At 41.9% G+C, this 144,179-nt stretch overlaps 1 protein-coding gene across 2 annotated transcripts; it reads right to left on the bottom strand.

Moving 5' to 3' along the window:
- Positions 1–74,709: 74,709 nt before the first annotated feature.
- On the bottom strand, positions 74,710–143,499 carry FAM53A (family with sequence similarity 53 member A). Of its 2 annotated transcripts, none has more exons than XM_082760377.1 (5): positions 143,467–143,499; positions 122,502–122,746; positions 115,191–115,245; positions 112,139–112,941; positions 74,710–75,905 (listed from the first exon to the last, which is right to left on the bottom strand). In XM_082760377.1, the coding sequence occupies exons 2-5, from the start codon at positions 122,577–122,579 to the stop codon at positions 75,582–75,584; spliced, it is 1,260 nt and encodes a 419-aa protein (XP_082616503.1). In that variant the 5' UTR covers positions 122,580–122,746; positions 143,467–143,499; the 3' UTR covers positions 74,710–75,581. The 2 variants fall into 2 exon arrangements, with proteins under 2 accessions (XP_082616503.1, XP_082616504.1); XM_082760378.1 differs by having other exon boundaries at positions 112,139–112,938.
- Between the last annotated feature and the right edge of the window lie 680 nt (positions 143,500–144,179).

Here is a 144,179-nt window from a genome sequence, read left to right as displayed (position 1 = left end):
ACAAGGATGTTTCCTGCCTCAGAGACTTCACAAGCTAAGTAGACAACACAAAGAGTAGGAGGAAGGAAGGATTATTATTAAACGGTGAAGTGATGTACCAAGAGATTGGCAGACTTTCTCCCCAGTTGTGCAGGAAGTCTTCAGGACAGCTGGGAGCGGTGTCCAGAACTTCTGCATCCCTCTCTTGCTCCTAAACACAAACATCTTTCCTCTGTTTTCAGTAACACAAATGATGTTTCAGTAGCAAGGGTTATTAAACAAGACATTGAACATCAATCAAACAACATCCTTCAGTTATTACAGACCTGTGTTAAATCTCTCACAGCAAACTAAGGAATATAGTATCTCAGTAGGTGGGAAGTGATGAAGTTTTCCCCATGCAAGGCAGTGCTGTACAGAGCCACCAGAACTCACAAGGAATGGAGGCTCAGGCTGACCCAGCTGGATTCCTAAGTATCTTTTCATAGTTGTATACAGTAGAAATTAAGCTCAACATTACGATACTTAAATCTACAATGGAATCTAAGTCTCCCCAAAAGGATGATGTTTCTCTAAATGCAGAAACATTAAACGGTTCTACTTTTCTTTGTGTCTGTAAATGCATTCAAAACATTAACCCTAAAAGATTGACCATGACTACAAAAGAAATTTGCAGTAGAGCTGGGAGTGAAGGTCTGTTCTTACAAGTCCTGTAGGAAGCTCTAATTGCAAGATTAACCAACCTGTCCTGATGTTTTTTTATTTGAGATCAAGACAGCACCTGTCCCACTCTCAAACCCTGACACAGCAACTTTTATAATGCAGCCTGGATCACAGCTGTATCCTTAGTTATATCTCTCATATAAATAACAATGACTTAAGTTTCTAGTCTAGCCACTTAAATAATACCCAGTTAATGGATTGAAGACCTGGGGAAAGACAATGTGTTACTTATTCCATTATTTTCTTCAAACCACTTTTGTAAACAGTCATAAAATATGCAATAAACAATTACCTTTATATCCAGAGCCAAATGTTGCATCTTGCAACTCAAACACACCCAGCTAATACAAACAGGCTCTCACAAATTCATGATGCTCTCATTTGACATGCAGTACCCTTCACCCTCTGTTCATGTAACATTCACCAGCCCTTAGGGTAGCATATGGGTTTTCCTCAGTGCCTTACTTCAGTTTTGAATAAATTTTCCATCCAAATATATTGAAAAAAAGTCAAGTCTGTTTTACACACCTCAGTCACCTGCTTCTGGTACTCTAGATCACGGTGAGTATCAGTTCATCTCATGAGTAGCACTATTCAGCACATTAGAGGAAAAGATCTCTCAAAAACACACTGTCTAACTTTGGTGCAAGATCAACCCCCTCCAGTTAAAAATGCTGTAACAAAAAGGACCCATATTTTCAGTAGTACTCAGTCCCATTTGGAATAAATGCATATACTGAGTTGACAACAGCCAGCTTTCTCTTGCTTTTTTGAATACGTGCAGGAGCTACAGAGGGATTTTTGTTTTCAATTTCTCATGTCCTTACCACTTTCATTTAATAATGCAGATCTAGTGTTGATCAATGTGAACTCATGTCCATAAAGGCACTGTGTACAATGGACCACTCACATTGGCCATTTTCTGGTATTCTCACGCAATAAACTCTATCTAAATGGCCCCTGGACAGAAAGGATGTTGAGCCAAGTCCCAGAGTTCAGTTATACTCTGCAAGCAAAGGCAGTAAAGGCAACTGGAAAAAAAAAATAATAATAATAAAAAAAAAAATCAGCCATAAAGGCTGCATGGTAAATAGCTAGTGTGACTGGCACATCCAAACACTTGGTTGTTCGTTTAACCTTATGAGTTCAAGTTGTCCTGTCTTTCCCTAGGGTTCCTTTTGTCATTTCCCTGGGAGAATTCCCCAGCCCTTTGCTATCGCACTCCCCACAACAGCCTTTCCTTGCAAGTGACCAGTCTTTTCAGAAAATCTGTTTCTCCACTATGAAATCTATGCCCTGAACATCAGCGCATGGGTAGCCAGAAAACAAACCTTCTAGAGAGTCTAGCTTAGTTCTGTGGTTGTTATCATGAGTTAATGTCTCTGTCGTAGTATTTTCATTGCTGGTCTTAACCTGCACAAGCTAGACCAAAGCAGGAGCACCAAGCCCACCTCCCTTTTGCTGTGCCAGCACTTGCCTAGGAGTCTCTCCAGGCTGTTAAACCATTACAGTCCTCCTCTTCCACACGGCAATAAAGGAAAACTAGCAGAATTTGGACTTGGGTTTAATTCAGGATAAAGATGCAAATGTTGGAGCAGCAGGGCAGGCAGCCAAGGCCTCTTTCATAATTGGGTGGGTACAGCAATGTATGTGGGAAGAATGGCATGCCTCAGACGTAATGTGGTGCAGAGCACATCCAGCACATTGTTGGCTCAGCCCATGCCAGCACCATCCTATGGCTGACATTGTTTGTGGTTCCCAGGTCAGATGTAGTGCAGGCAAAGGTCCTGAGCCATCAGCCCCAAAGAGTGGGTGAACTTTGTGTGCAGATGTACTGAGCTTGGGCAGCTGCACGTTGTGGTTGTTAGTTGGTTGCCCTTTGATGTGAATGTCCAAGCAGGTGGCTGCAATGGCTCCTGGCCCATGTTCCTTGCTTCCTTCCTGCCCATCAATGTCCTCCATGACAAAACTTTTCCATGTGCCACTGAACGGGAGGGGAGGGAGGGGAAGAGGGAGAAGGTGTTTGGAGAGATGCAGAGATGGTTGAGAGTCGGTTCTCCGTGGTCTGGGTTGCAACTTCACCTCCTGTTCAGCTGCGATTTACACACTTTGGGGTGGTGGGATCTGAATGGTGCAAGCAACAAAATCAGGGAGGAAACAAATGTTGTTTAAGGTCAGTGAAAAAACAGAGGGATGAGGCACTTGCATGGAAAAACATTTTTATACACAGCATAGGACATGATGATCCCTGATAGATTTATGGTCTATGTTAGTTTTTCTGTAACTTTCTTGCTCCTTTATGGGAAGAGCTTGTACTCATTAGACCTTGATCCTTCAAGTATACCCTAATCAGAAGAAGTGACTAGTTTTTGCACAGAGATATCTCAAGGATGACTTTAAAGGCATGGTTTCAGAAAGTTCAATTCTCTTTCAAAATTACATAAAGTTGGAGGGATCAAACAGGTGTAAAGTGAATATAAGGGGAAAAAGATATCTTGAACAGCCAGAAGAGACCATTATGATTGTTTAGTGTGACTTCTTTCATGAGCTATAGAATTTTACCCGGTAATTTGTGAGGCCAGGGAACACTTTGATAACAAAGTTCAGACCGTTCCCAGGCCTGACAGCACCGGGTGCCAAAGGCAAGATAGGCACACCTCTTCCATAAACCTTTGCCCCAGTATTAGAGCCCAGAAAACAAGAATAATGGTATCTCGTAGCAAAAAGTACAGCCTCTCAGCACTGTACAGCCCTGTTTGTGGCAGAAATGGAAAGCTGGGATGGCAGCCTTGGATATTGCCTACACATCTAAAGGTTTCTCCAGCTCAGAGAAACCAGAAGCATGTCTCAGGGCTACCCAGAGAGCAGCCATGAGTTCATAGTGAGTTCATGCATTAGAGAAAATGCTGTTTTCACCTAGCCAAAGCAGCTTTGCTGGGAAGACAAAGACTCTTTGGCTTAAGCTGGGATTTAGTTCCTTAGGTATCTAGCCTGAACCAGTCATCCAGTCTGTCTGTAGACCATGGGGAAAGAAAGGTAGTGGCTTAGATATTTCTTTTGGGATAGGATGATTTGCCATCTGGGGATGTCTACCTCTACTGCCCATAGCAGGACTGTATGTGAGTAGGTTATGTTGAAGGACAAATGCTTAGACAAATAGAGGCAGTAAGATAATTTCCAACCTGAGGCTGTACCAGTATAAGTTCATGCCAGGACTGATCAGGATGCTGCATCATTTTTGATGAGATTTCAAGCAAACTGGAGGCTGACATAAGACTTCACCCCAGAATGGAGTCCGTAGGGCCATGGGTTTCTCTCACAACCTTGGGAAAGTCACATTATGGAGATTATTAGGACACTAGGACATCAGATAGGTTCACAACTAGGGCTTCAACCACCTTGTAGTACAGAGTTACTGTCAGTCAGCTGAAGAGTACTGCTGCTCATCTGAGACACAGCAGCACAAAATCCTCAGGGGTATAGTAAATCCATTGTTCTTTGCAGGACCTTTCCCTCTCATTTGCAGAGTGACTTTACTTTTTAACTTGGGAAACAGCAGGGAAGGGAGATTGTGGGAGTCCTGGGTTCAGTTCCCAGCTCTGCTAGAGAGGGTTCAGAGCCCACACCCTTGGAGAGTGGCAGGCACAGGCATGGCTTCTTTTTGGACCCACCATGCCTTCCACTGACCTTGTGCTAGTGTGTAACGAGGGACCACAAAACTCACATGGCCAGAGAGATCCTGCAACACTGGGGTTAGGGTATTACTCTGGGGAGGAGAACCTGTGTCCAGCAGGCTTCCTGCACATTCTGCAGGGGGAAGAGAACACCCCCACTACGTAACAAACAGATCCCCTTTGAGCTAGACCTCAAGATCAATAGCAAAGAATGAAAGCTGGATGTCTGGAATCTGGGACTTCAATCACAAACCTCATGATTTAATTCCCCATACTAATGTTTCCAAAGAGGGTTCTGGCTCTTGCTCTGGAAGCCTCCACAAGCTGTACCAGAATCTACTTCAGACAACTCAGTAAGCTTACAGTGCGGCTCATCACCCTTACTGCATGATTTTATTGGCTTCTCTCCTAGACAAACAGTATTTTTCCTACACAAACAGCACTTGCCCTTTGTACTATTTATTTAGAAAGAAAGATTTCCTTCATCTTCAGCCTATTTAAACCTGACTTCCCATGCAGACCTCTAATCTGAGATACAGGAGCACACAGACTTTCATGCACTGCCAAAGAACTAAAACAAGAGCACAAAACAAGGTGTCTCTGAATCGCAGAGAGGGGCAGTGTGGGGACAGGCAAATCCACATGGGCTCTTGAGTTTACACAGCATAAGAGAGTTTAATTCTGTGCAGTCTGCCTACCAAACTGCACCATACAGTATCTGCATTTCATCTTTCGCTACAGCATCCTGCTATTTCAGTTCTAATTTCATTATGCTCAGTTTCTCTAAGTAAAGCAGCATCTCTTTGCTTGCACTGCTTGAAATACATGAAACAAAATGTTCATCTGGAAATGGAATCAAAACTGCAGAATTAACCTTACAGGTGCTGTAACTCTGTGAGCTGTGAGAAGAGCAGGCTGAATTAAACAGCAGCAACAACTCCTGGGTTAGGGCATGAGAAAGACCATTGAAATGGGCTCACTGAAAGATGTTATTGATTATTTTCCTTTTCAAAAATATTATTTCCATGAAAATAAAGTTTTGTGCATATTTTACATATGGTGGAATATGTTAACCTCTTCCATTGCAACCTAAACGCATTTGGCACATGGGGGGTTCATGTCACACTTATTTTAACTTTGTCTCACCTGATTATAAATTAAAGATAATAGTTCTTTCCTCTCCCCTCTTTTCCTTGTATATCCCATGCATTTCTCTTTTATCAGTTCTGATTTTTCTCGTTTGATGGCTTTCAGTGTTGTCAATAATGTTTCACTCTACATACATTCAAACAGGTCTGATAATACTGGAGGGTGTCTGTGGCTGCTTTTGAATGCTTTTTTCCCCTCTAAAAGGCCCCATCTATGTGATTACCTTCTGCCTGGTCACTGTGTTCAAGCCAAGAGCGCAGCAGTGTGGGAGTGTGACAGTCTAGAGACATTTCCACAGCACCCTGGGGCAGTAAATTAATGCTGACATGACCCACCAAGCACATGGCAGCTCCATTGTCAGAGCTCGTCTAACAGGAGAGATTGAATTTCACACTGCGTTTGATATTAAATCTCTCCGTGCACAAGCTGACCTGGCTGGATAGAACAGATATCCAAGGACCAGCAGTGAGGGTCTTGGCAAGGAAAGGTGCTAAATATTCACTGCCCTCATTCGAAGCATTACATCGCAATCACTGCCTGAGCTCAATGGACAGCGGATACTGCGATCATGTCTGCCTTGTCTTTTATAACGGTCCCACTGCAAACCAGCAGCTCCACTGCATCCCTTACCTCATTCCTTTTCCTCTCACTGACGTCTGCATGCTCCCAGGATACCTCTAGCACCACCACCCCACCTTTGCTCACCTTCTACAATATCCCATTTGTTTTACTTGTTGCTGAGCCAGGAGAAGCACATGCATTTTTGCTGACCATTCTAGGCTCAGTGGTTGGCCAGAAGATGCTTGGAAAGCAGTAAGAGGTCACCTTTCACTCAGCCAGCCGTCTAAATAAGTCATCCAAACTCCTCACTGGTGAGACAGAAAATGCTCTTTGGGATGTGGAGAGTGTCTTCTTATAAACATATAAAACTCAGGGCTCAAAACTTTCATTCAAATAATCTTTCTTGAAACTGAAATGGAAAACTAAACTGAATCAGTCCAATCAAGAACTGATAGACAGAAAATTAATATAAGCATGTTAATTCACCTTTGCACTCTCCTTTAAAGCCCTCATGAAGACTACTCTGTTAAATTCCCACATCTCTTTCTAGTTAGAAATCAACAGCTTGATTCATGGGCTACCCTAATTACACTTGACTAATAGCTGCTTGATTAGTGGTTTACGCTGGGTGTCACTAGTGATGGTTTCTAGTTCCACTGCACTTGGTGTGCTCTGGCAAATCAACCTTTCATAGACATGTTTCTGTCTGAAGATGTGGATGTGCCCTTAGATTTCTTCACAGCCTTTGCCAATATCTAAGATAATCAAAATCTGAGAAATCTGAGAATCTGAGAAAACTTCTTAGCCCAAAATGTTCAGATTGGGAACTCAAATAGTACAGCTTGAAATAGCCCAGTATATAATTTTTCACAGGATGACATTTCTCCCAGTTATCTGATGCTGAAGTGAAGAACTTTCACTTGTGCCATACCAAAGTACATTACTTTCTCTAGAAAGGCCACCAATCTTAATCTGAAGACAATATGGGATGGAAAAATGTCTATTTTTCTTGACAGTTTTTGTTTCAACAGTCAGTGATCATCACTTAAAATTCATGCTTCATTTTCAGTTTGGAACAATCTGGCTTCAACACTTGGACCCTCATTCTTCTTACACCTTTCTCCACAAGCTGAAAGCACATTTTTAAGCTGGTACTTAATCCATGTCGAGGCATGTAGCTGTTGTAACCAATTCACCTATTTAATTTCCTTTGGACTGACTGAACACATAGAACTCTATGAGCCCAAATGTGCTGTTTGTGAAGACATTTTCTTTAAACCTCAAATCAAACCTGGTCAATTATAGCCACCAGAACTGAGTGTGATCTTCCATTGTGTAGGTAGAATTATCTCCATACTAAATGCAAGGCATTTTTTGCTTCATGCCAACCCTTTGACTAAAACCATGACAGCAGCACGTAGGCTGATTTCTTTTTCCACAACCACCTCTGGATAATTCTAAATTAATTTTTGTTCCCTTTGCTCTTGGATGTACTGCATTTGGCTCCATTACAATATATTTTATGAAGACATTCTGCTTCTAGTTGACTGTCCAGTTCTCGTTCTTGGCTGCACTACCAATTACAGTGCTTTCCAAAATCTTACCAGCAATATTTTTAGATTTTTTTTTTCCATTTCACTGATAAAAACGCTGACAAATACTCACATGGTTCATATATTTCTGTCTCTCCCTTCCAGAAACACCGCTGCTCAATAATCCCCCATTGACAACAGCTTTTGGGTTAAGTCAGCATGAGATGGTTCTTATACTTTATAAAGTGTTCTGACTGCTGTGTGCCTATAATTTTCAATGATCCCAGTGGAAACTGGGATCTTCAATCTGGTCCTCAGGAATATATCAAAGAAATATATTAACAATCCTGCTGGATATTAAAAACACATTGCCCAGCTTTGTGACCTGATTGTAAAGTCTGGTTGGCTAAGCATGAACAACATATAAGGTTTTCAGGATATTTAGCATACTTTTCCTAGTAATATATATATATATATACATATAAGAGTACCCATTTCATATATGTTAAAAATCCTTGCAAAGTGCACATGCCTTAACAATAGGACCAGTACCAGCCCACTATCAAATATGAAGCAAATTCTGCACAGTCCTTTCTTTCTGTAAACATTATTTTAACTGGGTTTTATCAAAGTAACCCAAAACATGCCATGCCATTGTGCTCCTTTGGAAAGTCCATGGTTTTTGGACAGTCTCTGTAATGGGGGTTCTCTGGGAAAGGCTGACAATGTCAGCACCAATGCTATCACCCTCTTACGGAGCCCAGAAAATGCCTTACTGGGAAAGCGGTTCTGCTTCACCACAGCTTATAGTTGTCTGGGACCCACTTTTCCTTGGATACCAAAAGCAGCTTCTGGGCTGTGTCAGTTCATTCTAGGCCACCTGGCAAAGCACCGAGGAAAGAAGACTGCAGATGTTCCAGCCCTCCATGATCTGAGACCTTCTGTCTGCTCAGGAAGCAAATCAAACTCGCAGAAGGATAAATTTAGTTGTATATATGCTTTATATGACTAAAATAACTGCACAAATGTATAAAGAGAGAGACAAGTGTATATACAAATACGCTCATAGTCTGGCTTATTTCTTTCCTTGAGGCACGTTGTCAACTGATTAATTACCAAATAAAGGCTGTGCTATTTAGTGATTCATTTCTTCACATTTGTGAGCTGTATTCTTGTCTGAACTTCCCCAGGGGTCCTACATGAGGACTGGATTACTCACATTTGCTTAGACACCAGAAAGTCTTTAGCACTCTGTGCACAAGGGAACAGAAATATCACGCTCAACTGAGGGATCAAGAAGTTTTTCAACAGCTTCCACACTGGGAAGCCCAGACTGAGTATGAGTTAGTTACAGTTGCTTAAAGTTGGCTGAAGAAACTACTTGTCACATCTTCAGATGACAGAAATCTGTGCAGATTTGGTGACTTTCGATTAGCTGACTTCAAATGAATTACATTGATCCAGGTGGAAATGTGATCTTTCAAAATGAGAAGTAAAAATGATCACACATCTACAAGCCAACCCTGTGCAAAACCTTTACCGGCAACTACCTCCTGGCAACTACATCCATGCCATACAGCTCGCAGTGGCACTCAGAAGATGACAGTGACAGAAGTGATCCCTTCCTAATGAAACACAGGCCACTGAGACCCAATTTTTTGTTTCTAGGTTTTTCATATAACAGCTCAGTGGCTGTTTGGTAGACTACACTTACTTCCACTTTCAAGTATGGCTTTGTCTACAGCACAAGATACAACTCTTACCAAAGATGTATCAACAGCAATTAGGTAATTACTCATTTTCCAACTACTGGCACTCAGAGATAGCCTATACAACCTATCAGTGCTGAAAAGGATCAGGCAGATGAAGGCAGCTCTATCACACCATGTTCAGTTTGATGGTAACCCTCTTGTAAAAACAGTACTGATTTCAGACAGCTGTAAAAGAGTAATACAACCATTACTAGTACCAGCCATAACACAGGGAAAATGTTTGCTAGGAAATGTACTCAGAAGTCTTTGGCTATCTGAATTGATCTGTTTCATTTCCTTTCATGAACAATATTAAGGATACTATAGCAAAACTAGATCAAAAAGTTCAAAAAATAAATAAGAAGGATGTATAACTAATCATTTCTGCTGAGGGTGCCTTTGCTTCTCATCTGTAAGTAACATCACAATAAATGAGAAATAAACCCCGTGTAACTCAGAGAGAGCAGAAGAAAAGAAAGCAAGAAGAAAAAGAGAAAAGTAAAAAGAAACTCCTGAGCTGTGAAACCTGGGCTGAGAAGTCCAACGCTGCAAGAACAAAAAGTGCCTGATACGTGTTTTCATTCAAGGCAAAGCTGACATGCCAGGTCGAGGCTGGGACTAAATTCAGACACTAGTTATAAACAGTGCCAGTATTCAAGGATGCTAGAATCGGTGTTCTGCTGAGATTTCATTCACAGAAATGCATTTCAAAGTAAGTACCCAGACAGCATGCTGATGAAAATCGGTAGACCCAGTGCAGCTTTTTCATTGACAGAAGTGCATAGCAAAATAAGTACCCAGACAACATGCTGTTGAAAATTATTAGACCCATTGCCATTCATTTGAAATATCTGACCGAAAAGGAATATTACTGGCAGGACAGGGTGTCAGCTGGGTCTTTTCATTTCTAACTGGACTCCTTCAGACTGGCAGCTCTGCTGGCTGGGCTTCATGCAGGTGTTTTTCCACTTCTGGCTGCAATTTTCCCCATGAGGACAAGGGCCAGACCTCCCCAGCTTCCCTGGGCACAAGGTCAGATCTGGAGGGGGGTTAAGGGGGGCGCACATGGGGATACAGGGGGAGACTTTTATGCAGCCAAGCAACTTTCTGGCCTCCAGCTCTTCAAAAAAGTTTCCACTGTCTGCCAAGCCCTTTAAACTGCCCAAACAGTTCGGAAATTACAGCATCTCATGTTGCTGCCAATTGGGAAATCTGCTTCACTGCATCAACTGGCAGAAAACAAAACACACCTTTTGGGTGTGAAGGAATATTTTTGTCTCATTATTGCAAAAAGGACAGCATGTTTCTCTTAGTGGCTAATTTTTGTTTCAAAATGGGGCATAAATACCATTTTTTGCACATTGGAGTGGTATGTTGTGGACAAGGAAACTGCTTTCACTACTTACTGTCAAAGTGCAGGCCTAGCCACTGAGGATGGGAGCACGGTGTTTCACTTTAGGAATCCTACCAGGACTACCCAGCGGCAGCATAGACACAGTTCTGTATTTTTGTCTAGGCTGAACACCTACATTTATATGAACTGTGGGGCTTTGGCTAGTGTCTTCCACCCACAGCTAGCATTTTTACTGATTAGTTTTCTCCCATCAGGGTTATTAATGCTGTCACATCAGGACACCTGGCTGCTGCAGTTCTGTCCTGTGGCCTGGAGGGCCCTTATGCATCTCTGAATTAAAGCCCTTCAGGCAATGAAATAGTTGGGCCCTAAGGGATTTCTTGGAAATGTGCTGTGAATGAGCAAACAGAAAAGAAATTAATGCTGTGTTGATCCTCTTGGCTCCAAGATCACCTCTGGTTCATTAAAAACTAGTATGCACTAATGGGAAGTTAAACCAGCTATAAAATGCCTATGCCACATGACTTCTTCTAATACATCCAGTTAATATTTCCATGGCTAGTATCTCATCATGACCAGTGACTGCCTCAGTAAATGTCCTAGGAAGGGGATGAACTGTTTTAGGCACATTTCAGATGTTTTCTTCACCATTCAGGTTAGAGAAAGACAGGTTGAGGATCCATTTTAAGGGAGCAAACTAACCATAGCTGCCATATGCTGGCCCCATGGATAGAGCAGAATAGCAGACCAATTATTTGGGCATTAATAAAATCTTCCTTCCCAGGATAGGAGCTGAATGCATAGAGAAGATCAAAATATGCCTAGTTCAATAGGTGAGGGAGGAAGACAAGAGGAACCAGCTCTCTAATCTCAGTTTATCTGTCCTTGGTTTAGGTGTAGGAAATACATACACATCAGTATGCATGTCCCTGTGAAAAGCAGAAGTCTGAGCAAAGCAAAGCCTTCTTTTCTCTCTAAATATTAGTTTAGCTCACTAAGATCTGAGTCATAGATTCGTCTCTATCTTCACTTATTATAAAGAGACCCTATGGCAAATTAATTCCTAATTCACACGTTATTAAGGTGCCTGTGTTTATATGGGCATATATAAAGGATGAAGCTATATTTGGACTATAGCCATGAATCAGGTAGGAACAGGCCCTCTTATGTAGTCAGCCATATAGCATATAACTGTTTTTCTTGTTCTGAAGAAACATCCAGCAACAGCGAAAGTCCTCATCACACCAAGCTGCAGTTTTCAAAGGGAACTGAAAAATCTTTTTTCTTAATATGACTCTCTAAACATACAGCCTTAACCTTACTCTTGCTGAAATCAATTACGAAATGTACAGGTTACTTTCTTGGAGGCTACATGAGGCCCATAAACTGCTATGCACAGCAGGGAGCTCCTAGGGCACTGGCTCGGTTCAATCATTTCTCTCCCTTGGTTCACGAGGACTGCTAAGCTCAGAGAAGTCTTTAACAAGCTGACGCCTCTGAATGCACATTCTTGCTTTCCTTGCCAAGTTGCTGCTCCCTATCCTTTGGTCCTGTGAAGATAATTAAAAAGAAATGTAAAGGAAATAGGAGACAGCATCTAGGCCCTGAGGGGAGCAGTAGATGTTAAACTCCATGTCCAGGCTCTCCTGGCCCCTCTGCACCCCTGCCTGAGGCCCAGGAACCCATTTCAGCTCAGCCATCAATACCTACCACCAATCACCTCATTTTCCGTGTGTTTTAGCAGAGTTTCCTGGAGGATCTGCTCCATGATCTTGCTGGGCACAGAGGTGAGACTGACTGGCTTGTAGTTCCCTGGATCTTCCTTTTTTCCCTTTTTAAAAATGGGGGTTATGTTTCCCCTCTTCCAGTCAGTGGGAATGTCACCAGATACTCAGCCTGCACCTCCTTACTGCTGTGTTCTTTTCAGGAACGGGAGACAAACTGCAAGTTAAAGCAGCAATTGGATTTCAGAAGGCAATGAGTAGAGAGGGCTAAAATATAACACCCAGCTCAAACCCTGTGTCTTTCCTAAGAATAATACCAGAATATGTCCATGAACTACTGCCTGGGCTGTGCAGCCTCAAGAGATACCAACACCTCCCATTATACCATGACCACATTCAAATATTTCCTGCAATTTCTCGGTGTCAGCAGTAAAGTATCTACCTTACACCACCTGAGGTGATTAAATGAGCCTTATAAATGTCAAAACACTTTCCAGCATAAATCTTCAAAGGTCTGCATGAACCTGTGTTTAAAACTGGTTCCTCTCTCTTTTTGCCTTCTTCAGCAAGAAAGGAAAATGGCAGCAGATGTTATTGAACTTCAGGCATTTATTTCCACTAATGGTAGAGTACAAAACAAGACTGAGGTCCTATTGTGGCATATCAAAGGGTATTTTCTAATCAGCTCATGCACATCTCTCTGTTTGCAATGACTATTCAGGTAAAAATGTCCTGTGGCCTCTGGCCTGCCTGGAAAATCCACCTTACTTGTAAAATCAATGGGAAGTTGTATCTGGAAATCTTTGGATGAGTTAATCTTAGGGCAGTGTTTTCTTGCATAGAAATAAGCTGGCTTGGAAAACATTCTACTCTCCATAGGGTCGTTCACTCGTACGTACAAAATATAACTCATTCTTTTATGGGAACAATTGCCTTTAGAAATGTGAATCATTTAAGGGTGGTGCCTACAGTTTCAGTCTTGAAAACATTTACAAGTGTGAGAAGGTTCTGGGCTGAAATGGGGGGTATCAGATAACTAAAACAAAGTTCATCGAGTGATGTTCACCATGCCAGGAATACATTTATTGGGGACAGAAATGCAGCCCCATCGGCATTGCTTTGTCCTACCCAAGTACCTCATAACAGTTTGCATCCTCATGGAAAAGGTGTGAGCTGTTGAACTACCAAGAACCAAGCTATATGTGGTGACCTACTGTCTAGAATAAACCTCTCCTTCCCCTATAAAACTTGATTCCCTCTCTTCCTCATCATTTCAAGCTTTCACACCCCATACTGCCCATCCACTTAAGAAAAGACCGGTCTAAATTTTAAGGTTATTTAAAGTTTTCCAAAGATGAGTAACTTTTGTTACTCATATAAGTTTATTTGAAGCCTTTTGTGTCAGTGAACTGGTTTCCAGTTCATTTCCCATGAAATGTAGATATAACAGACGGAGAGGGAAAAATCTGTGCTTGGGGAGACCTCAACTGCCTTTGGCCGTAGTTCTGAACAATATGTGCTGTAGGGAAGTGACACAAGATGCTGAAAGAAGGTCTGGAAACAAGTGGTTTCCAGGTGCAGCCAAACAGAGTGGATTAGTTAGTACTTTGCAGCTCTGTGCAAAATCAGAAATGGTCACGGAGCCAATACCATAGCCCCAAAATATGTTATGATGACACCAAGCTGAGATAACCAAGCGGTTAACAGTCTGGAGGGAAGGGATGCCAGGTTGTTCAGCCTGGAGAAGAGAAGGCTCTACAGAGAACTTATACAGTCTTTCCAGTACCTAAAGGGGCTACAGAAAAGCTGGGGAGGGACTCTTTGTCAGGGAGTATAGTGATAGGACAAGGGGGAATGACTTTAAACTAAAAGAGGGGAGATTTAGATTAGGTATTTTGAAGAAATTCCTTACTATAAGGGTAGTGAAGCACTGGAGCAGGTTGCCCAGAGAAGCTGTGGATGCCCCATCCCTGGAGATGTTCAAGGCCAGGCTGGATGGGGCTTTGAGCAGCCTGGGCTGGTGGGAGGTGTTCCTGCCCTTGGCAAGGGTTTGGAACTGGATGATCCTTAAGGTTCCCTTCCAGTGCAAGCCATTCTATGATTCTATGATTAATAAACCTGAAAAGCCCAAGCAGGCATATCTCCATTGTGAAACAGGCCAGGAAGCTCACTTCTACCTTCTTCAGGAGTTACCCTTGCATAAATCAAAAACTTCAATCCACCAAAAGAGACTTCATGGTTTTCCAGCAACCTCAGTACTTACAAGAGCAAACAGCATTAAAGACAAACGTCGCCTTTAGCATGCAGTTATGTGTTTCAGAGAGGTCATTTCATAGATATATGCAGACCACTTTCTACTGGGAAGCTGCCGTGCTCCCACAGTCACAGAGCATTTGGAGGGCCTGTACAGAAACCTGCTTTCTATAATCAGAAACCATAAGGAGAGCAAGCCCTACTTTATCACTATCTGCCTAAATATATAAATAATCCGAAATCTGAAGTGTGTGTTGGACAGCACCCTCGGGCTATCATTTTACACCCAGCTGTTATTCTCAGAGGATTCTCAGTAAATCCAGGAATAGACCCAGCCAGGAGTCGGGAACAGGCTCAGAGGAGAATGTCACCATATGGCAGCTCCTGACTGTTGCATAAATATATTGATTAGCTGAACTGGCTTCAGGATGTCTCTGTTAAGGACAGAAAACTCAAGAGGAGATGTAAAATTATCAGAAAGATGAAAGAGTACCTGAACCGGCCATTCTTTTCCACTTAAGTATCTTGTCCAAAGTATGACACCGACTGCTTGGGAAAATTGGTGAATTCAGTTTAAAACTGATTGAATACAATTCCTAAATAAAAATTGAACAGAATAATCATATGTTATTGCTATGGCAACCCAGAATAGCACATTAGCAACCCAAATGACAATATTCTTCCTCCCGTTACATTGACAAGAAAAGAAATGATGCTGGAGTTTTTAATATATATTTTCAAAAGGGAAAGATATGATCATACGTTAAAGCCCACTTGAAGGCAGAAATCCTTGAAGCCCATTTTCTTCACACATTTCAGCAGCTAGCAAGTGGGTTTTGAACTCTGTGCATTAAAGCTGGGAGGAGCTTGCCTGTTCTCCCATTCACTTGCTGTGTAACCTTCTGCAAACCACTTTAACCTCACTGCTTACATCATCAGTCCAAGGGGAGGAAAGCTACAGGCTTCTGCTTGGTCTGGTACCCAGGAGGGCCTTGTTGTGTCCAGTTTGGTAGCAGGTGGCACCCCTGGAGCAGTGGGTGACACCAAAGGAGGGCTGTGGTGGGCCAGGTGCAGGTACAGGGCACTGGAGCTGAAGTGAGTGAGGGCTCCTACAACAGTATCCTGCTTTGTACCTTGAAGGGATCTGCCATGCTCTGACAGCAGCACCCCATTACATATTGGTCAGGATGTGAATACTAGATGCCAGTCACTGAAAGCCAATTAATGAGAGAGATTTGACAGGACTGGGATGGTAGAAATGGAAGACGGAAAGATAGTTCATGATTCAATTAAAAAATGAGGCGAACCTCAAGCTATTAGACTGCTCATTCCCCACTCTACTGACACAATAGCCTTTCTCAAAGGGAAGAAGTGACCTTTTTCTTACTGCTGTTCCTACCTGATTTGGGTATATGGGTCCTGAGGACACTGTGCAAAACTGTATTTTTCCTTTAGCGTTCTGGGCATTACTAGAAGTAAAAGCAAAGCACTTCGCAAGTCTATAGCCATGCACTGAAATCCATTCTCGGCACAAGCCAGACTCCACAGGAAAGCCTTAGAATGCTGCCCTGGAATTTACTCAATCATCTTCACAATAACAGCAAAAAAGATACATTTTTCTCCTCTTTCAGTGTGCTTGGAGGGTTTGCTTACGGTATTTTTCTGACCATGAGTTAGGATGGGGTCTGGGTTGTTTTTTGGGTTTGGCTTGGGCTGGCCTTCCCTCCTCTGTCATGCAGAATGAATATCCCAGCATGGCACTAGGAATTCTACGGTGTGGCTGACAACATGCTCCAGATGAGAAGACAATCCCAGGTTTTCAATTGCTTGTGACTATAGTTGCTCTTTTGCACTTCTGAAAAGACTGAAGATACTATGAGACCAAGCCAATTTCATACCTGGATGACAACTGGAGAATGATAAAACAGCACAGAAACTAACCCTGAAAAGTTTTCTGTACTGCATTTTTGGGCTCAAAATGTTTGCAAAGAAAGTTCTGTTAGTTTAGAGTGGTGTTGGACGAAATGGATACATTTTCCAGGGAAGTCAGCCAGGTTTTAAAGAAGGCCAAATCTGTTTCCACATGGAAATTGGCTCATTTTTTGAGCAGAGATGAGTTCTGCATAAAAATATATTAAATTCCTTCCCCCGCTCACAACTGTATATACTTTCGTATATCTTGATGGTAGAAATGCTGTTCCATCAGCAACAGGGAAATGCAATTTGAACAAGTGCAATATGCATGTCAACATGCATGAGACAGGGAAAAGAGGGAAAAAATGTGAAAAACAAAAATTAGGCATTTCAGTCAGCTCTTGGAAATGCTTTTTCAATTTATTTAAGCACTCCTAGGAGCTGCACATGAGTACAGATCACTTCCACTTTCTAGGTTTTTTGTTTTGTTTTGTTTTAAATAATCAAAGCATTATTAATAGAAAATAGAAGAAAAAAAAAAAAGCTACAACAGAACTATTAACAAATAGAGGCTATATATATATATATATATATATAGCCTCTATTTGTTAATAGTTATATATATATATATGTTGGCATTAATTAACAATAGGCCAAATACAAAGCTTGTACAACTGTAATAGCCATCATCCTAAGTACCTTTGAATAGTTTGTTCCAAGGAGCAAACCGTGAAGCTCCACACACCCCTCAAAGAGTAACATGGAAAAAACAGAAATGTTTTTTAATACATACTGTACCGAAGAACCAAGATGTGTCAAAAAAAAACACATGGCATGTACCACTGCCTCTCTCTGAAGTGTCTGCCATTTGGAATATTGTCATTTAAATACTTTGCCTATTTAGTCTATTTTGAATGGCTTCATTATAGAACTGGTGGGAAATTCTCCAATGGAACAGGAAAAATATGTTTTGGAAAGCATTTAAGATTCAGGATTGTCAGAGTGCCCCATTTTAACCTTTTCAATGGAAGAAGAAGAAAATGATGCTCTACTTCCTGACAGTATTTCTTTCTGCAACTGGTGATTACTAAAAAACACAGAAAATACACATAATACACATGCATATCTATTCTACAGTATGTATCTTTCAAATATATAGCAAATGTTGATTTGCTATATATAAGCAGCTTGACCCACAAGTAAGATTCTTAGAGATAATCAAAGTAGAAGACTTTAACTGGATTGCATTAAATGCTAGAGGAATGATTCAAGTCAAAAAATGTCAAAATCTTGGCAATTTATATGGGCTGGCAATTTCTAAGCCTTGCCCTTCTGTAGTCTTACACATCCCTGATCAATGGTATCTTTAGTAAAGGAGATCCTTGTGCTGTCCATCACTGACTGACAGATGCGAGGCCTCATGCCAGATGGGCTTGACACTACAAGGATGTGTAACCATGGCACTTGTGTCCAGGCTGGGTATCTGGAAGAAAGCTGTGCACACACGTAGAAATCTTAGTTCAGTTGCCAACTCATCTCTTAGGGAGAAAGGTCACCGTTTCATTCAGGTATTTGCTAAATATAGGAAATGCTCAGGAAGCTGAATGCTTTGATCTTGAAATACTTGTAAGCTTGGCGCTATGAAAGGATGAGGGAAACATTTAAAATGGATCGAGGGAAACAGATGTTTGGCTTCTTCCATCCGCTATCACTAAATCAGTCACTGGCCCCAACTAGTATTTAGCACAGGTGATTTTCCACAAAGCTAATCCTGCTTTCATTCAGGATATTCTTCTTCCAATAATAATCCATCTGTTTGCGTAGCTTCAGACACCAGCATAAATTGTAGCTCATCCAAATGGGTCTTTCAAGGGGGTCTCGGCACCAAGGCTGAGAGCCACATGTTGCCTGGTGAGAAATAGCAGAGCTGCTTTCAGCTTGAGCTGTCTGAGTCACCAGCTGATGAGAAACTTGACTTTTTACTCAATTTTTCCTGCTCTTTTTAAAGTAAACTTTAAAAAACAAATAAACCCTACAGGCAAGCAAACAAACTTTCTCATTTTGTAGGCACCCCCTCCCTCTCCACCATGGTTAAATACACCACAAAATCCATTTTCTCATGGATTTTTTAAATTTATTTCCTGCCTGCCTCCTTTTGTTTTTTCCACATGCATTAGCGTCATTTTCTCCTCCTGCGCACAGGCTGTGAGCATTTAGTTCATCCTCCACCACATACACAGCAAAGGGCTACCGGCCGTTACACGCCCCAGCAACTGCATCCACTTGGCCAAACAGAAGCCACAGAGAGGTGGCTTTTGCTAAAGGAGGGTGATAGCAAGAGGTTTGGCTCGTGAAGTGTCAGAGCAAGGGCATGACTGGAAATCAAGTCAGCCAGGTCCTCGCCTTGAAACTTCACAGGGTTACCTCAGCCCTAAGTCAGAGCTCACCGAAGCCCTCCTTTGTCAGTCTGAATCCTGGGTTCACAGCTTTCAGCAGTCCCCTCCTTCACAGCTTCTCAACAGCTTTTCTTCTTTCCTGGCTGGTAAAGCCCTGCAAGTACTAGAAACAGAGGCTTATGGACCAGTCAATAAGCACAGACAATTGCTTGAAACTCCATGCAACTGTCCAGACAATTATCCACTTATGTATTTACATCATTCTTATTAACATTATGTTTCATCAGCTTCCATTCGTTAATGGATTTTATCCTCTGCAAAACCCCTGCAAGTGCCTATCACAATAGAACAATAAATAATGCTTAAGTCAACATTTGACCCTAATTTTCTTATAAGTGAGTGCCAGGTTCTTCTGATCATCAAAATAGTTCTTATCTTGAAAATGCTACAAAAAAAAAAAAAAAACAACACATACTGTCAACAAAAGCAAGTCTGTACTGGAAAGTTTACAAGTTCAACAAACGTAATTCATCTGCTTAACAAAACTGTGATTGCAAAAGAACTCAAAACATTTATTCTGCCATGAGTGTAATTTAAGGATATTTAGCTTTTGCTAAACCTTTTACAGACAAAATGGTGCTTCACCCTGTGCGTCATATCAACCTTTAAGTTGCAAAATCAAGTGATGGATTAGCAGTAAAACTGTTATGAGCACTCAAGTTGTGTTACAATACTGCAGCTTTACAAACAGATAAATAATTTCACAGAGAATAACTTCTGTAATTTTTTGAGTCTTGTTTTACATAAAGGTTCATTGCGAGATGTAACTTAATTAGCATCAAAATGTAGGATAACTTTGTTTACACCATGTAATTCAGATGCACATTAAACTTTATGGCCAGCATATATGACAACCATATACTACAGCAAATAAACCAGTGACAAAAGCATTGACATTTCTTTACGTAATTTCAAGTTAACCCAGATTTTGTGTGGCAAGTTAGGGCAATTCTGTATATGAGAACCAGTACAGAGCACAGACTTCTGCAAACTAAGCTCATCAAAGCTCAGTCAGGATGAAAAACGTGTGAGGACGTCTCACTTCTCTCTGATTCTGAGAGAATTTTGGGCAAATGCTTTGTAGAGAGTTAATTCTCCATGTAGATGAGAAAATTCACACCCAGTTCAGGGTGCCAGAGCTTTTCACAGCCCTCAATTAAAAAAATGTACATGGATCTATAAAACACCAATCTTATGAAACAAATGACTAACTAAAAATCAGCATGGTGATACATAACTGGAATCCGCATGTCTTTTCAGCTTTGGCTTTCCTTTGGGAAACTCTCTGCTATGTGATTACTGGCAAAATCAACTGAGATTTTTTCCTTTACCTTATGGGTAATACATGTTGTTCTGTTCATGGCCTTATGGACTGAAATTAGAAGTGAGAGTTGTTTTGAGCAAAAGGAGTATAGGGCTGATGTATTGCTTCCATTTATTATTTGATCTCATTCTATTGTGTGTTTCCTTATGGCATAATAAATAGGCCTGCAATCATGGGGAACAAGATAGAAAGGGTAGGGCAAGTATTTTATTTCCTGCCTTGGCTGGTGCATAATTTTTATTAGAGCTTATTTTGAATCACAACTTTAAAATAAGGATACAGCATGAAAGATTAGGGATATGGAGTTCCAGGGTTAAACCTCCATTTTTTTTGTATGTGTGCAATGTAAGCAATAAAAAGAGTTAACACATTGTCCACTTTTTTTGTAACTGAAATATGTTGAGCTTTTGCTTAAAAAATAGGAAATGGTACAGTGGTGCTTAAAAAAAATTGTTTTTCCAACTCCTTTGGTACAACAATTGTTCGATATAAACTTGCATGACACTGTGAGCTTCCTCTCTGCTAATAGCCCAGGCGTTCTTTTTCCAGCAGGAGGAAAATGACTGTGTCCAGGGTGAGATCACACTGACTGCCCCAGAGAGAGCAGTCCCACCATGGTGCCAAGGCAGGTCTGAAACGCACGCCTAGCACATGTGGAGCTTGGCACGTACAGAGGATGGAGGGATGGCTAAGTGTGTGCAGAGGCACTTTTTCAAAGAAGCCACCTACAGTGTAGCCTGTAAGGGAAAAGAGGACATGAGAAAGAAAATGAACTTCAGGCATTTGCCTATAGAGGAGAACAAGGTGCATTTTGCTGGCCCATGTTCCCTGAGTGCTTGAGTGAAGGTGGAGGGGTTTGCACCAAAGTGCAAAGGTCCCATCCAGCTGAGGGCATGAAGAAGGGGCAGCCTCCAGTTGATGGCCAGGGGCAAAGTCAGCAAGAGGTTCGGGAACTGGAGTCCCTGCTCCATTCCCAAGAAACTGTTCCCACTGCAGGGATGGACACCCCCAGATGCGGACACCCCACCTCTGGCCCTGGGGCTAGGCAAGGCAGAGGGCCACATACCCTAGCAATAGGTTCCCAGAGGCCAGAGCCATGCTTTGATCAAGGTGTCTCTGCTGACTTTTGGGAATTAAGCCTGAGGAACTGAAATAAAACTTTCAGTGCAGCCACATGGCTCCTGAAATAATAGAAACCACTTGAGAAGCTGCAGGTTAGGACAGGTCTGGAGATTTCAGAAGTTTTCAGTAAAATCTTCAACTGCTTCTTGAGGTAGCTTGTTTAAGCAGAGATCTTGCCAGGCTGTTACTCATAAAAAGAGCTGAAAGATCTCAGAAAAAGGTCTTGCCTAAAAAAGCAGGTTGCATGAACTTGGGTCATCCAACAGCCTCACAGCTTCAACTGCTGGCCATTGAGGGAGGGGCATTACTAGCCCCCAGCTGTACCCTTTACACACATAACACCATATGTGTACAAGAAAAATACATGACGGACCCAGACCCGAATAGATGCAGGGCCTCTCCAAGCCCTTTGATCCAGGTGGAAATGTGTGTCCCTTATGACAGGCCTCTTCAAGGCAGGCTCCTCTCTCTGGTCATGTCAAGGGCCTTGCCTGCAGGGTTCTCTTCCCAACCTGAGATACCTCATGGCAAATCTGCAGCAGGTCCCTCCGTAGGATCAAGGGTCACAGCCCTGAGATCCTTCTGGGACCAGTCCCTACAGCTGGGGTGCGCAGGGCCTCTTGGCACAGCCAGCACTCCCTGCCTCCCCTCACGGAGCAGGAGCAGGCACACTAGCGCTTATCACCCTCCACAAATGCCCTGCAACACCCCGACTTGCCTTCAGTTAACCACTCCCTGGATTTTTCACAGCGGGCGTTATCCAAAACCACAGACATTTCGAACTCAAACACTTTGTCTCGGTCCTTTTGCTTTGGTAGCCCTCGGTGGGCCTGTCGAAGCAGACGGGATGGCAGAGGTATTGCAGCAGTAGAATGGCAGAAAGGGCTGAAGCTCCTCCACGCCAGATGTGCAGCAGTTAATTTGGATGGCAAGAAGCCCACAGTGGCCAGTTCCTGTGTCCTGTCCAAGAAGCGATGACATTCTCTGATTGCAAACACGATCCTACGCACCTCAAAGACAATTTTAGTCACAGACTAAACTGTATAAATCTGCTTTCATGAAAGATAAAATCTTCCTTTGTACTTTTTTCCATTGCTCAATTAACTATTGTTTTGCTCAGCATGTTTTAATCATAAGTCTGTTCATTAATAGATGTGCTCTTTGGAGTCATGGGGGACTCTGTGACATGATGGCATTAATCTTTTTGAATAATATCATTAATATAATTTACCCCTTAAAGGCACCCACTATGTCCCCCAGGCAATTGTAAGACTTTTGTTTCATGGTACTGAATGAGCTCATCCAGCTAGAATGACTACAATGCATGTACGCATAATATTGCTGTTAGTTGCATTCTATTTATTTATAAAACTCGTCAGACCCTATTAGAACTTGTTTGTGAGCATATTTGTCCTTTTGCTGTAAAGCCACCAGCTCAGCTGGCTGATCTCCACCTGGGTCTCAGGAGAGCTATTGGTCATGAAGGAAGAAGGAGCTCTAGAAATCCCTAAATTAAGAGGTTTTGGTGACTCTCTTCAAGGTAACCTAGGAGTTGTTCTGCAGCTAATGCCTGGCCTGGTTAGAAAGTTTCCCCCTGAATTCAGTAGGGTGGGGGATGTTATTGAGCCCCACCAGCAACCCTGCCAGCTTACTGGAACAAAATGCCCAGTTTCTGGGTGAACAGGCACTTTTCTCTCCATAGCTGGGAAAGGTGAAGTTGCAGCATCTCCACTCAATGAGAGGCTGGTCCGAGTCTATTAAAAACCCCAGCTCAGGACATATATGAATATATATCTTCATATTCTCTATACAGTTACTTACATCTTTCCATCAAGGAGTCAAAGTTCAAAGAATCTGGGTTTATTTCTTGATCATCCTACTTTTTCATTAGCAAAACAGAGACACAGTTTGTCTCTCCTTTATAAAGCAGCCTGAGAACTATAGATAAAGGTTCCTATACAGAGGTGAGATACCTTCATTTTTTCATGAGTGCACTGGATGGCTGCTGTGTGCTTTCAGCAGAGTAGCAAAGTCTGTGGATTTGCTTTGTTTATTTTGTCCATATTTGGATGGGAAGAGGCATAGGCAGGAGATGAAAGTGGTTCATATAATAAAACTGGGTTTGGATGAAACTCAGCAGTATATTACTGTTTCATCTTAGCACTCCTGAAATAGTAAGGCCTTGTCAAATTCAGTCCCATGGGAGAACACCAGACAGATTTCAGTTTCAACATGTGCCATATAGTTGCACTTTGCCATATTTGCTCACATTATGGCATATATGTGTGGAGGAAAAGGAGAAGATTTTCCCTGTTTCTAAGCTGTAAAATGTCTTTCAACACCTCTGTTCTTTACTGCAGCTGCAATATATCATTACTGGTCACAGAGCAAAGCAATTACATGAGTCCAGCCACTCTATCTGCAAACATGGCAACCCAAAAAGTCCACTTCAAACTTAGGCAGGAGGAATGAATGTTTTCTTCTTAAATTCCCACTTGTATCTCAAAAATAAAACCCTTGTTCCTACCTCATTCATTTTCAGCTATGCACAAACTCCTGAATATCTAACCACAGCCTTATTCTACAGGACTTTTGACCAGGGTTTTCCCTGGTGCTCCCATGGGCAAGATGCACTTTCAGGTGGCAAGTAATATGGAAAGGAGAGGAAAAAAAAGGAGCCTTTCACTATCATGGGCTTTTGCTGACCCTTGTGAATGAGGAGGAGCAGTGAGATTTTATCCACTAACAAAGGACACTGCTAGCTGCAGCTCTGGATGCCAGCCTTGCCTGGTGAAGGGGAAGCTGAACGCCACGATGGTGATGTCTGAAGTTATCTGGTGTCTGAAACCAGGGAGAGGGGCATCAACCAGAAATGTCCTTTTACCCAGGGAAACCTCTGTGCTGCAAATGCCCTCTCTATGAAGAGAGAACAACATTTCTTTTCTCCCACGCCTGGAACGTCGGAGCTAGTTAGCCATTCGGGCAGAGATTTCATCTGGCTGCAGCTTTGCAGATAAGAGCGCCCAGTGGGAGCCCTGACCTCAGCCAGGGCCTCCAGGCACAACAACACGAATGAGCAGCAGCGCTGAGCGGCCAGAGCAGGCAGCAGCCCTGCCTCTTGTCCAGCTCACATCCCGCACATCAGGGCTCCCAAATTTCCCTGCTAGGGATATCTGCCAAGTGCCCACAGCTGCGGATGCTGCTGCACCAACAAAAGGAGGACGAGGCAGGATTGCATCACACCTCCTTGCTTGCATGCCCACATGGAATATTACAGAAATAATTCCTCTGCTGCATCTCAGGCACATGCCAGAGCAAAAGCTCTGCTGACTGCAGACCTGTTGCAGAGGAAGTTGCCTGCTGGCTCTCAAACAGCATATCTAGTTTAAACCTACTTTCTGTGCCATCACCCAAATCTTCCTGCGAAAGCTTGGCTCTCTCCACATATCTGACTCCTCTGTCTCCTGCTCCCTCCATCTTCCTTCCCACAGCCGTGGGAACGGACTTCATCACTTGAGAAAAATGCCCTGCTCATACCCCCTGCTGTTCCTTGAAGCAGACAAAAAAAATAATAAAATAAAGTCCTTTGAGCAGAGAATCCTTGTCAGGACAAGAAATAATACTGACCTCAGTGAGGATGGCATGTGCCGCCAGAGAGGTGGTTCAGGCTGTGTGTGCTACAACCAGATGTCTGCACGACTACAATGCAGGGTAGAGTATATGGAATATAATTTCCCTCTCCATTTACATTCAATACAATGGCTTTGGACCACACATTATTTAAAAAAAAAAAATAAAGTCTGTTCATTGGGCTTTCACTAATGGTTTGTTACTCCTGTAGCACTGTCTCTTCAGTGCAGAATGACAGCGTGATCTGTCTCTCTCCCATTGCCTTCCCTAGCCTTCTTCACTACACGGCCTGAAATTTGCTACTTTTTAATAATAATGATACCTCTATATAGCAGTGTGAGGACTGGACTCACATGGGTGGTCTCTTATAATGAAGATAGAGTATCTGAGAACAATATTTTAAGTGTTTTGCTTTTAATTGAGTTTTTCCAGTGTTTGGGATAATTATTTCTACCAATTAGCCCACTGGTATTGTTAGCTGGAGGCAACCAGTCCTTCTTCAGGCCTCTGACAGAGGTTTACAGTACGCACAATGGTGCATAGTCCCCTTTATGAGAAAAAAATTGCCCCTCTACTCCCAAAAGTATGGGAAAAGATTCCATTGTGGGACAAATATTTCCCATGGAAATTGTCCTGAGAAGCCTCACGAGGGTCCACGTTTCAGATAAAAGCAAATGGATGGGGGTTTTAAAAGAAGGCTCAGAAAAGAGGAGGCTGTGCCTGATCAGGGGAGCAGCACAGGAGAGGGAGGCAGCAGAGAACTTGACCAAGCATCAGATGGCTTTGGGCCATACCCTGCAACGGCACAGAGGAGATGCTAAGCCCCATGCCTCCAGAACCGAGCCTATCCACAACAATGAGAAGGCAGATCAAGGTTTAACGAGAGTAAATTCATTCAGAGTGAATTTCAAGCATTTCTTTGAAAACATAAGCACTAGATGCTTGCTTTTCCTAATGAATTAAATCTGAATGATGACGCAGTTGCACAAGTGCTGGAGCAGTGACCTTGGCATGAGTCTGCAGTGGCTTTGCCTTACATTTAGTCTTGAGAGGGAAACTTTTTGGCAATTTGCAGTAGGAATCTGTTAATGCTGGGGAGAGAGGACTGGCAAGAATTCTTTGCAAAGGCCCTGTGGCAATAATATGTAATTGTTATAAAGGCAAAGGCCAGTGAGGAGTAGTGCATGGGCTGGTAACAAATAGGCACAGCACTGGAGAGTTATAAGACAAATCCTATGGGACCAAAATCTCTGTCTGGGCAAAATTCAGTCAGTAGAAGCAGAGGAACTTTTCAAGTTGAAGATGAATGAAGCCTTTACATACCCCCAAATGCAAATGAACTGGTGAAAGTGGCCATATAAATATGAATTCTTACCCACATTAAAAAAAATAAAAATCTGCACTTTTCTTTTTTTTTTTTTTTTTTAAGAAAGAAAATTGTGATTATAGCAGATGAGGAATTTCTCAGTAAAATCCTTTCCATGAGAAAATGCTCATTCCCATTTGTGGAAGCAGAGGAACCTCAGCAAAGACTGTATTCAGGATGGAGCTCGTGGGTCGCCCAAGGCGATTTTCCCTGCTGGAAACCCCATGTGGTAGGCACATTTTTTCCATTGCCATTACATGACAATCTCAAAGGACCACTGCTGCATCTGTGCAAGGTGGAGCTGTTGCCTCTCCAACACAGCCCTGGTGTGGGATGGAGTCACCATAGTGCTCAGAAGCCAACAATGAGCATTGCCAGGGGGTATCCTCAAGGTTTTGCCCATTTAGGATCTGTCCCTAATCATGCACTTGCAGTCTAATAAAACTCAGATCAACATCTATTGCTGGTGGAGGAAAAGCATGAGAGAAAACTGACGGAAGCTTGTTGTGAAATCCAGCCACAGGGAAGATTTTTACAAATGGGAAAGAAACACTTAATGATCCTACGGCAGGAAAGTAGGTACAGTACAGTGGAATGGGATTTTGAAGAGAAACCCTGTAGAGATAAGTCATTTTATGAGCTTTTTTTATGAGCTCTCTTTTTTATATGTGTGTTTTTTGCCTTATTCCTCCCTTTTCCTCCCTTCCCTGCAAATCCTCCCTGCACTGAGATGGTCTCTGAGTTGCTGTTAGCAGTTTCAGTGCTTTAGCAAAGAAGCAGAGAATCTATTACTGAGATGAAAGTCCCAAACAACCTTTTTAGCATGTGCCAAATGCCTTGGCAGTGAGTCCTGTACACAGCAAATATCTCCATACAGAGCCAAGAGGACTGAAACTTCAACAGGGTCACTCACATGATGACTGGGGAGGTAAGGCACAAAGATTTAGACTGATCTCCCTGAGGATTACAGAGCCAATTCATGAAAATATCAAAAATACAAGTCATCCTTACCCATTGCTTTCACTATAAAAACTCTTTTTTTATTAAACTTTTTATAAAAAGTGTAAATAAATATCTTAAAGGAAACTACTTCTACTTGATGCTGCTTTTGCATGGAAGCAAATGCCATTTCCCCCCTCCCCCCGTTTTTCCAGGAACTGAAGGTCCTGTGGGGAGAAATCAGCTAACCCATCTGCCTAAACCATTCCTGATGACTGTCCATCTTTCTGACTTACTCTATAAGACCCACAGTGATGGAGATTCTGCAGTATCCCTTGTTAATCATCATTTCATCTGAAATGTGAGAAAAAAAGGGCGAGCATCTTTAAGGCAGACATGGGTACATAGGAGGTTTCCTGTCCTGTACGAATATTGTTTGATCTTTCATTCACGTTGCCACCTATCCTATATATGTCAGACCAAGAGTATCTAGTGTGTGGATCTCAGATTTAACTATCTCAGACCAGTTTGTACTGGCTTTTACAAAAGATAAGTGAGCTCTATTATGGCTCCAGGTAGGAAAGGGTTTTTACTGAGATCACACCATAATAAATTGCCTGGTGTCTGTTCTAGCAGAGATTTAGTAAACTTGATGTAAAAAAGATAAAATCCCACAAAATCTTGAAGCAATTCCTTAAAAAGAGAGGTCTGTCTCAGATTATAAGAAAGTCCCACTGGGATTTTCCACAAGCTGCTATGGACAAACTTAAAATAGTGAATCGGGCAGTAGTCAACAGGGACACCCTGGATCAGTCCTAATGCGCATCCATGCAAGACATTTTTTAACATATAAACCAGCATCAGAAATTCATGCAGCTGTGGGATAATCTGCCTGTCATGACAATTTCATCCTAAAACTTTATATTTAAAGACTTAAAACCTAAAGAATGAGTTCTTATAATATTTCCAAATCTCTAGTTTTGTTAGCTTTAGAATTATAGTTCCCTGTGCACTCACTATCAATATAAAATTTCCAATTCCTATATCAGCCTTGCTAAATCCTTTGCATCAAAGAGCCTTGGTTTCAACAGTCTATCTAGAATTCATCAGTAAAGGGAAGGAGAAAGAAAAAAAAAACAACTTTGCAAGTGCCTTGGACGTCAGAACCAGCTCCAGAAGAATATAACACTGGGAAAGATAAAGAAGTATAACTTCAAAGGGTCAGAGAGCAAATGAATGAAGCAGCTGAAGAAAAGCCATCTCTCACACGAGATTTAAGATAACTGGCAGAAGAAGAAAATCGTTTTTGAAGATTACCTGCTTCCTCCATGCAAAAGCAGGTTTTCATTTGTAAACATGTTAAATCAAAGCTGTTTAATATCACTTTTGCAACAGATGTTGGCTGCATTTGCAGAGGAACTCCAGGAAATGGTTGAGGTGGATGCAAAGAATCGTGAATGTAGGTACGTGGAAATACTTTGTGAAGTGCTGTACCTTTCCTGCAGGCAGTGGAGCTCCACCAGTTGCATGAGCTGAGAATCTGGCCCACTCATTATAGATTTTGCGTCTTTAGGAAACAAGGTAGGCATGTGTTCAGAGTTGGTTTGCACGACCTGAAAACCCAAGGAGAGAGTAACAGAATGGAGCAGTGCATTTGAAAATCCCCTAGGTAGCTATACGTCATAGCTTAGAGACACGCTGACAGTCACATTCAGTTCTTTCAAGGAAGAAATTGTACAAATTTCTGGAGGGTATGCTGGAAAAGGGATCTTAATTCTGCATGTCTTTTTAGGAGGCAAAGAAGGGCACTGCTAATGAGGCATGGGAGCCCAGCTTCTACTAAAGATGTGAAATCAGTCCTGTGAATGTTTGGGTAAAGCAGAAGTTGGTCTGAAGTATCAGGAGATACTAAGAGATACGTATTTTTAGATTAAATTACGTGCAATCTTTCATTTCTCATTCCATATAGAAGTTTCTGGACCAAAAAAAAAAGTGTAATAAGACCAAAAGAGACCTCTCCAGGTCAGGACACTGCCCTACCTAGTCCCATCTTCACCAATAACAGTGCCTCAGAGGAAACACGGCTTGTGTAGGGCAAGTATTTCCATGATGTACCCTCCCAACCAGCCGTCATCCAGGGATTTACACAGATGGAAGAATATCACATTTAATAACTGTTCATGGACTCTTCCTCCTTGAAAATGCCTTTTTGAACTCATTTATAATTTTGGCCTCCACATCATCCCTAGCAATGATTTCCACAATTCCACTGGGTGAAAAATTAGTGCTTTGGTATCATTTATTTTTAAACCTGACAGTTTGGCTGGGTGCCCTTCAGTTTTTTTGGGTTGTATTCACCTTCTCTACACTGCTTAAGATTTTATGTGTCTTCAAAATCTTTTTGCCTTTCTTTTTGCTCTTTCTCCTATATTTTTTTCAGAATATAAGGGTGGCTAGGATTACACTTTGTATCCAAACTAGAAGGACCCAGCAGTGTGTATGTGTTCTCTTTTTTCCCCAGAAAAGTGCATTTTAAAACAAGATAATACAGTATTTGCTGAGATCTCTGTAAAGCCTCATTGATTTTATTGTTTCTTCTCATGCGCTCTCCACACTAAACCAGTTTTGCAGGACTGTATCCTTAGATCCTATAGACTTGGCTCTTTTTCTAATAAACTTCAAAGCAAAGCCCTCGCTTTAGCAGGCACTTTTGCTTTTGCACTTGTGTTGTGTAATTGTTCAGCCAAAACATCCTGCCTCAGCAATGCCAGGCACTTTAAAATGAAAATACGCAGAAACTTGGAAAAGCCAAGTAAGTAATCCCAAAAACTGTAGGCCTGCCATGGTCTGCCTGATACATTTTAGTGTTGCAGCAAACAGTTGGTGTGTCTCTGGATAATCCAGTGCTCTGGTAGGTGTATGTGCTCTCCAGTCTTGGGCTCTGTAGCAGGCACCGGAGCTGACTGCAACAAGAGCTAAATCTCCCAGGAAATCAGCTTCCCAGAGTCACTGCTGGAGCAGGATTTGCTGGGAAAGATGTTGTGCAGAGGCACAGATTTCAGAGCATTTCTTCCACGCCATTCACCACAACAGAAAATCACACTGGCTCCGAGTTAGTTCATTCCTCATTCACCTCGTTTCTCCTCATGCTGTTTCTTTGGGTTTCAGGGTGTAAAGTCTCGTGGTGTGTGCATGACCCCAACCTTGCTGCCTCGTGGTGGTTCACCTACCCTTCCTCCCTGCCTGCATCCCACCGGGTTGCTCTGGGAACACAATATTTGTAGTTGTGTTGGGAGGCACTGAGGAAGGACCCAGCCACCTGCCCAGGAGATGCTCCCAGACAGTGAACACCACAATGTCCTTTGCCAGAGGCCCTACAGCTGATGTAAAGTGATGAAGATGATTTTGCACAACCAAAGGTTGAAAGTGCCAACTGTTTCCACACAACAAAAGAGATGGACCACATTTGTTCTGGTCCCTTTTATGTGCCCAGTCCCCGGAACTGTGGGGTGAACCCTGGCAGATCCTTAGAAGAAACTCACTATTCAGAATGATAATAAAGAATCAGTTAGTGGATATTTACTAACATGCAAAGTTGCCATGTTCAACACACTTGGCAAAAGGCAACCTTCAATTCATGCAGGATCAGACCTGTTTAATCCATTAATCCACACATGTTGAAGCAGCCGGGTTTTATTGTCCTTATTCTGCAGAAGGGAAGAGCTCATGCAGCGAAGCCGGGTGACTTTAGCCACAGAGAGGATTTCTCCTTTAGTTCTTCTCACTCTTGCCAAAGATCCCACCTTTTCTTAAAAAAAAGGGCTTAGTTGTAAATGCGCTGAAGCCTGCTCGAGGACAGGCTGCCTTTGCATCAGTCTGGGTTCAGGAAACGGGGATTTACACCACAGGCTGCACTGCAAAGCCTCTCACTGCACCTTTCACATGGCAGTTCTCACGCTCACACCCTTGTTTCATGGCTTTCAGGCAGATTCAACTCGCTCCGAATAACTCCTGGATTAAAAGTGCAAACTCATGCTCAGCCAGTGCTGAATGCCTCCTGTACCTGCTGCAGGAGGAATGGAGTGTGCTCAGCTCAATAAGGTGCATAAGAAATAAGCGTTATCCCCAGATAGGCCCAGTGTGATGAGAACCAGCATTTCCTGTAACTGTAATTGCACGCATGCACTGCAGAACACCTTTCTTTATAACATCCAGGGCTGCAGGGCTTTCTTTTTTGAAGAAAGTTTATATTTTCAGAAAATGATAAATCAATAAAAAGCATTAAACGTGGTTCACGGTAACAAGAAACCAATGGAAATTTACGACCAATCAATCCACTTAACTCCGCCAAAGCCATAAACCACCACGGGGGTTATAAATTGTTGAGCTGAGTTTGCAGTTTTAGAATGTCATCCAAAATCAATTGCTCCCCCAATTAGGCCATTAGTTGTCAACAACTTCGTTAAATAATAAGCCAGCGGTTCACATCTGCTTGGGAACTGAGTCAGGTTTGCGCTGTTTCCCTGGCTACTTGAGCTGAATTCGCATCTGTGAGCATGAGTGTGGGTAGGAAAGCAAAAACTATGCTGGAAACGAAATCAAGTTCTCCTCCCACTGCCCAAAGCACATAAATCTTCCAAGTTAACAGTGCCGCAGAATAGGCCTGATTGACTTCAGTGGGGTCGGGGATGCATGAGGAATGCGGGGTCAAGCCCCACGGACCACTGACCTCTCCGAGGAGGTGTGTGTTATTGCAGCCTCCACCAAAACCACTGCCCAGTGCCCATCTGACATCGTTAGTATCCATGTATGCACAGTGCTGACAGCCCCTGCAGACCCCCTGCTTGGCTTCATTGCTATGCGAGCAGTGGTGGGAGTAGCTGTGCTGTTAAGAGAGCCCAAAAGGATGGGAAATTAGGCTCCTGCCCTTGGCCTTTGGGGTCAGTGGACACCAAGCATCAGTGTGGAGATGGCTCCTACGTGGGATCAGCTTCGTTATTTCTCTTCTGGGGTAGAGTTTGAGACACCGCATGGAAGTGGAGAGATGAGACTTGTGAAATATGGCCAAGCAGAAGAAAAAAAGGAAGAGGAGGAGAGTATCTGGTGGACATCAACCCTGGGAAGGTGGGCCACCACCAAGCATGGCCCACACAAGAGAGATGCCCAGTCTACTGGGCATCTTTTTGGTGCTAGCACCAATATTACAACATTTTGATACAGCTTGGCACATACTTAGCTTCCCAATGTTCCTGTGGTGGTGGTGTGTTGCCTACCTCCAGTGAGGATAGACTCTGCTATAGTCTGATGTTGAGCCACCTCACTTTGTTTCTTCCAATGGGATCCCTAGGAGTCAGGGTCTTAGGAGGAATCAAACTTCACAAATTAAAACTAATACGTAAATACAACCAGCAAGACTGACAGAATTCATTATCTTCTCATATCAATTTTATGCTGTTGATTCTCCAGGGATGTCAGTGATATATCTCCTGGGTGTGCAACAACATCAGCAGCTATATCAAGCATTTTGGTAGCATTTTCACCAGTGTCAGGGCAGATAACTGCCATGCGAGAGCTATGTTTTTGGTAAATGCATTCAAGCAAACCATGAAGGCAGCCACTCTGTTGGGAAGGGTCTATAGGAAGAGCTGAATTTGATGGCTAAAGCACAGTGTCAGGTGAGTACTTTTACCTGTTTTTGAGCACCTTTATCTACGTTTCAAGACAGGACAAAGTCAGTGCTGCCTTCACCCAGAGATCTCAAAGCAGAGACTGGCACATCTCCCAACAGCCTTTTTGCTTGCTCTTGCCACCATGTTACATGTGTGAAAAGCCATCACATGAACATTATGCAAAGCACAGCCCTACCCTTGCACTGCTTTTTCCTCTGAAGCACATCCTGTCCTCCTGTGTGCAGTTATTTATATTTCTACATGATGTCCTTTTCGGGAGGCTGTTCTACTTAACCCCCCCGAGAGGAGAATTCCCAGCAGGACCTCTCTGCAGCAACACTGTTTTTAACCCTATCATTATAATGACCATAATTTAGTGCCATTGTATTTCTCCCCTCCAAATGTTAAACATTAACCTTGGGCCCACCATTGGCTGCAGAAGGCATCTGCTGCAATCATATGGGAAATATTGGGCTTTATTTGGCTGCTCAGGAGATGAATACATAGAGTAGTCCATGTTGTTTTGGGAAGAGCAGAAAATGTCTCCACAGAGCTAATTTTAAAATCAGCTTTTAAATTGGGCTTTCATAACTTCTGCTTCCAAAGGTTGGTTCAGTGAAGCACTAAATCTTTTCCACAGCCCTAGGACTCAAAAGGCACAGAGGTTTCCTTGATGATCAACCTTGTTAGCTCCAAGGACCTATTCTTTTGGAGCCCTCATTGTGTGGCAAGCAGAAAGAAAAAAAATGAGTTCTTGCAAGTAAAGACCCTCCTTCTGTTCAGGTTTGAATAAAGAAAGGGTCACTGCCCTTGGAGGCTTGCCTCTCTCTTTTTGCTTTCTTAGACCACATAAATAGAAGAGTAACACCAGCCCATAAGCTGAATACATCAGGTTCTGATCAGAACACCAAAGCTTTTGCAACACACGAAACTCATATATGCAGTCACGTGCATAGTGTGTCACATGCACTTTAATCCTACGCAGGATTAATTGTGCAGATTCTTGTCTTTCTGTGGTCTGTATCTCCTGTTGCATAATCCCTGAACAGCGCTCTGCCCCTGGAATAAAAATCTGAGAATGTTTTGAACTTTTTTTAACCTCCAAATAGCAGGCTGGTGGTAGGATTAGTAGGTACAGATGGAAGAAGGACTAGGATTACAAGTGGGAACCCTAAAAAACATACCCTTTTTCTTTGTCGTCTTCAAAGGCTCTCACAACTCTCCCTCTTCCTTGTTTCTTCTCACCCCAATTTACCAACAAAATCCCTCCCACCAAGTCATCAGTGACTTTCAGCCTTTGTTTATTTTTTCCGTGTTTGGAAACAACTTCCATGCTTAAAAGCAAGATAAATCTCACCGAACTGTCCTCTACTCTCTCATTAATCTTGCAATAACAGACTGGAAGCACCCCACAACCAGGTCCTTTCTGTGAGTACAGCCAGTACCTTGCATAGGGGACACCCATCCCTATTAATTGCAGCTGGGGACACCTAAGAGTCCCGTGATGGTCCTGTCTGCAGACACAAAAGACAAGGCAATCCAGGACTCGAGCTGTTTACAGACAAAGGAGACAAAATCTCACTGTTCCCTGATGTAAAATGGGATGTAAAATGCCAATATTTGCTCTTCGACAAATCCAGCTGGGTTATCACTGTATTGATCTCTAGGTACGTATAGAGCTTTTTGTTTGTTTGTTTGTTTTGTTTTGTTTTCTTTTTTATTTTTTATTTCAATGCTTTTGGCAGCAAGTGCTGGGGCTGGCTGCTCTACATAACCCAGGTTCACCTTTCTCTCTTTTTTGAGGACAAAGATTATATCTGCACCCCTGCACCCTGCTTTGCTTTGTACTCTCTGTTGAATATATTCAGTTTAACTATGCTTTCCCTTTGCTGTTTTCTTTAGTCTTGTGTCTTGCCTCCTTAAGATCACAAAGAGACTTCTTTTTGTTGGAGGAAACTAAAGCAAAAAGGCATTAAATATGTTGGTCTTCTCCAGGTCATGTGTACCTCTCCTGTTCCTCATTAGGTAATGGGTTTCTGCCTGCTGCTGTCTTTCTCTTACTTTACTGTATTTATAGCACCTTTCTCCTTGTTTCCTAACACTCCTTGGTGGTTGTAATTCATTTAGCACAGCAACCTTTCTGCCCTACATGCTTATTTTATTCCTTGATCTCATCCTCAGTAATGTGACCTCATTCTCCTTTTTTAAACGATTCTTTTGGGACTCCTATCCTTATCCTACCCTCTGGCTATCTGCAGAGGGTAGAGGTGGATCTTCTACCATGAGCTTTGTAGCCTGGCTCGAGCGCTTGCCACCCACAAGTGGAGCTGCAGCTCCTCACCTCTGGCCACACAGAACAAACCTGCCGAGTTGTGGGAGCTCACTCAAATGGGGGCAATACAGGTCTTTATCAACCATACAGCACCCACATCACTCCCAGCCCTCCCAGCACCCACAGACAGGGCTGTGACCCATATCTGAGCCATATCAGGGATATGGTAGATGAAATCCTCTTATCCACATCCCATGTCACTGACATGTTTTGACAGCAACGGGTGGGAAATGGTGGGCTCCCTCATCCATTCCTCATTTCCACCAGCAAAGGACAGGGGAGCATCCAGAGGGAGGAGGACAGGGCTCTAGAAAAACATCTCAGCCCCCTCCATTACCGAGGGGAAGCCATGGCAATTTCCCTCCAGTTTTAAAGTCTGTTGGACACCTTAGCATCAGCTAGAGGCTTATTTGGTCATATTCTGCAGCAGAGATGAGCATTTGCATGTACAGAGCCTCTGTGGCAAGGTTAAAAGGAGGCAACCTTCTCTCCTCCCCACTTCCTACTGCACACAGGAACTGACACCTCCCAAAACCACCTCTAGAAAGTCTGCAGTGAATTAACATTGCCCTGGCAAAAATAAAGCTGTTAAAAACGTTTATATCTTTAAAACATCTATCCCCTTTGGCAAAAACATCTGATATAAAAAGCAAAAGCAATCACACAGTACAGATAACCTGAATAGAAGTGCAGGGGATATTCTGTCCTGCTGCCTGACAAAAAGAAGTTCGCCCACATTTAACTTCCCAAAAGCTTTATCTGTTCCTGCTATGATGCACAGCACCACAGCTCCCGCACAAAAATCCCTGTGCTTTGCTGTACCCATCAGCAGGCAGAAATACCCGTTGAGTGGTGGTGGGGTCCAGCCCCACTTCCTATAACCCTGCCCCCAAAATTCAGACAAAGAACTGATCACCACCCCAGTCCAGGTAGGACACCAAAGACGTCGTGTGTCCCATTTGGACTTGGTGAAAACAAGAGTGACTCTGCCAAGAGCTGATTTGGTCTCATCAAGAAGCCTTCCCCCTCAGCAAAAGATGCCAAATAATTTGCAAAATGCTTGCAGTTGCATTGATACATGCTGACTCTTCTGGACGAGGATGCTTTTGGGGTACTACCTAATCCTAGCATGTGGGGTACATACCTAACCCCATCCTCTTCAAAAGCCTTCTTCTCTGAGATTGCAAGGATTTGGCATTCAGCAGCTGAGGGAAGAGATATCTGTTGTGATTTCTGAACCAGCAGCCCAGGGTGTTTCATTTCAGCGTACCCGGAGGCCAACAACTCCAGAGAGAATCATCTCCTTTATTTAGAGACCACAAACATTGCAGGGCTAAGAGAAGAAGTCAAGAAGCCTCACAGGCTGCTCTTCCAAACTTCCTAGATGAAAAACTGATTTTTAAATATTTTGAAGAAGCATTTTAACACTCACTTACTCGCACATATGTCTAGTGCACCAGAGCATCAGTTATAATATCACAGAAGCACTCTCCTATTGCCATATCTATAAACGTTCTCAAACCTCTCTTTATCATGGAAAGGATGCTTTTTGTTGTTTATACCTTAATACTTTAAATTCGTGTAGACACCAAGGAGCATCCCAAAGTCATCCTAGATCTGCCTGCAGTCAGCCCAGGAGTAGATCAGCGGGGCTAGTTTATTTTCCAGCCTGCAGCTGATCCAGGCCCTTGTTGCTGCCAATCTCACCCCATCCGACCCTGGGGGGAAGCAGCCTGGCCCCAGCAGCTCCGTATCAGGTTGTGTGAATGCAAGCTAAATGCAGTAAGCAGCCCTAATTAATGCTCCTCATGTTTATTTGACTCACCGAAGATACGCGTCAATCTAAGTAGTAAATCTCATCGTTGCATAGGAACTATAGGGATCAGTTCATTCCCAAATGTGTCCTGGATAGAGCCCAAGATATCTAATACTGTGGGGAAAACACATATTGAGTGTCAAATTAAAGCAACAGCAGCTCTGCAACAAATGGCAACTTCCTCCTGGAGGAGTCAAAGATGGCTGTACGTGCTGGTGCTTTCAAATGTACTTTCGGAGTATTAATAGAGCTGATCTGTTTAAAATAGTTCCTCTCATTCCAGTTCCTGCTTTAACTCATACCCAACTGCAAAACAGACTGTGGCTTTTCCTGCTAATACGCTCCCTCGCAAATCACAGCCATGCACAGGTTCCCCCTCAGTATTTTCAATTTACTTTTTTAATGGGAGACAAATGTGTCTGATTTACTGACTGCTTAATGAGTCTTGAAGACTTTCCAGGCGTGCAATGGGACGGTGCTTATTACAGCTGCTTGCACGTTGTCTTATTTGCTTACTGTCTGTACACTAACATCTACATCAGAATATTAGGTAAAAAATAGAAACTTCAGTGGGAGTATTCCCGTTCACACTTGACAAGAGTCAGAAACCAGCACATCAAACTGACAAGTTATACACATAAACAATTGCTTCACTTTCATAGTTGCGCAGCAGCTACTGCTATCTGGCTTCCCATCGTAAGCCTCCTGCAAAAGCACATCAAGGGTCTGATCGTGCCAAATTCAGGTCTAGGTTCAAGCACCTAGGGTTTATTACTGATTATACAGAGGGACTCATTGTTTTGGTGGCCATGTGAAGGGAAGATATCTCTTTGTGGATTTGTTTGTGCATTTGGGGGTTGGATTTATTTATTTATTTTATTATTTTTAGGGTGACAGCTCCATTAGTTGCCTCCAGCGCAGTCTTGCAGACCTAAATATTTATATTACCACCTGCTTTTCCACCTGCTCTCAGCCACTGGGCCAGAGGTGGGAAATGTGGCTTGAGGCCTAGAGACAAGAGAAAAATCAGCAAGGAGATGACATGAGAGGAGAGCCTGGGGCAAGGATGCTCAGGGCATGAGAGCAGCTGGAGGAGATGAGGAACAGCCAGGGTAAGAGTCATGGGCAGGGGTTGAGGGGGCTGTAAAAATAGAATGTAGAATATAGAATTTTGGTTAGGGTGTGAGCAGGTTTTCAAATCTCTTGCTGTTCTTCTCCCTTTTTTCACAAAGGGGTTTATGGGGTGCTGGCATTTGTATGGGCTGTGGGTACGTGGCTGTGCACACTGCAGAGCGCCTTTGGCAACAAAGAGCCAGATGCAGTGGGTTTTATCAGTCAGATAGAGTTTGGGGAAATAAAGAAAAAAGAAAAAAAAACACACACACACAACAAAATAGATGGTCATTGGAATAGAAATAAAAAGAGAAATTGTACATTGACCCTGAGCTCATCTGACCGAAAAAAGGAATAAATCCCTCATTTTTCCTGCATAAAAACCTATGCCATTTTCTAGAGACTCAGAGGCCTTAGATCTTACTGCTTTGTCTTTCCTACTGCTAGTAGGGCATTCAACCTTAAGAAAACCATTAAGAATATGTTTTCCCAGGGTATCCCAGGCTTTTTACTATTCAATAGCAGGAAAAAAAAAATGAATTAATATTATTCTGTTGGTTTCACAAGCTGAGAGAGGACTTAAGGATTTTCCCCTTTTAGAAAAATTTTACTTTGCAAGTCTCAACTGTACCATATTAACCACATTTGCTGCAGAATAACCCCTTTAAAGTTTAGCATGCATTTGAAATACACAGGCACGCCAGATGAAAACCAGCAGTATGAAATTAGTGCATCAAGAGAGAAAGGCAAGGATCCGACCCAATCCTCTCAAGCCGGCCGCTGTGCATGTGTGCTTTCCACTTTACTCACAGCGCCCTTGATTTCTCAGGCTGTTTTGAAAGACAAAAAGAAAGTTGGTAATCATACACCGACAGATGGTTCCTTGGTTAGTTGCTCTTTATTTAGAGTGAAGCAACTGCGATTCATCAGCTTTAGATATATATATATATACACACACATATATATATGGTTACATATATATATATGGCTGCATCATGGTGAACTTCCAACTCAAATCTATTTCTAAGAAATACTGAGCAGCAAAAGATCTATTAATAACAAACCCTGGGCTGACTGACAACACACATATTCCACTGTTCATGATGCCTTCATCCAATTTTGTTTCACTTTTCTGTGACAGAGATGTCTAGAAAGTTTTCCAGTCAATGCCACATTAAATGTATTGCTTTTAACACCTATAATTAGGAATTAAATATTTCTTTCTTATTTTTTGAACTGTTTTTCTTTAACTTCACCTTAATTGTAAATTGATAGCAAGCGAACAGTTTGGTGTTTATTTAGATCCTAAACATTTTTCATTGGTTACTTTGGGGCAAACATTATTTTTTTTAGCACCTACCCGTATGCACATCAAAGTTAAGCTGCATCAGTGAACAGTCTTTTTGAATGGAAATTTACAACACTCCATATGCACTTAAAGTCAAGAATGTCCCTAATAACTTGACTAGATGGAGGCTTGAATTGAAAATTTGGCCCATTGCCTTGATGCTGAGAAAGTGTCTCTCTCCAGTAAATAGAGAAAGTATGTTACAGTCCAGCTCATGCCTAAGGCTGCACTTTCCTTTTGACCCTTTTGCATTGATGTAGGAATTCATTGCACATTTTAGAGCCACAAGAACAGCAATTTTTCCATGATACCCTAATTAGAGGAAAATTCAATTTAAAACAAACATATAAATTAAAAAAATAAATCAGAGACTCTTTGGGGGCTTCTGTTTCATGTTTCCTACCTTAGCAGACATCAGTACAGACCTGCCCTAGAATTTGTGAATGCAAACAAGTGCCCGCATGAAGCAGTGCCCAAGTTTTCTTTTACAGATGTGAAGAATGCTTTTACTGATTGTTGCTGTTTTTTTTTTTCCTAGCAACACAAACTGTGACCTAAAATCAGAACTACTCACTGTTTCAGGTACTGAAGTGGATTGAAGGAAAAAAGATTACAATTTTGACTTTTAAAGAATACATTAAAAATATTTAAGATTTGAAAAACAGGGAACCATCTCTATATTCAGCTACCACAAATAACTTAATATATGTGTGATTATTTAACTTTAAGGAATTCCTCTGAATTTTGTAAGGGAAAATCCCACAGATCTCTAATATCCAATATAATATCTTTAATCCTAAAAAAATCTGATCCAGGCATGCTCTAAATTCTTTTATACTTGGGTCTGACATTTTGGGTTAGTCCACTACAAATCTGTGAAATTCAGATCTACCTCAAAACCAGCCCGTAGTTGTAGGGATCAAAGCTCAATTCAATACCATTTCCAGGTCAATCAGCACTACGCAAGTTTATTTATTTATTTATTTATTTATTTATAATTCTTCACTTTTTTCTCAGGTTATTACCACTACCAAGTGTCTGCCTCAATGTTCATTCTATAACATGGAAAATGAGGGGAACCCTTTCTCACAGGTGTTTCATGGATATACCACATTCCTTGCCTTCTAGCCTAAAAATGTATGTATTGATTTTCTCTGAAGAGCGCCATATTGGCACTAGACAGGATCACTGGCATGAATGACTCACTGCCTTGCAAACCATGTCTTCCTTGTCTTCCTTTTGCATAAAACTCCCTTCTTATTCATGTAAATCAGCAGTCAAATGGGCATTTCTTCTGGTGTTGTGTTCTCAGTTCACACGCCATGCCTTGAGCCTGCTCAAGTGCTGCTGAAAGGCACTAGGCTGATGCCACTTTTAAGATGTCACAAGGACATGCAATGGGAGGTCCCTTAGACACAATTATCCAGAGGACTGGACCAGTGATTTCAAGGATTTATTTTGGAGACTTCTCCCCACAGGAGAGCTCAGTGTAGGCCCTTTGGTCCAGCCAGGAGGGCAGTCCTTCCCTGTCTCCTTGCCATGAGAACCACCACTGGGCCCTGCAGGCACCTTTCTCCTTCCTTGGCTCTGCCGACCCCCTGGCCGCTGTTCTCCTCCTCCTCCTCCCCTCCTTGGCACAGACCTGAAACCCCTACGGGTCACACAGTGGGCAATGAGATTAGGGCCCGGATTTGTAAAGATGATGCCTTTTTAGACAGCTTAACAGGCCAGATGCTCAGTTGAGGCTCAGGCCATCTGTCTACTCAGGGCCTACCTGTACCAAACAGGTTAGTGCCAGCAGAGCAGTTAAGAGAGGGGGAGAGATGATCACAAACCCCAAACCCAGATACTCAGAGATGCAGAAGGACTTCCTGACATGGAGCATGTGGAAGAGAAAATGGGAGACGGCACTCATGGCTGATATTGTAAGAGGGAGACAATCCCAACTGCTCGCATGCCGAAGGACTTCATCCCTCTTTCAGCACATATAAAGGAGTCCAAGCATCAGTAAAAGGCATGATTATAATAACTTTAAAACCCTTTGCACTGCCAGAGTAGTGTGAACTGAGCCTCCCCTCTAAATGAGAGTCAGGGCTGGTCTCCAAAGCCAGCTGTTCCTTTAGTGCAGTGATCTGTCTCCATGCTTGCTGATAAGCAGTCTGTGCCCCGTGACTTATAATAAAAGGGAACGATGGTCCCCGAACAAACCCAGAGAAGAGGTATTGATTTGCAAATAGTTTAAAAGAATATTCAAGGGTCATGAGCTGACCCTTTTTCAGTGCTGACATTTTATATCAGGGAGGATCCTATTGAGATGGGAATTCATATCCTAGACATTGTTTTGTCTTGTTTCATAAATAAGTTGAATAGCTTAATTGATTGACACCCACTGCACTTTCCCAGCTTCCTCAAGCTCAAAAGTACACTGCTGTTTTCTGCCATAAATAATATGAACTTTCAATCAGTTGCCAGGCACAAAAAAGAACTGAAAATTCTTCATACAATAGCTGCAATCTGGCATATGAGGCACTGCAGGTCTAAAAAGGAGAGCGGTATTTGATATCACCAGGTATTCATTTTCTTCCTGTGGCAGCAATAGCATTTTCCAACCCAAGCGACCTAAACCCTAAACAAGAAATACCCAGGGGCCCCTGCAGGGAGGAAGGCTATTTTGTCTCAGCATTTGTGTGTGTCCCGGGGCACTGGAAAACTGGTTTGCAATCCTGTGAACATAACACAGAGAAGGACATGCCGGACCACCAAATACAGTCCCTTAGAGGTGCCAGTGCTGCATCCCCTTGTCCCTTCTGGACTCTGATCCAACTCTGTCTCAAACCAAGCAATGTTATTTGCTCCCAAAATCCTCATTTGTCTCCAAATTTCCTTTGGTAGTTACAAGCCTCCTAATTTCCAGTCTATGCTTATTCATGAGATCATGAATTAACATTAATTAGTTAATTGAGATCAACCTGTTTTCATGGCAGGTTTATTCTCTTACTTAAATAGCTCTTTTCCTCCCTGGGTATTTAGCTTGCCTGATGGATTTTCATTTCTCCTCCTCAGCCTTGGTTTCATAAAGGGAAATAAGCCACACACTTTGAGTCTTTTTAAGACAGTTGAATGATCTTGTCAGCAATTCTGGTGACTTTTGGTGAGCCCTTGGGTAACCTAAAAGCCCAAGTTTTCAAAAACTAGGTACAAAAGTGAGTTAGAAAGTGTCAAAGATTTCCTCTTGAGGGAGAAAGGTGTGGATGTAAGTGCTTACCTTTAGCTGCCCAGCTTGGAAAATGTAAGCTTCTAACCTCCCTGTGCTTTAATTTCCTCATCTGTAAAACAGAACAGAAACCACAGGCCTCAAAAGGTAGTAAATAAGGTTTCCAAAATATTCTGATATCTTTAAAAGAAAGGTTCAGTTCTAAATGCAAAACTCTTATGTCTGTTGTTCTTGTCTTGCTACTTCTTAAGGTCTGCAAACCCTGGGGAGGCAGCACAGAGCCACACTAAAGCCAAGGGAATCCTTCCCTATTGATTACAGTGGAAAACTTGTGTGCAAGAAGTTACAGACAGGGTGACAGGCATCAGTTATTAAGGCACAGCAATAAAAACTTGGAGAGAAAGAACACTGATATAAACTATTGCAAGGCTAAATGCTAAGATCAGGTTTTTTTTTTCTTTTTTTTTTTCTTTTTTTTTTCTTTTTTTTTTTTTTTCTTCTTTAGAAGCAGCAGCGAACAGTTAAGTCCATTTTTCATGCTTTCAGAAGAAATGTCCCCAAGGATGACCACCATACACATCTTCATCTGTAATTAATAAATGCTTGGAAGGACACTTTCCCACTCAACATATGAAATTATAGATGATCCCTTAATTCCCTAGACATTTGCAAGCCTTGTCTTGTCAGAATTGAATTTACTACAGCTGATTACCCTGAGAATGCACTGACCTTCTTAGCTCCTGCTGTGGTCTTTATTTTTTCCATGGCAGATAATATGGGGACCAGAAACTGGGGACTTAGTAGTAGGGATTATGTGATACTAATGAGACAAAGCTTATTGTTGATGTTAACTGTTATTACCACTAAAAAAAGTACACAACTCCAGACAGATGGACTTCACTTTGTTACACCAGGAGGGAGCAAATGCATTTTGACAGCAGCAGCATCTATTTAAAATCTGGATCACATCTGGTGCCTCTCTGAGGCAGACCATATCTGATCAATCAGAATTATGGCTCTTCAGTCTCCAGATGAGTTAGAAGAAATTCATTATCTGTTTTGAAGCCTGCTTCTCTTTCATCTATTAAAAATGAAATAAGATTCATTGTCACTGGATCCATTTAGCTACTGAAAGAAAAAAAAATGGACAGTAATTAAACTAACTAGCAGGCTCCACATCTGAAGACATGATTAATTCTTTGAAACACTGTGCATGTACATACTTGGCTCTTCAGTCTTAAACAGTTTCTTAGCTGACAAAACACTCTAAGACTGTATCTCAATATCCGGTTATTTGATGAAGTCTTGGGAACCCCCATGTGAATTTCTTCAGGCTCTGGCAGAGATTGATATCTGCCATTCAGTCACATTTATCCCTTGATTGGGCATGAAGCTTGGGAGATATCACCTTGGGGACAGCGATGTCCCAGTGGTGCCGCCAAGGATGTTCTGGCCATCCTGTGTAACCCCTTCTAAACAAACAGTTTTGAATGCTGAAAACTGATGCTGAAATGCTGGGAAATCTTCCACACATAAGAGATCTGCTGAATTAATACATCCCAAAAGATGGTGACAGCCTTGGTTAATGAATGACTAAAAGTAGAATATAAAGGGATAAATCCTGCTCTCTGTCACTTTAATTTTTTTGTATGGTTTTTCTGATTACAGAGGGATTTTCTTTCTTGGTACTGTTGATGATAACAAGGGTCACAGTCATGAGTTAGCCCCTGAAATTCTTGTTATTGCTTCCCCCTTTACCATGTGTTTTCTCTGGGGTCTGCAAGAGCATAGCTTAGAGAAAAGCTTTTTAAGAGCAATGGAGTTTTATTTCTTTCATGTAAAATTTTTAAAATAAAATATTGAAAAGATAAGGCGTTTTATAGTTATCAAGCTTAGGGGTGGTAAAAGAACAAAATGGTATTTGGAGGACAGGGAATCTCAGAGTTTAGGTTCAAAATTTTAACCTTTAAATAACAGGTTAAAATGCTCATCAACGATTGTGAAATATTTTTCAAAATTCATTGTGTATTTGCTATTTTCACCTATTTGTGCTAATGAAACCCAGAGAAAAGATGTCCCTGAGTGTCCCTATGTTCCTGAGTAGGGGTGAGGGCAGTGACCATAACCTTTCAGCAGAGGATCAGGTGTGCAAAGGAGACCATGGCTGGCATTTCCTGTCAAACTAAGCTTAAATTTCTTCTGTAGCAGTGACAGCTCAAAAGCAAATGCTTTTGAATACTTATGGATGATGTCCAAATGGGTAAAAAGAAGGTTATAATAACTGCCTGCACCAAACTGCTAAACCACCCTCTAAATCAGGTGGGGCAGTTCCAAAACCATTTATCTGTCATGCACACAGTAATGTCATGGAAACTTCACTCTGAACAACATATCAAAAATGTCCTTCCAGCAGTACTAACTGTTCTGGAATTTCTACAAATAGTGGATGACAATTTTCTAACCAAGAAGTAAAAGTTAGTGGTAGTGAAGGTGGAAGTGATTATGTTTGATTCCTGTCCAAGCCAGTTAAAAACATGAGGCATTTCAAGACAGCCAGTTTCACAAAGCTGTATCAAGTACAAGCCAGCTGTAAGGAAAGATTGAAGACTAAAATGCAATGACTGTTTTGTGTAGCTTTTTTTTTTTTTTTTTTTTACCTGGATGTAAAAAGAACTAAACAAGAACAACAAAAATAAACTAAATGTGTAAGCAAGAAAACATACTGACATGGTTCAAAAACAAACTAAGCTAGAAAGGGATGATTACTAGTAAAGATGAATGGCTGTTTGGGTGGATGTTTAGAACATAGATGTTGTAAACACTGAAAATACATTAAAATCTTGGAGCTATAGAAAACTACTAAAAAAAGCAAAGGGATACAGGATTACACATATGACCAAAGAAAAAGTAAGATGTCTGAGCGCATTAGGAACAATTGTAACCCTACCAATCCTATTAGCCCATGAATACTAAGAACATATACACTAAGAACATCATGAATACTAAGAACATCTGAACAGTCAGTAATAATACAGAAAGTCCAAAGTGTTCAGCAAATACATCCATTCTTTGTCTGGGAGAAAAACAGATATTGTATTCATCTCATAAGGAAAGGATGAACATTTTTGACTCTAGCCATAATCAACACTGATGTAAAACAGTCACTACTACAGTAACATGTTCATATGAGTATATCCAGATACCTTGCAGCAGGATTGCTAGAAGAGCAGATTAGGAAGCTCTTCTGGAGGCTGATTTTAATCACTCATGTCCAGAAGTGGCAGAAATTTGAGAAAGCAAATATTATGGGGTTGTGTGGACATGGTAAAGGAGATGATCAAATAAGTATAGGTCTGTCAGCCTGACACTTACTGAGGGTAAGAATAACAGAAAATTTGATACAAGATTTAACTGCTAAAGAATTCAAGCAGGTACTGGAAATAAATTTTTTTTTTTTTTTTGAATTTATGGAAAACTGAGCTTCTATAAGTTTCTATCCTTTTACTGGAATTTCAGGTTTGCTTGACAAAGGCCCTGAGTCCATAAATGCAGATTGTTTTCAAGCATGGTTGAGTGAAACCTCTCAGCAGTATCCATACCCAAAAACTTAATCATTGCAAGAGAGACAGACAGGACCGACTGCTTTCATTTGTTCTCATCTTCAGAAAGGATGCGAAATATTCGGCTTTATCCCCCAGAAAATAAATATTTGTGGGTAGGAAAATGTGACACAAAATTCAGTCTTATGTTCCTTGAAATATATATTTCTTATCAAACTTAGAAGAACGGAGGAAGTCCATTGGAGATTACTAGCTCTAACGTGTAAATTTTGAGTTAGCTGTGGTGATGCAGTAATAGGTTTTTGTCAGTATCGTATTTTAGGAGTGGTATAAAGCCTTGAAGCAGTGTGATCCAGAGCAGCTGCAGAAATCCATAGTTGATATGAGATACTCTTCTCCCCTCTATTTTTATGCACGCTTAGATAATTAAACTCCAAAATGAAGAAATAAAGCATCTGTGAAAAAGTATAAAAGAAACTGCTAACCTCATCTACTGAAGTCAGAAACAGCCATGAAGCATGGGCTCTGTAAATCACTGAAGCACTTTTTTTCCCCAAATATGTAATTTCTTCATTGAATTAAAGCACATTGGATTCCTTGAGGTGAAGAGACAAATTCTCGTTTTGTCCTGAACCTTCTGAAATACTTGGCATGCACTTTCAGTTTCCAAACCATCACACTTGCTTTAAAATTGACTCTGTTTGGAGAAGTTAGGTTGAACTCACAGATCAGAACACGGGAATGTACAGGAGTATCCAAATTCTCACTGTGTTCAGTGGAAATGCAGTCAATGCCATCACTGAAATCTGATGTGCCCCTTGACTCTTTTTTTGAAGGAAGGAAAATGAGGCCATTCTCCCAAATGCTGTGTGTCCCCTTCCAGCTTCAGCCAAGAAATAACAATGCTTCCAAATCAAGCTTGCAGGGGATGCAAATCCCTTGCACCAAACAGTCCTCGCCAAAAAGCCAGACCATAGCCACCTCTGTCTTGCAACACAGAGCTAAGAAATGACCAGCAGTTTTGCTCAGATCACACAAGTCTTAACCTTTGGTGGAAACCCCCAAAGCATGAACAGAGTGGGAAGGGCATGGGACAAGAACCAAAGGTGGGAATGCACATTTGCATCAGGTCTCTGACAACCAAGATATGCTGCCAAATGACTGTTTATAGTTACTCCACTATCACAACATGATTTGCAATATTCCAGAACATACACAAAACAGACTCCAAACCGAGGCTATACCCTGCAGCACCACCTCCAGTGCTAGAAATACTTTCCAAACCTGCTGCTTTCACACCCAAACCAATGTCTGTTTAATAAACACTGCAGGGAGAAAAAAATACAGCCCTGGAGTTTCGTCTGCAATTAGAGAGTACCTTCTGGTTTGTCAGCAGTCAGTTGTTTCTGTTTGAGGACTGTCAAGCACTTTGGGATGAGATGTGTTTCTTGGGTGTTCTCATTTGGGACAACATCACAATGTGGGTGAACAATAATTTTAAAAAGCAATCAGAAAACCTGATTTATGTGCTGAATTAGAAAAAATCTCATGGTGGAATTCAGACACAAGATTATCTTGTTCATACATACGGCATAAGCACATTTCCATCCTAGTTTGTGTTTGTATTTCTAGTGCTAATTACATTTAGTTAGACAAGACAAGGAGATTTTTAAGCTTGTTGATAGTCTTTTTGCTTTGCAAGCCATGCCAGTTGTCAATTATTAGCACCTCACAGTCTTCAGATCTTTACCTCTGACATTTTTCTTCAAAGCCTTTTATTTCAGATTCTTTGGATACTCCTCAGAGCCCTACCCAGTCCTCCTGCTTGAACGTCACTCGCTCACCTTCACATGTTGAGCATTAAGCTGCTTGTTGATTTACTTAACAATACTGCCTTGCAAGATCCCAAGATGCCTGTCATCACGATGTTTGGTAATGTAAGTACTCCCTACAAGAAAAATGAATGGTTTTGGTTTTGTTTTCCCCAATGAAATGTTGCATTCTTACTGAAAATTTTCTGCAAATAAACTTATTGAAACTAAAAGTCTAGCATTTTTATGACTTTCCAAAAAAAAGCTACTAAGCCTAAATATATCAAAGAAAGACCTTGAGCTAGAGCAAGAGTGCAACAAAACATTTTAGTCTCAATTCCTAAAAGCAAGTCAAAATTAAGGATCTTGGCAGGAGTCAAGGTTTCTCCAGCTGAATTTTGGTAACCTGAGAACTTTTATAAACCTGGCGCAAAGCCTTCACCAGCCAAATCATCCTATAAAAGAAGAACCCCTTCCCCAGGGCCCCCCATGCAGCTCTGTTTGCCATCAGCTGAGGACATGTCCTGCTCCGTCCCAGCCCTGCTGGGAGGTTCTCCACCTTTCCCAGCCAGCCAAGTCCACTTGTATCTCACACACCGCCTGCCCGGGGCCATCCCCTTTTTATGCATGTGCCCACTTGGCAGCCCCCCAGCCCCTTCCCCCTGCCCGCGTTCGTGTTACTGCTGTCTGCACACACACGGATCGCAGCCAGAGGACCGTGTTGGCACTTCAAATGCTCAACACCTGTTTTGAAGGTTAACAGATGGTGACAAGTATAATCACAGCCTCTGCTGAAGCTTTAGCCAGTCAATTCTGCTAGTATTTTTTGTAGTTTTTTTTCTCCCCCCCCCTATACATACCCCGTCACCGTGTAAGCCAGCTCTGCAGGCAGTTGCAACATGCTCCATTTTGTGAAGAAGGGCACCTTTTCTTTCTCCCCATCCTGGTGGCCAACAGCTCTTGATATTGTCCTTCACCGTGCCAAGCCACTGCACCACGATGCGGCTCCTTGGTGGATGCATGACATGAGGGTGCTCCAGCAGCTTTGGCCACCTGTTGGTCGCGGTTACCACACAAGGCGAGGTTACCTCTGGGGCTCCATCCTCAGATTTCACCATCAAGGGCTCCGAGCTCCATGGCCAAGAGGAGTCACAAGCTGCCCTGGTCTTGGTTGCATGCTGCAGGCCAAGGATTTGAGCTGGGGTCACTGCGAGGGCAAGAGAGGGAGGGATGAGCCACAATGCTGGCTCATATATCCTCATCTAAATGTTCCTGCAACCAGAAAGTTCCTCCTAAGCTCAGTCCAGAGGGCTTTCATTTGTCTATGAAAGTGCTTTGACAGAGGTCTTCTCCACAGTCAGCACAGGCAAATGTCTTGTGCAGGGAGGAGGACGGGGAAAGGGGCACCATTTTGATTTCATTTTAGCCCAGAAAGTAGAGACCAAAGTGTCTCCTTCCCTCCCTGGGAGAAGGTCCTAAGACCCCTGCAGCACTATGGGCATTCAAAGTCCATCTCTGCTACAAACCCTCTCGACCCAAGCTAAACAGCATGGACACCAAATGAGGGTCCTTTCTTTGGGGTGCTTAACACACACTGCAATTGTATCTCAAGGGTAGAAAGCCAATGTTGAGCCTGGTGGATGCAAACTGTATGGGCAGGGAGAAAAAAGCCAGGTTGTTTATTCATAAAACAAAGACTGTCAACTTTTTTTAAAATACATTATTTTCTCCCCAGTTAAACTGAAAGAAAAGGCAGCAATAAATGCTAAGGGGTCATTAAGTCTGCTGTCCAAAATAAGGCAAACATAGCATCATTGGAAAGAGCTGTGACAAGATGACAGTCTGAAGCTCTTGTCCACAGTGACATCCATTGCTCATCTCCACTGCAGCAGGCATCCATAGGGCCACATGAACTTGGTGGCCTTATCCCCATCCCAGTGATGGGGATGCCAGCCACACTCAGCAGTTCACACTCAGGTTCACAGTGATGACGTTCTTTGTGGTGTAAAGTTGCAGGCTAGAAAACAGAACATGATTTGTGTTTATTTTGTCCCAACATCAAGAAAAAATGCAGGCCTATCTCCTTTGGAGTGGGAAGAATGGGCAGGAAATATGCTTTTTCTTTTTGCTGTCTTCCCAGACATTTAGCAGGACCTGCAAATGAACAAAACTCTCACAGGTTTGGGGAACGGAATAGGATTTCCTCTGTAAATTTCCAGCAAAATGTCAGTGGAATCCACAATTTCTCTGTGGACAGGAGGTTGACAGCAGCACAGTTTTCAGTGGGCTCCCTTACATGCTCTGAAATAAGAAAGTTCACAGAGCTGTATGGCATCCATTTAAGGAGGTGGTCACCTCCTTTAAGGGAAAGACTGAGGAGAAGGTGAAGGTAGGACCAGCTTCTGTTCATCACAGAGTGGTCCTGTGGTGCCTCGAGGTCCTGGCTTTGGCAGATCAGCCCCATGGCTTCATCTGCTACCTGGCCCATGGGATGGCAGGGGGGTCACAGCACAAAGTCACAAATGCAGATGATAAAAGCCTGGCTGGAGCGGCTCGCACAGGTTCACAGTCTATTTGCTCTAAGCAATTGTTTCCTCAGATACCATGTGCACTCACCTGGATTACAGCAGGGAAGAGAACTGGCCATCACTGCTGCAAGAGGATCTGCCTCAAGATGACCACGACACTCAGGAGGCATCACAATAATTTTTCCCCTGGAAGGAATAATGAAAATCAGAACCTGCTCCCTCAACAACAGCAACCCGATTCTGTTCCCTTAAACGCAGCCACAACAAATAGCCACCATGCCGTGAAGTCTTATATTTATTACTTACTACATTTAAATGAAAGGTGAGCCCCTTGTGCTATTGCCAAATCCAAATGTTGATACACTTTGGAAAGGACCATATAAATTACTAAAAAAGAATAAAAAATTGTAATAAAAAAATCTAGGCTGCTGAACCAAAAGCACAAACTGAAGCACAGGAGGTTCCAGCTCAATATGATGGGGCACTTCTTCACTGTGAGGGTGACAGAGCACTGGAACAGGCTGCCCAGAGAGGTTTTGGGGTCTCCTTCTCTGGAGATATCCCAAACCTGCCTGGAGGCCACCCTACACAATGGGCTTTAGGTGATCCTACTCAGCAGGGGGGTTGGACTGGATGATCTTGAGAGGTCCCTTCCAACCTTGGCCATTCTGTGATTCTGTGTGGGACTGAGACTCCTCCATTGCTATAGAGCACTGGCATATAGAGGTTGTTGTGGATGCTAAGAAACCAAAACGACTCAGCAAAACAGTCCGCAGAAGTGAAAAGGTTATTTAAAGGGTGCTTGCCAGGGCTACGCGCTCGCAATGCTCTCTCTGTGTGGAGGCCAACAACCCTACCGTGGGGGGAGATGGTGCGAGGTGGGGAGGAAGGTGCCAAGTTCTCATCAGCCTGTTCCAGCCACAACACTGCTGCTAAATTTAAATGAAATCTGTTCCCGTCCATTCAGCCCAGTCACACCAGGTGACCTGAACCTGATACATGCTCCAGGACGCTATTTTATTTATTTATTTATTTATTTACGTGCAGCCTGTTCACCTGGAGACCACCCATCCCTCCAGAACACCCCATGACTTCAGGGGCAGCTGGGGCACCCAGCCACTACTGCATGGGAGAGGCCAGAAAAATGCACTAAAGTTGCTGATGTACTGCACTAAATGCCCCCAGGAAGAGCCAGGATTTGCACACTGTGTTGTGTTGGAACCAACTGTTCCCAAAGAGAGGCAAAATTCACATTTTATTTTATTTTATTTTATTTTATTTTATTTTATTTTATTTTATTTTATTTATTTTATTTTTTTTTCTGAAAGAAGGCAAATCCTTTTCCTTTCTTGAGACAGGAGAAGAGGAGGAAGAGCCTGCTCAGAGCTCTAGCAAAGAGCAAAGAAACAGCTCATTGACTGATCCTGTGCTATTAAATTCAAACCAGTGATACCACACAAGTTTTCCCCATGTTATATAATCAAACAAAACCAAATTTTCCATTCTTTTTCAACTGCACTAATACCATTGGAATGGTGAGTAGTGAAGCACCAGAGAAGTTCATGCTGTAAAATAAGCACCTGGTATTTAGTTTTCATACAAGCTTGGGTTCCCACACTGCATGGATTGGAGGCTATTATCTGTTTTGATATATGTCTTTTGTGATGTATTAGAAGCAGAGCTTTTAGAAGCCTGAGAAACAATATGTTTGCATAGTGCCTGCAACAAACACTGATAATTAAAACATTCTGCGGTATATTGCTAATATGATACCCAAAAGTCCAAAATGACAACCACACCATCAGCAAAAAAAAATCATAGGACGTGTCCTCAGCAGAAGGAAGAGACAAAGCACACCTATATTCCACACTGGCATCCAAAATTTTCCCATTTGTCATAGCCAAAATATTGTCATGAGCACAGCATGTCTGAATGAAATCCAAGACGGGTGGGTGGGAAAATGCCAGACCTTTTATTTTTTCCTCAAAATTTTCTGAAAGGAAATAATAATTTAGTTTACAAAGCCTTTCTCATTGGAAAAAAAAAATAAAAATCTATTGGGAAAAGGAAAAAAGGAAAAGGAAAAACCATCAACAACCAATTCAAGCTGTATATGATTCTGCCAAAGCAGTCTTTGTAATTACTACCCCAAGAGAGACCTGGGCTCTTACTTGAGTTCCCCAGCATTTATGTAATTAAATACATAACAACATGAAAGAATTTGTAATTTTTGCCATGGTCACTTGTGGCCTGGGCTGGAAGCTGTGGCCCAACTACCAGGACTTTCTTCCATCTGGCCTGTGACTGTTTTTTTCTTAAGTAACCCTGTACGGACTGGATGTGGTCTCCAAACAAAGCCACGGCTGTGAGCACCCAGTGCTTCTGTCTACACTATGTAGACAAATATGCAGAAAAAAAAAACACTCTGAAAGCAGGACCCAACCTGTTCTGTATGTTGCCCTAGAAGGTTAGTGCTGAATCACTCTTTGTGAACATGCAAATGATTCAAAGCAGCTACATAAGGCACCTGACCAAAGCCTTCACCCCAGAATAATCTGGAAGAAGGCTCAGATTTCTTATTCAATATCTGTTTTTGCCATAGTGGATGAATGATTTCTGTCATACAGACTTGAGACAGCTCTGCCTATGATACCTTGTCAACAGGAAAGCAGAGAAAGGCAAATGCCTCTCAATCTTTCAATCTTAGTCTTTCAATCCCTGTGTATGAAAATGGGGATGGGTTTCTGAGCTGTTGGCTTGAGCCTGAATGCCAGCTCTGCACCACATGCATTTGGGACACTAGATAAATAAAGCCACATACATCACTTATGTGTAACAGAAAACAGTGGACAACAAGAAAAACCTCACTTGACCTTAAGAAGGAGGTCAAATCTATTTTATGAGCAGAGACCTGCTCCCTGGCACATGGCTAAGAGCACTCACACGTTGCTGTGTCATTCCCCATCACCAGTAAAGCTGCCTCCAGCCCTGGTGAGCTCTCAGCAAATAAGCTGGTCCTAGCACAAGGCAAAGAGAAGAGATCATCCTCTATCTTGATTCATCCCTACATAGCATACTGTGTCTTGAGCACCTGAGAACAACAGCATGGGAGACACCAGCCTTGTAGAGAGGTGGAGCATCTCCCTCGGTCCTCAGCCATGACTCTGCAGTTGGCAGTGCCAGGCCTGGCCCTAGTCACCCACCACAAGGACATCACGTAGATGTTCATTTTAAGTATAGGGAGGTGATCCACTCCTCTGCCACTGTGCAGTTAACTGGTGCTTAGCCAATTAGATTGATCTGAGTGTCCTAAATGGGAGGTAGTCAGCATTTAAGTAGATCATTGACAAAAATAGAAAATTAGAAGGACCCGGGAGCTATTTTGGTCTAACCTTTGACTGTAAATGGTGTGGCTGGTAACTGAGACCACTGGCTCCACTACAAGTAAAAGCCCCATTTAAAGTAGGCAGATTAACTGGATCAAATAGGTTAGCTTCTGATTTTATGTCTTTATAAGTCTTTTCCTATGAGAAATGCTTGTAACAAGGTCTACAATACCTTATACCAAGGTCCCTTACAAAGGAAGCAATTAACCCCTATTATTCCCAAATACCTCCTCTCTTTCATGTCTAACTAACTGTTACTGTAAACCAATGTTTTCAGATGTGGTTTCTTGATTCAGAGCACCAATATCTATATATGAAAATGTGGCTTATATCCTGTAGCAATATCAGAGGACCTCAGTTTCCAGTAGATAAGATCACTGCACTAAACCTTATTTTGGAATGCAATATCCAGCCTCTAACCTCTGACTGATTTAATATTTGCCTCCCACTATAACATCTGAGAAATTATTTTATTTTTATTTTTATTTATTTTCTTCCCAGCCAACACCTGTGAGAGGGAGGGAAGTACCATTATCTCTGTTTTACAGAGGATCACTGTTAGCAGAAACAAGCTAAGGTCAAGGTTATCTGAAATGTCTACAACCCAGACAGAAATAGTTCTTCTGGGTCCTTCTGGGGCTTTAACCACACACTGAAAAAGGTAAGAAAGTTGGTCAAAATTGCTCTTGGAAGCCAAACTTCCCCTGATAGTAGAAGAACACTTAATCTTGCAAAAAGCATCACAAATCCCAGTGGATGAAAGCTGAAATAAAGCACTGAAATAGACTGTATTTTTCTGAACTGTCAGGATAACTAATCTTACCATCATCTGCCAAAGATAGGGTGGAATCCCCATCACTGTGAGTACTTCAGTCAAGAGTGGATGCCTTTTTCAAGCTCATTTGGAAGCTATGAGCTCAATGTGAAATGATATCTCATGGTCTGAATTATGTAGGAGGTTAGACTGAAAGATCATCATAATCCCTTCTAGCCTTAAAGTCTATGACAGATTAGTGTCTTTCATATGGGTAGTTCTCGCTTTCAGCAAATGCTAAATTATTTCAGCATTTAAGTGTTTTGCTGCTGGCTCTGATAGAATTCAGTGTTTCTACCATGCTGCCTTCTAGCTCTTTATCTTCAAGAGAATGCCCTGCTGGTAAGGGCTGACATGAGCTTTGTTTTCCAGTCATCATTTTATTATAACAAGCACTGGATCCAAAAATGGACTGACAACCCAAGATAAGACAGTGGCAGAATATCAATTTACAACCTCCTTCTCAAGATAGGCACATCCCAGAAACACCAACCGAACACATAGACGAAATGCTTGAAAAGCACTTCCGGAGCTGTTTTGCTCATGTTGTTCCAACATGCCAAGAATAATCAAGAATACCTGTCTGGCAAATTTCCAGACTATATTTAGGATGCTAGAACTGGGCTTTAGCAGATGACACCTCCTAATACATCACTTTGGACTGATGTCCCTTGAGGAGAAACCTGCTATTAGAGTCCACCCTAATTTTAAAGTCATGGAATAATTTAGGTTGGAAGGGACCTCTGGAGACCCCTACTCCAGCCTCTGCTCAAAATGGGGTCAACTTCAGAGCTGTCTGCTCCACTTTTGAATACCATCAAGGATGGAGAATCCCCACACTCAAACTAATTGAATAAGAGCAATAAATAATGGGGCCATATGGAGTATACACATTCTGACATATATAACAGAGGAAGTTTCTGGACAGTCCCCCAAGAACTTGTGCTGTATGTTTATCAGTTTAGTGTGATCACAGTGATATGGAAAAGGGATGAACAATGAAATGACCAGATGCTAAAAGTTATCCAGGATTTTCAGATCTAAGCCTGAATGTGAATAATCGTGGGAAGATCTTATGACACTGAGTGACCAGGCAATGAAACCACCGGTAAAATTCAGTGTCAATAAACACATGTTAATGTATGTGGGAGAATTCATCCTAGCCATACACAGGAAAAGGATTAGAGTAATTGTGAGTAATTGTCTGAAAATTCCAGTTCAGTTGCTTTGAAAAAGAGAGTGATAGGAATTATCGGAGAAGGGCAGAGAACAAAATAAAATCTATTGCATACACCAAAGTTGTGGAGACTGTAGACAGTCTGGATCCATTGTTCTTAATAAGGAGATAGCAAAACAACAAAATGTAGCATGAAGAAACCTGGAATGGCATCTACATGCCAAGTGACTGGATCAACTTTCCAGCTTTAAAAAAGCTGATAGAGGGATGGGGCCCTGAATGCAGTGGCACTAGAAAGGAGCTGCTCTATCTGCATATTTAATTTCCTCCAGCCCTGGCTTAGGTTCTTTGCAAAACGCTTGATTACTCACAATTTATAGCAGTGTACCCAGATGTCACACTTAAAATGTGCAGAGGACAGGGTAATTAGCAGCCTGAGATCCTTCAGGTATTTCATTCCGAGATGGCCATATTAGACATACGTGACAAGATCTACCAGAAACCCAACCTTTTAGTCTTCAGAGGTAGACTGAAAGAAGGAAAGAAAGCCAGAGACAGACCTCTGATTCACAGGTGCTCGGGTACGATAAGAATAAATGAGAAACAGCTCAAAACAAGCTGTGCCTTTCACACCTGTAGACCCCATAATGGGACAGTAACAACCACCTATTCTTTGAGTGGCATCAGGAACAGCAGGGATTCCAGTTTAATGCCATTACTGTTTGCTTATAAATAGTATCAGTGGGTGGAAACTCCCATTTTGTATCGGAACAAACCATTCTACAAGTCTACAGTTTCTCCAGAAATATCAGCATCAGGGGATGCAACATGGTCAGTAGCTCAAGGGACAAAGTCTGAGCATCAAGAGCAGAAGATAAGTAAATTATATTGCATGTGTCAAATTGGGGCTGGTGTACAAAATCTGGCTCATCTGTTACTGTTCCCAGGCAATGAGTCCTGTGAAATAAAAGTTTGCTCCTCTGACTGAAAAGAGCTTTCTCCAGGTCACATCCACGTTTGGCTGTGAGAGGCAGGGACCTGCCACAGGCTTCTGTGATAGATGAACAAATGTATTTTCAGTCAACAGAAGTCAGTACTTTCTAGAGAGACTTTCATGCAAAGAGCTAAATATACTGGAAGATTTATGATGTGGGACATTCAAAAGTAGGATGCCAAAACAGTCAAGTTGGTAGTTCCTACCCATACTCAAGCCCAACTTTTCAGTATGTATAGACCCTTGACCATAGAGCTCTTAGTCTGATAAGCATCAACAAAATGGATTTGGGCTTCTTCTGGTATAATTAGTGTTTAAGTCAGAAATTGGTGCTTCCATGTGCTAGTATGTTGACTTCTGCATCTTACAGAGTACTAAAACACTGATATTCACAATAATGAGTCCTGCAAAACCAAGCAAGTTCTGAAATAATGCTAAAAACATGCTGCTTTTGAGTCTCAGTGGTGCCTGACAGGTTTCAGAAACTAAAACTCAACCACACAAAGCTTTGCAAACAGAGAGTGACAGGAAAGTTGGCCAGCACCCAAGCCCATCCTGACAGGGGAAACTGGCACAGCTGTTTCTGAAAACACCTACTCAGTTCACCCATGCACCAAGCAGTTTTACAAGTTAGTCATTAACCACCTCGCCCCCACTGAGGCACACATGGGCTATAATAACTTAGTGGTGCGGCTGTCTTCAGCTGAGTGCTTTGTAGGCATGTAATGGATCTAAACCCTCATGCATCTTTTTTGGGGTCTTGGAGAGCTGTGGTAAGAAGGAGCTTTGGAAAGAAGCTCCCATGCTGTTTTCTGTGGTACTTTAGCTGCCAAAGAGGAGTCAGGATCCTCTGTTGGTATGACCCCAAGTGACAAAGATGAGTTACAAAAAGTCAGCTGAGGCATTACAATACCTGAAAATAGCTGCCAGGAGCTGCATTGCACAGTACTGCTCACTGGCTGCAGCTCACCCAGGATGTGAGAAACCAGAGCTCCTTCTCCACCTAGAAAAGATTCAACTCCCCATATCACAGGAAGGTGACTTAAGCAGAGGGGCACAGTTGCTACTGGGTCAAAGGCATGTCCTGTTGAGGTTGGCCCAACAGGTAGCCACAAAACACTCATGGAGATAGAAATAAGTTAAGTGGAGAGGAATGAGACCTGGAAATGTGGGCATTCAGCAGAGACCTGTCTCCTACTTCTTACTCCAACTGGGTATCCTTATGACTAGGCCATGCCTCCTGTCTGCAGGACAAACTGCCTGCTAAGCCATCCATATTCTCAGTGGCAGGTTACTTCTTGAAGGGACAGGAACAGACAACACAGAAAAAGACCAATGCTTTTCTTCCATTTTGAAGAGATTTGCTTCAAGAGAGCAGCTTCCTGCTGTGGAGCCCCTTGCCCATCGCCCCCCAGAGCAGGACAAGCCTCACTAGCACAAGGGAGGATTTCCTGAACACCTTCTGGCACTCAGGGAGGCTGCCAGCAAGCACAGGGGTGCTGCAGCAAAAAGCTGGAGAGAACATTTGATAAACAAAAGGTTTCCCTCCCCTTTGTCACAGTGATATTACGGAAGGAAACCAAACACAAAAATTGTCACAGGGCTGAGATAACACCCTGCATGTTGTCTAACCCCCCGGCAGGGCTCCCTCTGCTCTTTTGTGCTGAAAGGCCTGGGAAAGAACACCCTCCAGCCACAGAACCCAAAGTCCTTGTCATCTACAGACCCCCACCTCCCACCGCTAAATAATTTCTGCGGGTCTTGCCGTGGAAAGGTCCACAGCTGCCCTCTCCCAGGCAGCAGCTGTGGTCGCGCCTACTTTCTTTCCTGTCCTGTGCAAAGCCTTTTTTTGCAAGCCCGGCACTGCAGGCAGGGAACAGACCCGGTAGGTGGCATTTCCTCAGCTGCACACAGGATCTGGCCACGGCCATCCCGCGCTGCGAGCAGCAGGCCTCGCTGAGGACTGCCACGCTCTTGAAGTACATTGCTTTATTTCCATCTGGCAGCTCTCTTGTGCAACAAATCAAGCGAGGCATTGTTAGCTTTAAGACAAAAGGGGAGGGGAAGAACAAAAGATCAGAGCAGAACTGATTGCTGTCTTGTCGTCCTCCCTGTGGGGCTCTTTCCTGTTTATGAGAAGTTTGCTGAGGGCTACAGATGAGCCTCAAGTCCAACCTCTGCTCCAGACAGCCTCGAGCACCGGGGAGAAGGAAATGACTCTGAACTTGGCAGCACGAGGCCTGTCTTTGCCTGCACGTCCTGCCCCTCTCTTGAGAGCAGACAGCAGACCCTCTCAGAGGAGGCGTGCAGAGCATTGCTTTTTTGTCTCAGCCCTCAAACTGAAGGCAGACTGAAACTGTGGTGCCTGAGAGGATGCAGGGAACCCACCGGCCTGGCGGAGTCAAGGATGTTGTGGTGTCAGCAGCACGTCTAGAAATGAGGCCGCTCTGCAGCACCATCGCCTAGCGCTGTGTGGTGACGAGCTGCCCTGCACGGCAGTAACCACGCGAAGGGTTTCTTGCACAAGTGACTCAAAAGGAACAAGGAGCTTGCACCTCCAGGCTGCTGAGCGTGCTTGCTGTGTTCACGTGTGAACAGTTTTGGCCCACAAATACTAGACGTGCTGCCAAATAGTCATGGGAAGGCTCTCCCAGATTTGCAAGGAGATGGCATTTGCTGTGGCATTGACAGAGTCCTCGTTCCCACAATAGGGGCAAACATGTAGGGTCCTGGTTTGGGATCTTTCTGAATTAGAATTGGTTTGAAAACCAAACACAACAGCAGCTCAGAGTGGGCTGTACAGAAGCTCTGTCTTTCAGGAGCTTGGGTACACACCAAGTCTGCCAAGAGGACCACATGTTGACTAAACCATTTAAATGTGGTGTCTCCCCATTTTCCCCTCCAAGCCTCCAGGCCTTCAGGCAACTCTGTTTCCCTGGTTCAGCACAGAGCCTGCTGGCCCACCCGACCACCAAGATCCACAACCTGGCCCTGAAGGACTGTCACCCTGCCTGGCACCCTTCTGTTCAAAATAACCAGCTAAAACATGCTCATTGCCATGCCCTGGAAAAGTTTTTCTGAGGGGTAAAGGTGAACATAAAAAAACATCCCCGTGGTACAACAAGGAGAGCATCTGTGAGCAAGCATGGCTCAAAGGCACTCATTTGACCAGAAAGACATTTTCCTCCTGAACTGTTAGCCCTACAAATGCAAGCTGTGGTCTGAGCCCCCCTCTGAGGTCCTGCATGAGCACCTGGTCTATGTGTGGTGCTGCTTCAGCTGCAGCAGGCTGTAGTCCTCCAGCACCCTGTTATGTCTGCTGGCACCGGGACACCCCGGCTGTCAGGGCAAAAAGGAGACAGCTCAGCTTTCCAGTTCCAGATGAGTCTCCAACGTTGGCAGTAAACAACCCACAGCAAATAGGGCACAAGTGACCACAAAGACAGTAAAGTGACAGAGGGCTGGAGTATTTTGCAAGTCAGGGGTGATTTGAGTGGAGTTGGCTCTGAGTTTGCATGCGGGCAGGGCACAAAAGCCCTGCTGGCTCAAACGCAGCATGTCCTACAAGCTAAGGGAAGGAACTGGAGGAGAAGGAATTGGGGGCTGCATGCCCAAAGGATCTGGCAAAGGTAGGACCTTGTTTGCACAGCCAGTATAAGGAGGTGCTACTCAAAAGAGGTCAGTTCTAGCTGCATCATGTAAAAGATGTCCTTCCCTTTGCTGCTTTTCAGACTGATTAATTCCTCATTCTAATTAACAGCTTCCCCAGATGGAGGGGTCCTAGCCTTGCAGGGCTCTTCCCTCCTGCAGCCTTGCTTGGCGGAGGTTTCTCAGGATCTCCCTGTAGCCAGGTCCTTCTCCGGCTGGTGGAGCAGCATCCAAAGCAGCCGTGTGCAGGGGCCTCCTCACCCCGGGAGGTGAGGCTGTCAGCCACAGAAAGGCTGTTGTTCTCCAAGGCAAAGCCCATAAGTGTCCCCCCAAGAGCAGAGCCGTGCCAAAGGACACGCTTGAGCTGGGGTGACACGTCCCACCCGGGCAGTGGCCTGTACCCCTGCCAGTGCACTGCAGGTGGTCACAGCAACTGCAAGCTGTCCTGAAACTGGAGCCGTTACGACTTGTTAGATAACAGATATGGTCCATTAGTTTGGCAGGCCGACAGGCCCCAGTGCCAAAAAGCCCATCTCTACTCAAAAGGGACACTGTTAATGGTAACTCAAGAGGATGCAACAGAAGAAAATAAACAACAGTTGAGGCAGTTGGTATAATTGGCCAGCAGATGAAAATAAATTTATGCCAGCTTGTGAATACGGCTGCTGAGCATGATTCAGTGTGTAAATTGTGTGGCGCAGAAATAAAATTAAGTGAGAGACAAAAGCCAGGCTGCCTCTCAGAGGATATCACAGCCCCAGACACCCAGCTTTTCCCATTTACGCCCATTTCACTCATGTGTCCCCTGATGTCACCAACGTGTGGTTTTCCCAGCCAGCCATAATGCATTTCAGGAGAGACATATGCTTGAGCCAGTGCTTAGACAAACACCAAAATGCCCCAAAACCCAAGCAGAATTTAAAAAAAAAAAAAAAAAAAAAAAAAAAAAGAACATATCCACAGAAAATCCCAACCATTTCAAGTGCTCTTTGAGCACCACACATGAATAACAAAGACGGCGCCTGCCATTTATTCCTTTGCGGATCACTTTTAAGATCAGCTTTTGTTCTGTACTTTTTAGAGCAGCTCAAGCCCAATGGACAAAAATTCCATTCCCAGGAGCACACAAGAAAGAACCATGAGTCCTGGGCTACACATTTCACCTTTACTTTTTTATTCCGTGCTATAAATATTCAGTGTGGTCTTAGCACACTGAGCCAGCATCTTCCTTTATGCAGCTGTGATGACAGCTTGGAAATTGTGATTCTACGAGGAGAAAAGGAGGATGGAGGCTATAGCTGAAGTGAACCATCTAGAGAAAAAGTAAGACCTCAGCCAGCCATGCTGCATCTGGATCTTACAGGCAGCAGAGGAGAAAATCTCTCTCCTTTTCCTATCCTGACCTGGATACGTATAAAACAATTTAGACACCTACTCATCTCCTAGTTTAGCTGCAAACTGCATGCTCTCATCTCTGCAAAGCACAGACCTACCTTTGCAGGAAAGCTCCAGTTCTTGCTCACACAAAGGTGGTTTCAAAGGCAGAAGAGCCCCAATGCTCATGTTCTCTCACACCTTCACAAGGATGTCCTGATTTTTTGCTGGCTCAAACCCTTCCTTCACAGAGGGCTGAGGGTCTCCTTCCTACAGAAAGAGCACAGAAACATCAACAAGCTACCAACAAGATCTGGCTTTCATGCATTTTTTTTTTCCTCAAACTGATGGGCTGTTTGTTTCCCTCTCAAATCCTGATTTGTATCACTCTGTGTTTTTCAAGAAACAGTCAACTAAGTCACAATGCAAAGCAGCGAGGTCAGTATAAACTCTGCAGAAGATGTTATCACTGCAGTACTAAAATTCTCTCTGTCTTTGCTTTGACTGCCTTGTTTTCTTGAGCCATATGGAAAGACGCTCCCACTGCTTCTCAGCAAAATATAGATGTGAGAAATCTCAAGGGGTATGTCTCAGATAACAAAGACACCAGAATTTCCTTGACAATTATAAATCTAAGAATTATAATTTTTTCCTTTTTTTTTTTTTTTTTTTTTTTAATTATAGAAGAAATATTTGGGCCAGATTTTCAAGGATTAGTTAAAATCCCATTTAGGCACAGCAAATGAATGGCCCGTTTTTTCCCCAGAACTTGGAGGCAGAGTGCTGAGCTCTTTCAAGAAATGAGGTCATGACAGTCACACGGAGAGCTGCTGAAGGCAGAGGCCTTCTACCAAATCTTGCCCCAAACAGCTTCCTCTGCCTGCAGCATCACTTTTCTGTAAAGCTTCCAACAGAGTTTGGGAAATAGCATCAGGCTGGTAGCATCAGACAGCTGGAGGAGGTAGGGACCACTGAAGCTAGTGTTGTTTGGTATGGCTGGCATATTTAAGCAAAAATATTTTCATGCTATGACAGGGTGCATGGATTCACTGAAACTGAGGCCAAGAAGATCCATAGAGGTCATCTAGTCTGGCCTGTCATGGCCAGTACAGAAACTATTTCCTAGTTTTTTTGAATATGACAAATGCAACCATGGTGTGACCACAATGTCTCCTAGGCATAAGGCGTTGTAGGGTAAGGTTAAATAATTAATCATGAATTATGCTTTTTCCAATTTGAAACCACACCATTCCTGTAGGAAAGCTGTTTGTGGCCCCAAGTGGTTGTACACACACAGACACACTCACTGCTGTGTTATGTCTAATGGTGAGGAAACTCCAACGCATATCTATGTACCTGCAAAGCCATTCATCCAAAGTCCTCCAACTGCCTTGCAAATATTAATTGATGACTTGCATGCCAGGGACGTAGGTAAATATCAACTCCCCTGTTTTATGGGCAGGTCAACTGTTGCATAATGACAGTTGATTTCATTCAGAAACTAAAACTAAAAGGTCATATGGTCGTTTTCTGTTTTAAGCACTGTATCCCATTCCCTGCGTTGTGTAATGTTACTTCATGTTATGCAACAAATTTTCCCAGTATTTAACATGTTTCTATCCTAAATTCTGCTGGCTTCTGTGATTGTCTGTTCTGCAACCACAGATAAGTATTCTGCTTATCTATTGGAAACCTCCCTTATCTGCAGGCTTTCATCATATTTTGAGGTCCTCCATAGCTCCCATCCCTACAGAGCTCCACCAAGCCCCAAACACAGGCTCTGATTGGGACTGTTTGGATGCAAACCTCAAGACTTCATCACTAGGACAAGCTGTGAACCAGACAGTCAGACTTTTAATGACTGTCCAGACACATCTGTAATCCTGTATTAAGCCCAGGTGGCAGGCATGTCTGCCCAGGTAACAGCTGGCAAACCTAAGCCATCACTTGAGGTTCATTTTCAGCATTTGACACACAACATCCTCCACTATTTGGAGAAGCACCACTGATTTTTAATTCATCAGATCCCCCTGGGGCAGTTAAATCACACCTTGGACAGCGTGAGAGAAAAGGTGTGATCTCAGGACAGCCTGTTACTGGAGAGTGACACAACAGCTGTGCCACATATCTCAGCTGTGGGACAATTTTTGCTCTTATTTTTGGGACCTTCTGCTGCTGCTTCATTATTAAAACATGCAATGCCACCCAGATTTAGCATTACTGCCTTGTTTGCACCACAGGTAGTTCCAAATTTCCTATCTCCAAGTTCATCTTCTGTTTGCCTTTCTCTTGTTGGCCAAACTTGTGGTAGAGCTCTGCTTGGGATGACAACACTGAGTTACAAAGGCTGGGTAGATAAGGAGCAGGAGTGTTTATCCAATGGATAGAAATTCAATGTCAAGATATCAAAGTCAAGCGGAAGAAGTGATTTTTTTACCACTTATTTTTATCACCCCACCTCCCCCCTTTTATTTTTATTTTTTTTATATTTGGAAACATGATGAAACAAGAGTGTTATTTTTGTCACAGATACAACAAAGCTGGTAAGAAGTGGTGGTAGGGGCTGTTAACTTGACTCTTGTACCTCTGCTCCTGTGTCCCATGGAGTGTTCCCCAGTGTCCTGAGGAAATAAACCAGCTCTGACAGGGCTGTGACAAAACATACAGCCCAGGAAGATCACCATGAGAGGAGCCAGAAGCAACTTTTGGCAGCAGCCCGAGGAGAGCAATGGTCAGCCAGAATCCAACCATCCACCTGGTCCTGTGTCTCATTTCTCTTGGACGTGGGACAGGACAGCCCTCACATTGCCTCTGCCCCCACACTGCACAAGCAGGAGAGAGCTTTTCCAATAACAAGACGAGATACCTTGCAATCTTTAAAAACACATCATCTTACTGTTTGTTGTGGAAGTACCATGGTTGTCCCACCACAATGGCAATGCATGCATTTTGACCCATATCTACCAACCTGCTGCTTGTTGCTAAAATATCATCTTCTGGGCAGGTTACCTTGAGCTTCAAACTGTCTCCTCTTCCATCCATCTCTCCCAGATCTCCTTCCTAACCCAGGGATGTTTTAGGACTTGAAAAAGGAATGATCACAGCTCAGTATGGGCTAGAAAGATGAAGAGCAAACACTGCTTACCAAAGGTGCCCTCCACCCTAGCCAACAGCAGCTGAAGTTAAACAGCATCTTCCAAGTTCCTAAAAGGATCGTTTTACTCTTAGATGGGCTCTTTAACTTGTTTTCTTTCTCTTTTTGCAGCACAGAAGGGGAAACACTAGCCTTGCTGACTGAGAACTTTGTTTGGTGGAGTGAAACCCAGCAATGCTGAGGAGGAACATAAGCTCTAGAAGGAACTGTGCTCAAACGAACGCCCTATTGTGAGACAAGTTTTTCTTTCAGCAACGAATCAACATAATAATCCATCTGTAACATTAGATGCGTCTGTCTGTAGCACAGCAAAGGGCCATCTGCCCATCTGCATATACGTTCAGAACGCTGCTGGGCCAACCACGACAGTCTCTTAATGAAAGCTGCTCAGCAATTAGCCCTTAAGTGAAATCACGCCCGTGCTCCTCTGAGCCCTCGTTTGTCCTTCCCACTCCAGTGCAACAAGTGTCCCTAACTTTTTGTTTGTTTGTTTGTTTTTATTCCAGCAATTTCTTTCCAGAGCAGGTGGGGAGGGGCGAGCGTGGTTTGATTCCTGCGACAGCAGGAGCCAAGCGGAGCTGTTATCGACATATGTCCGGTGTGAGCTGCGCCGCTGCGAATTAGGGGGGCAAACTGCTCGTCGCTTCCAAAATACCCACCTGCTCGGGGGCCAGGCTGCAGCAAAGCCATCCACTGCCCGGCTCCATCTGTCTGACAAACAGGCTGTGGATTTGCTGAGAGCAGAATCGTTTTGCCTCTATTTACTCCCCTTTCTTTCCCTCTCCTCTCCCCCCCTCTCTTCTAATTGGAGCTCACTTGAAAGGTGCAGACACCCACAAAAACAATGCAGCACAATGAGGCTGGCGTTCGTTATACTGCTTCAACCAAAATCTGTGCCCGGCTCTGCCCTGGGCTTCCTCAGAGGTTTCAGGGTGCTGTCCTAAGGGTTAGATGGAGCACAGGACACCAGCATTTCCCCAGGGTGGGAATCAGACCCCAGAGCAAAGCGTAAGAACACCGTGGAAATTGTGTGCATCGGCATCACAGTGTCCAGGTAGAAGTCATCAGGGAATGCAGCTTCTTGGAGGATGTCTGCCCGTGCCATCCACAGCCCAGAATCATCCCAGCAGTACTGTCATTGGAAAACGAAGGCTATTTCTATTCCTGCTGCAAGAAAATGATAGCCAGGAGGCTGAGTTGCTCCCAGTCTGGAAAGCACAGACTGCTGCATGGTGTCTAGGCCAGGACATGTTATGGTCATCATTAATTTTCATCTAGTTGCTTAACCTCATTAAGGAAACACTGGATTCCTGCTCTAAGCAGACCTCCCATTTCACGTCCAAAGGTGAGGAAGAAGAAAAAAAAAAAAAAAAGCCAACTAATGGAGATTCTAAATACATTTTTACTAAAAACATTGAATAACTTCTACCAGACAGCAAAGACATCCTAGGAAGGTGCAGTATTTTCCTGCTAGCCTGGACTATCCCTGTACGAATCGGTTACATACTTAGACCAGTTACTTGCAAAAGGCATTAAAATTAGACAGTAAGAGCTATTTGCAAGAATTAACATCAGAAGAAGCACTGACTCTCCAGTGATACAGCAACAAGTGGCGGATGAGTGTCCAAACACACAACAACTTGAAGAACAGCTCGCTTTTCCAGGAAAAGCCCTGCAGAGACCTGGGCTTTGCTTTCTGTGGTCGCTCCCCAGCAGCAGCTCCAGGGAGTAGATGGCAGAGGGCCGAGAGGATCTGAAATGCATTGGGTTACTTGAGCATTTAGGATGGGGAGAAGATGGGGGAATAACACCCACTGCACACCCATAAATGTCATCATGTGCCACCAGTACCGCTGCCAAACGCAGTAAATTCCTTCATGGTTTACACGGCTCAAACCTGGTTCTACGTTTGAAAGAACGGCTCTCTTTCATTCATTTTATCCATGATCTGCTGTTTTCCTTTGGCTTTGGAATCCCATCCACCAAGCAGCCTGCCCAAGACTACCTCCCTCCCCACAAACATCTCACCACAAGCACATCCCCCTATAAACCCTCACTGCCACCCACACCCCCTTTCTCGTCTCTCCCACCTCCCCAAACAGCACAGCCAAACACTCGAGCCCAACAATTTACACAACTGCTAGCAGGGTGGATTTCAACACCTCCCGAAGCCCCAGCCCCAGCTCTCAGCCTTCAAACAGGTGACTTGCCAGCCGTATTTTTCCAGCCCTGCTCCCTCCCACCTCTGCCCCAAAGAAGGGACTGCTTTTGCCGTGGGCTTCAAAGTGCAGTGCTGCTGTTTGGAAATGCTAAGGATGCAATGCTGTTTGGAAATGATAAGAAACTCAACCGACGTCCCAGCAGTGACTGGCGGGGAGCCAGCAAGCCTGCGGCAGGGCCAGAGCCTGGAGGACACAGCTGCAGGGAGAGCATTGCTATCGGGGAGCTGCAGGCTGCTCCAGCTCCTCCTGGCCCCTTGGCTCGTGGCGGTCACTCCTGCTGCCGTCCTGCCTCTCACCTTTGCTGAGAAAGCTCTGGGAGCAGACAGGAGCGTGAAAGGCCTGTGGGGCACCCCCAAGGGGTTTTGTGGGGTGAAGGAGCTTTGGGGAAGTATTGTAGGCTCACCTGCTGCATGCTTAGCACGGATCTGCTCCCCTCACCCAGGCAGCTCTCCTGCTTTTAGCATGGGGCAGGATGCTGAGCCAGCATCTCAGTGCGAGGCAGAGATGGAAACACCATCATTGCAATGAAGAGATGAAGGCTAGATGGAGGAGGATGGGACGGTGTTCAGGGGGAGGTGTTCAGATGGCTTTACAAAGGCCACTTGCTCTCTGGGGAACCCCCCCAAACACCACGGAACTTTTGTGCTCACCCAAAGTTGAAGTTTCAGCTGCCGAAGGGCAAGCCCTGTCCCGACACACCATGGGCGTGTGTTCATCAAGCAGCCTGGCTAACGAGCAAGCCCAAGTCACAAAGCCCAGCTCACCTCAGTGGCTGGGGCTCAGCTGTCTTGCTGCAGCCCCCCTGCTTGCATCTGTGGGGCAAGCTGGGCAGCCCAATGGCTGGCCATTTGCAAAATGGACTATAACCTCCTTTTGTCCCCATGCCTGGCTTGTTCCATGTGTGTATTCAAGGTCCTCCCCCAGCCTGGGTGTCTCCTTTGATGGGGAGCTGTGCTCCAGCTCGAGAGGTGCACTTTGCTCATGACGTTAGGTCTGCAATTGCTTGGGTGAAGAAAGTGCAATCAGATCCAGCAGGGAACAACCCTTTGGCCCAGAGGAGTTAACCTGAATGTGTAAAATTGAGGCTTGCTGCCACCACCTGCAAGCGAATTTGGAACAGGTGCAGCTCTGAATGCTCTGAGTATGTGAAAACACAGCATCAGACAAATCAGCCAGGAAAAAAAAACCAACATGTAAGTGTGGCTCAATTCCCCTCTGAGAGGCACCAGGGTCACTGCCACCATTCTTAACAGCTCTCACTATGCAAGAAAGGTACAAGCCTTACGGAGTTCAAGGTCTAGACAGCTTTGTGTATGCACAAACAAGACTTGCATCCCCAGGCCTTTCCTGCTTATGGCTTAAAAGCGCGTTCCTTTCTCAAAGAGCAAATAGTTTTAGGAAACTCTTCTTGGCAAACAGGATACAAAGATTATCACAGCTGTTCCCATTAGCCCTCACTAAGGTAGGCTGATAGAAATGCCTTCCTTTACAAGTAACATGTTTCAGATCAAAAAAAAACTCAGGAACAACAACAAACAGGAGGACAACTTGCACTTGCTGAAGTTCTGACAGCGTGCCACAAACTTTCTGGTTTAAAATATCTATATTGGATTTTTTTTCTGTTCAGATTTCTCTTTATTTCTGCTGATTTCCACGTTTTCCCCTCTTGCATCTGTCCCCATTTTCTCATGTCCTAGACACACTCCAATAAAACACCTGAAATCAGAACACAGGCATCAGGCAGACAAGTGGGACACTCTCACCCTGCCCTAGATGACAGAGAAGAGCTCTAAGAATATTAGCCCAACATTTTTCCACTAAAAGACCCTGTTTTTAGACTTGTTTTCAATGGCCTAAAGGTATTGAGGCTGAATTTTTTCCATGTCAGGTACTTGCTTTGGGCTGATTTCTTCCATTTGTTAAATATATATATCTATGTGTGCTGAAGTGGTTCAGCATTCTTCATAGGAAGATAAGGATACTGTGCTTTGCTTAAAAAACAAACATACCACCACCACCTCTTCATAGTCATCCTACTAAGAAGTCTGAGCATCTATAGGGACTTAATTTTGCCAAGGTTGCTGTGATTGTCACAAAGCTGGTGTCGCTAATGAGCATTTGTAATTCCTGTAAAATTTAAACTAATTTTGACCTTGCATTAAGAGCTGAAAACATCAGTTTGTAAACTCTTCTGCTAAGTTTGAGACTTCAGCAACTCAACCCTCTGAAAACTGCATCTGTGCTGCTCTGGAACTGAATTTCCAAAATGAGAGGGGATGATGGACGTAAATCAGCAGCACATTTGCATGGGGGATAGAATAGTTCGATGAGGGTGTGGGGATTGGTATAACCCGGAGAGGAAGAACAGAAGTAGATCTTGTAATAGCCACATACACAAAAGTAAAATCCATGCTACCTAGGCACGAAAGGAGATGAAAATTGCCAAGTCCTAGAATTGGCAAACAGCAGATGTAAAGCTGCCTGCAGAGCTGCAATTCACTCTCATGCACCTCTGCGTTATGCAAGAGTCTCTGTTCACGTACCCACGTGTTCTGTACCATGAAGATATCTCATTTCTGTGCATGGAAAAAGCCACTGGGAGAGTGAAGCAGGGTCACGCACCAAAATCAGGCCATTGTATCCTGAACTACAGCCTCATGAGCTGCAAAAAAAAAATCCAAGCGAGGTATTGCCATAGCTGCCTAGCCATGAGCTGCAGCTCTGATGCTTCAAAAAATGTCAGAAACCTCACCTGACGTACAGTGGTGGCAAAACAAAGCAAGTTCAAGAGCAAAGATGAAGAAGAAAGGCAGCTTGGACAGTTGGATGTCTCCCCAGCCCACAGCTGGGTGTTCTGGGGGTATTTTCTTCTTCCCCACTACTGCAGGGAGGAGTTCGGCCACATCTGTTTTGGCAAGTTGGACACAAGTTTGCAGTACCCAGCAGCACAGCCCTCACTTTAAATTCCCATCGTCAGCCAACATCAGGAAGGCTTACCTGAATCAGGGCACTGCATTTCCTTGTCTGAACTGAGATGTCATAAAACATTTAATTTTGTGGTTTGGGTTTTGTTTTAATAGGGTCAAAAATGAAATGCTGCTTTAAGGAAGTTTTCAACTCATCTCTAGAGTTCGTGCTCCTCCAGCTCAAATCACTCACGGCACAGAGCCCTAAGTTACTCTGCAGCAGCAAAAATCCCACATTAAACAGTGCTGCAGATAGTGAAAGCACCCTCATTTTCCCCTAGTAAATACCAGGTTTCAGCATACCAGTGATTGCTGTGCTGACCAGATGGCGGTGGGAGCAGTAGCTTGGATGATGTTAATTACACACAAACTCCAAAACAACCGATGTCAAAACTCGCTTTGAAAACACCAGAATGGGCTGCTAAGCATATGGTAGCAACGCTCCTCTGAAACCATATTTTGTGTGTGTTAAACAACTGACGAGCTCCACCAGAGGGTCCGAGGATAAGTAGCCCCAGGGGCAGGGTCCCAGCCCCTGGCTATTTGATGCTGGTGAAGGAAAAGGCACGTGGATATGTGGTGGAAGAGCCCACAGCTCCTGCGCCAGGTCCTATGTGTGCCACATACCCAACCCATTTGTCTCGTTTAAGCACAAGACATGAGCTTGAAGGAAATGTCCCAGGTAATCCAAGCTGCCCTGGATGATCTCCAGTGAGGGAACAGAGACTGCTTTGAAAGCCCAGTGTGCAAGCACAGCAAGATTTACACACACTTGGGTACTTTTTAAAACTGAACACAGTACAGTATGCAAAATGAGATCAAGAAACTGTTTCAAGGAGATCTGCCACTCACCACCAAGGACTTTTGGTCAAAGTTGTGTTGTCAGAGGTTCAGCAGGGCCTGGCCTGTTGTTGCCCCAACAGCTCAGTCAGCACCTTTACCTTTATTTTCCAGCTGCAGGTGAAGTCAGCAGACTCCACCCTGCCAAAATGGACTCGGATATGGTCAGGTACAGATGTAGGTGTTTCACAACGACGATTTAGGCCAAGCTTACAAAACAGGGGCCTATTTTCTGGCAAATGGCAACTCTGGATAGGATCTACATGTCACATGTTATAGCTGAACTCCTGTGTTATAGCTGAACTCCTGGAGCTCCTGTTTCTGCTCCAGGGTGCTTTCCTTGATGTTATCCTCACGTCTTCCTCCAGCAGTTATTTACCTTCCAACTTCTAGTCCTTGGTTGTTGTGTTAGGCCTCAGGAGAAAGTATCGCTCACCCTAGCTGCAATTTAAGCCCGGCCTACCGCAAGATTTCAAGCTCGATTCTTTCAGCGCTTCCTCGAATGCATTTTCCCACGTTCCAACCTATCTCCAACATATCAGCTGTGCCCCTCTCGACTGGACTCTGCACTCCTAAGCGCAGTATCTCGAGTCGTGGACTAAATCCCGTGCTTCCCAGGAGCACCTGCACCTCGTGAGCCTTGCCAAACGCATCGCCGTTTGTGAACCTTAGCCTGAAGCTCGCCTTTCTCCTACTGGCAAGGCCAACTCCCAGCTCCCTTATCGGAAGAACTAACGAGTTGGCCCAACACTGGATTTGTGCAGTCGTTCAACCCCATCTAAATTTAGTGCCTTGCTGAAAAGGATCTTGTCTTTCCCTATCTCCTCCCTGTTGCAACCATTTCTGCAAGTTGCCAAGACTATTTTGAATTCTAATGCTATCTTATCTCTCACATCTGTCCAGCTTCCTGTTGACTGCAAATTTAACAAGCATGCTACTTTGTTAGCCCTGTTGCTAATAAAAATGAGAGATAAGTGACCTAGAGTAACTCCCACAGCCTGTGCAGAAGTCTGCTGTTCTGACACCGGCTGCGAGATGGAAGGAAACCACTCCCAGACCCAAGCTGCTCTCAGCCTAGCTCAGCCACTACCAAATACAATTCAATCTCTGAAACCATGTTTTCCCTTTTTGCAAACTGCCTTCTTTAGTTGCCCAAAACAGCCCCTCGGTTTTATCCTGTAATCTAGTGCAAGAGAGGTGCCAAATTCACCATCCATTAATTTCTTTTGGAGCAGGTCTTGATATCTTGCGTATGATGCAAGGCCAAAGCCTGCCCCAGCTGAAATAACTTCTAACCAGTAATTCCTTTTACTCTTGGTTCTCATGTGGGATTACATTAGGGGCTAGAGACGAAGTGCACAGATTCCTTTCAGCCAACTTCTTCATTTTCTGTGTTCCTGCACAGCTGTTCAACTACTTATTTTCCTGTCACCAACTAATAAGAGCCTGAACTAGATAATTACTACTTCCTACTTTCACAAAACTTGTTCTTCAGTATCTAAAACCACTCCTTTCTGTCTGCATCTATGAAAGGGCTATTTAGAGTTTTAACAGCTGGCTGCCATGGGACTGGAGCCCTGTGTTACCATAAGCAAACACATCTGTACTTTAACTTGGGAAACCCCTTCCGACCCAAGTATGGGGGTAGGAATGTGGCTTTGTGTTGAGTGAAAACAATGCACCTACAGAAGGGAACTGCAGAGCCCTGCCTTTGAGGCTGGAGAAGTGAATTTGAGATCTCATAATTCAGAGCTAGAATGTTATCTGCTCTATTCTTGGCTTTGCTTTATCACTGTCTTCGTAACAGCTGCAGTTCCTGCTAAAGCTTTTTCCCCCCGCTCTCCCTTGACAAAGTACATCTTACCTCCTTTTATTCATGCCCTTTGAAGTATTTTCTTCTTTTACTTCTTCCAGGAGAGCTTGTCTTCCTTGGAGGAAGAGCCAAACGGATTGCCACGCTAGTTTTCTCATTCCATGCCATTACAGTTTTAACCATTCAAGCAGGCAAATTGGCTTTTAAGTGATCCCAGTTGTACAATTGGCCTTCACTACAATCCTACTTTAAAGCTGATTCAATTTTACTTACCTCTATTGCTCAATTAAGAAAAATACAAAGAAGTGTAGCTCTGCAACTAGTAATTGCAGCCTCGGCAGGAGCTTGGTAGTCCCATTACCCATGATGACAGATCACCACCACACTGCAGTGCATCTCCCACCTATCCACAAGGAAGAACAGCTGTACCTCATTCAGCACTTCTTGAAACCTAATCTTTAGAGTGCAAAACCAGTGATTTTCAGTTGCATATAGTTGTTCCTAATAGCTTGTGCATGTATATATAGCACCACCTGCATGATCTCTGCTACAGAGGAGCAAATACCTGTGTGTGATGCACATTTAACAGGAGCTTCTGAAGGAAATGAAAGCTTTGCTCTGGTACCATCTCTTTTATTTACGCTGCTAGAAAAAGGAGGATGACTTTGTGCTGCTGCAGTGAGCAGCTTCACCATCTCCCACGCAATGTATATTAACACATCAAGAACCTAACAAGTCTTTTCAGTGTTCTTGCACCTCCATATGCATGCATACCAGCATCGGTATCACAGACCACTGCTGCTCTTCGTGGTAGATACAGTAGGAGTCATAAAGGCGATAAAAACATTTAGAGTTTTTACTGGTTATCCAAGCTTTTAAAACTGTGTATAGATAGTAAGTTATATAAGCTGGTTCAGTAATCACAGACCAATTCTTTTTATGACCAAAGGCTGACCTAATCACAAGGCTGGAGCCTGGGTCACACCTTGCTCAGCCTCAAGATATTCTTTTCTCATATAATCATGCTGTTAGGTGACTTGGAACATTGCTGTATTTTGGTTTTATGGTACAAGTTACCATAGGGAGCTGGCTCATTTAAGCAGACCAACATGATGCACTGAAATGCCATAATCTAAGCCTCTCCATTTCTATCCAATTTAAAAACTCCATTTTGAAATTAATTTACTCCTTGACCAGGAAAATCCCTATTCCATCTGAACTAACGGAGTAAGTATGTGTTGCAATAGCCTGCAATGAATACAATATTACATTAGAGATAATTATGGTGTATGTAATCACTGAGACACTTCTGGGATCCAGCATGAATTATTCCCCAGCTCCCCAGACTAACTTGACTTCACTTCCTTTTCAGATGACCAGAAGTCTGTCCTCCACCCAGCTCTGCACATAAACACCACATTGCAGAATATGCCCCAGATTATAGATTTTCCTCAAGTAAAATTCATCAACAGACACAAGTGCAAAGCAAAATGTCATTTTATTTAATTCAAGGACTATTTTCCTTCTAGTATTGCTGAAGGGATCACCTCCTGGGGAATTGATCATTACAAAGTCCCTGTCTAAAAGTTCAAGTGCTCTTGTTGTACATTCTTTTGAACCACAGAAAACATAATGACCAAGTAGGTGGGCAGCTACTTGCAGTTTTATCCCACCTAAATTAGCATTGCTTCAGGCTAGAAAACAATTCAAGTAGTAAAATCATGGAAAATGTTAACCTTTAAGGTTACTACCATATTTTGATCAAAAAGTCCTGAATGTATGAAAAGAACATTTGTACATGTTATGAACTTTTTTTTAACCAGACGCTGTCAAAGATGGCAGTTAAGTGTTTTGGACCAGTTGTCAACCAGGTATTTAAGAGTTCTGTCTGAAGGTTTATTACCAATTTCATTATGTAATTCACTTTTCACATTAAGCTCTTTAACAAAAGCAACATATACCCGCACCAGAATCACTGTAGACAGATTTAGTTTTATAGAATGCCCTTCTGAAAATTCATTTCAAAATAGAGATGCTTTTTCTCCAGAACTGTAAAAGCCATAAAAATGCAAAATATCTGTTAGGAAATTTTATAATCAAAATTATTCCTTAATGTTCAAAATAACATTTAACCTCCTACTTTTTTGTTGTTGTTGTTGTTGTCATCCACATATTGATCAATAGACTAAACAGGTAACAATGGTTTACGTTTTTCCCCCACCTGAAACATTTCTAACACAGGCCCAAGATAGGCAATACAGAGATTCAGGGACATGGATTATGCATGGCAAAGGTAATCCTCTATCATTTTAATTTAGAACAACTCTGATTCTAGCACACAACTTTGAGTCTCAGTTGTTTTCAATCTGCTCTAGGTCCAAGTCCCCACAGTCTAGAGGAAAGATGCCCTCTTCAGTGCTCTCACAATCACTTGTGTCCTCATCGCTTTCACACACTGCAGCTGCTTTCTTATAATCCCTTGTTTTGAAGCTACCTTGGCATGACCCATGATGCCTTACTTCATCCAGCTGTTCTTTCATCGGACTGGAACCAGGGGTGATGATGTTCATAAGATCATTTGAGTCACATGGGGATGACACAATTGTCTTCATTTGTGTGTCATCATCGTCATCTTCATAATCAAGGGAGCAAAGACTTTTGGAATTTTTTAAAGTCTGCAAGTGAAAAAACATGAGTAAGTTAGCAATGATTGCACAGGAGGAGCAGAATAAATTCTCTAAGTTCTTGAATGGGTTAAGGGTATGTACACAAGTTTAGAAAGGCATACGTGTTTAAAATTACACTGGAAACAATGTGGAGAATGAAGAAAAAAGGAAGAAAGGCATTTACTTAATAAACAGTCTGGTTTTGCACAGATGTTTTGCCAATGTAGATTCAAGTTAGTGACAAAAATTAGCAGTCCCCTTCTTTCTAAGAAAAGACCAAAAACCTACCTTTACTCAACTAAATAAGGATCAACAAGCATCCGATCTGATAGATTAACTCCCCAGCAAACCCAGAGCATACCAGTTGGTAACATAAGCATTTAGGTCAAACAGTCGCACCGCAGCCTAGCCAACAATTAATTTTTCAAAGTTCCCAAATGTGCAGATAATGAGCTCCCTGGCCTCACCTCGGTGACACAAGAGCCTGCAACAAGGCAGCTGGCACATTTCGGTAACCTCAAAACAGGGGAAAGCCAAGCTCCTGCTGGAAACATCTTGCTCCAGAGACAGCTTAGTTTGTTCAAGTGGTACCCAGAAGTAAGACAAGCTCAGGAATTTGAGAGCTGTTTAAATGAGTATATTAAAAAACAAAGGGGGTGCTCACCTTGACTTAAAAGAGAAAACCTCAGTGTGCTATCTCTGCCCCTCAGATACAGGAATAAAGTGCCTGAGCTCCTCACGCAACTGAAATGGATGCTTGATGAGAATCCAAAAGCTGCAATTAACAGCAAGGCCATACAGAAAGCAGAAGCTGGATTTTAGTCTGTGCAAAACTTCTGAATTCTGTCTCTTGAATGCACACAGTGAGCAGAAATAGCCACAAAGGGCTTCTTTCTAAAGCAGTAAGAACCTGGAGAATCACGTTGTGGGGGCTCTCGATATTGTACTGGTTAAGCGCCTCCAGTCTTGCATGCACACGGTGATTATTTATTACAGCCAGATCCACAGGGAACAAAATCAACTGTTCACACCCATTTTCAACTTCCCCCCTCAGTTTGTCATTTCTTAAGTATTTTATATTTGTTAATATATTTGTATGAAATAGGAACACTACAACACTCATGATGTGTTATGAACCAGATGCTTTTCCAGAGCACTGGAAAATTTTTCTACTCCACCAGTGCACATTAGCAGCCATATGAGCAGCTTACCAGATCTGTTCAGTGGCTTTTAAACAAAAATTCATGAACTCAGAGGAAATCTACAGACATTGGCCTGCCTTGCCTGTATATGACTATCAATATATCCCTACATTCAGTCTACATAGAAAAATTATTTGAGGGAAAACTTGGGTAACAGTGAAAAGCAACACACACTTGAGTTCTGGAATTCACAGTCCAGCCAGGCTGAGGAACGAACAGGACTTGTAAGGGAGGTGGTTCACCACCACTGGAGCCTCTCCATAGCTGGGGCACTGCAGCAGTATTCCCCAAGGCTGCACCAAATGCAAACACTTCAGTGTTACGCTCTTCGCTACTGCCCAGAGGTTTGTTATGCCTATATGGTACACCACTCTTGCTCAAAGGGCTCTGCTACCTTATAATTTGTAGTAGATCTCTAGTTAGGTTTAAGGCCAGAAGGATCTGAGGGATAGCAGTGTGCCTGGGCAGACAGAAACAAGACTTCATTTAGGAGTTGGTTTATGCAATTCCAGGAACTGCATCCAAAGATCAACCTTCAGGGGGGAAAAAAAAGAAGACTGATCACAGTTCCACCAGGAGGAATTCACTGAAGTGTTAGCCTTCATCAAAACCCACATCCTATTTCAGATGTAACAAAATTGATAACCTTGCATAAGCAAAAAGCTTTATACAGCCATGTTCCCCTCCCCTGTTTTATATACCAAAAAACAGCTTTGGTATAACACACATTGCTGTTTTCAGAACACATTTTGACATAGCTCACTTGCAGCTTATGCAAGCACAAACATTTGAGCTCCTTTTTATGACTAAGAGGTGTGAATTTCTCATATTTACTTAAAAGCAAACCAGCATATTTTGAAGTAGAAAGTGTTAAAGGATATTCTAATCTTATCTCATTGCTCTGAAAAAGAGAATACATTTCCTGTTGTGCATCTCCGCATAGGGGACAGTATTTCTAGTCCTTTAAATCTTACAGTAGACATCAGGAAGGAAAGGCATCAAATAAAGGAGAGCTTTCAAAGATCTGCTTTCAGTGTTTTAGAAAGGAATTCCCGAGTCCCCCTTCAAAATATCTTTTATTCAATTTACTGCTAGAAATTAATCCAACCACACAGCTGTCTTTCTAGAAGGTTTGTGTACATAAATGGAAAATTGCCTGTTAGCTGCACTGTGCTGAAACCACTTGAATGGGAACTTTTAGCTGGTTTCAACACAACAGCAAGTGCATTCAACTGGGTCTTTGTTCACCCACTTGTCACAACCGCACCGAACTAAAAATAGGTGGATTTATTATCTCGCAGCACAATCCCGCTCCTTTCACAAAGCAAAAAGGTAGAAGTCTCAATGCATTCAAGCCCTCTGAGCTGCAGCTTGACATGTTACGCTGGTACAGTACCACACCTTTCATGCACAATTGTGCTCTGCGGGGAGCCAGCGAGGACTTGCTCAATGGTCCTCCTTCTATAAAGGATGCTGGGCTAACAAGACAAAAGAGTCCGCAGTTGGCAATGGATAGAACTCAATCAGCTAAAAGTATTCTTTTGTGCAATGGGGGGAAAAAAAAGAAACTCGGTTTTAAAAGAAGGGAGGCGATAAAATGTCTGAATATTAAGAATAAAACTTTGTACCAAAAATAATGACGGGGAGGGAAATAAAAGAAATCTCTCTAGACCCTTGCCATACAAAGCAAACAAGAAAGGCCCAGAGTAGCTTGAAAGGAAGCTAATGTCTGTACTCTTTACTAAACCTCAAGTTCAGAAAGTGATAATACATCACTTTCCAAATATAAAAAGCAATAAAAAGGTTGGGTTTTGTTTTACTAACAAAACTAGAGCATTCGCTACAGCAGTCGAGGGAAAACCAAGTCATTTGCAGGCATTAAGACCTAGGGCATAATGGGAGCAGCAGTTCTCATGCTTCTTCCCCACGCCCCCCTCACACCCCAAGCCCACCCGTTCCCCCCTCGGATTGAATGGGGTGCAGGACACAGCTGCTCCCAGGAGGTGCAGCTGCAGCAGCTGGCACCAAGAGGAGAGCAAAGGAAGCCCAGAAACCCTAAGCCCACCCTGCTGCCTCTCAGCAGGCATCTCAACAGCAATAGCAGCTCCCTGAAGCTGCAGGTTTAGGAAGAGAGGGAATTCATCACATTAAGGAGTTACCTGGCTCACCTTCTGTCCCATCCAGAGACTCCTGCCTATGACTGAACAATGTGGAGATGCTGCTTTTAGACTTATTTCACTTCCTGGACTTGCTTCTCCTACAGCTTGGTCAGACCAGCTCAAAATCAAAGGCCTCCACTGTTAGCAACTCAGAAGCACCACACATAGCATGACACATCAGCATCTCAGTCCCCTATCCCCAACAAGGTTACAGCTTAGCCTCAGCAATAACGAAGTCCAACTACATTTAAGAGAAGAGATTTGATTTACAAAGCTAAGTTGGAGACTGCAAAACTTTAAATTATGCAAACTGTCACAACAGAGCGGTACTAAACACTACATGGAATCCTGCTGAAAGCTGCCTCCTAAACATACCTCACCTGACATCACCTCCCATCACAAACAGACATGAACAGAGGTGTCCTTTCCTATAAAAGGCATTTTCAGGTCATGCATCTAATTACTTGTATTTTCAGTTCATGCATCCAATTAACTGTATTAGTATCTCTCAGGGTGGAGACATGTACAGTGTTTATTGCAAACCATCGGATTTTGTAGATTAAGAAATCTGTCCTAACGTCCGCACCTTCTAAGTAACATTAAATGAAATAGTAAAAAGTGCAGTTTATGTAACAAACAAACCCTACTGTAGAATAAACCTCCTAGCTCTGAGCATTTTGTTCACAGATAATGTTAAGAGGCTAAAGTTTGTTTTTAACTTGTATGGACTGAACTAAGGTGACTGAGGAAAAAAAAATCCCTGTTCAAAACAGAAGTGTAAAAAAATTGAGCTTTTTGTAGACAAAGAAGGTAATTCCTCTTTGCAAAAGTAAAGGACCTAGCTAAGAATCAATACAAGCTGACACGCAGCAATATGAAAGTTGTTCAGTACTTTGTCTCTGCTGTATCTTCAAAAGGTAATTTTAATTTTTTAGATGTAAGTGCCCAGGAAGGGAAGTAAACTGACATCAACTCATTTCACATCAGATGCTAAACAGGATCATGAAGTAATAGGCTTTCATCTTCCACTAGCCAGACTGTTCTAGATTTAAACATTCTGCTTTCTGGTGTAGTCTACCATGAAAGCTGATCTATTTATTGGCCTAGATTTTTTTTTAATGCTTATTCTAAATTGTGCCACAGTATCCTTGTAAAGTTTGTTTATGAGCTGTAAGAACTTGTGATTTAATTTGGCCTTTTTATTTTGTACTATTAGTTGAAGAAATATGTCCCAATGAAATAGAAATATTTTTCCGAAATGCTGAGTTTGTCTAATTACACTCACATACACAAGGATACGAGGCTATTCATCACATGAAAGAACTGACTTGAAACTACTGGGGTAGTTAAAGGTCTACAAAATGGACAGACTGGGAAGCCAGGGGAGGAAGCACCTGTGCTCAATTAAGTTTCATCATTAAGTGACAAGCTAAGCCATTTAAGCAGATTAAAGAATAGTTTGAGTATGTCAGTCTGAAGGTGTTTTCCCTACACTGGATTTAAAACACTACTGCCATTTTACATCATCTTTATCCAAATTAAATTTAGGTCTGATAGGGACAGGTTAGCAGAGCTAATAGACACTGAAAGGAACTCAGGTAGAAAGGTTTTGCAGTTTCCACAAGTCCAGCACCAGTCAACACAGAGGTCAACATTTATTATTTTTACTATTTTAAAGACAAATTAGAAGCTAAGTGAGTTGATACAATATGTAATGTAATACAGTCAAGAAAATGATTCAATGGCAATATTAGCATGAAGTGGGTCAACATATATAGTAATTTTCCCCTTATGTAGAACCCAGGCCAACATTAAACTGCATTTTTAAAAGTTTACAGTATGGAATTTTAATTAAGATGTTGGCATCTTACATTTTCCAAGTCTGTGGATTTGTGAACTGCAACCTTTCGCCTTTGCTGTTTCAGTAAGTATAAATCATGCAGTCTTTTATTATGGGAATGGGGGAGTACATTCTACAACCATCAGGCCTACCTATTTCACCTGCTTGTAATTAAGTAAAAAAAAGTTTCAACTGCTCTTAGTACCAGACCAGTAAGAATACCTACAGATGCTATGAATTATTCCATTAGCTAACAGAAGAGGTTCATACAGTGGGTTTAACTCCTATAAATTGGCCAATAATCAATATAGTGTCAGACAAAGTAAAACATGACAACATTTGCTTTGTTCAGCTGAGTAATACAGTGCAAGACTTTGGCCAGGGAGAAAAGAAATTAAGCCAAACAAGACAACTGCTAGATACAGCAGTGTTCATCTGAAACACACTGATGCATTAGAACAGAGGTTTCCCTCAAAGGGAAAAGCCCCACCACAGGCAAGACTCAAAAGGCTACTGAAGCAGCAGGGAGAGCAGGCAGAGAAAAGGGTTCTAGCTCTCCTCTTGCAGAGACAGCAGCTGCAGCCTGGGGTCTCCTGCAGCACCAAAGACTGTCTTTGCACTTTGGCTAGTTATTTTCCTGCTCCCTTTTTGACCTTAAGTACATCTCTAATATGCACAGGGGATTTATCCACTACACAGATGAGCCAAAGAGCTGGACAATGTGGAACTGGGCTAAAAAGTGCTTGAGCTGCACAAGCAGGAGGCTTCAGGCTGGCAAGTTTGCTTCAAGTACATTAGTGAGTGGTGGCGTGATGAACGAACAGCTGCAGTGTTTGTGTGTTCCTATGAGGATGAACACATCTGGTTTGGTCGTAAACTGGCACAGAGGGAAACAATGGGACCACGTGCTCTCCCAATCGGAGGTGATTCATGTTTTGCCAAGGTTGTTCCACCTTTTCCAGTTCAGAAACTTCTACCTTTCAGAAAAGAAATACGAGCTCTGGAAACAAGAAGTAATTTATAATGCACGTTACCATCTTTGTTATTAAAACTAAATCTCTACAAAGTCATTCTTTCACATTATTAGCAATAATGTTCAATTAATACACAGATGCATTTAGTTTTCTGAAATTTAAACTGGGAAAAAGGAAGCATGCACATCATTAGCATGAGCTAGACACACATCTCTTCAGACAGACAGCAATCAATACATCTCACTGCTGTAGTGGCCAGGGACATACCAACATTTGGAACAAATACACTGCCTAACAGAATAATTGCTTGCAGTATTGCAGCATTCAGGACCTGAAAAACAGAAGATCACTCATGGCAGCCAAAGAACTGGCCCTCTGGCAGAGGAATTAAGACGTGCACAGCTACCATCAGCTCTGAAATAAGCAATTCCCTGCAAAACCAGGGGTTTTACTGGGCATCCAGGTTTCTCACTAGATGCATCCTAACAAGAAGAGCAAGTGCTGCTTTGTGGAAGTACAACTGCTCGGTCACATTTTGAAATTCTCTTTGCAGTGCCCAAGTGTTCTCAAGTAACAGGGTTTAAGTGGACTGATTATGCACCAGTGTAACACAGGACAGGATTTGACCCTCGTGGCTTCAAAACATGACCATATTGGCTTCATTTCCTGCCATTTGTGTGTCATCTATTTTTATAGAGAACTTCTATTCCTGAGCACCTCAGCCAAGGTCTTATTCCTGCATGACTCTGCTATGAGCTGCAAATAATTACTTTCACAACTGAATCACACATGCACCAATTTTGAGTACATCCACACACCACCTTCTCTGTGTTCCACTGCATTCATTTTTCATCCTCAAGTCAAATATTTAAGTTGATACGATGGGTCAAATTTATAAAAAATTTGAGAGGTAAACTCCCAACCCTCATTCTAAGGCTGCCCTCATTAGTTACTGACAGATGTCAGCCTCACCTATATTATTGGGTTATGCTGGCACTCCATCATAACTAGCATTTTAAGGGATTCTATAATTGGGCCATAAAGCTCACTTCTGCCAGGGAAGGGGGGTGGGAGAAAAAGGCAAACAGTCTCAGCTTGGGAACAGTTCCCCCTTCCTCCGATCAATTTTCCACTACAGAAATACTCATCCAAAACAAAGCCTTGAGATCTCGTTAAGCAACTGCATACAGGCACACGTGGGTATACATGCGTGCAGACAAAGTACAAGTGCCGTTAGGAATCTTTTGTTCAACTCAATGCAAACACCACAATTTCACAATAAATTCTTGCAGGAGCATTAATTCAAACTGTAGGTGGACTCTGACCACTAATTACTTCCAGAGACAAGGTAAATTGAACACAACTCGTTTGTTTAGAAAGAACACAATTAGCACTGTTCACCTTCAATCTCTAATACATATATTGTTTTTTTTTTTTTTGCTTAGCATCTGATTTTGGACCATTTTGAGTGTTTTTGAAATGATGTCAAGAATACTTCTTGAGCTGCACGAGTGGCAAATCCATTACAGGTTTTTAATACTGAGTCAAATTGTGCTAAAACTTGGGCTTAGTTAAAGATACATCCAGTTTGGACAAGTCCATTTATTGGACTGAGAACCAAATCTGGAATCACAACACTTCAGCACTGGATGCTCAATAGTGTGCATTTGTGGTTTTGTTTGCTTTGTTGTTTTTTTTAAGTCAAGTCAGAAAACCATGTATATGGTATTTATCCTTCAGCTGCACTGAAAAACAATAAAATGTGTTTTAAAATACATTGTACCAAATCAGAAGACAAGCAAAGCCTAAGCAACTTGCGTGCAAGAAAGTCAATATTCAGTATTGAAACATTGTGGTAACACTAAAACTGAGCTCAGCTTCTAACAGTATGGCCAACTTCAGTTTCTCTCTCTATTTTCTAATATAATCAGCATTTGCATGAAAAAGCTACATGTTCAAGTGTTACTCACACTTTGCTTTAAGAGACTGGAAATTATTTAGACTACCATGACTTCTAAACTCCTTAGCATACTGTAACAGCCTTAAGTTTCAGTCACATCGTCTCTACTACAGTGAAAACTGAAATCAGGAAACTGGTCAGAAATCTTATTTAAAACTCAATTTCTGGTGGTACTTAAGTTTCATTGCAGAAGCATGTGTCATCATCAGCATGTAAAGAAATGTGTACTTTCAAGTATCTGAATGGATCAACTAGCTGCAGCTAACACCAAGCAATCACCTCCCAGATCACTTGCTCAGAAGGCATCTGTTTACAACTGCATTCCAATAGAAATTTACATTTAATACTGTAAAAACTCTTTTCAGTCCACATATACCTGAAAAAGAGAGCATAAGTCAGTATATTTCCTATCTTAAAACTCCAACAGGAGAACGAACTGGCATCACTAGTTGATATAGACAAACTCAAATCGGTTCATCTTCCACATGCATGGGAGAACTGCTCCGCTTATACCACAACTACATATCAGTATATATGTACAGCATGAACTGATTGATGTAACACAAGAGTAATGAAAGACGAGATGACAGTTAAACTTAAGACTTTCCAAAGTGATTTTGAACCTCCGTAGAGAAAAACCTCAGGTCAAACAATTTGTTTAAAGTCTTTCAGAAGATGGTGCACCAAGTCAAAAAGTGACTGTCGAGAGCAAGGGAAGCACATCTGCCTTACCATCAAGTTTCACAACAGTTAATATTCAGTATATGAAAGTCCAAAGCCTAGTTTCAGAATGAAAGGAATTATTTTGTTACAAAATCTTTCATTATAAAGATACACTAATTTGTTTCTGATTACCATATCACAAAAAAAATACTGAACATTAAGAGGACCCCCTTTCCCAGAATTACCTTGAGTTACTAGAAAGTAAATTATACCTCTGAGTGTAAGTTAAACAGTAACATTGGGATTTCCCCCCACCTCCAGATGGGGAAAAGTCACAGTATTAATGATAAAACACTACTAAACTCTGATAGCCACCATCTCTTGCAATTTAGAGCAAGAAACAAACCTAATCCCCTGCCACCTGCCAAAATCCAGATGGTAAAACCTGAGAAAAGTGCTCTCACCTCTTTAAACCCTCTGGTGCAGCTCAGGCACATTAACTGTAGGTACCCTATATACGATATCAAACCACAGCTCTTAACTCAATATTGTATTGTATTCCAAACAACATCACCAATAATTTTAGCATAATCCAATTTTATGACAGGCTAAGTAATAATTAAAAACGAAAATACCCACAGCTGGCTGAAACCTAGCTTGTGAGTTAATAGATGGCCCCTTTGCTCATAATGTCAAATGCAGCTGGTCTGGTACTCATTAGCTCTTTCAACAATGAACACTTACTTGCACATACGGGAACTTGCCAGAAAGGAAAAGTAAATCCACTGCAGATATTAAGCTGCCTCCTCCTCTTATTAGCGTATGGCTCAAGAAGCCCTGTAAACATGCAAAGCCAGTTGCACATCTGATGAAAAGCAACACAGCCCTGAACAGCTCTGGGCTCTGAACAGCTTATTTTTCAGGCATTTGTTACAGAACGTCAGTTACAAAAGAGTGGGAAAAAACCTTTATCCTTAATGAGATTTCCCTCCCTTTGCTATCCTCAAGGCTTATAGTGCCTCGCTGTCAGAGCACAGGGAACCTCCAGCGCAAGGGCTCACTTCATTAAACGCCGTTTCAGGCCTAATTTCACATTGTGACCCACTCTGCCGGCGCAAAGAAAGCGAGACGCCAGATGCTCTCCGCGCCTGCTACCTCTGCAGCATTTCATTCACTACTCCAAAAAAAACCTCCAAGCACCCATTCAAAACCAAGTACCCCCAGCCTGGGCTCTCCTGTCACAGGACAAAGTGCTGGCTTGTCTTCAGCTCGCGTGATGCTTGACTATCATCGCCCAGCCCAGCCTACTCCTACGGCTCTTTCGCTTCTTCCCAAGCCTGCTGGAATTTGAACTTTAAATGGATGCCCTCCATGGCAACAATAGATAAAAAACGAGCCTTTGATTGTTCATGCATTGTGGAAAAGAAAGGAGGAGATTCATCCTGGCTGTGACCTAGCAGGAACTCATCAAGCACGGCTCCCCTTCCATTGCAACGGGATGCCTTTGCCTGTAGCTACTCATTCAAGCTCCCTGTGTCTATGTTTTCCATTCAAAGAGGGTGAATTCTTCAGGTTTCCCCGTTAAGAAATTAAATGTTGATCCTATGAATGAAGGGCAACACCACGCTTGGAAAGCTGCCAAAGGGTTCTGTAACACTCAGCAGTTTGGAGTTAATTCAATACTTATTGATATCTAGCAGGATTTATAGCTGCATTATTTATAAGGAAAAAGTCACTGAGCCATATTTAGTCTCTGGTAATAAACTATTTTTAGCACCATCTGTTTTTCTAGTTTGCTCCCTTGTTTAGGCAAGAGCATACTTTTCCCCAGCTCCCTCCTCCTTACCCATTTAAAAGGATCCACAAACAAAACCTACACCAAAGCACAAGTAAGGATCACACTGAATATCTGTTGTGCAGCGAACCTCCTAATCATGATTTTGGAAGTAAAATTTGCTGACTAAGAAGTGTCAAGCTGATGCAACAGTACACGCTGTCTTCAGTTACAAAACTGAGCTTTTTTTTTATGCAAGGGGAAATGCTTTTCAGAGAAAGGACACTACTATCTAGAAAGGAACAACTGATCATTAACTGCATTAAGCCATCTGAAAAACGTTCACACTCCCAGCACTGCTTGCTTTTCTGGGCCATAGTTGCCAAGTTTCACCCTCATTAAACCCACAGATATTTTGTCACAAGTACATTCAGCCAGGCCACTGTTAGAGAAGGAAAGGAGAAGTGTAAGCAGCTGCTGCCAGCACCTTGCCTCTGTTAGATGAGGTGTTTGAAGCTGCAGCTGCCACCCAGTCAAAAGCTCCCCCAGACCTCAAATTAACTCTTCAAACTCACATTTATATTCTGCTGAGTGGGGGACGCGACACCGGCGGCCTCTGCAGCATGACAAGAGGGACAGAGTGGAGGGGTTGCTGGTTCCTCGAATTCTGAGTGAAGCAAGGCTTTGGATCCTTGCATACTGATTAAGTTCTCAGAAACACACTTGATAGAAGCAACGCATTCATCTCGCCCTCCTGCCTCAACAAAGTTTGTTTGTTAGCTTAAACAGTAGCCCAAGTATTTGAAAGCTTCGCTATTAAGTCAGATTAAGAAATTTTACTGTAGAGCAAGGCAGAAGTCTCATTAAAATATGAGCTCATGTAGTCCTTACCCTTTGTAAAGGGCAGTAAGGGTTACAAGCTGGTTTACTAGGGCTTGCAGCACAAGTCTGGCATTTCTAATAAATAGAAGAGATGCAAAAGCAAGGATAAGCCCCAGCATGTAACACACAGGTCAAAACTAAATTCCACACACACATAATGGACAAATGCATGGCTATTTTAGTGGGTTCCAATGAAGTTCTATGGACTCTGAAACACCTTCTGAGCATTCAGTTCAACACTGACATTATGTGACAGTTTGAGTGTGAAAGTAAAAACAGTACTGTCCGACTGGTAGCCCTTGGGATGCTTCCTTCCACCCTACTACTTCATTTCAGCAGATAAAATGGGGCTCAGCACTTGCAGCGGCAAGTACCACAAGCTGCCTGACAGAAGGCCTGTATGGGTACGTAATCCAGAGTAGGCCCCTGCCAGGATGCTGAGGTGTGGTGCTGGTGAGAAGGATCTCCACACACCCCAGCAGTGACCAGCATGTCCCGTCTGCTAGACAAAGCCCGGTGGCAGCTGCCCACCGTGTTCCAGGAGCAGCCTGGGCCTCTCCAGGGGCAGAGCTCCAGGCCTGAGCCATTTTGACAGGACACATCTCAAAGGACAGCCTGCCTCGACTGCAAGGAGTTCAATAAAAACTGTTCAAAGCAAAGAATCAAAGTCTGCAGTACTTTCAGTGGCCATATAAAGCACATGGACAAAAGCCAACACATACAGTAACTGTCGCAGTAAATTTAAGAGCTATTGCCAAGTATGTTTGAGAGTAAAAACTAAGCTCGCAACTTGTAGTTCAATTCCCTAAGGCTGTTGCATAACCTGCAAATATGTTACAACATGAGAACAAATTAATGCTGGTGATGAACCAGGAATGTAGTCGAAGGATCTGGAAGTCTTCAAAATGCAGCTTGCTGCAAGCATAGTACCAAAGCATTCAACTTTAATGTGGGCAAGGACACTCACTTGTTTGCACTCAGTGTCTATGTTTTATATAACCGTGCACTTCACCCACATTTGGAAGGTAGGATGTACAGCACTACTTTTACAGAGTTTATACCTTATTAGCTAGCATGCACATGTTTCATATGATTACGCAGTAAGACATGACAGAGCCTCTAACTCAGACTCTCAGAAAGCAAATGGTAAATACGATAGAAAAAAGCCAGAACAGGGCTTGTTAGAAACTGCCCATCCACCCCTCCCTTACAAGCCAGATGGCCAATGGAAAGGAAATTTATCTGCCCTTAAAAAACAGTTATCAGAAAGGACTTTGCGATTAACTCTCAAGTCCATACTTGAGAGGTGGCCCAACGCCAGTAAAAAGAACAGTGTCAAGTCAGAAAATTCTACACAAACTCCGTTTTATGTCCTAGTCCACCCAGGGAATTCTCTTCTCCACCCTGGTGCCCAGAAGGAAGGGGTCTAAGCAGTTGTGATCCACAGCTCCCACAATGAAACCCTTTCTCAGACAATATCCTTACATAGCAAGCTTATATTCAGGTGATCTACAACTGGTTACCACCATACCAGACCACATCTTGGAATATATCGGAAGCCACTAGGAGATTTGCAGTTTATCCTGGTTAAGGAGCTATTAATCTGTGAGTAAAGTCTGAATTCAACCCCATTTTAGAAATGTTCCAAATCCACCAAATTAGTATTAGCCAAAAAACAAGACTTAAAGGATTTTATAGAAGTATGCTTTTTTTTTAAAAAAAAAAAAAAAAAAGAGCTTCAAGCTTGTTATCCCACTTGCATTTTGAACAATATTACTTCAGTCTTCACTATGATCACCATTCAGCAACATGCTTCCATGTCAAGGACTCCAACTGCTGAGCATACGGGGAAAAAAGGTACAGAAGTTACATAATGTGTATAATGCTCTTTAAACAGCCACCAAGCACTATCTCTTGATATGTTCTTCCTAACTTAGTTTCAAATCTAGCCTAAAAGATTACTTAACACTGAACAAATTAATGCAACTTCTAGTTGCAGTCCCTTGACAAAATACTTCTGCTAGGAAAACAGTATGCATGCAAGTCTCCTTGAGAGTTTCTAGTAGCTTCCCATGTCCTACAACTAGTTTATTTTTCAATAGCATGCTGATTTATGCCCATTACAAATGTTTGGAGGCCCCTTGGACAAGTCTGTGTGTATACTTCACTCAAGCTGAAGGTGGGATTCAGAGTCTTTAGTTAAGATTTAAGAAGTGGGTGCATAGCTCAGGTATTGCAAGTATTTTATTTACATAAGATTACTCCCCCTCCCCAAACATTTGAGAGTGCAAGATTCTTACTATATCTAAATCTACCTTGAAACCTACCTTAAAGTTTATTAAAATTGGTTTACAATCAACCTGCCTCACTACAAGATGCAGCGAAATCATTATACTTCACATCTAGGTACCCTGTTGGCTTGAAGAGTTCAGTTCTGCCTAATTTTAAAATTGAATTCTTTCTGCTGACCACTCATCCGGGAAGAAAACTCCTCCTCAAATAACACAGTGAAGAAGCTAACCTGAATTGGGAAAACTTTTTTCTCCAGGGATAAGGCAGCAACCAAGTAGTTTGGAACTCCAAGAACAATTTAAGAGTTCCTCAAAGGATGGGGATCAATTAAGTTTTCTAGTTGAGTCAAGTCACTTCAGATCATTAATTGCTACATAACTACCTATGGTCTATACTTTTAGTAGTTAAAGTAGCTTGGGCTCAGTAACAGAGAAGATTGATTTTTTTTTTTTATTATTTTTTTTTTACTTCTTCACAGTTGTTTGAACTCTACAGGTGGTGTCTCCTCTCCCTGTGAGAGGAGCAGAACAAATTCAGTTATTTGAAAATATGAAAAGTAGAAGGTAGTATTTTTTTTAAACAGAAAGCATACATATTCTTTAGTTATAATATGAGGTGAATCTGGAAGTTAAACATTCCACTGCAAAGTTAAGCATTTCTGTATCGTATTAAATCCCATTAATCCATTCCTACTCACTTGACCTAATATACCCCACACGTACTAGGTATTAAATTTAACAAGCTTAAGATCAATTTACCAATCCAACTGAGGGCTTGCATGCCCTGAAAACACATCCTCCTATGCCAACTACGTGAGCCTCGCAAGGCCTAAAAAAAACAACAAGGTTTTTGCTCTGGGATATGCAATTTTTAAAAGCCTAGAAATTTTAAAACTTTAAGCAATTTCTGGTTCTGTAACAACATATGCAGAAGTTACAAGGGCTACCCTATCCAAGTAATATATATTTTAAAATGTTTAACACAGTGAACACCACGCACTGAGCACTTCCAGCACTATACAAATCACTGAAATCTTGAAGCCCATATTTTGGTTCAGGAAAGTATCCAGAAAAAGAATATGATCGAGGACATTCTTGATTGAGGACGTTCTCAAAAAAGCCTGCTGTGGCAAGCTTCCATGGAAAAGTAAACTCTACTTAAAAGCTGAAAGGAAGGAAAGAAGAAAAAAACACATGAAGGTTTTTAAAGACTCAGAACATCAGGAATGTCTGCTGCTGGTTTGATTTTATGGTTGTTCAGCAAGGAAGAGTCACCAGTGAGGCTCTGTGTTGACTATGGTTCAAGCACATGTGAGATCTGCCACTCCAAACACCATAGCAGTTAAAAGTAACCTTGAAACTCTACAAAATAGGACATGACAGTTAAGCCACAAGGCACCTGTCATATGCTCTGTATGATCTTATTTAAGGTCTTTCATACTACTCATCAATTGTAAAACTAGTTCCTATCACTTATTTTTAACCTACTATTTTAACCTACTACTTACATCTAAACATCCTTATAATGTACCTCCTTCTGAAAGGACAAGTTTTAACACAAAGTCAGTTGCACAACATCACCTGAGTTCAGAATTTTTACTCCTCCAGCTAAATTTATGCAACAGTATTCCTGTTCAAATACTGCAAAGATTGCAAAGTTCTTCAGTTACTTACAGTTAACATGCTTTAGTTTACAAGACAGCCAAAGTGCATACTGATCAATGTAAAAACAGAACTGAAAGCTGAGACGGTTAAAATATAACTCAACGACTAAGAGGAAGCTTTGTACTGTATCAACAACTTAGCCTGAAGAATACCTGGAATCTGCAAGAGCTTTTTCCAGAAGAGAACTTCTGCAGAGCTTCACCTGCTTCTTTAGGAAGTTGGAAGCAGCCTCTTTAGCAGGTTGGAAGCTACAACTGTTCATGAGCATGGTGCTGGATGCCCCTATCTACATTCTACCTAGGTAATGATGATGGAAGAAGGGAGAGAAAAGAATAACAACCACAAGCAAGTTTCTGTGAAGTGCTCCAACATCCAGGCAAGGGGACACTGAGTTGTGCACCAGTACTGATGGGTACCCAAGTATCTACTGAAGTGAGATCTACCATTCCTCATTCCCCTTATGCCAAGGTGTACAGCAGGCAGTGGCTCCATTACTCTGAATCCCATGTAAGAACATCAGGGCCTTACGGAGGTAAACTAGAAGCTTCTGGAAATAAACTACAAGCAAATCTTCTGAGCTGATAAAGGCAACTGATGACAACCTGAACACATTAAGCTTCCTCTCCCCTACAGCTAGGGGCAGGCAGGTTTCAGAGACAGCATTTTCTCTACCACCCATATTACAAAATCCCCAATCAATCTACATCAATAAATAAGAGGAAAAACCTCCTTAGTTCATCCTTCCACATTTCCTAACATTATGTCCTTCCATGCCTTACAAGAGGATTCAGGCTTCCTAAGTCTAGAAATACACACATCCAATTACAACACTGCTCTGTTAAGAACGGTTGGTCCCAAAGTCTTATTAATTGATGTAGTTGGGAGGTTCACAGCTGTAGGATCTAGTTTGAGAAATGAGTGCATATTAGATTATATAAAGCAGTATTTCAGAGGCAATGAACACTTCCAAGTTTTTCTAGACTTTTTTTTATAATTTTATCATAGAGAAACAAACACTCAGGAAGCCATCCTAAACTATAAACATTTTCTTGCACAATAGCCAATGTAAGAAAACTACGTGGAAAGTTTCAACACTGCAATATTTCCAGTCAAGGCAAACTATAGATACCACCACCTAGAGCATGTAAGTAACACCACCTAGAGCAATGATGTACCACCGAAACTGAAAGTTACCTAAGTTACCTATTTTCAACAGTCCTCAAAGATTTACTCAACATTTTATCTCACTGCATCATGAAACACACCAACCTTTGTGCTAGAGGTGCTTCACATTCAAACCTACTGATGTAACTAAGAATGCCCCTGTTTGCAACCCCTGTGATATAAAGATATTGGTACTTCTCAAATTTTAAAAGGAAAATGGCCATTACCAAGTGTTGGCACTTAAAGAAGTGGTCATGGCAGTCAAATGGGAAAAAGGCACTAAGAGGCGTGTGCATTCAAAGCTACTTTACAAGTCATTAGACTTAAAAATTCACAGCCTTCCCTACTTGGTAACTGTGCTACACAGGCAAGCCTCTACTAATTTGTATATCAAGGCCTTGCTAAAACTTGCCCACTTAAAATAGTTGTCAAACTCACAGTATCCTTCTGGAAAAAGGACATTTTTGAAGACCAAGTTTCCTTTGGCAATACCCTGAAGTTGTTTGTGTGAAGGAACATTGGAGCTCTTTCTAAAATCAAACTTGAGGGTGTTGCCCTCCTACAAGGAAAAGCCATTTGAAAGTCTCAAGGTATCCTTTATCAAATTGTCCTGTGTACCTTGCAATAGTTAAGCACAATGCAACTGAACACAAGTATAGGTATTGAACTCTATGATCCCTATGGCTCCCTTCCAACCCAGGATATTATGATTGTGAGTTGACCAGCGTTCATGCAGGTGGAAGCAATAGTTCCAGCAAAGAAGACAACTACCAAAAAGTTGCAAAAAAAAAAAAAAAAATACCCTTCCCCAGCTTCTGAAGTATTCTGCAGGTTTTCCTTCTCACATCATTCCTCTTTGTAATGCTCAGAAGAAAATTTTTGATGCAAAATGATTTAAGTGAATTGGCAAGAACATTAGCTCTAAAAGGTTTAGTTAAGTGTAACAAAATGTTGAAATCAGGTCTTAGTTTAGATCTCTTTATCAGTTTCTATATATAATTTGAGCACTTCAGTACTCAGGCACTTAAAGTTGACAAGCTTGCCATATTAACCCCAATGGTAGTTGCTTAGCATGCAGTTGGAACAAGCCAAAACTTGGGCTAGGAAATAAGGTCCTCCAAGTTTCACAGTTTAAAGTCAGAAGTATTAGTTTTGTTACTACAGATTTGTCAATAAACAGTCAGCAAGTCACATCTTTTCACCTAGTAAAACAAATCTTAATACAAAAGGAAATGTATCTATTACTTATTGACTTTTTCTACCTGCAAATTCTATTTCATCTCAGACAACTTGGCACTGGGCTAGAGTTCAGAACAGCTTTCCAGGAGCTCCATTTTGTTCTTCATGCCTTTGCTATGACAACAGGACCTCATCTCCAAGGTATCACCTTATTTGCTAGTTAACGCAAATATTTACTTGAACTATTTAATTGTACATTTAAACCAGACAGCTGATGCCTGATCAAAGCATTTTCCTGAAGTCAGGTACACAGCATAGCAGATGTGTTCACGTGGCAAAGCAACCGCAAAAAACCTACAGTGTGGAACCTACATCCTGGGAACAGAGCAGAGAAGCTATATCCGTGACAACAGCTCATCACCCATAAAAATGCAACACCCACCAGTACCAAAACAACAGGTATGAGTCCTCACTTAATCCTGTGTTGCCCAAATACAAGCTTTTTCATCCAAATGAATGCCTGTGATCTCAAGCACTGAAGAGCAAGTTCAGAACTGGCTCCTTCAGTTGCACAAACACAAATCAGACTAGAGCACTGTTCAGGAACCACAAAACCCAAAGACTCCAGGACCTAGGGAAAAGCGTTAGGATATACATTATTTTTTGGCCCTTTGCTTGCACTGAAAGAGAGGATTCTAAAAGCCTAGAAATGAAGCAACTAGCAACATTCAGAAGAATTGCAGTCTCATTTACTACACGTGATTTAGATTGACTTGTCTGGAAATGACAATACTGACTTCTGTCATAAAGAGTTCTTGAATTTCTTGAATTTAAGAAAATCACTAATCTTGTCTTTGAAATTGTACACTGTGAAAGTGTACAGTAAGAAAATCATTCATTCAACTACTTGATTTTTGGAAAATCCCCACATGCACTCCAGGAACATTTGAAATCCTAACCAATGGAGTGCACATTGCTGTCAAGTATCTTTTTTTCCTCCCTCCAACCCCACCAAAAAAAAGCCCCCAAGCTTAAGAGAGACTCTCAATACTTTCTACTCCCAGATACTTCTGAAATAATGGAGAAATTCCCATTGCCTTTTGCAAACTTATGCCATTCTTATTTTAAAATGGAAATTCCCCTCCACATACACACAGCTCTCCAACCTTATAATTTTAGCAACATAAAAACTCATTGCATCTGCAGCTGCATTTGTTATAAGCCTATTTTGCTCTTCCATCAAAAACCCACAGCAGTCATTTACACTGAAGTAGTCTTACTGATACAAGTAAGAAACAAGTCGTTTTCTGTAATATGTTTATACACCACACTGAATTCAAGAAGTCTTTCTGAACATCAAAAACCCCACAGAAGCCGAGTTTACTGCACCGCTCCATCGAAAGCCTAGGACCTCCTTATCTCCTCTGTGTGTACCGATCTCACAGGAAGTTTCTTGGGTGGAGACGTGAAGCAGTTTTAAAATGCCTCTAAACCGTACCTGAATTACTAGCACTAGTTCAGTTTTCCTCCACATGCTTGTGTATGCCGTTCAAAGCACCAGACCCAGATCAGAATAGGGTTCCAGAGAAAAACCACACTCCTGGCACATCTTCAGCCCTTAGAGCCTCACACAACCCTCAGCACAGCAATTAGTTGCAACTTCGAGCATATTTTTACCCACAGAGACATAATCAAAGCAGATTAATACACGTTACCATAAGCAAGATAGGTAAGGCAGCTAAACAACCAGACTTTGGTCCAAGGGGGCCCATTAACAACTGCATGACACAACTCGCCATGGAAGTTACACCTTATCCCAAAAGAAGAAAGGGTTAGTGTGGTTTTTGAAGAACTATGACATACCACTTGGCATCAAAAGCCAAAATAAAGTCTGTTAAAACCCCCTAATGGCAAAGTCGAGCTGCCTACAAAAAAATAAACTAAGCATAACTAAGCATCGAACCTCAATTGCTTACTGTGCAGAGGTAGGTAGGAAAGTTCAGAGCATCTTAATTGTTTCTTCAATATTCTCCTTCGCATCCATGCAGTGAATGGAAGCATTAACACGTGTACCATGCTTGAAGTAAGTAAGTTTGCTCCGCTCTTATGCTATCTACCTCAATAATCAGCTAAAACCTCATATATTGCTTTTGCCAGACATATACAGTACTAAGAACATTGAGTAGACATGAGAGCTAGCCAGCACACAAAATAACTGCACAATGATGGTGGCTACGCAGATAATGCATCCAAAGACTGGTTAAAAGGCACAAAATTGCCCAAAAGAGTACATCACGCTAACACAGCTCACTAGATAATGCTGAGTGGCATCAGCCACATAAGGGAATGCTAGAATACTCGAGAACCAGATTGAAATGATATCATGGACACATTTATAGAAAAGCACGAGGTCATACTATCAAGCTGCATTATGAGGAATTCATCAGTTGGAAGGGTCATAGCAGGACAAAATACAAGTAACTACAGAGAGCAACACAATCCAGCCATAAAAGGAGAGAGAACAAAGCAAAATCAGGCCCAAGGCAGAATTGTAGTGTTTCAAGGGTAGAATTTGAGGTAGGAAAGGTTCATGGCACAGCTGTTTGAAAAGAGCCCATTTTACATAGTCTATGGGAAAAAGAGGACAAATAGCAATGTAACTTCTCTAAATGTGCATATAGTAGAAGGATCAACTGGAAAGGAAGAGCTAAGGAACTAGCTCTAGAGATCATATTCATGTAAGGGCAACTGCTATAACTCACCATGAATCAGTTTAAGGAATTGCTCTTAAAATCTTATCTATTTTCTAACACAAGTCAATTGGGTTGGGAATAAATGTTAAAACTCAGTTTCACCTATAACCCATATTAGCTGGTGCTCATATGCTGTTCTTAAAGAAAAAAAGACGTCTACTTCTGCTTTATACACTTGTGTTTTGCAATGTGTTGAGGCCTAGAAACCTGTGAAATCGCTTTCAACAAAAAAGATTTAATGAGTTTGGCTATGTAACAACTCTTTTTTGGAGACTGATGTTGCTATACTATACAATCCTAACCAAGAATGTTGCAGAAGAGAAACCATGGTTGGGGGGAGAGGGTGTTACACAAGAACAAGCTTATCACAAAATTTCAAAACATATTTAAATACACCACAGAAAATGTTCTGAACACAAGTTGGTCAGTTAAGGGTGAAAGCAGCCTCCTACAAAATAAAGTGTGCTGAGAGCTGGATTTTAAATACAGTGGAATAACAAGGAAGCAACATTTAAACAGCCTGTGTGACAGGCTAGCGCTCTTCAGCAAGATCTTCATCTCCCTTGAGGAAAACAACAGTGAATGGAAACATCTATAAAAGGAACCTGCCCCAAGTTCCCTAAAGTGAAGCTTCACGTGTCTGGAGCACAACAAGAAAAAAAGTGAAATAACTAGGAGGTGGTACATTTAGTTGACCAATTAGCTTCCTAAGGGGACCAGAAAACGCATATTAGGACTAGAAAGTTAAGAATAGAAAACAAGGGTAGAAAAGGCATCACGAGCATGCATGAATGAATACTAAACTCAGAACAGGCCATCTTGCTTACTCCTCTTCAGACTTTTATCATTCACAATTTAAGTTACAGAAGTTAAAAAACAGATGCTGAAGTCATTAAAAAAATTCTTAGCTTAGTGATACTCAAACCCCTTACCTTACTTGTCAGGGAAATGAGTATCAAGCTCTACCTTAATTCTGCATACAAGATGCCTGTTCATTAGGAGAACAATAAAACAAAGCAGGTATGGATCACAACAGTGACTGATCTCCTTCCCTTTCTACCTATCAATTCCAGCTTTAACACTGAGGGATTTAACACCATGCATAGTTTGCTAACATTTCCATTGAGGTTTGTTGCTAGATTAGAGATTACAAGATTACAAATATGACTGCTAAAGAAAAAAAAAAAAGTATTTCAACATCCTGCCATTCCTTTTCATTTCCTTTCCTGTAACCCTCACTTCTATCCTTGAAATTCATGCTTGGAAAGTGTACAGTTATTCCTGTTGTAACTTTAAGGTAACACTACTATTATGCATTGCAAACCATTTTCATCACAAATTTATACTTGATCTTTATACCAAATGGATACAGATCAAGTGATCCCCATGGAATAAATGACACAGGGTCTATTTCATAGTAAGGGAAGACCTTAAAGACAGAGGGGGGGGAAAAAGTGAGCAAAGCAGCTAACATTGGCAAGCAGCACATTTTGCAGTATTTCCCATTAAATATGAAGAACAAAAAAGGTCTTTTTAGTAAACATGGGAGAAATTCAAAGCATCCCAAACCTGTCACCCATTATGTTTTGCAGGCAACGTGTTGTAATACTAGTTTGAATCTCTTCTATTTAGGTCACAATTCCTTCTACTCCCACAAGTTACAGTGCAGTGCTGTAACATGGATGGAGGAATACCCCCAAAATTGCCACTATTAGTTGGAATGAACTGGGCAATTTATTGATTTTTACTTTGTATGACTGACAACTGCTTTCAATACTACTTAGGACAAGAGTGAATGAAGTTATTTTGCAGCTGTGCAGAAAACTCCCAAGGTAGATGATCTAGCATATATCAGCAGACTTGTACCTGAAGAAATGGGCATTTATGCTTCGAAAGACGTTAAACCAAAGGCTGCACCAAAAACAGTTTCACAAATAGCACTGCTTGGGGAAATAACTGGGAAAGACAGACATTGAGATTTATTCACAGAGAGCATAAACTGAAGAGGATGGGGAAGACCTTTCTTCCCTCCTCTGTGAAATCCCAGGACCCTCTCCTGAAGTATCAAAGTCTGCTTCTTCCACCCATTGCTTTAGGGCAGTCAAACTGCTGACAGTAGTAAAGAAAAACATTATCCCCAAGCTCTGCTTGAGAACATAACTGTTGGGAAAGTTATTTTGGGAAATTCTTGTACCCTTTTGCCACAATCGTTGCTTGCTGACTGTGCCACATAACCTGTTTGCAAGGGTAAAATCATGGCTCCCCACAGGTCATTTTCAGGCCTTGGGCTAAGACAAAAAACACAGAACCATGTTAAGTTGATTACAATTTAAAGCAGTAATGTTAGAGATGGAGAAGCAGTCATCCTGTAAATAGTTGTACTAAAAGATAAGTGTGTCATAACCGGTACTGTTTCAAAAAATTATAAAAATTATCATATTTTAGAGTTTTTGTAGTGGTGTTTTTTTTTTTTTTTAAATAAAAACAAGGTCAGGAAGGGACGAATATAAAATTTAAGCCAAGACAATTGTGGGTGGGGAGATTGAAGGAGTTCACATGGCTTTACAGATGCTTAATGCTCTCAGGCCTGGTCCTCAAGCATGCAACGGCCACACTTGAGTCATCCTGCAAACTTCAGGGTTACCAGGTCCTACACCTCACTAGTCAGGGAGTATTTCCGTAGCTTGCATAAGGCAGCCTCTGCAGTCACACAGAAGTGGCTCAGTAAGCTCCTGTGTTCCTGTGGGAGCCACAGATTCTACAATCTGTTGGTCACGACACTGCTCAGAGGAGGACCAAAAAGTCAAGTCTACTGCATCTCTGGTACCTACTCACACTTATGATGAGAACAGAGGGGGAATTTAGCCATGCTCAACACCAGGAAGCACGGTCAGTTTTCTGGGCCCTTCTCTAAAAAGGAATCTAAGCAGGATTTTGACACCAAATCACACAACGTGAAAATAAAAATAGAAAGCAGCATGCCTTGATCTCACAACCAAAACCAATTCCTCCTGCTTCCAACATCCAGCTCTGCCACGCTCCCTCCAAGCAGCGCTAACAGTCCAAAACTTCCTTGTGCTTCCTCATAAGCACATGTAGGCACACACAGATCCAGTAACAGGGAAAGAAGCTGGCAAAACTTGGGAGGAAAAAAGTTCAGAGCACATGGAATTAAGTCATGAGACATCATGCTGGCTTGCCGAATTCTAGCAAACAGACATTATTTTGTAAGGATGCTTAACTGCCATTTGACAAGCACGCTGCTTCCCAGTAGAACAGTTGCATACTTCAGGGTTGTACCATTTAAGATTGATTGCAGAAGAAAGAGCTTTATGTGCCCATAGAAAGGTTTGTTTGCTCAAGGCCTGTTACCTAAAAACATTTCCAAGTTCAAGTACCTACACTATTTATTTTACGAATGCAGCTGAGGACAAGAGCATCCAATTCACCAGGAACAGAGGCAAAGACAAGAGGCTCTCCAGACCCTATGTCACAACCCATCAGACTAACCCCTACAGGCAACAGCACTCGAGGTAAGAAAAACAGTAGTGCCTTTGGAAAATAACTAGGTCAAGCAAATGCTCTGCTGCGGTTAGAAAACCTCAAGGCCACTTCTTAACAAACTTTATGACCTGTACAACTCTAGTCTGGAGCACAGTCATCAGTTATGTTGCAGTACAGAACTTAAATCTGTGCTTGACAGCAAGAGCATTTAACGTACAAGACTGAAAAACTTATCGTCTGATACAGCTCAACCTAAAAAACTACTTCTAACTAAATTAAGGGCTTGGCTAATTAGCAATTACAGCTATAAGTAAAAGAGCTTTTACTCATGATGGAGGGAACAACAAGATCTGGATTATCCAAGCTATATTATTTCTATAATGAAGCCCTGGATGGACAGCAACCCCCTGCCTTCCCCACTCTCTTATCTATGACCTTATCTAGGTCATTTTTCTTGTTCATGGTAGCAAAACGTGAAAGCATCCAATTTAACACCTGCATCATCTCCAACAGGCTGGCAAAACTCAGATTAATCCTCAAGTATTAATACAGAAGCCACAATAAAGCAAATTGAAATTAACTGGTCCTGTTTATTAAAACAGGATTAGAAAAGCGAGGAGTTTAAGCCTGGTATAATCTGAAGGCACTGGGACAGCACATGCTGGTCCTGCCTAAAGGCTGTCATTGAAACAAATGCTTGTTCCCATAGGTCTGAGACTATGCTACAAGACTCAGATGCACCCTAAGGGTTCTCTTCAGCAGAGCTTCCTGCTCCGGGACGCCTAGAAGTTAAAGATGCTATCTGGTTTGAAAGGCCTTCATTCACAGAAAGGCACTTCCTTGGGAAAGCTACTGAAATTAACAGCTTCAGTACCAAAATATCTTCATCAATAATAAAAGCTATCAAGGAACATTACCAGTTTTATACCAGCTGCACAAGAGCAGCACCAGGTGCACTGAAATAGCACAGATTCAGACAACCAATTTTGTTCAGAGTCATTAAGTGCCAAGGGCAAGACTCTCCCATTTAAACAGGAAGCAAGCACTGATGATTAAGCACCCTAGGCTACTCAAAAGAAGGCCACTACTGCCAACTGGAGACTCCTAGCTTGCTGAAGTAATTATTTGTAATACTTTAAAACTAAGCTAAAGTTAATTCTCTCAAGAATGATTAGGTGACTTTACTTGAAGTTTAAAATAATCCTTAATATAGAAAGGATATTTTTCCTGCTCATCTAAATCAAGTATTAAGCTAGTGGCATACGTACACCAATGGAGTTGTTCAGGCACTTGTCTCCTAACCTGTAATAATGGCTTTTTTTGACCATTAAGCTTTGATTTCCACTGTCTGAGAGTAAATTCACAAGTCCTAAATGGGGAAAAAACAAAAACAGGTAGTGCTGTGAGAACAATTCCCATTGCTTTTTTATCACGATCAAAAAACTGACACTTCAGACTCGGTACATTAGATCAATTTGTAAGTTGGGTACTAAAATGTTTTTTAAAACCATTCCACAGAATGGTAAAACCCCTGTCAGATACTGAAGCTTAGTGGGACCAGGACATTTTATTTATTGTACTTGAGCAGTCCCACAACTCCATTATTGCTTCCTCATATGGAAAGTTCTTAAGGACTGTCATATTCTGAAGGCTGGCAGTCAGAAGATGACTCATTTGCTTTGAGACAAAACATTACTAGCAAAATATAATGTCTGTTTCAGACATTGTAATCACCATTGTATTTTAAAAAGGGAAACAAGGAAAAGGAATTCAGCTTCCCTTCCTCTGAGTCGTCCCCATACAAAACTCAAACCACAGGGGTGGCGAGGGGAATATGGGAGGGAAAAAAAAACAAATAAAGTGGTTTCTATAAGCAAATCTTAATTTCAGTGCAGATTTCACTGTACAACACCAATATGCTAAGAGACAATCACAAAGCAGCACAACTTCTGGTAGGACATTATCACCAACACCTGCTGAAAAAAGAGATCATCCTCTCTGAAAAGGAAGTGTTCCACTAAAGCTGCTGCTATTAAAAAAAGGATGATACAGCAACCGAGAGGCACAAAACCCATTCCCAAATTAGGAGTACTCAAGCACAGGGGAAGTCCTATCAAGCATTTTATTTAGCATCCCCAAACCTCTATGTCCGCTCGTCTGCTAGCACAGTCAAGTTGAATCTGCAGCAAAAGGCTTCAGATGAAAGCTGCTTTTCAGTTGTGAACAAATCAACTTGCACAATGGCATTTGCTCAAGTGTACCACTGAAATACCAACATAAGAATTGAAGTGTTTTGAGAACCCAACCTCAGAATTACGCAACAGTGGATATGAAAAGAACAAAGTGTTTCACAGTTGACATATCTTCATTTCAGCAACAAGACCAATCAAGAGATGAACTAATGTAAGTAATGAAGGAGGACCTGTAATTCAGAGCAAGGAATAACAAATTCAAGTTCCCAATATGCATTTCACTGAACTGCAGGTGGGGAAGATGTCTCATCTCTGCTACAGCCCACATTCAAAGAGCATTTGGAGGAAGCTGACAAGAACTGCAGTTTCAACACCCCATTTTGTATTTGGAAAAGGTCACACTGCTCAGCTGTATTCAACTGCATAGCTATCTAAACCAGGAAGTTCAAGAAATTTAAGAGCAAATAGAAACTTTTTACCTTGTAAAAATATAAGAGAAATGAAAGCCTTTAATATAAGACATGCTTCCCTCTTTAGTTCGCTGGACTCATCAAGTATCAAACAATGAGGATCCAATCATATTGTAGTCTACCACTTCACAAGGTCTCCTATTCTCCTATATCTTGCTTTTGTAATAATTGCACTCGAATTACCATTGTTCTGACAGGAAACCCTTACACAAGCAGCAACACTGATTGCAAACAGAGGTTCACAAAGACTGTTCAAAAGAAAGGCTAGTTTAATTCTACAGGACAGGGACAGTCAAATCCCCAGCTGAGTTGCATGTTACCCACACCTGAATAAAGCCCCCTCAAGTTTTACACCAAAAGCTCACACATTAGTTCAGCAGCTACATACCATAGCACTGCCTGCTACCCTAAGCCTTACGAAATTCATTTTCAAGTTAACCTGATCTGCTGTTCTTACAGCCAACACTTAGAAAGGTTTTTTATAATGTTCTCATCCTCTCTGAAAAAAGTGGTATATAAACTTTTAACTTTCATTCACTTTAGGAACCTAGACTCCTTTCTCACTTCCATGAAAATTTATCACAGCACATTAAAGAACTAAAAATCACACTTAAGCCTACACTTCTGCATCAAGAGCAAAAGCTCCCAGCATTTTTTCCCTCCCTTCAAAGCTGGTCATGGCACAAAGGTCTTGACTAGACAGGGCTGCTATACAAGTCTTGGTGGAAGATGCAGCTCTTTGCACAGGAGTCATTTGGATTTCACCTGGTACAGCACTTAAATTTAAGAAGTTAAAAACAGGTACTAGTTATGCATGTCTTCACTCCAAATCACACCAATACAGGCTTTCCTCTTCTTTGATGCAACACAGGTTTTTGGCGTGAAGTTTTGAAGACCGTGGGTTTGAGTGCTATTGTTTTTACCTAAAAACTTCAACACAGGAAGCACCATCTGTGTAACACTTCACAAAGAAGAGTAAGACTTAGGAAGACTGAAAATGTTCAAAATTAGTATTTTGTGGAAAACGATGATCAACCTATTTTCCAGGATTACTTTGAACAGCTTTAAGTTAAGAGAATGAGAGGAATAACCTAAGTATTTGATTGGAAAGAGGTCTACAAGAGCACTCTGCCCTACCCAAGTCCTCAGAAGACTCTGCGGAGTCTCAGTCCTTGACTATTATTTCACACAGCAAAAATTCATTCCTCCTTACCTTGCATGAGGCATTCCATTAAAAAGAAGTGCATTCATACCCAACATTTTCACAAAATGCAGAAGAATATACGGACACTGACTCCTACTCTCTAGATGCCATAGTTAGGGCCTGCTAGCCCTCCTCCTGCAGGAGCTGCTTTCAAATAGAGACAAAAGGAGCTCTCATACGTTTTGTTAGCCAGAGGATAAAGCAGCTTCAAGCTTTATTTCGATAAAATAGTATTTGTTATCATGACAGTGGGGAAGAGATTCAAAAATACATGCTGCTATTTGAAGTGAGCCTGAATACGTTTTATAGCTTATAGAGAAACTGCCATGGCTTCCCACAAAAGACTCTATCTGCTAAGGAAACCACATCCCTGGAGGCATTTAAAAGGCTGCAGTGGACAGAATTAGATATTGAGAGAAGTAAACATGAATCAACAGGAAATTAAGATGGATTGATAGCCAAATGTAAACAGTCACCCACATGAACATCAACTCAAACTACCATACATTTTCCATTTAATCTGAGGACATAGGAAGCATGTAATCACACTACACAGCAGTGTACTGCTCAGCTTTGAAAGAGCTAATCCAGCCTACAATCCAGATCAAAATACTTCAAGTTTACCTGTTATCCAGTCATAAATGCAGACAGCTCAAGAATATCTGTGCTGTCACCAATGAGACTGGTGCTGTGACCATCACTGAAGCTGCCTCAAGAAGGTTTTTTGTTTCAACTGCTACAGGACAGCAGCACACCCTGTTCCTCCCCCAAAAGGTGGTCTTCCCTAACTTGGTAATTCACAGGATCACAGAACAGCTTGGGTTGGAAGGGACCTCAAACACCATCCAGTTCTAATCCCCCTGCTGTGGGCAGGGGCACCTCCCATTAGATCAGGTTGCCCAGGGCCTTGTCCAACCTGGCCTTGAACATCTCCAGGGATGGGGCATCCACGGCTACTCTGGACAATCTGTTCCAGTACCTCATCACCCTCTGAGCGAAGAGAGTGAAGAATTTCCTCCTAACATCTGATCTATTTCTCCCTTTAGTTTAAAACCATTCCCCCTTGTCCCATCTTTGTCTGCCCAAGCAAAAGGCTTCTCTTCATCTTTTTTGTAAGCTCCCTTTAAGTACTGAAAAGCTGCAATAAGGTCACCCCAGAGCCTTCTCCAGGCTGAACGTCCCCATCTCCCTTAGCCTTTTTTCATAGAAGAGGTGCTCCAGCCCTCTGAACAACTTTGTAGCCCATTCAATACATTCTCTAGCTTCCAAGTTCATTTACAATGAATAATACCTTGACCAAGCTCTAGCAGAAGCTGAATTGCATTTCCTTATTCAAAACCCTGCAGGCATAGCAGCAGTCTGCTTCCACTCTACTGAAGCTTAGAAAACCTACTAGTAGTTTATTGAATCCATTTCCATTCAGATATCGGTCCTCCAAGTCACAAGGCTGCCGTTAAAGAGAAAAACATTTAAACTTGGCACAAGTTGATGTACTTGGTCCTCTGCACTTTGGGCAACATCGTATATAGAACAAAAACAGTAAAAACACGTTTTCCTCGAGGTCCGCTGCTGAATATTACTTTTCAGCTATATATTAAGTTTATACCTAGAATTATACAACCTGGATTTCAACTACTGATTTACTCAGCCGGACAACTTTGGCACCTAACTCCTTCCCTCTGAGCAAGACCATTGACTTTTGAGCTTAAATTACTTCATGCCTTTGAAATAGCAATCATCTTTTGCTTCCTTGTTTTATGATCACTTATAGAAATTATTACCACAGTGGGGAAAGAAAAAAGGCCCCAGAACCATTTTTTAAAACAAAGGTAGGCCAGGATTAGCTGTTTTTCTTCTCCCAAATATGAGGTTAATGCTTATTCCTAGATGTGCCTTGAAGTTTTCAAACAAGAACCAAAAATCTGTCCCTGGCTTAACTGCTTTATTCACAGCTTAATCTTATAAAAAGGGAAAATACTGGCAAATTAGCTAACACTACAGACTTAGATTTGCTGTCACTCTGCTGATCCCAACCAACCCCAGTCCAATCCCTTCCTACACAACTCATTTGTATTATATTTCCCATAAAACATACTCCAAGAGCCAAGGCCTTCCAGATTGCCTCAAGTCAGAAGATACACGCCATACAGTGCAAGGACATCCACCACCCATTTTGTTTGAGAAGCAGTGGTATGTTCCAACACAACCACCAAATTGCAAAGTGCTGGCAGCAGGTAGAAGAAATGAGACCTATATTCAGACCATGAAGTGCTGTACTAGATAGACAGTATTACAAGAGCACTGCAAGAGTTTAAATGAGTTGCAAGCATATTAAACACCTCCCCTAAATCACACTATATGGATGTAGCATGCCAGGCAGAGAACAGCCTTTGCTGACTTCACTGTTTCTACAAGTAGAAAATATACCCACCTTAAATAACCTGTTTGTTCCTATTTTGACAGGAGGCTATAAGAGATGAGCTTTACATAAGCAAAGGGAGGTTTATTTAAAGCAACATGCTTACTATTTAAAGAATGCAATCTGAATGAACTTCATAAGCCAATACTTAACCTACTTGAACCAATTGAGGCTTGACTCCCTGGATACCCTGCTAGCAGTTACTTCACTACACTATTCACACATGTGGTATTTTGCTTTTTATGTCCACACTTGAATTCTACTTCTAGCTACTTGTGCAGCTTGAGAACACAGATTACACTACAACAAAAATGAATTGAGGTGAACAAGGCTATTGTAACTATGCCTAACAGCGCATACCTGGAAATTTTCTACACAACAAGAATTCAAAGAATCCAGGCGAATGCTTCAGAGCTTTGCTTAAGTTTAGTGTGAGGCCACAGCCTGGCTAATTCATCTACCTGTCCACTTAACGACCATTACAATGGCCTCAAAAGGTAACAGAAAACCAAACTATTGCCAGGCAGATGAATTGATACCACTAAAGTGTATCAAAACTGCTATCAACTAGTCTCTTTAGCCTCATACTTTTGCTCTACAAGTGATACTGGTCTTGCTGTTTCAGACAAAGTTGACACATCTTTACGACTCCAGTGCTACCTTCTACAAGAAATCCCCCAGGTTTTCTACAAGAAAACCACAGCGTTGTAGATTCACAAAGTCATTATATCTCCAAAAATGAAGCATAAAGCAGAACCATAAATAACCATAAAGCAGAAGCAATTTAATTTTGACTTTTAAGAATTAAGTTATCCAAGTGTTTCAGTGATTCAAGATTTTATACTCCAAGAAAAAACACTTAAAGCATTTGGAGAACAGGATGGATAAACAAGAGTTTACAAAAAAAACTGCTATGGAATATTGCAGATCCAAGACAAAGGGTTAAAAACAAAACTGCTGACAGACAACGGATCTATCAGTGGGTCTCAGACCGGACCACTGATGCACATTTCGGAGCCCCCAGGATGCACACTGGCAGAAGCCAGGCCCTCTTGCTGGAGGAAGTATCACATTGCACATTCATTGTTCCCACATGCCTCAAAGCAGCTGTTATCCATCAGGCAGGATGCCAGGCTACACAGAATTTAGTCTGACCTGGCGTGGCACTTCGGGCCTTTCCCTGTACCTAGAAAAGTCACTAGTATAAAATCCAGATCACGTCAAAGCATTTCTATGAACTCAGAAGCCTCCTGATGCTAGGAAAATACTAAACAACCTCAGCCCGAGGTCTTTCACTGTTTAGAGACCCCTTAAAGCTTTCTATTTTGTCTTCTCTCTTCTCATCTCCACCACCTCCTCTTCCCAAATCAGTACTGCTCTTTGGAGGAGGACAGAAGGGCACTGAATAGGTATGGCAGCAGTTTGGCTAAAAACCACTAACACCATCTCCAGCTTACATTTTTGACCACGACTAAAAGCACAACATGCCACACTATTTGTTAAAGGTTAGAGTATATGAATATCTTGGTACTCTTTTCTTACCGGGCCTGGACTGATTTATATACATAAAGGAGTGGCATTAATGTCTGGAATCTTGTAAAAATTAGGCTTGTTGAGACTAAAAAACTCTACACCTTAATTTGAGAATTTAAAAGCTATCCTCAATCATATTTGCCAGTAGTTATTTCATGTTATTTCAACACAGTTAAAATAATTGCAATTTATGCCTGAAGATATTACAAGAAAGCTAGCCTTCAAATAAGCAAAACAGCAACATTTGACCGTACATAGGACACTGCAACTCCAACCCTGCCTAGTTTAAAAGGTATCCAGTGTTACTGCATCAGATGCCATGCAACTGAATTGTTGAAACTACTCTTTAATACAAGCCAGCTGTCTTTATCCCAGTAAAAATTTAAACAAACCAAAGACCACTTCAGACAACACATTTAAAAGGTTTAAGCATGATACCAAGCATAGTTTTTTTTGGGATAGAAAGCAACTCCATGCCTAAGGGTTGGGGGAAGAAGTGCACAAGTATGTTAAACAAAAGAAAGTCTTGAAACTATGCTGTGTTTGATCTGAAACAGAATAAAACATCACTATCACAAGAAAACTTATTTATTGAAAAGTATGTGCAACATCTTGGCTGTTCTTTCTCACACCTCTTTCCATTGTTGCTAAAAAGGATCAACAGATGTACATCTACACAAAGCTGAACATCTGAAAAAACCTCAGTTTTCTGGAGGAGAATTCTTCCTTCCAGTAAAGAAAGGTTTCTCTCTCTCCAACTGCAGTTACCTGTCTAAACTCCACCTTCACTTATTCTGCAACCATCTGTGATAGAGGCTATTAGCTGCAGAAGAATGAACATCCAGAGAGGCTCCTGTTTGCCATGCAGACATCTTGAGGCATCAGGATGATCATATTCCTGCTACAAAGAGAGAGGACCAAATATCTAACACTAGAGCCAACCTCTTATTTGGGCAGTTGTGAACAAATGCTGAATAGGCACATATACAGTGTACAACTATTCCATAACCCATACATACAACTACTGTAGCACACCAATTGAATTGTCATTTTGAGTCCTTAGGGACTGAAACAATGTGATAGATGTTTTCATCATTTACGGGTCTTTTCCGCTTGTTTTTACAGCTGTCTTCATATTCTAGTAAGCCTGAAGTTGTACAGATTTTTATTTTCAGCTTTAAATCCAGAATAAGATCCTTCCAGAATTTAACAGGGCTGTACAATGCTGGTCATCAGCCCATCTGATCATTTTGTTTCTTGAATATTAGTGTTGTTTGTTTTTTTTTTAATTTAAGACATGGTATTCTTTTCCCAAAAGAGCATAAACTAAAACAGAGGGGGTACAGCAAAGTGGGAAGGTACTTAGAAAATATTAAGGAACGCAGAAAGCCGTTTATTAGGAGCTACCTGTTCTTTCCTTTTTAAATGGTAACATAAAATTGAATGTTAAAGAGGCAATACCAGAAGAAAGTCGTTAACAAGTGTAGAAGCCTGAAGCAGACTAATGAGTTTACTCACCTAGGAGCTCTATTTAAGCTTAGAAATAGCAAACCTGGCTTCCACAATTAGCTTATTTTGGTTTTTCTAGCATGTACATTTAGTCAATCCAGCTTGATAGCCAGTATGTTTGCTAGACCTCAGCTAGAAAAAGACTTATTTTGTCAAGCTTCACCTAAACACACAGCTATTCAACAACTTCACGCCCCAACAACAGAACTTACTTGAGTTTTAGGTAAGTCATTTAGATATGATACATACTGATTTGAGAATACTACAAGCTCAGAAACCTTGAGCAATTTTGGCAGGTGTTCTAATGCCAGCCTCTCAGGACTCAAATAGCATTGGGAGAAATGGCTGCAGACCCAAAAAAATATTCTTCACAGTTGTGGATCCAGTACTGCACTGCCATGTACTGCACTCTTTTCTCTACACCTTCAAATCTACAAGAACATGGGTCAATTATGACTTACAAGGAATACTAATTACCTGATTACTGACCTGTTTTTTGGGTAAACGTTTGACAAGTTCTGCTTTTACAAAGATATGAGGATATCAAAACATTTGCAATAAAGCATAGAGCACAAATCCCTACGAACACTTGTTTTCAGGTAGGTATTTCATAAACTGACTTAGAAGTGAATTTGAAATCACAGAAGTAGTATTTTTGGAAACAATAAGGAGCCCTCAAAATACATGAAAGAGGTCTTATTGAACTTCTCCTTACCGTAGTCCTGTCCTTCACTGAGCTACATGCAGATGTAGGACACATCTACATCTCCTTATATGACACTTCATAGCAAGTCTTCTGTGGTATTGGCTTATAATAATTTGCACAACAGTAATTTTGTTAAAGTTTATGAAGAAATGTTTAAGACTACAATTTAAGTTTCAAAGCATATACATTTGCCAAGAGTTTGGGTGTGGAAAACGCAGGCTATGAAAGATAAATTTATAACAATGTAAGATTCAGTAAACTGCTATTCTAGAACATTCTTGAAAGCTTAATTCAATTTTTGCTTGAAATATGTTCAGCACTTGCCTAGTTCCTAAAAGTATTTTCATTAGTGTTTAGCTCATTTTAAATAATTCATTTTCAAAACTATACTTTGTGCTTTTGATTAGGTACATAGCAGTATCTTTATAAGATTCTACTGAAATTCTACTGAAGCAACGAAAAACCCTGTTGAGCCTTGACACCAGAGTGAACTTCGCTGCATAAAATACTCAACTTATCATGAAAACAGCTTTCAAAATAGGTCTGACAGCAAAAAGTGATCAAGAATGCATGAATATTAGTCTCATGTACTCTTAAACTCAGCAGCAAACTTAATTAGCTAAAAAAAACTTTCTATAGACATGGACTATACCAGGTCTTCTCCAGATACAGTAGCGTATGGATTTAGAAAGCATAACATCTGGACAAACAAAACATTTGAAACACTGAATATCTCTATAACTGCTTGCATTCTTCAAGCTCATCTAGCCTAGAGAGCAGCAATTTCTAAATTTTATAATCAGTTTAAATAAAGGAATCTGCATTAGAGCAGAAAGGCAACTTGAAAGGCAGATCCACTAATATTTCTGGAGCAGATTATCAACCTAAGCTCAACGGTGATTAACAGAAAGAAACACATAAGACCTAACTAGCACACTTGCATCTTGACCAAAACCTAGAACGTTGTCTAGGCATATCTGGAACAGAACTGGTTACCAACCTTGCCAACAAACAAGCTTCTTGTTTATTCATTCTGCATTGCTTACCAAAGAAGAAAGTCCTTTAAGCTATTAAGGAAACTGTTTTACAGAGGTAGAAGCGAAGGACAGATGCTGTCATGCAGACTTTTAGCTAAGTGAAGTGGAAGTAAATTTGCTACTTCAGTGAACACTCCACAGTAGACAGTTCAATATTTCACTAGTACTTCTCCCCAGACATTCTTACGTAAAGGCTACTAATATCCAGGTACCACAGTTTAGACATTTTAGCCACTCTATTCAGTGATCCAGTGCTAGTTTGTTTTGCTTTAAAGCACGGTTCATCAAATGCAGAGACACTGGTGAAGAACTATTTCTCTTCCTTACATTTTTATTGCTACTTCTGCAAACTGTCTCCTCACCACTAGTGCAACAGCTCTCTTAAGAGGACTACTCAAATGCCTCCCATATGGTATCTACTGAAGGCAGTTGGAGCTACACACTCAAGTGCAAAACGTTCTTTGACCATAACATGACTCAATTTTACACCTCTTAACTCTGTAGACACAAGCTTTGAAAATTGAGTTGTGCACATGTATTTGTATTGCAAGTACAGGCACAAACTGAAGTTGTTTTTTTAAATCAGCATCTCTACTCAGAGCTCTACTCCCCTCATGTAAAAGTAACTACAGTAAAACACTCCTCTATTGAACTGGAGCATATACAGTTGATATATTAGACCACTGTTTTCATTTCTGACTGGTTATCAGCAGTTTCTTAAAGTTAATTCTCTAATACAGTCTTTAGTTGCTCTTACTTAGGTCAATAGAATTACTCACACCATACTGGGAGGCTTAACCAAATGGATTTGCACCAAGATAACACACCATTGTACACTGTTCTCTGGGAACACTGTGGCCTAACTTTCCCCATGGCTTTCTTGCATCTTAAAAAAAGCCATTTTTCTTCGGCCTCTGCTTCAAATATTTTTTCATAGCTCCATATATTTTATATTGAGCAGACTGGACTTCAGGAAAGATTAAGTAATTGACTATTGGGCACAGCACTGGCAAATATAAGAACCCTGCTGTACTGCTGAAGTTAGTGTGTATCAGTACTAACACCCAAGCAAATGGAACAGCTACAAATTAGTCTGGTTTATCTACAGATAACCTTTCTGCAACATCTCCTTTCACACACACTGAGGAAAGTAAAATCTCACCCGTGTCATTTTAAAAAAGTCTAACGATGGCCTGTTCCATCGTACATCCTCCTCCCGTCTGCGCTTTAGCCGGCTTTTCTTTTCGTTCAGGACACAAGGCTGAGAGCGGCATCTCAACAAGCCCTGACGCCGGCTGAGCTCAGGGGTGGAGGTGGGAGTGCTGTTGGCTGAAGGCAAGAGATTTCCTGTCTCAGTGATGTGCTCCTGCGAGAGGGAGAGGCGGCGCCTTGGGTTAAAGTCACAAGGCCCTCCGGAATTCCAGCGGGTACTCGAGCTCGTGCTTCCCTCGCTGCTGTCCACAAACCCGCTGCTGGCTGAGGAAGGTCTGGGTACTGGTGATGTATTGAAGCTGGTGATGGTGAAGACATTATTGAGCGACAGTATGTTTTGGGGCAGGCTGATGCTTGTGCTTCTCTGCAAGGTTGCGCTTCCATGACTGTTGCAGCGCTGCAAGGTAGCGCTGCCGCCGCTGTTACACCGTCTCTTTGACACGGGAGTCCAAACCTTGGAATTGCCGGGTTTCCAGGGCGAGCGGCAGCGAGCCAGCTCATCTGGCTCCGAGAGGGACCTACAATGGCGTTTCGTCGGCGGGGCCAAGGGCTGACCCGAGTTTTCGTTCAGGTTTAATTCGCTTATCCATCCTGACACCATCGACGTACTGGAGGGTTCCTGCTGCCACTGCAGGCCACCATTACTGGCAGGGCCGGTGCTGAACGGGCACACAGGGAAAGGGTAAGCTGAATTCCTCGTTGGGTCAGTCTGGATTGGGCAACCCCCATTTAAAGCTTTCCAAGGACTGTCTTCTAAAAGCAAGAGAAAGATATGGGTGAAAAAGGGAAGGAAAAAGACTACTCATTTTAAGCATAGTTTACGTAAAACTGTGACTCAAACTCAGGTTTAGAAACATAAGCCACAAATACCCAGGCCTTCATCCAAATTTCAGAATATAATTACAAAACGGTTTCAAAGGTAGAAAGTATTTCAGGAACTAACCCAGTATACCTGTTAATTCTTTTTGCTGTACATTGAAGGATTAAAGCACTGTTTTTCCTCAATAAGTAAGTTAATTTCCTAACCTGGTTCCTAGTGCACACCATGTACCATAACTAAAGCCTGCAGCATTGAACCTAAAGCATAACCAAAGTGGATTAATGAGCCTTGTGAAACCCCATCAGGGATTTTTATTTTTGTATTTAAAGGAGCAGGGTAATTTGTTCATAGACTGCTGTCCTTCATTTGGCTGTAATGCTTTTCCATTAAGAACACCTTACTAATAGAATTGTTCCAAAGAGACAAGCATTCACATCCGACAGTGTGAACGGCTCTTCTTTAAATTAGAAACAGTATAAAGTTATTTCAGACTGCAGAGTATTTCCTTTTTTGCTCATACTCAAAGTGTCAGGAAAAAAATCTTTCTTCAATGCATAAAATAAAGCAAGGATCCCTTAAGAACCTCCTGCAAGTTTTACTGTGAATACAGACATAACACTGTGCACAGCTTCTCATCTGAAGTGGCAGTGCTGGGTTAAAAGAAGTCTGCCAGCGAAGCCTCTCACTCTTTTGTAAAGCATTTCTTTGAGAACATTCGGCACATTTTACAGCTGTTCCTCCACATTATACAATGAAGTGTAAGAAGAACTGCAGCAGACTTTGGATTTGTAAATTGAAAAGCAGCAAAACTGTTGGCCAGTTAGCAACGTTTCATGCTTGGTTAGCAAATTTGCTAATTTAAACCAATTAGCCAAGAAAGTTTCACTTATCCTAGGCCTAAAGAAAGAATATTATTTAAAATATCAGGTTTGCTAGGCCTATTTTAAAAACCTAGAAATATTAGATTTTATTAATATATATATATTTTTTTTTTTACAGTTGGCTGTCCAAACCAACTTTTAGAATAATCAACAGATAAAAGATACGCTGAGTGGCTTTAAAAACTGCAAACCCAAATACTTGTACATGTTCCATGCCCAAAGTATGTCATGGATTATCCTGTTTATTTGGATCTTATTTAAAGAACACCCTATTGTCTCAAAATCATTTAACTGTGCAGACAGCTGGCCTATTCAAACAACATGTTTTATTAGAATTCCTCTGTCCTTCCTTCTCCATTCTTTCAGATGGGTACAACCACATACTGTGCTTTGCCTTAAGCATGTAAGCTCTTCAAGGCAGGGACCATCCATAATTCAATGCAAGTAAAATAGCCAACACAATGGGATCCAGATACTGTTTGAAACTCCTTGTATCTACTGTAGGATGATTTGTTAGCTTGGACTGGCCTGATTTTTTTTGAAAAAGTCCTTAGGAAGCTTTCTTCTAGGCTGGGAAGCTGGTTTTAAGTTTACTGTAAAAAGTCAGAAGCTGCGCATGTGTTCTAATCATTTACATGGCACCAAAAGTGGTATTTTAAGATAAAGTACCATTTCCCTTTGGAACACCACATAACCAAGCGTCACATTTTAAGGGGAATCCCATGCAGCAAATAAAAATCGTCCATGCTTAAAGACAGGACGGAACATGCAAAGCTTCAAATCCATCCCTTTATAAGGCAGTATGAAGTTCAGATATCAGTAATAGCATTTCTGGTTTTGCTAGGTAAAATTTACTCTTATTTTAATAGGACCAAAGGGGTGCTGAGTGGGTGGGGGAGCTAGATACACTTCTCCCAAGGCACTGGACTTCAGCTTATGGTTTGCATCATACTAGACAGATATTCTGTGTGGCAAAGCACACAAGAAGGTGCGTAAAGAGGTGAGTTTTCTTGCAGCAGAGAAGCCTGAAGGGATGTTTCGCATGAATAACAGCATTGCTGGGCTTCTGTACACCATAGCAGATATTGAACAAAAACGTGTTACGAGAGCTTTTACTATGCAAAGCAGATCACAAGTACAAAACTAACAACCAGCTATTCCCAGCATTGTTCAGAGACCAGCTTAAACCAGCAGGCTCTACAACAGCATGCTCCATCCCCCTCACCTTATTTACAAAAGAAAGGCTGCTGGCTATACCAATTACCTCAGTAAAACACAGCTAAGGTTTCTGAAGAACTTACCGTTGATTTCAAAAGGGAACAAGCTGCCACTTTTGTTCAGCTTCTCAGATGAGTACTGAAATCAATCAGAAAAAGAGTTTTAACTGTGTGAAAGAGTCAGCATACACACCTCAAGGAAAACGCATGCAGTTTTCAGTTTCCCTATATGTGCCTCTAACAACCCTCCTTAAAAGGACTGGGTTTTGCTGGTTCTCTTAAAGGAATTCCTGAAGAGCAGATCTAAGTAAAATCTAAGTGAAATCAGAATACATTATGAAAATATCCTAATCAAACTGTTTTGAGAGTTGCAACATTAGCCCACATATACAAGGTTCAAAAATAAGAGTGATAGAGAATTCACCCTCAATGAAAAAGCATTGATTCAATTTTCATTTCAATGGAGATGAAATTACAATTTGACAACTGGGTTTCCATGTTCCATCTTAAGGATGAATTACAAAATACTTCACCTTAAACTAAGGACACATATATCTAAATTAAAGATTGAAACTACTAAGGGTCCCCACCATGAACATTATTCAAAGCAGGCTTTACTAGCATTTTAAGTGTTCTTAAAATCAGAAAGATGTTTCAAAGTGTTTTCTTAATTTCTTAAGGTAAAAAAGCCTTAAGAATCTTTCCTGTCCAAAACTCATCTTTTGCAGGCTGAGTTTCTGATGGTTTGTAAAAGCCATAACTTAAAACAAGATTTGTGTGTAAAGACCATCAGAATTTAAGATTAAGCTTAGTCAGTAGCACCTGTACAGTAACACAGGCTCATATGCAAGATGCTTTCCATCTTCTTAACTAATTTCACCTAGAAAACATCATCACACAAAAGCCTCCTAGAGACCCCAGATTTTTCAAGCAAGCAGCTTGTTTTCTGGCCTCTTATAAAGAGAGCTATTTAGAGCACTTCAGTCCCCATCAGATCCCAAGGACCATTCTTTACTCCCCTCCAACAACTCGAGATGGGTAGAACACTACTTAAAAGAGCAACACATTTTATGTAAAACCTTATTTTTAGTGTATAGCCAAAGAACATGATAGTATTATCCACAGACTTCCTTTCCACATACAAAGTTAATTTTTAAACAAGCATCCTTGGGCTACAAAGCTTTTCTTTCTTGCTATGTAAGAAGAAATTGAATACCAGTGATGTATTTAAATCCTTGAATTCCTCATATAACATACAGACACTAAGCTATAGCTATATTCCCTTGGTGGTTATGTTTTAGAGGAAGGGAATGAAAGAACTGATGAAAGGACAGACAGCAATCAGATTTTTAATCTTATTTCTTGTCAACAGTTGCATATATGAAAAGCTATTTTGCAGAACTTTTACTTAACACTTGCATCTACAAATGCTCCGTTTTAGAAAAATACTTGAAGGACATAGCAAAAATCTGGAACTCCATTGGATTTGCAGCTGGTTAGCCTTTCTCAGATGATTTAAGTAGGGAACTTGACAGCAGGAGCTATCACTTTTACTATCTTGCCTTTCTTAACTGTCATTGCCAGTTATATAGTACAAACATTAATAAAGCTAACAACAATTTAAACAGCTACAAGGATAGCATGCAGAACAAGAACACACTGAGATAACAGTAATAGCTGCATTTCAGCCATCTCCGAAGGACAAAGCCAAATTACAGATACTTCAACAAGAGGTTATTCAGTAAACTTCTCCCTCTCCAGTTTTCCCAGATCAATCTACTCAACTACCAGATTATAGCTAGGGAAAATCCCTTTTTGGGACCAGATTCCATGTTGAGAAGTCTTAAAGTTACTGCACCTCAAACCACACAGAGAAGGACAATAAGAATGACTTAGCCTGTGTGCACAGTCTTTTAAACAATCCTTAACAATTAAGGTTAAGATCTTGGATGTTTAGAAAGAAAAGAACCTTGAAGACAGTCCTGTGTGGCAGTCATTAAATTGCTATTTAGTTTTTACAAAGACTTTCAACCAAACACATCTTTAACAAGGTCCTCTTCAGGTATCTATTTGCTGTTCTCCAAACACCTTAAAAAGCTTTGTCCAACAAATAAAGACTACTCCGCTGCATCTCTGACAGTTGAAAAAAAGCATTTTTTATCAAATCCTTTCTAAATTGGATCACATACACTCAGACTAGCTGTAGTACAGGGAATGGCTGCAATGTTCTTTAATTGCCAACAACTCCATCCTTAGAGCTATTTCTCATCAGCTTCTAGGGAAGTCAGTCCTCAGTTCTGTAAGATGCGTTGCAACTACAATTTGTTCTGTGATGCGAGTGTTTACACAGAACCCTGTTAAATTACTAAAAGTGTCAATTCTTTAGAGACTGAAACCAAAAAGCCTCATTAAGTGTCCCATGTGGCACTGCACACAGAGAAGGGAGAAGGTGCATCATTTCCAGTACAAACTTGAGGCAGTGAAATTCTCCCTTTAGTCAGTCCCTTGTAAGTGAAGAATCTCCCTTATATATACTTGGCTTTTGAGAGCTGAAACTAAAAATACTTGGAAGCGTTATCTGGTAGTGTATTTTAATGATGTCTGGGAGTCCACACCTGAGTAGAACCCATAAGGCTATAAGTTGTTTATTGCAGTTAGGAACCTCTTATCTGTAGAGAACATGGCAGACATCTCACTAGATTTACTGCAACGGGGCACTGAACCAGTTTATCAGCTCTCCAGGATTGGCTATACACACCACCTTCCCCCAGTCACTCTCATGTGTGTTAAGGTCTACTTGAAGCTTCCTGAATGAAGAGTCTTTTTATTCTTTTATGATTATTCTGGAGAAGAGATAAGCAGAGGTCACAAAGCAATAGGGAAGTCTATTAAGTTCCGTGTACAGGACAGCTTCTTTAGAATAAGGTTAAGTTATTCAACCAGGTCATTTTCCTGATAGACTTCAGCTTATGCATGTTCATCTTCCAACAATTGCTTTTTGACTTTTTTTTTTTTTAAAGTGATTCCTCAAAATCCCCCCAAAGCAGATTAAGATAGTTTATCGATACAGAACAACGAATCCACAAACTTCACTTGAGGCTGGAATTGATTACTTCATGCAAGGAGGTAGGTCTCAAAGTGCTTCTTTAGAAGTAGAATCCCTTATGTTTGGAGAGATTATGCTCAAAGTAGATGGGAATGCATTGTATGACTTCCGTGACAGTTTTTTTTTAAGTTAAATATTTTAACCAAAGAACACCCTAGTATTGAACTAAGTGGAAGAGGTACATAGATACAATAGATTAGTAATATGAAAGTGTGCTTTGCTAGCAAGAACTGCAACAGAAGTAATTCAGGCTATTCTTCTACATGCACTCCAACCACCTGTATCAAGACCTCTACAGCCAGTTCTACCCTTAAAGTTACTGCTTGATCTTCATAACCTTAAAATTAGTCATTTAAACACATTTTCTGCAATTCCCGAGTACATTTGGAACTCCTCCAATTTGTTGGCATTCTTCCTAAGCCACAGGAAAGCCAGAGTTTACTATTCAAGTACTAATTTAACCACCATCACACAGATGTGACAGGGCTACACATCAGACTTCCATTTCTACCGAACACCTTCCATATATGACCAGATAGGAGAAGCATTTGACCTGTTATCAGCATTTGAAGAAGAATTCAAGTCACATCTTTGACCCAGCCCTCACATCTTTCCACCAGTGACCTTCCATCCAAGGCAGTTATCCTAATTTTAAGTCTTTCAAGATAAATCAGCTTCATAAAAATTAAAAATAAAGATTCACATGCACAGAGGGGGATTTACAGTAGAGCTTCTTCCTTCCACAAATGCTTGTCTGGAAATGTTTGACTTCACGATGCTGTCAAGTCGTGAAAGCCACAACATGTTTCCAGAGCATCTTAGTGTTGAGTTGGTCAACCAACCATGGATACTGCTCCACTTTGTTTCAGCTACAATGCTTATTTCAGATAAAAGCTTAAGACAACCTAATGCCCCAAAAGCACCTTCCTGCTTCTACAGCAGGAAATGCAATCATCTTTTTCCCCCTACACACACCAAAGGCAGGTGCAGTACAAGCCTGTTCAACATAAATGAGCAGGAACTGATCAAATGTGTTATACTGCCTGGGAAAATTAGTATGTTGGTTAACAGAGGAGTAAGAGAAGCTACAGTTGGTATTTTACAACATACTCAGGCAACAGGTAAAGAAAGATACTTGGTCAACGTACAGGTTACACAACTGTGTGTGTTATGTCCCACATATGTTACCATACAACTACAGAATGGTTTGGGTTGGAAGAGACCTTAAAGCCCATCCAGTTCCAACCCCTTGCTATTGGCACCAATGGCACCCACTAGATCAGGTTGCCCATGGCCCCATCCAACCTGACCTTGAGCACTTCCAGGGATGTTATCTTTATAGAGAATGATAGCTAGAAAGCAAACAGCTTGGAAAGAGCAATTTTGTTTTTTATAATTAACTTATGAACTATATTACTTTGCTATTTTTCCCTCTGTCTGAATACAAGAAGTTTTGTTTTTCATACAGGTGGATACAAGGGAAAGGCAATTTTTTATTCTTTGCATGAACTAGTGAAATACTTCATGCAGCTAGGAGAGTTCTTCACTCTTACAAAGACCTAACTCATAATGAAAACTAATCTATAACAGTCTTTTCTGTGTTCTCACAAAAGTGCACAGGAAGAGAGAAAGTCATGGCAGAGCCTTAGAAGTCCCCCAGATCAGGGTGAATCAGAGCATGTGTTCAATGAAACAATCCCCTTCACACCTCCACAAGACTAATACTGACTTCCTTTGTATTTAGCACCCCACAATATCATTTTCAGGTTCTTTATATTGCTGAGTTCTAACAGTCTAAGCTGTAACAACTTCATATCAGTTACCCCCAGTGGAGTAACCTACTCCACCCACAGCAGAGAAGCTGTTCTCGAAGCTTGTCCTATCTGAGTTTACGATTAAAAAAAAAATAAATGAAGTCTTCCAGGGGTACTGAAAGGTCTTTGAGACCACCAGAAACTTGAAAGAATTCAAGTAGGCTCCCAAGCCTAAGTCTAGACTTAGTTTCAGGGTCATTTCAAGTCAGCTTAAACCGACGTTTTCAGTTTCCCCTTTTCCCCAGCTATTTTCTCTACTTATGCCAAGATATGCACTTGTACAGATACACTGTGAAAGGGAGCACAGAACTGATAAGGGTTAACATTAACCCAAGAGAGGTTACACGTAATCCTCAATCAGCTCAAGAGGTGATTCACTGCAGTGTCCCACAGAACTTTGTGCCAGTACACGTAATGAAAGGTGCAGGCAAGACCATTTAAGGAATGGCTCTAAGTTGCTACTCCAATTAGTAGATTCATCTTAATGCTGTAGTTTCTTCTAAAAAGTACAATGTGCTAGAGCTGATTCACCTCCCCACACACACACTATAACTTCCCCCCATTAAAATTTAACAATAACCTTTACTAGTGGAAAGAAGTGCACTTGGACCATATTTCGGTTCAGGTTTTATTCAAGAAGTCATCATTTGCTCCTATGAATCCTTTTTTGTAGGGAGCAACCTAGTTGTTCAACTTCATTCACACGTGCTCCTGCATTTTCACACCTCACCTTGCAATTTCCACACTTTTTCAAGCTGCCATTGTGTAGAGATAGAACCTATCCCGAGCCTCAGAGGGCATTTTCATCTAGGAATACAGCATTTAGAAAAGCAATTCCTTGGTGGTTTAAAATGGGGACAAGAAGGAGGAAGGGAAAGGATGAAGTCAGTGACAAGATACCATTTGCCATTCCACTCTAGACGTTCTCCCTGCTTTTCTCCCTGTTTTAATTTTAAATAGGGATAAGGACAGGAATAAAAACCAAGTCACAACATGTGACAGCATGACAACAATCCTGTATAGACTCTATATGGTATAAAAGCTTTCTCTGCCCTTCCAAGCCTCTGATGGAAAACCTGCAGTGACCATCAGTAGAAATGTAGCTCTTTTTCAACACCGTGTGAACTTCAGCTAGAAATTACAAGCTGCCACTACAGTTTTAGAGACAAGCACATGGATACAGGCCATCACTTGCCAACATCTAGGCCTAGCATTTAGCTAGAAATAACACAAAATTGCCAGCTCGGGAAGACAGCAAATTCCCCTACAAACTGTATCTCAAGTGCCTCATCATGCTAGCTGAAATGAATGCAAGCTGAGCAAGCATCTCTATTTTAAGAGTTACCCTCTTTTCAAGACCTTACACATGCCTTCAAGAATGGTACATATTTAGGGTGAAGATCAGGGTGAAGAAACTAAAACCAAGTTATCAGAAGAACCCTTAGTGGAGCTGTTCAAGCTTTAAAAATAAATACTTTGATTAATGTATGCTATTAGACATCCTTACTTTTGTGTCAGTTTTTACATGCATGCACACAAAACATGGGTGCTTTTCTTTAACACAGACAAGGAGTTAAACACTTCACATTAAGAATTAGAGGTACTTGTGTTGTTGTTCAATTAGTACCCTAGAGCTGGATCTGCAGAACTGCAATTGAAGTCCATGAAAGCAGGCTAGTGAGGCTAGTGCAGTGCTACAGTGCTTCGCATTACATGCAGAATATGATCTCATGGTTCTCAGGTACAAACACAAGATTAAGGGGAAGACTACTTTGCACTTTTTTCTTTAAACTCCCTCTGGAGCATAGATTCTCTCATCTCACAAATCAGACTCGAAGAGAATAGATTCCTTATGGTCTGAGTGCTATGCTTGAATAGCAGACCCACAAATTAAGTCAGCAGAAACAAGCAGTAAATATTACATAACTTCTCAGAGCAAACCAGCCATCTGACACCTTCAACAGCAGAGATCTACTGGTGTAGGTCAGGCTGGTAGTCAGCAACCTGACTTTCACTTCAGCTGCTTTCAACAGATCTGTTCTCCTTTTGCCTAGTGCTGATTGCTACCTACACAGTGGTCACTGATTTTTGTGATTAAATGTTGTTAAATATCTTGTATTTGCCTACATAAAATGAAGAAAGCTTGAACAAATACTAGTATTTGTGTTGTTGGAGAAAAAAGACTCATGAAAAGCTTTGATAGTTCTTTTGAGTACACAGGGTTTCAGCCATTTAAATAAACAAAACAAAGATTAAATGATTATTACAATAAGAAAGCATCTCTCCAGAAAGGACCACACACTGAAATTTCATTTTTTCCTTTAAAACTTTCATCCACATCACAAGGCATTCCTAACTTAAGTGGCTGAATTCTGACTGATCTACACTCTTGAATTTGTTGTGCAGTTTTGAGATACATGTACCTTTGAACTACTTTGCATTTCATATTTACATGTTATTTTCATACATCCTTACCAGGTTAATATTGTACGTCTTACACGTCAGATCATCCAAGCTCTGGTTCTGCAACTTTTCTGTTATTAGTGTTACCATTGTAGTTGTTCCTTTTCCACTGCTCACAGGGAAGTGTTAGAGGTTTTTCAATGTCTTGTTTCAATACTCGTGAGCCATTTCTGTTTTGGTTAACAGTCGAGATTTATGCTTCCATTTTATTGCCAAGGTTCATTTCCAAATGATGTCAATGTATCATGTCTGCTTCTCTGTAAAATTGAGGCAGAAAAAGAAATGTCAGAAGAGTTATTGATTACATCACAATTAGTGGTGGTGTCATAACAGAACTTGTGTTTGGACTAAGACGACAAACTTTCTTCCCTCATTTAAGCTACGACTAAAGTATTATCTAGCACAGCCTATGAAACATGTAGATACTTACCATTCTGTTCTGTATGTTCAGACATTTATACCATTTTGTTTCATCACTAAACCCTTTTTAAAGACAAGCAGAGCGGTGGGTAGCTCAAGTGCTCCATCAACTTTCCATACCATCAGCTACTTTTAACAAATTGACTGTTATTTTAAATAAAAAGACTTTGTAACTGCTATCTAAGCAAATATCAGATCTTAAGTTAGAACGCAGGATGGATTACCATACATGTAAAACATCACAGACAAAAGCTTAGGTACCTTTGTTCTATGAGCAGTCATTTATATGATGAGTGCTAAGTTCACTGGCTGCTTCTTCCTATCCTCAACATCCTCAAATTAGCTTCCAAACCTATGTAGCTTTCCAAACAACGTCTCTGCCAGTATTAATCACAGTTTCTCCAGTGACATCACCTTGCTGCATTACCAAAAACATCTTTACCCAACTCATGACAAACTGGTTGAGTGTTCCATGACCAAATTTATCTTCGTGGAATTAAAGGAATCTATACACATACACTGCCAACTTCAAACAACACAATAAATCTTTGAGAAGTTTGTTTTCCTTTGCTAGATTTTAAGATCTATAGTAGAAGAATACTAGAAAATCATTTAAAATGAATGTTTGTGTAAAATATTGCATTGTTTCCACACTGTTCCTTAATGACTAATTAAATAACTGGTAGTAGCAAGAGAAAAAAATCACTTGAGTCCATGACCCAAGTTAAACCCATCTTAAACTTTAAGATATTAGTGGTATTAATGATACTGTTAGATTATCTTTTAAGCCTGTTGCCTCTGAGTACGTCCTCAAATATGATTTCATATGCTAGCCATACATTATTTCACCTTGTCAGTTGTGTTGGTCTCCCATTAGCCTCAGAGCTATCCCCAGAAAAATCTTAGTTTCTGTTCATCTTTCATCCTCACTTACGCCTAGCTTCATTTACTACAAGACACAATGCTTACAAACATTCATCTACAATACATGCTACCCAGATTTCTGGAGTCTCCATTGGTCTACTTTTACTGAATATATCCTATCTTTCCGGAAAGCACCCAAAGATTTGAAATATTTACCACATCTTGTTCTGAAATTACACCAAGTCAAATATCAAAAGCACAAGTTCATGTTCTGTGGTAAAAATTACATGAACCCTTTCCAAAGTAAGCATCTGCCATGGAAAGTGTGATTCATGAAATGGTAAGCAAGTTGAAGGACAAATGTGCAAACAAAACGGTACAGTGTATTATAATGCAAAGGGACTTCTATGTCCCTTTTAAATCTGGTCAAGTTTCAACTAGATCTAGAAATTCCCCAATAAAAGTGGAAAAAAGGCTGACTGGAGGTCAAAAATTGTCTTTATACAGACTGAATATACACTGAAACCAAGGAACTCAGTAACTGGCACAAAGGCTGTCAAATTCATTTTGAGGATTAGGATTTCTGCAGCTAAGAGGCTACTATAAAGAAACAGCTGAAAAGTTCAGCAGGTGTTTAATTACTAAGCATCAAGCTTTTGAGTTTTTCCCCACAAAGGAAAGAAAGCAAATCCAATAAAGCTATCAAAAACAGAGTAGGAACAAGGTTTTGATCGGTTAACTATAATAATGTATTTGTATTTTGCCTAGTTCTTCTAATCTTCAAACATTTCACTGGAAAATTAAGTGTGCATAACACCAAGTAAAATAAGAAAAGAGATGCAGGAGTATTAATCTTCAGTTAACAAGCCAACACATTCAGTTGCATGAGAGGATAATAGGGAGGCACAGCGCTTTCAGATTCAAACTGAATTACCATCCACATTTTTAAACCTTGCCAGATGCTGAAAGTAACACTCCAGAGCTGCAACTGTTCAGGCCCTTTCTGGGGGTGCTGTCCTCTCTTCTGGAACACAAGCAAAATGGAGAACCCCAAAAATGCTTCTCATTTTAACGACTCAGTTGTATTTCATTTTGTGTTAAAATGAGACATGCTCCACCAAAGAGGTTCTACTGCTCCTCCCATCAGAGCATTTCATTTCTCAATGAAAAGGTAACACTAATCAATTATACTAATATAATACTAAGCACAAACTAAGATTATGAATTTTAGTTCAGATCAGAAGCATGCTTTGGAAGCCAATTCCACATTTTATAGATGAAAGCTGTTCTAGGTTGCACTTTGATATACCTTGACATGCCTTAGCCACCACCACTCAGCTATGCAACTGCCAACACGTTGCCTCCTCTGGCTATTTGTCACCCCCAGCATGGCACAAGTCTTTGTGCTACTACAGAGAACTAAATCAAGGCATTTTTACAGCTAGATAAAAAAAAAAAAAAAAAAACTTCCTCTTCTCTGGTAAAGAAGGTTTTCCAGCTGGATCAGTTCCCCGGCCTGGTTTGCCATGAACTGGACACAAATGCCTGTGTGGGCACGCTGTGGGAAGCTGACACCGCTGACTGAGGTTCCTGCCCAGCTACGGGTTCAGAGAGAATAATAGGAAAGCTAGATGACATTAGCATTTTCCACACCAAGCCAAACAGATTATCCTGTAGCTAGGAATTAGCTCTCCCCTTCCAAAGCAAGGTTTGAATACTTTTAGCCCTGGTTTTCCAATTCATACCCCTTTGACCAGCCCAACCAAGCACAAAGCGATGTGAGGCCTGCCCTGCAGCCTCAGCAGCCAAAGGCCTAGCTCCCTGGAGCTGAGTTACTGATGCTCCACAAGGAATTGCTTCTCTTATTTTCGCTAATATTGGCTATTAATTAGTAAACAGGAGACTTTTACAGGTCACTCTAGCATCACTGTGTTGTTATTTTAAGGCTTCGTTAATATATCTGTACTACAGTATTTTCAAGTCTTACAAGACCTTGACCCTGAATACCTTCTACCTTCCATACGCTACAGAAAGCTCATCATGGTATTTTTGCATTTTTGGGTAGCTTTCTTGTTTGTTTAAAAATCCTCTACTGTGGTATGTATTTAATGTACCCACATAGAGAGTAAGCTGTTCATTTTACATACTTTTTCCAGCCATGCTCTTCTCAGAATCGTTTAAAGGCAGCTAACTTTCTTTTCCAGTCTCTCCTTATAATGCCCTTTACACTTATCAGGCTGAATCCCTCTCAAACTGCTTGGCACTTCAAACTAATTGGATTTTCAGTAATAGGAAAACCCTTTGACCATCCTTGTTAGGGAAACGTGGATCCTGCTGCATTTGCATTTCTTCAGCTGCTTCACAGCACAGCTCTTAGTACAATCGAGTTTTGTCTGCCATTGCAACTGCATGCCCTGCTTCCTATGCAAGCCACAAGCACACCCAAACATGCATCTCTCTGCCGTCACCAACACTAGACAGGTAGTGTCTGAACTTGCCTGCCTCAGCTGCTGAGACCCTCCAAGCCTCAAGGTAATAATAGCAGCTCCTGGAGGTCCAAATTGGATCAGGTCCTACAAGATTACGGCCATCCTTTCCTTAGCACACCATCCTTTAATGGAGCCTGATTAGGTAAGAAGTGAGAAAGCTGAGCCATCCAAGACAAATATGCATGACAAAAGGCATTAGCCTCCCTCTGTCCTGGAAAAGACTTCATTTTACTGGGATGGCCCTAAGCTAGGGGGTGGGAGGTGAGAGAGGTGGAGGTAGAGAAGTTGTTTTCATTGCTAAAAGACAGACTAATGGAGAGGAATAAAATGAACGGGATACAGAAAGACTCCAAATATAACAGCAAGCCAAAGCTAACATTCCTCAGAGATTGAGAATGAGCTGTGATGGAATCAGCATCACCATTATCTCCGACTTAACGTTCCGTGGTACAACACAAATATTCTTAAGTCTGAGAAGAATGCACTTTGTTACTGTACGGTACTAAAGAAGAGAGGTTTTATTATTTTATTTCTATAGTACTATTGAAGAAAAGAGGTTTTGAGGTTTTATTTCTTAAATTTTAGGCACAAGTAGTAATGCCTTGCAACATCTCTGCCAAAATTAAGGGCAGAGAAAAAACTGCGCATGCCACAAATTCTGCATCTCCTCAGTGATGTCACCAGGGTCTTTTTTGGGAAAAATACTAAAAATACAGATTCTCCCCCACAGTCAACTGGAGGATGCCAGAGGCTCATCCAATTTGACAACCTACTTTCAAAGCGATGAAAAGTCCTGTTGAAGAATATAAAGCCAATTCAAAAAAATCTCTTCTTGGCTCTAAGAGAACAAGGCAGCCAGACTCATTTCCAACCCACTCCTACTCCTCTGCATCCTGCAGGACACAATGTTCCAGCAACAGCTCATCTTGCTGGGAAAATTTACATTTGTTTGAAACACTTCTAACAATTTCTTCTCTGTCTCTGGAAGTTCCATCTTGGATAAAGAAAAGATCACAAGATATTAGATGATTTCCCCATAACACTAATGTAGGTGTTTCTTGATGGTTGTAATTCCACAGTTCTGCCTATGGGACTAATACTGCCCAATGAGAGTGTAGGTCATTACCTTTTTTCTGTTCCTTCATATTATTTCCTATTCTTTGTTCAGAGAGCTACATGGAGCCCTTATTACCAGCAATCCCATAAAGACATACTTAGCCAGCTCCCAGCAAAAGAAAAGGATTAGCTAGAGTCAAAATTCCAATTCGGATAAGTAGGTCCTTTAAAATATTATCTCTGCTTCAGCAAGCCAAAGCAGCTAATCACCCCAGCAGTACTAACTCCAGATCTAGATGGTTTTGCTACTAGACTCCAGATGAAAGATGCTGTGATTTTTGCCTCCTGGCACTTTCCACAGCATCCAGGAAACATTTCAGAATTGTAACATCACGCAAAACCAATCAAGTTTTAACAGAACATTGTCTGTCCCATCCCAACTTAGTCTTGCTTCAAGCATAACTACAAGACCAGTTTTTTTAGAAAGTGTTAAACTGATACTTTATGACATCTGAAAGAAACTACATAATATCTGGTTTCTTGCAATGCAAAGTTCTGCCTTCCAAATGAAAAGAGCACAGTCTACTTTTAAAATGACACATTTACCACAGTGCTAAGAGGTTCACAGGGAGGCTAAGCATTCCTTGTAACATAAGTCTATTATTAACAACTTTTAGTCCAGAAAGGTTCTTGATAGCACGCATTTCAGGAAAATTTGGACTTTTGCTCTTTTTAGCACTAATCTGCAGTGGTTATTTTGAAGCCTTCCAAAATTCCAAGTCAAGTCTAAATTAGTGCTTTAATTAGAAAGCTTCCTGCAACTATCAAACTATTCATCAGCATTTCAGGGGGACAGGTACTAGAGGTGAGCACCCCAATTTCCAGGTTATTCTAGTATGCTATGCTTAAGGGGTCCTCTCTTTGTATACAGTTAACTAGCACCCTGTTGTGCTGATGATTTCTGAGGTACTCTACAAAAAGTAGAAAAATAGTGTTAGATTGATAAAGTTACATTTCTGATCCAAAGGGGGGTAAAGAGTATGGTTTATAACCATAGTTTGTAATCTATAAAAATCATTACACAACTGTCTAGCAATCCTGTTTAAACAGTAGTGCTCCCTGAAGAGTTCAAATGTGACAAAAAAAGGCAAGGACCAACACTACCCCTTACACATGCTAGAATTCAGAACGAAGCCAAATAAGTTAGTTCCAACATTTACAATTCAGAGATTTTTTTTAAAGACTAAAAAGATACTTCTTGAGCTACAGAATCTCTCAGCTTTCTCTATACAATTCTTTTGTAAGTCAGTTTTTATTAGAAGAAAGCCTCAACACTATGAGGTGTTCAAGCCTGGATTATGGTTGCCACAACTCCACCAGAAAACCACAAAAAAAAAGGACAAGAAAAATATGCTAGAAGGCATCCTTTATATTAAAAGATGGACACTAGACTCAGGTTTCATAAATATTCCACACTCAAGAAGCATAAGCAATATAAGGAGCTCAAAACAGTCCACAGAACATACCTCACTTAACATGCAAGACAGGACTGTATTTTAGCATCCTAAGGCTGAAGAACTAGGATTTGGATTGTTATTGCCTCCAGTGATAAAAAAAATAAATACTAGGTCCACTTGCCTCAAATGTAAAAAGTCATAACGAAGCCCACAATTTCACTGCATTTGGATCCTAAAGCATCACCTTTCTAACACCAGCTGGTCACTGAGACAGCTCTGACAAAAATACGAACTGTTACTAAAATAAGACCGCATCCCATACATTTATTTATACTCTAAACCCCACACTTCAGATGTGAGAGCTCCTATGAGGAAGGAGCAAAGCCTAAACCATCAAATTCAGCCTTTGGACTCTTACTTAAAATGCAACATGTTTTGGCAAATCCTCTGAACTCAAAGGGAACAAGAAGTACTCAGAGTTTTCTGATTGAAAAAACAGACCTTGTTCAAAGGCTCCCATGTGAGATGGAGAAAAATCTGCAAGCAGAAGCACCAGAATTAAACTAAAAAGAATATCCTGGCTTAAGGTGGTGGTTTCCAGTTTGCAAAATTCACAGCCAGATGATGTGCTGGAGAGAGGTTAAAGGTGATACTTCAGCACAGACTTTCTCCTTCACAGGCAGGATCCGTCCAGCTTGGACAAGAAATACATAGAAAAAAGGCCTAAAACTGTTTTCATAAAGTTTGATTTAGAAATGGAATATTTTACTCTTTTACAAAATGAACTGTTGTCTGTAAGAAATACTACCCTTCGTTTCTCAAGTTACTATCAGGTGGTTTGGGTTTATTTTTAAATCAGGAAGAAAGTCTCTTTCCAGAAAGGAGAAGGAAGGGCGAAGATGGGGGATGTTATGAAACGTATTTCTCAAAACAATGGAAGCAGGGGTGAAGTAAGCTCAAGAGACTTTTTCCAGGTCATATGGTAATGTATCACCACATAAAACTAAGGTGAAGAACTCAACCCAATGCCAAAGGTTAAAGCTTTTATTATTGCCAGCTTACAGCAGTATGAAGTCTCAGTCTCCCAGATTTAAATCCGTCTTTCAGACTTGAGGAAGACAAACATTCACCTCACAGATGTGATGTTATCCCCCATCTTTTGAAGTATCTTTGTCAGACAGGAGAACAGATGAGCTGTGCCTTGTGTCTGATCCCATACCAAAATGGGTCTGTTACTTATGTTCTCTATTTCTAAAATAATGTACCCCTATTTAAATACAGGCAAGGCTTCCATTAATTTTGCTAAAGGATTTAAGTATCATTTTGCTAAAGGATATGTATATCTATGTTTGGAGTTGCATTTGAATTTGCTATCAGCGTTAGCCCATGACCTCTCACCTCCCTGTGATGTGCAAGCCTGACTTTTTCCTCCTTCTCAGCACGACTGCAGAAAGCACGGACACAGTCCCATATAGTGCTGAGGAACAGGAAGCCTGCTCCACTGAGGCTTTTACACATGAACTCCAAGCCCTTTGCTCCAGCTATAATTATGAAATAATGACTGTTAGCACATTCAGTTTAAGACCGTGCTAGCTCAAACTAGATATTATTGCCTGTTTAAGTAGTTCAAATCAAAACCTAGTGGGCAAGCACCACTTAAAGAGCATTACTTTTACTTACAGTCTGTAACATTGCTGAAAGCTTCGAGCTCAGGTCTTAATTTCCCTCTCCACATAGTGTTTGTAGAAGAATCCTGTTTATTCTATTTAAAAAACAATGGATCAAGCATACAATGCACCTAGTAAGATACAAAACTGAGATTCACTACAATTAATTTATACAGTTTTAGTGCTTGAAGAAATACGCACACCAACTTAAATCCACCATGCTCCCACTAAAGCAAGTGATGGAGATTACACAAGACATAGAAGACTATTTCACTCTAAGGCTTGTGGAAAGTAGTAAGATGAACCAGCCCTACTACTGCAGAACTTGCTTCACTCTGATTAGAGAAAAGGCAGGGGAAAAAATAAAGGTAAGTAATAGTATCACCTACTTCTTTTAGTGATTACACTTAAAATGAGAAGAGTCACACAGGCATATGCTTTAAGAACAGGACTGAAGAACACATAGCACTGACCCCTAACTTGTATGGCAGCGACAGAGTTTGCTGCACACCCATGAAAGACCAAAATCAGTAGTAAGGTGTATTATCAGATATATTAGCAGACCCCATGGGCTTGGTGTTGAGGGATTATGCAGATCTCTCCCACACCCCCTGCTCCCAAAACAAACAGCTATTAAACCTCCTCCTACTTGCCTTCGGGTTCATTCTGAAGCATTTCAGACATCTGGTTCATTTGTTTAAAATAAAAAGCCCAACTAGTAAGTTTGTTTTTATGATCCCGAGTGTGAAATGTTCTTGCTGTAGGCCTCAGGCCAGGTGAAAAACATTTGTGCTGAGATGCTACTTCATGGCATTTCAGAGATCTAATGAGCTGTATAATCTGCGCACAGGGAAGTCTCCCTAACATTAGCCCGCATACAAGCATGAAAGTTAAAAACAAGGAACCTGCAGTAGTCCAAATATTTTCCAGTAAATAGTACAGCTGGTGAATTAAAGATACTGCTAAATTTAGAACTCAAGTGCTTAGCAGTGTTCTGTAAATATCCACGCATCTCAGTGCTTACAACAACATGGAGTGCACTCTCCCCAGCCTCACCACTCGTAATATGGAGAATTAGGACAGGATTTCCCTCGCACAGAGTGCTACACCCAGTTTAGGAAGGCTTCAGTCTTTGTCTCAAAATTACAACTCTCCAGAAGGTCATTTTGTAATTGCACAAAGTGAGCACAAGTACATGTGTATCCTTATTTTAGCAGTTTGTGACAAATACACTGCATTTTCATGTAAACCCCAAAGTCTAGGAGAAGAAAGCAAGTTACAGGTAGAGATAAGCAACAGCTAAGCCTTCTACAAGCTTGCACACAAGTTATAGCAGAAAACCTTAACTTTAACTTGCGTATCATTTATCTTGAAAGAGCACGGAAATGCACTGAGCAGACACGAGATATGCTGCAGAACAAAGCAAGTCCCCTTTCCTGGCACAAACTTGTTCTCCATCATGGCCATCTGTAACTTCTTACTCAAACTAATTAATCTGACAAGAGAGACACCACCTCAAGAGCTTCAGGAGGCAGCACACTGAAAGACCAGGTTTTGTAACACCCATCTTGCTTCCTCTTCCATTAGAGCTCAGAAAAACCCAACATAGTCCCTGGCTTTTAAGCAGTTTGTAACACAGGTGTCAGACATCACATTACAGATACCAAAACTAAATGCTGGCTTGAAGTTGGCATTGCTGGTGCTGCTTACTGTGCTAAACTGCATTTCTTGCCTTGATTTGGTGGTTTTCTACTTCTGTTTTGCACATCCCTGTAAGTTTTTGAATACTGATGTCTCTGAGTAGGTCCATGCTACGTGTATATAGTGCTCTGCAACATGAGCCTTCAGGAACAGTCCACGAATGCTCAAAGCATGAGCAGACCATAAATTAAAGTTCACTATAGTCATGCGATGAAATAAAAAGAAGAAAGCAGTACAGACATTGATATTGCATGCACTTTCAACGTTGAGTTCAGATGGTGCTTGACGTGTAATCACGGACATCGCTCCTGCCATGCTTATTAAGATATTCAATAAAACCAAATTCAGTTGAGCTATGCAGCTTGAGCTTTCCCAGTTCACCAGATCATTCCAAAAGCAAAGGAACTTTGTCCGTGCGTCCAGCTGTTCAGTGTGCAATTGAAGGCTGCAATCAGAAAATGCTGTTACAGGCTCAAAGACACAAATGAAGAGGTACACAACTGCAGCAGGTACTTAGGAAATGCATTTGTAATAATTACTTGAATTGAGTTTCCTGTGACAAAGGAAGTTACACCATGTAAGAGAAGACAGCTATGCCAAGTCAGAGAAAAAAAAAAAACAGTTGAAAATTAACACCCTTAGAACTTGAATTAGTTTTTTTTCTTTTGCTTTTTAATACTGAAAGACAGCCTGCTGCTTGGTGGAAAATCTCAGGCTCTTCAGTGAGCACTACCTCACCACTATCAGCTGTTTAACAAATGAGTCACTCATTCTACAAGCAAGGTCTGTGCAGAGATTCATTTGCCAAAGTAGATTCTGTGAAGTCTCTAGGACTCCAAATCATGTTTACTCACTCAGTGCAGGGTACCAAGCCCAAACGCAAAACCATATTCCTGTATGGAAAGCTAGTGCACATAAGGTGCCAACCAGTACGTATAAATTATGGGTTGTACTTCACATAGTATAGGGCACAATAACTCAGTTTTATTTGTGTCAAAAAAAGCCAAGTAAGAAGTGAAAGTAGGGGAAGGGCCTTTTGTTCCAGCCTTCACTGATTAGGACATAAGTCTGGCAGCTTTAAATGGTGGCTGGTAAATAGCTTGACTAGCAAGTCAAGCACACATCCACAGGCAGCACTGCGAGAGAGGACAGGAGCAGGAGTGTTTAGAAGGGAAATGTCCCCCTCTCACTTGGGCAACTAGGTTTAGTGATGACTGCGTTCCGACAAGATCAGCTTCTGGTAACCAAGTTGAAGGACAAAACAGTAAAGATTTTATCAGATGAAGTCAACAGCAAGAGAGATGCAAGCTTGTACTTTCAGTTCTTCACCTGAAAACTCTCAGCCGTTCAAATGAGGTCTTTCAATACTGATAAAAGTGTGTTTTTATCTAAAAACACTTTAAAATAAGCCTCTGAAATTACATCTGAGATCCTGGCATCTTCACTCCAGCAAAGGTTAAACATGCCGGAGTCTGTATAAGGCAGTAAAATGTTTTCTGCTGAAGTTCTCAAATGCCAAACCACTGAGATAGAGCAAAGTCAACCGCTGAGCACCTGGACCCAAAGAGTATGCCAGTGATAAACAAGCTTTTGACAGCTGCAGCTTATTCTGCAGGTGCAGGAAGCATTTACTTCAGTTTGTTCAGTTTAACAGTTAGTTCAGAATTTACAAATGGGTTTGGTTTTTATCTGATCCTGCTCGATTGAGAAACAGGGAGGAGGGAAGAAAAGACCTCAGTCACCCCCAGCCTTCTCTCCCAAGTTATAAAATCCTGCTGGAAATTGTGCTCACGGGCAGTCAAGATCATTAGGGTCAAATATTGTTTGCAATTCAGTTCATTTGAAACCCAAGTGCTGCTTTGCAATTAATCCAGTTCACTTAATGTAGTTTTAATTCAATAAAGACTTTGTCAAACAAGGTATATTAAATTTAATCTCACTTCCATCTGAAGAATTATGCATGTCTTGCCACATCAGAAAACAGTGAAATTAATCATTTTTTGGTATATATGTGTATATTAAGGCTATCTGCAGTGCACCCTAGAAGACTATAAAGCTTAGACTGAATAAATGGTATTCTGCTGCTGAATACACTACAAGAAATTGAGCACCTACACTTAATACAGAAAGGCCTTACACAACCCAGTGTTACCCCACCTTGGGAGAAGCTTTCTGAACACATTTCCCACACAGCTCCCACTGCACCAACCTCAGTTGCAGTTTCCACAGCGAAACTTATCTAACAGCATCACCAACAGCAGGATGCATCCAGCTAAGTAAACCTGAAAAAAGCATCCTCCCAACAAAATCCAAGTATCTCAAGTACTAAGGAGCTTGGAGCAATTAATTCAGCTGGAGGTGTTAGAAGCAAGCAAGTAAATCCCACGCTGGCAACTAACCCGAGGACAGGAACAGGGATATTCCTTACTGTGAGTGCACAAATGCTGTATGTAAGCACGGTGTTATTCCCCATTTTACACACACCCCCATTCCCAGCACAACACCACCTTTTTGAGGGAATATTTCTCAGTTCTACTACTCCACAGCAAAAAAAAAAAGTTTGGGGATAACAGCACAGAGCTGTTTCTATATTAGCAGTTTGAGGAGGTAATGTAGTGATTTTATTTTAAGCTACTGTTATGCAAATAAACAAACAAAATACCCTTATTTTTAAACATAAAACCTATATATTATTTAATCAAAATACAAATATTTATTAACTACCTCAGCTATATTTAATAAACATTTCACCATCCAAACTGCATTCAGCCCTGAACTCCGAGAGATGTTGCCTTACTTCTGGCAGCACACTGGGGGTTAGAAGTGATCACTGAAGTGGTCTTAGCTAGTATTGTACACACAAACATGAAACATTTTTGGAGAATAATTACCAGGTTTTTTAAGCCTCCTCTTAAATTTAAGACTGTAGCATAATCTAAGGAGACAGACATCCATCCTTGGAGCATGCAATGGTAAAAAAAACAAGAAATAACTACACCTTGTAACCAAATACATCAAAATTTTAATTGTACTTGACTATATCCGGGTGATGAGGACAAACTGCTGCACATGTAGAGACCATAAACAGTGCAACGATTAGGGCAAAGCTGATGAAGTAGCTGGAAACAGGGATGCAGATTACTTCAAAGGCTTACAGAGACTGGAAGAACAATGAGAAGTACTTCCAGAGCTGCGTCAAACCCTAACAGAGACAAGACTCACAGAAGCCCTCCTCTATGAAGTACAAGATTCCCTATGTCAATCAGGTTAGGATTTAACAAGGCAGGAGAGATGTCATGAGAGCTAAGATTTTAAAGAGAAAGTTACCCCCACAGAGAAGTCAGCAAATGCTTAATCCAAGAAAAGTACCTTAAGAAGTCAGCCCCAAGTAGTGGGGCTTATTCTTCAATGCCTAGCTTGTGATGCAAGAGGAATTCAGCTAAATAATGGGAAGCTTAAAACAACCGTAACTACAGATGACTTCAGAGCGACTCTACAATACCTGGAATTATTTGCAAGATACCAGAATTAGGCTGGTATGTGGTAGATTTGAGCCCACACAGCAACAGATCACTTTTTAAAAAAAATAAAAATTTGGACATCAGTTTCAGAAGCTTCCTTTCATCCCAGTTGTGCCTTCAAAATAAAGTTAAATTCATGTGACTGGTCTCCAGCCCCCTGGATTTCAGCAGATCCCCAGGGGAAGGGGTGCAGGGAACCTGATATAAGTGCTGTGACATCCCTGTATTGGGGCTTAGTTGAACACTTCAGTTCTTTGAGTTCTGATGCTGGCAAGCAAGTAAAGGCTTTACAGTGAGAGCAGCCTTGCTGGATAGCCATGCTCAGAGAGCACTTACCAGTGGTGCATGGGGGAACACATCAAGCAGGAGACCAATTCACTGATTTCACTGCCAGCAACAAATGAGAAAGAGTGGGCTTGGGACAACAGGAGAAGGGTAGGAAGAACCACAAGGCAATTACAATTCTGCACAACTGACACATTGGGAAGCTGTTGTGGAAGGTATCAGGTACAATTATGGAAGATATGTTCAGGCAGCATTACCCAACTAACCAAGCAAACAGTAAGGTGAGTTCCTCATAAGGAAGCTGTTGGCTATGCTGGATCAACAAGCTGACCTTGAAAGCACGTTGGGCTGCTGCAATGAAGTCTAATGCATGGTAATGCATCAACAAGCATGCCAGCTGCAGGGCCTATGAAAGTCTTTTTACTCCACTCAGCAGAGGGAAGCCTCAGCTGGAGCACAAAGTTGGGCTTTGAGCACCACACTTGAAGACCAGTGTGAGCTAACTTGGGTGCTTAGAAAAGAACAAGAGTAATTAGAGCTGAAAACAACGTGGCCTCTTGGGAAGCCAGCCTTACTTAGGTCAACAGCATCACAAGGCAAAGACACAAAGACAAAACACAAGAAAACAGGAACACAACAAAAAACAGTTCAAATATTTTTAAAAAATTACTACAGGGAAAATAATAGCTGTCCCTCATGCCCAGGGTATTAGGCAATAAGCTTGAGCTGCAGTGACAGAGATGCCTAGTTCCATATTCAAAAGGAGATTTAATGCCAAGGACAGCAAAATGCTGAATTGGAGAGAAACTTGAGCTCAACTTCTCTTCTGAATCACATTAGATGCATAATACTGTCACAGGGCAGTAGGCTCACAACCAGCCCACATCCTTTTCAGCCCTTTTTAGGGCTGCATCAATTTCAAGCTACAATACTGTCTTTGCTCATCATCCAACAGATGGGGTTTATTTTGAATGGGCTAGAAGTCAGCCTTGATTTTTCAAACAGATTCCATTAGACATTTCTAACTTACCATTTGCTTGCCTAGGTGAAGTTCAGCATACAACAGAAGAGTCACACCTGCCTTATACCTTCCTCATGCAGAAATAAATCAAGTCTAGTTATCTCCCACAGCAGTATGAGAATTTCATCAACATTATAGTATCCTGTTGGTATTTTCTGCTCTGGCCAACAGAATCCAAAATCAGATGTCTCCAGGACAACGCGTACTTACCCTGCTGACAACCTAGAACTAGCATTTTGGTGATGTACGAGCTTCCATTGATGTGGTGTCACAAGGCATCCTCACAGAGCACACGCACACACCTTCCACTGCAGCTGTAGCCTCAGGCCTGGTTGCAGCTTCCTGCCTATGGAAAGTGCTGCATGCAAACCAAGCACTCCAAAATAAAAACAGATCCAAAATCCTGCAGACATGGAGCTGATGCAGGGAACATTAGTTACAGCCAGTCAGAGGAAGTCTGTGCCTGTAATAAGTTACACGCTCACATTTCAACTGCAAAAAAATCAAAGCTGTGAAGCTGGAAAAAGATGAAACTGGGGAAAAAAAATGAACCAAGTGCTCAAGCACAAACAAGACACCTAGGAAGCACACACACAAAATACCATGTTTTTTTCTTCTCTGTAATCGTTCCAGTGTACAAATAGTTCTCCAGGTACTAGTCTGATTTGCTTAAATGCCATTTTTCTGAACAGATTTTTGTGAAACATGAGAGCAGCAACGGTCCACCTTGCCCTCCCAAGAGTTCAGAAATTTCTTATTCAAGTACTGGAGCAGACAGCCCTGGTCAGGATGTAGTGCTAATAGAAGATGCAAGGACACATAGCTAAGCTGAAGTGGACTACCACACATACTGAGAAGTGAGCAGCCTAACCTTAAAATTCACAGCAGTATCTTCTAACCAGCTCTGCCTTTCAACAGCGCCTTAGAGCAAGCCCCAGCACTTCAGTTTAGCACCCCTCAAGATACCAACATGTATCAAATTCATCAAGATTTACTTCAAACCCCTTTTCAAAAAATGCAAAGATCAAGTTTTGGGTACCCACGCTCTTTCCCCTCCCCACTTGAAGAGATATATGCCATGTTTTAGCCAATGAGGGCAGTAGTTATTCAATGTTTTCGTTACTCCTCTCTCCTCCTCACTAAGTATCGTATCAAATTATGCTGTGGAGCACAGCAGCAGTCTTAGAGCATGCTTACACATCACTATACTCAATTCCAAACTGGACAATGAATGATCATTTGCCACTAGTATCAGCCTGGGATAAGCAAAAAGGTTACTGCTTCATTTAAAAAAAAAAAAATAGGATTTTAAGATTCTAAATGTCAGTTTATCAAAAAAACTACAGGCATACACATCAATCCCAGGTACCTAAGTACATCCCTTCAAAACAAACCACACCCTCAAACAGCACACAGAACAGATGTCTCCTACGTTATGACAGCAAAGCTGCTTCATGCCATGATGTGAAAATCACCTGCAGCCTCAGTGGCTGTCTTTGTGTTGACTAAGGAACACCGAGCTGCCAGAGCCAGCACCCTGCAGATCCAGAGCCATCCGGCCTCAAGCACATTTCCACAACTCTGGGTTTGAATCATGTTCTGCATCGTACCACAGACCCCAAGCAAACAAACCAGCCTTCTTCACATCCTGCACGTGACTTCTGGGCTCTAGGAGTTGATACTGCAACAGGGTTTGATCGAGAAATGACATATGGGCTTTTTGCTTCTTCCTTAAATACGTGAAGTTCTCATCCCTCTAAAAACAAAATAGGTCAAATCAACAGAAACCTCAAAGAAAGGCAAGTGCATTTGTCAGTGGGAAAATGGGGAGTGAAAGGAAGCAGTGGCCTTTAAAAGAATTTGCCCTATATCCAAACTTTGATGGGTAGAATAAAGAACCCAAACATCACAAAGTATCCACTAGTAACCATACAAAATGTGAGCAAGATAAGAACACTTTACTACTATGAAATCTAAAGCCACAATTAAGGCAAAAAGTAATATATGCACAGAGTACTGAAATCAAGGATTTAGTTCCATTTACCTCAACATAAGCTGCACGGAGAAAAGTTAAACATGCTGTAATAATAATTTGAACTGCTCAATTAAGTTAAAAAACACATTTACCATACAAATTAAAAAAACCTCCCAAACCCCTCAAAGGCATTAAAGCTGTTCAGTGTTATTTGAGATGCAAATTACAGACCTGAAGTTAATATAACACCAACAGAAGTTCCTATTATTCCTACTCATGGCTCAAGGGGAGGTGACAGTAGAAAGGAGCCACAGCCTTGTTGTACAAGGTCTCCTTAGGACGGTAGAGGAGCTAGTTTGTTTTTAAAGATAACTCACTTTAGCTTTTACATAGAAATTGCCAAATTACAACTTATCTTTCGTAAACCTGTAAGTCTTAAATGCATTAAGAAATGCAAGACAACTCCCTGGGCCAGCTGGGGGCTATTAAGGAGAAACAAGGATTATTCAGGAAAAAAATGAATTCAGATTCTGCCTTCCTGCATCGCAGATCTCAGCACAGAAGTAAAGGTATAGACAGTGCTGCTGCAGTTATTTCATCAACCCTTTCCTGTAGCAGCTGGGTTCCAATTTTAAAGCTCAGCAAATGCAGGAACAGCTTTCTTCCATCTCAGATGCCTTTCCCACAACGACACACGTTTCTGCCTATACAGAGACAGTTTTGCAAATGACACTTCTAATGACAGCTCCAGGCAAAATACTGTTTGATTTCACACTCCTAGCTCCATCTGCAGACACACCTACACACGCTGAAGGGCAATTACCATCGCTGGCACCGGGCAAGGGTCTCTGAGCACCTCCAGAGCTCTAGGCCTGCAATCTGATGCACCACTGCAAGTATTCTTCCCTGCACTTAAATACAAGAGGTTAATTTTCATGGGAACTTCAATCAGTGCTGTCATACCAAATTCAGAGCAACGATGCTAGCATTAGGTAATCAGAACCCTTGATCTTACCGCTAGCATCAACAAGCATAGCGTTAAGTGATGGCCTGCATTTCAATAAAATATAACCAAGTACAAACAGCAGAAAGCCAATTATATATTTTTTATATAATTCGGTACTTTTTCTTTATATAAAGTAACTTGAAGACTTTACGCATTCTAAAGCATGATCTTCAACCGTTTGCATAAAGAAATATTGCTGTCAGTAAACCAACGGCCATAACCCAGATCACACATGCAGCAACAACCTGGCCTACTACCTCACCCCAGCCTGTCAATTAGCAGAAGCAGGGCCTTCAGAAGGCATCTCTGCCCACTACAATGCATTAAGTCACGAGTTTCTTGCCAGCTTGTCGATGACATCATTTTCCCAAAATGACTGAAACACAAAAAACAGCACACGTAGTAAAATAAAAAAGGCAATATTAAAGAGATGACAGTTAGCTTGATTTTAGATTTTTCTATGCTTGCAGAGTAGTGCACTACCCAGCCATATCACAGAAAAAAAATGTAAAATAGGTCTAGAGTTAAAAACATAGCCCCCACCTCCCTTTTGAGAGCAACTGAAACTCCTTAAAGAAGGCCATTTTCTGGAAAATTGACTGGTTTTATACAGACTGCCTCACTGGATTGCAGCATTTCACTGATGGCACAGATCTCGTTAGCCACATCTAAAGTGAAGTTGTCAATGGCCATCTCTCAGGCATGCAGTCGATCGATTCAAACAACTTACCTGCCAGGAAGCCATCAGGCAGTACACTACACTGACTCCAGGTAGCTGATTTCCTAGCCTTGAATTTCCTCCCCGCAATTAACGAGAAGGCTACCTACCATTCACTCATTCAGGAGTGTTCCTAAAGCCCTCACAGCTTTGGGGTTGCCACCTCCCAGTAAGCTTTTATTCTAGGTTATATGAATAACAGGAGTTGCAGCTATCCCTATAGCAAACAGGAATTTAAGTCTTCTACCGAAATATGAACTTAAATGTAATTTTTTAAATTTCTGTAGGTTGTACAAGACTAAAGACTAGGTCCTATGAGCATTTTAGCTCCAAGATAATTCTTACATTAACTAGAGATCTCAAGAATGTAATCTAAAAATAGCCCAGCGAGTTTATTTTACAGAAATAAAGTTTCAAACAAGCAAAGACTTTTCCTAAGAAAAGCTCAACTTGTATGCTTGCAGACAAGAAGGAAACTCACTATTGCCAGGAGGCAAAACTGCTGTGTATATTACCACCTCCAAACTATGCAAGAAGAAATGAAAACCACAACATAAATACTAATACTTTCCCTTAAAGGTTTAATAAGGCTTCTTACTGCTATTTAAGAAGGCTCAAAGCAAAACCAGAAAGGACAAATTCTTAAAACAAAAACTCAGAGCCAGTAACTAAAAAGTGTAGGGGCAAAAAAAAGAATCATGTTTGGAAAGTTTTAAGTACACATGTTTCTAAAGGGAATAATCTATCAAACCACAGGAGGTGACTAGAACTGCCATCATCACTGCTAGCACAAAGGAATGTAGATTGGGGGGAGGCAATAGAGGAAGGGGGAGAAAGAAGAGGGAAGGGAAAAAGGGCAAGGAACTAAAAGAGGGAGCTACAATAATGGTTACCAGACTCCCAAGGAATTCCTATAGGAAAAGAATAAATCCTACACAGAGAAATAAAACCACCCAAAATAAAACAGCTAATGCAATATATTGAAAGATCCCTCAATAAAGTTAGGCTTTCAGTTTATTTGCCCACCACATTTCCATAAATTTAGTTTTATGCCATACTCTAAGCCTCCAAAAGCTAACTCAAATGTTGCAAATACAAACAGTTCTTCTTCCAGCCTCCTCCTCCTTCCTAATCACAGCAGCCTGCACAACACAGCTTTCAAGAGGAAATAGGGAAGTTTAACTACCCCAAATGTAAAATATCCCCATATAGTGATTTAATCAGCTTTAATTCTTCCACTTAAGAGACAATAACTAGGGGTTACACACTGGCAGGTACAGGCCGCTAGAGGACAGACAGATTGCCCCAGCACAAGATATCCTCTCAGGATATCATTGGGGGATCCTGCATATCAGTATTTTAAGTTTGTCTAACAGCCAGCTTGCAGTTCTATACGATGAAGAGCAGTTACTAACACAAATGAGAAGATTAAAAATATTGGACTGAGAGCATTTCCCAGAAATTCCGCATAAATGGGTAGCAAAGTGATTTTTTTAGTTAGGAATTCAATGCTAACCATATGGAAACCACCTCACACAAAACTACCTGGGACGTGTTTTAGATCCCTATACATACCAACCTCCTGCCTCCCTGGAGATGTCTGCCAGGCGTTCTCAGCAGTCCCATAACTGTACAGACACAATCTCTCCTGCCCTGATTATGAGCACTGCACCTCCAATAACAGCAGATCTCAAGTCACGCACCGCGATAGGAAAGTTCTTTTTTTTTTTTTTTTTTTTGCCTTTCAGGAAACGCTGCCCTCCAGATTTCATAACCCTGTCTCGAAGCGCGCAGCCTATTCACAATTAAAACCCACAGAAGAAATATTTCAGCTTGCCACAACATACAGAAACTTCCTGCTCCTTGCCAAAAAAGCCTGCGATGGAAACATTTCTCTAGCAGCCCGCATCGGAGGCAAGGCGAGGGCTGCAATAACTGTTCTAATTTTAATGTAAGCACAGCGGACCAGAAAATAGACGTGACCAGCTGGCTCAGCTCATCCCCGGGCCTTGGTGTTGGAAGTCGGTGCCTTATCGGGGCTGATTTGGGTTTATGAAAGGACCCCAAAAGTTGGGGTGCTGTCACCCAGAGGGGTTTCGGTGGGGGCTGCCTTTAGGGTGCGTGGTTTGCCTGCAGGGAAAAGGGCTCAGCCTCAAGAGCCCTGCCACAAGGGCGATGCTAAGGGGTGCCGGGGGTCACCTGCACCACCCAGCCCCTCTGCTTTTTGTGGGATCTCCCCCCATAAAAGCCCTAATTTCCCCCAAATCGGGTAAACCCAGGCCTCCTTGCGGGCCGTGCAGGCAACGGGGCCGTTGCTGGAGCCCAACTGCCCGAACAAAGCCGTGCTGCTGCCCGGGCAAGAGCTGGCATGGCACAAAGCGGCGATTTAGCGGCAGATCTCAGGAATTAGTTTATTTTTTTTAAATCTTCGAGGCATCGTGGCGCTGGGGGGAGGGGGGGGGTACCCGTGATGGTTGGGGTGCGGGGACACCCGGGGGGGGGGTCCGCACCCCCACCACGAAGAAGCCCTGCACACCCACATTATCCCTATTAAATAATTTGTTAATTATTTTATTTATTTCTTTTTAATTTGGGGCTTTTCTACCCCCCTCCCCCCCCCAACACCATGAAGCAGCCGAGGCCTCGCCACCCGGCCCCCTTCCCCACCAAACTCCAGGCAGCCCCCAGCCCTAACCCCAACGGCCGTTAACGGCCGGCTGCGACCGTTAACGGCCACCAAGGGCTGCACCCACAGGCCCCCCCCGCCGCCTCTCCGGTTCCCCCCTGCAGCCGGTACCTGCGCCCGACCGCGCCGCCTCCCCTCCGCCTCTGGCCCGAGCTCCTCAATGGCAATTGAACAAAACACAGCTGGCCCCGCCCCCTCCCGCCGCCCGCCCGCTCCCATTGGTTGCCGCGCCCGCCCGCGGACCTTTCACCCGCCCTGCCATAGGGCGGCGAGGCGCGGCGGCCCCGCCCACACAGGGGCCGCGCTGCGGAGCGAGGCGGGGAGTGCGCACGCGGACTACAGCCCCCAGGAGGCGTTGCGGCGGCGCGGTTCCCTTCCCTCATTGGCTGAGCCGCTGAGGGGGGGGAGACCCATTACGTCATCGCGGCCCCGGATGGAGCCGCAAGGAGGGCGCGCGTGGCGCAGCGAAGCCTGGCCGGGCGTTCTGCGCATGCGCAATGTCGAGGGGCGGGGCGGGCACCGCCGGCCCCGTCATGGCGGCGGGGCCGGACCCTGGGCAGGGGGGCGGCTCCTGAGGCGGCCCCGGGGGGGCGCAGCCGGGGCTGGGCGGGCACGGAGGGAGCGGGCCGGGCACCGCGAGGCTCCCCCCGCTTTTATTTCGGGTCCTTCCCGGCGGTGGTGCCGCGTAACGTGGGGCTACACCGCCCTCTGCCTGCCCCCCTCAGGCGGGCAGCCCGCTGGGGCGCTTCAGGTGCGCGTCCCGCGGGGGGTCGGGAGGGGTGCCATGTTCTGCCGCCTCTCAAAATGGAGGCTAAAAATAAAAA

This window comes from Aythya marila (assembly GCF_965140915.1).
Source record: "Aythya marila genome assembly, chromosome: 4".
Lineage (NCBI taxonomy): Eukaryota > Metazoa > Chordata > Aves > Anseriformes > Anatidae > Aythya > Aythya marila.
This window is presented reverse-complemented; position numbering and strand designations above follow the sequence as displayed.

Excerpts from the sequence above, each read along its gene's own strand:
- FAM53A (XM_082760377.1), bottom strand. The coding sequence starts at position 122,579 with ATGGTAACACTAATAACAGAAAAGTTGCAGAACCAGAGCTTGGATGAT. Across the intron at positions 115,246-122,501 it reads AGACGTACAATATTAACCTG|TACTCATCTGAGAAGCTGAA; the intron begins GTAAGGATGTAT and ends GATTGATTTCAG. Across the intron at positions 112,942-115,190 it reads GTTCCCTTTTGAAATCAACG|AAGACAGTCCTTGGAAAGCT; the intron begins GTAAGTTCTTCA and ends TCTTGCTTTTAG.